This window comes from Petromyzon marinus, chromosome 65, assembly GCF_048934315.1.
Source record: "Petromyzon marinus isolate PM22_M1 ecotype Great Lakes invasive population chromosome 65, UKy_Petmar_22M1.pri1.0, whole genome shotgun sequence".
NCBI classification, from domain to species: domain Eukaryota; kingdom Metazoa; phylum Chordata; class Hyperoartia; order Petromyzontiformes; family Petromyzontidae; genus Petromyzon; species Petromyzon marinus.
This window is the reverse complement of record NC_133731.1, coordinates 5,094,188-5,235,691: the sequence shown is the minus strand read 5'-3', so window position 1 is coordinate 5,235,691 and position 141,504 is coordinate 5,094,188. Positions and strand designations below refer to the sequence as shown.

The 141,504-nt window shown below is 50.7% G+C and overlaps 3 protein-coding genes across 5 annotated transcripts in view; all 3 read right to left on the bottom strand.

Moving 5' to 3' along the window:
- Window positions 1-20,772: 20,772 nt before the first annotated feature.
- Window positions 20,773-30,278, bottom strand: LOC142906481 (uncharacterized). The gene is made up of 3 exons (XM_076054364.1): window positions 30,263-30,278; window positions 29,347-29,413; window positions 20,773-29,220 (listed from the first exon to the last, which is right to left on the bottom strand). The coding sequence occupies exons 1-3, from the start codon at window positions 30,276-30,278 to the stop codon at window positions 28,380-28,382; spliced, it is 924 nt and encodes a 307-aa protein (XP_075910479.1). The 3' UTR covers window positions 20,773-28,379.
- SLC6A5 (solute carrier family 6 member 5) lies at window positions 20,773-123,675 on the bottom strand. Its single transcript, XM_032977955.2, has 17 exons — window positions 123,459-123,675; window positions 94,955-95,038; window positions 65,413-66,051; window positions 64,157-64,292; window positions 63,357-63,488; window positions 62,689-62,862; window positions 60,441-60,573; window positions 59,970-60,102; window positions 55,875-56,009; window positions 49,723-49,826; window positions 47,653-47,777; window positions 46,612-46,724; window positions 43,731-43,862; window positions 42,523-42,622; window positions 42,302-42,402; window positions 40,740-40,907; window positions 20,773-36,186 (listed from the first exon to the last, which is right to left on the bottom strand). Exons 2-17 carry the CDS (start codon window positions 94,955-94,957, stop codon window positions 36,019-36,021), a joined length of 2,496 nt encoding a protein of 831 aa, XP_032833846.1. The 5' UTR covers window positions 94,958-95,038; window positions 123,459-123,675; the 3' UTR covers window positions 20,773-36,018.
- A 15,021-nt stretch (window positions 123,676-138,696) lies between these two features.
- Window positions 138,697-141,504, bottom strand: part of PRMT3 (protein arginine methyltransferase 3) — an 86,620-nt gene continuing 83,812 nt past the window's right edge. For 2 of the 3 annotated variants that reach the window (XM_032977967.2, XM_076054276.1), the window contains exon 16: window positions 138,697-139,389. In XM_032977967.2, coding sequence (XP_032833858.2) covers window positions 139,280-139,389 — 110 coding nt within the window. In that variant the 3' untranslated portion in view covers window positions 138,697-139,279. The remainder of the gene's footprint in view (window positions 139,390-141,504) is intronic. The other variant, XR_012930311.1, reaches the window with a different exon arrangement.

The window sequence follows — 141,504 nt, the reverse complement described above, 5'->3', positions numbered from 1 at the left end:
CTATCGGGACGGTCCACACACACACTACACACACACACACTACACACACACACACTACACACACACACACTACACACACACACACTACACACACACACACTACACACACACACACTACACACACACACACTACACACACACACACTACACACACACACACTACACACACACACACTACACACACACACACTACACACACACACACTACACACACACACACTACACACACACACACTACACACACACACACTACACACACACACTACACACACACACTACACACACACACTACACACACACACTACACACACACACTACACACACACACACACTACACACACACACACACTACACACACACACACTACACACACTACACACACACACACACTACACACACACACTACACACTACACACACACTACAAAGACAAAGATCCCCCGTATAGCCTTAACAGACTGTAGGGGCAAGTGCTGTTAGCGAGCACCTATGAAGGCCGGAACGGTACACGAGGGGGTGGGTGGCCAGCACCACGCCCGACCGCCTTTGTCTCCCCAGTGGCAATGTTTTTATCCACTGCACCAGGTACTCATTTGAGGCTGAGTCGACCTAGGGGAGGCCCAGGACCGGTTCAGATCATGGTCACTGGTGTTGGCCGTGAGCGGGAATCGAACCCGGGTCGCCGGGTTCGTAGCGCAGCGCGCTAACCGCTACACTACCGTACACTACACACACACACACCTACACACACACACTACACACACACCTACACACACATCTACACACACACTACACACACTACACACACACTACACACACACGTACACACACATCTACACACACACACATCTACACACACACTACACACACACATCTACACACACCACACACACACTACACACACTACACACACACCAACACACACGCCTACACACACATCTACACACACACATCTACACACACACACCACACACACACACTACACACACACTACACATACACCTACAACAACAACAACCGCCATTCGCCACTAAGTGGCGGTGACGTCACCACGACGCTTGTGCCAGGCCATGTGCACCCTGAGGCCACGTGAAGTGTCGAACGCCCGCTGGCAGGAGGTCACGGGGCAGACCCAGGTGCCACGGGTCGACTGACTGAGATGACTGGCTGATGCACCACCTGTGCCCCCTACTGTGCCAACCCGCTGTGCTTCAGCCACCCGGCGCTTCGCTCGTTGTTGTGAGTGTCGCTCATCCGCCCTCCGTTGTTGGAGGGCGACTACCTGCAACTGCCCAGAAGCATCCTTCACGAGCCTCCTCCACAGAGGCCGATCTTGACACCGCTGGTACCAGTCATCGGAAAGTCCAATCAGCTCCACGTCCTCCTGTACCACATCACTCCATCTCTTCTCTAGGCCGTGCCGTGCCCGTTTAGCCCCCTCAATCCGGCCGAACAAAAGCTGTTTTGGAATGCGGTGGCTGGGCATGCGGGCTACATGACCCAGCCATTGGAGCCTTGCCCGCCGGAGGAGCTCACCGATGGGACCTTGCCCAGATCTTTCAAGGATGTGTGAGCTCCTCACACAATCCAATCTTGTTAAACCCAGGATGGATCGTAGGCAGGCCAGCGTAAATGTTTCTAACCGGCGAAGATGTTCCATTAGGGGGGTCCACGTTTCGCAAGCATAGAGAAGGGAGGGAATGACCGTGGCCGAGAAGACCTGAAGCTTAGTGTGGAGCGATAGACCAGGTGTCTTCCACACAGCATTACACAACCGATGAAAAGATATTGCCGCTCGACTGATTCGGAGTGAGACCTCTGCTGTTAAACTGGAGCTGGTCATAAGCACACTGCCCAGGTATGGGAAACTCTCCACTCTCTCCAGAACTGCCCCATCACCGATTGGGCGTTGTGGGGGTGGAGTGTCCGATGGTACAAAATACCCAGATAGGTGCTTAGTTTTGGTAGGGCTGATGGTAAGGCCCCACCTCTTAATGGCACGCTCCAGTCTCAGCAGCAGCGTCTCCAGCTCCTCCTCTGAATTTGCAGCTATTACCAAATCATCAACATCCATAACGTGGTTGAGTAATAGGGAGCCATCCCTTGACCGCACCCGGGCATCGATAAGCCTCCCATTATATCTGTACTATATGGAGATTCCCCCGGTACAGCAATTGAAGGCATCACGAACTACGTGGTCAAAATAGATGTTAAATAATGTGGGAGCCAGAGGACATCCCTGTCGCACCCCAATGTGTAAATTGAATGGCTCTGACTCCCGGCCACGTCGTTTTACCTGGGCCCGCTCACCATCATGAAGGTCCTTAATGATCGTGAGCAGAGGGTCAGGTACTCCAAAAGCATGAAGAACAACCCAGAGCCCAGGCATACTGATCGTATCATAGGCGTTGACCAGGTCAATAAAGCAGAGATGTAGGTCTTGTTGGAATTCCCTACACCTGTGCTGTAGCAGACGGACAGAAAATATGGCATCTGTGCAGGACCGCCCTTTCCTGCAACCGCATTGGGGCTCCGCAAGCCTCTCCTCAGCGTGCATGACAAGGCAATGTTGAATGATCCTTGCCAGGACCTTTGCCAGCACACTGAGGAGTGAGATGCCCCTGTAGTTGTTACAGTCTGTGTGGTCCCCCTTCTTAAAAAGGGGGGCCACCAGGCCATCCTTCCAATCTTGCACCAAAGCCTCAGCAGGGTCATCCTCACTTTGTGCCACGATGTTTTCCTGGCTGAGGGATTTTCCCTCCCCCAGGACCTCACAGAAATGCTCAGCAAAACTGCAAACCCGTTCCTGGGGGTCGGAGATTGGCTCACCGTTTTTTCCCCTCATGATGGTAATAGGTATGGCGCTGCAAATTACTTTTTTGATGGAGTTAAATAGAGATTTGTGATCACGGGACACTGAGGCAGAGTCCATCTCCTCAGCAACCCGCGACCACCACCCATCCTTGCAGTGCCTCACGGCTCTCCGAACCTCCGAGCGAAGGCTGCGGTAAGCCTGTTCATTCTCTGATGTGGGATTCTGTAGCCGATGACAGTGGGCTTGTCGCTTTTTCTCAACCATCCTGAACAACTCCTCTGTCAGCCAGGGTCTCTGGGGAGGTCTGGACCGCGTACCCAAAGCAGCCATTGCAGATGCATGAGTCACAGTCCTAAACCTCGCCCATTTACCCTCGACATCAGGAGGAGTTGGGGGCGATGCCAATCCCAGCCGCAAGCGATGATGAAATTCTCGCTTGCAACTTTCATTAGATAACTGAGACCAGGCCACTTTAGGTTTGAATGGGGTCCTGGTTGTACACCCACCACCGGAGTGGAAGAATGGCAGGCGCATCTTACAGATGACTAGTCGATGTTCAGAGGGCAGATCAGCTCCACGATAGGTCCTGGTGTCAAAGACATGAGCTCGCATCCACTGGTCCGTCACTATCTAGTCCAGCAGATGTTCTTGCTTGGACCCGGCATGCATCCATGATGTTGTGTGGATGCGCCGATGCCGGAACAGCGTGTTGGAAATTACAAGCCCATGGGCTGCACAAAAATCTAGCAGCCTCCTACCGTTGTTATTGAGCTGATCTGGCCCATGCCCTCCAATCACTCCAGACCAGGTGCCAGCATCATTACCAACTCGGGCATTGAAGTCACCCAACATGATGACTCTATCCCGAGGGGCCACTTTAGCCAGCACCTGTGAAAGGAGGTCATAGAAGGCATCTGACTCATCGGCTTTGCCTATATCCCTCCACGGATGTTCATCTTCGGTGGGGGCACAAGTAACCACGACCACCATTCCTCGCCTCCGGTTGATGGGAAGGAGAGCCCAAAGTAGCCTGGGGCTTACAGCTTCCCACACCTCACCGCTACGCTCCCACGCCCCCTTCATTCTTTTGTTCAAAAGAAGAGCCACACCCTGTTGTTTGGCAGTCTGCTGCCCCGAGTAGAGGACTGTCCACCCCTCATGGTGGCAGGAGCCAGAACCCGTCCACCAGACCTCCGGAATGCCACAGAGATCCAGGCGGTACCGGTCCAGCTCCCGACAGAGGAGTGGCAGCCTCTCCTCCGCAGTGAGCGTTCGAACATTCCACGTGGCCACCCGTAGTGGCTTTTCGTTGTTTCTGGAGGAGTCCCGAGGGTAGATATTCAATCTGCTGGCTCCGCCAATTGGGGTTTGGCCAGGAGACGTCATAGACGCCTGGCCCCCCGGGGCCTCCGGCACAAGCTTACTAGTTATATATTTAATTCGCGGTTTAGTGGTAATTAATTGAAGGTGCAGGGGTTACCACCCCCTCGCACCCGTCCAGAGCCCCCATTTAGCCCCTGTGGTGGACACAGATGCCATGAGGGGAGGAGCCAATCGAAATTGGACCTCCCCCCACAGCACTGTCCACGACAGAGTTGCCCGTCCGGCACCGCGAGGAGGTAGCGGGTTGTTTTGCCGGACACGGCAAAACAACACACACACCTACACACACACACCCTACGCACACTCTACACACACACTACACACACATTACAACAACCGCCATTCGCCACTAAGTGGCGGTGACGTCACCACGACGCTTGTGCCTGTCCACACACACTACACACACACCTACACACACACTACACACACACCTAGATACACTACACACATCTACACACACACACACACACCACACACCCTACACACACTACACACACTACACACACACCACACACACACACCTACACACACACTACACACACACCTACACACACACACTACACACACACCTAGATACAGTACACACACACATCTACACACACACACTACACACACTGCAAGGAGGAGTGGGACAAAATCCCTCCTGAGATGTGTGCAAACCTGGTGGCCAACTACAAGAAACGTCTGACCTCTGTGATTGCCAACAAGGGTTTTGCCACAAAGTACTAAGTCATGTTTTGCAGAGGGGTCAGATACTTATTTCCCTCATTAAAATGTAAATCAATTTATTACATTTTTGAGATGCGTTTTTCTGGATTTTGTTGTTGTTATTCTGTCTCTCACTGTTCAAATAAACCTACCTTTAAAATTATAGACTGATCATTTCTTTGTAAATGGGCAAACGTACAAAATCAGCATGGGATCAAATACTTTTTTCCCTCACTGTATACGTCACAATACACACACACGTCACAATAAACACACACACACACGTCACAATACACACTACACACACGTCACAATACACACACGTCACAATACACACACATACACGTCACTATACACGCACACATACGTCACAATTCACACACGTCACAATACACACACATACACGTCACGATGCACACACACACGTCACAATACACACATATACACGTCACAACACACACACACACACGTCACAATACACACACGCGTCACAATACACACACACACGTCACAATACACACACACGTGCGTGCGCTCACACAGAGCCACGCGAGATGAATTGTCGTGCCGGCCACGTGGAGGGCGTTAGCGTGTAAATCATAAACGCATTAAAGATTGTGAGCGGAACCGCGTGAATCACACACGGCGTCTCTCTCTCTCTCTCAAGACGTGACCATCACACACTCCCTACACACACTACACACTCTACACACACTACACACACTACACACACACTCTACACACTCTACACACACTACACACACACTACACACTCTACACACACACACCACACACTACACACACACACTACACACACACTACACACACACTCTACACACACACACACTACACACACACTACACACTCTACACACTACACACACACACTCTACACAGACACTACACACACACACTCTACACACACACTCTACACACACACACCACACACTACACACTCTACACACACACTACAAACTCACTACACACACACTCTACACACACTCTACACACACTCTACACACTCTACACACACACTCTACACACTCTACACACACACACTCTACACACACACACACTACACACGCACTACACACACTCTACACACACACACTCTACACACACACTACACACACACTACACACACACACACTCTACACACACACTCTACACACACACTACACACACACCACACACACACACTATACACACACACACTACACACACACTCCACACACACACTACACACTCTACACACAAACACTACACACACACACTACACACACACACTCTACACACACACACTCTACACACACACACTCTACACACACACTACACACACATACTACACACTCTACACACACACTCTACACACAAACACTACACACACACTACACACACACACTACACACACACACTCTACACACACACACTCTACACACACACACTCTACACACACACTACACACACCACACACACTACACACATACACTGCACACACACACACACTCTACACACAAACTCTCCACACACACACTACACACACACGCACTCTACACACACCACACACTCTACACACACACTCTACACACACACACTCTACACACTCTACACACACACACTCTACACACTCTACACACACACTACACACACACACCACACACACACTCTACACACACACTCTACACACACACTACACATACACACTACACACACACACACTACACACACACACTCTACACACAGCACACCACACACACTCTACACACACACACCACACACACACTATACACACACACTACACACACACTACACACACACTCTACACACACACTCTACACACACACTCTACACACACTCTACACACACTCTACACACACTACACACACACACTCTACACACACACTACACACACACTACACACACACACTCTACACACACACTCGACACAGACACACCACACACACACTACACACACATTACACACACTCTACACACACACTCTACACACACACTCTCTACAAACACACACTACACACACTGCAAAGAGGAGTGGGACAAAATCCCTCCTGAGAAGTGTGCAAACCTGGTGGCCAACTACAAGAAACGTCTAACCTCTGTGATTGCCAACAAGGGTTTTGCCACCAAGTACTAAGTCATGTTTTGCAGAGGGGTAAAATACTTATTTTCCTCATTAAAATGCAAATCAATTTATTACATTTTTGACATGCGTTTTTCTGGATTTTGTTGTTGTTATTCTGTCTCTCACTTTTCAAATAAAGCTACCATTAAAATTATAGACTGATCATTTCTTTGTCAGTGGGCAAACGTACAAAATCAGCAGGGGATCAAATATTTTTTTTCCCTCACTGTATACGTCACAATAAACACATATACGTCACAATACACACACATGTCACAATACACACCACACACGTCACAATGCACACACATGTCACAATACACACAACACACACGTCACAATACACACACACGTCACAATACACACACATACACGTCACAATGCACGCACACACACGTCACAATACACACACATACGTCACAATACACACTACACACACGTCACAATACACACACACGTCATAATACACTACACACACATCACAATGCACACTATACACACGTCACAACACACACACGTCACAATACACACACATACACGTCACAATACACGCGCACACACACGCCACAATACACACTACACACACGTTATAATACACTACATACACGTCACAATACACGCGCACACACACGCCACAATACACACTACACACACGTTATAATACACTACATACGCGTCACAATACACGCGCACACATCCAAATACACACACACGTCACAATACACACACGTCACAATACACACACGTCACAATACACACACATACACGTCACAACACACACACACACGTCACAATACACACACGCGTCACAATACACACACACACGTCACAATACACACACACGTGCGTGCGCTCACACAGAGCCACGCGAGATGAATTGTCGTGCCGGCCACGTGGAGGGCGTTAGCGTGTAAATCATAAACGCATTAAAGATTGTGAGCGGAACAGCGTGAATCACACACGGCGTCTCTCTCTCTCTCTCAAGACGTGACCATCACACACTCCCTACACACACTACACACTCTACACACACTACACACACACACTCTACACACTCTACACACTCTACACACACACTACACACACACTACACACTCTACACACACACCACACACTACACACTCTACACACACTACACACACACTACACACTCTACCCACCCACACACCACACAGTACACACACACTACACACACACTACACACACACTCTACACACACACACTACACACACACACACACCACACACACACACTCTACACACACACTACACACACACTCTACACAAACAGCAGACACACACATGCTACACACACACTACACACACATGCTACACACACACTACACACACACTCTCTACACACACACTACACACACACTACACACACACTACACACACACTACACACTCTACACACACTACACACACTACACACACACACACACTACACACACACTCTACACACACACTCTCTACACACACACTACACACACACTACACACACACTACACACACACTACACACTCTACACACACTACACACACACTATACATACTCTCCACACACACTACACACACACTACACACACACACACTACACACACATACACACTACACACAGACTCTACACACACACTATACACACACACACACTACACACACACACCACACACACACACTCTACACACACACACTCTACACACACACGCACTCTACACACACACACTACACACACCACACACACACTACACACACACTCTACACACACACCAACACACCACACACACACTATACACACAACATACACACCCTCTACACACACTCTACACACACACACTACACACACACCACACACATACTACACACACACACTACACACACACACTACACACACACACCACACACACACTACACACACTACACTACACACACTCTACACACACACTCTACACACACTCTACACACACACCACACACACACTACACACACACTACACACACACACACACTCTACACACTCTACACACACACACTCTACACACTCTACACACACACTCTACACGCGCACACTACACACACACCACACACGCACACTACACACACACTCTACACACACACACTACACACACACTCTCTATACACACTCTCTACACACACAAACTCTACACACACACTACACACACACCACACACACACTACACACACACACCACACACACTCTACACACACACTACACACATACTACACACACACTACACACACACACTACACACACACACACCACACACACACTACACACACTACACTACACACACTCTACACACACACTCTACACACACTCTACACACACACACCACACACACACTACACACACACTACACACACACACACTCTACACACTCTACACACACACACTCTACACACTCTACACACACACACTCTACACGGGCACACTACACCCACACCACACACGCACACTGCACACACACACTACACACACACACACTACACACACACTCTCTATACACACTCTCTACACACAAACTCTACACACACACTACACACACACTCTACACACACACTACACACACACCACACACACTCTACACACACACTACACACACACTACACACACACACACACTACACTCTCTACACACACAAACTCTACACACACACTACACACACACTCTACACACACACCACACACACTCTACACACACACTACACACACACTACACACACACACTACACCCACACACTACATACACACACTACACACACACTCTACACCCACACACTACACACACACACTACACACACACTCTACACACACTAAACACACACCACACAGACACTCTACACACACACTGCACACACACACACTCTACACACACACTACACACACACTACACACACACTCTATACACACACACACTCTACACACACTCCACACACACACTCTACGCACACACACTCTACACACACACTCTACGCACACTCTCTCTATATGTGTATATGTACGTGTGTGTATATAATTGTGTGTATGTATGTATGGGTGTATGTGAATGTGTGTGCATGTGTGTATATGTGTGTGTTTGTATGTATGGGTGTATGTGAATGTGTGTGTATATGTGTGTATGTATGTATGGTTGTATGTGAATGTGTGTATGTGTGTATATGTGTGTGTGTATGGGTGTATGTGAATGTGTGTGTATGAGTGTGTATGTGTGTATAGGAGGATCGATAGTGTAGCTGTTAGCGCGCTGCGCTATGAACCTGGCAACCCGGGTTCGATTCCCGCTCACGGCCAACACCCGTGACGATTATCTGAACCGGTCCCGGGCCTCCCCTAGGTCGACTCAGCTTCAAATGAGTACCTGGTGCGGTGTGTAAACATTGCCACTAGGGAGACAAAGGCGGTCGGGCGTGGTGCTGGCCACCCACCCCCTCGTGTACCGTTCTGGCCTTAATAGGTGCTCGCTAACAGCACTTGCCCCTACAGTCTGTTAAGGCTATATGGGGGATCTTTGATCTTTTTGCAAGCGTGTGTGTGTATGTATGTATGGGTGTATGTAAATGTGTGTATATGTGTGTGTGTATGTATGGCTGGGTCATGTAGCCCGCATGCCCAGCCACCGCATGCCGAAACAGCTTTTGTTCGGCCGGATCGAGGGGTTAAACGGGCGCGGCACAGGCTAGAGAAGAGATGGAGTGATGTGGTACAGGAGGACGTGGAGCTGAGTGGACTTGCCGATGACTGGTACCAGCGGTGTCAAGATCGGCCTCTGTGGAGGAGGCTCGTGAAGGACGCTACTGGGCAGTTGGAGGCAGTCGCCCTAACAACAACGAAGGGCGGAGGAGCGACGCTCACAACAACGAGCGGAGCGCCGGGTGACTAAAGCACAGCAGGTTGGCACAATAGGGGGCACAGGTGGTGCATCAGCCACTCATCTCAATCAGTCGACCCGTGGCACCTGGGTCTGCCCCGTGACCTACCAGCGGGCGTTCGACACTTCACGTGGCCTCAAGGTGCACATGGCCTGGCACAAGGGTCGTAGTGACGTCACCGCCACTTAGTGGCGAATGGCGGTTGTTGTTGTGTATATGTGTGTGTGTATTAGTGTATGTGAATGTGTGTATGTATGTATGGGTGTATGTGAATGTGTGTGTATGTATGTGTGTGTATGTATGGTTGTTTGTGAATGTGTGTATGTGTGTATATGTGTGTGTATGTATGGGTGTATGTATGGCTGTATGTGAATGTGTGTGTATGTGTGTATATGTGTATATGTGTGTGTGTGTATGTACGGGTGTATGTGATGTGTGCGTTTGTGTGTATATATGTGTGTGTATGTATGGGTGTATGTATGGCTGTATGTGAATGCGTGTGTATATGTGTGTATGGGTGTATGTAAATGTGTGTATATGTGTGTATGTATGTGTGTGTGTATATGTGTGTGTGTATGTATGGGTGTATGTGAATGTGTGTGTATGTATGTGTGTATTGGTGTATGTGAATGTGTGTGTATGTATGTATATATGGGTGTATGTGAATGTGTGCGTATGTGTGTGTATATATGTGTGTGTGTACAGTTCACTTGGGAGGTCAAATCTGCCCGGCGCTTTAACCTGGTCTCAGGCATATAGATCACAGCCTCTTAAGGAGGCCTTCCTCCAGTAGCGGATAGGCCATGCATGGCTGCTGCCGCTGCTGCTCATGACGATGGTAACTGGCCATGGCATCTCCGTGACGTGTAGACTAGTTACCATGATAACTGGCTGAGATGTATCCTAATCACCATGGCATCTCCGTGACGTGTAGACTAGTTACCATGTTAACTGTCTGAGATGTATCCTAATCACCATGGCATCTCCGTGACGTGTAGTTTAATTACCATGGTAACTGTATGAGATGTATCCTAATTACCACGGCGTCTCCGTGACGTGTAGACTAGTTACCATGGTAACAGGCTGAGGTGTATCCTAATCACCACGCCATCTCCGTGACGTGTAGACTAGTTACCATGGTAACTGGCTGAGATGTATCCTAATCACCACGGCATCTCCGTGACGTGTAGACTAGTTACCATGGTAACTGGCTGAGATGTATCATAATCACCACGGCATCTCCGTGACGTGTAGACTAGTTACCATGGTAACTGGCTGAGATGTATCCTAATCACCACGGCATCTCCGTGACGTGTATACTAGTTACCATGGTAACTGGCTGAGATGTATCCTAATCACCACGGCATCTCCGTGACGTGTAGACTAGTTACCATGGTAACTGTCTGAGGTGTATCCTAATCACCACGACATCTCCGTGACGTGTAGACTAGTTACCATGGTTACTGGCTGAGATGTATCCTAATCACCACGGCATCTCCGTGACGTGTAGTTTAATTACCATGGTTACTGGCTGAGATGTATCCTAATCACCATGGCATCTCCGTGACGTGTAGTCTAGTTACCATGGTAACTGTATGAGATGTATCCTAATCACCATGGCATCTCCGTGACGTGTAGACTAGTTACCATGGTAACTGTCTGGGATGTATCCTAATCACCATGGCATCTCCGTGACGTGTAGTTTAATTACCATGGTAACTGGCTAGATGTATCCTAATTACCATGGTAATTGGCTCAGGACCTTATCTCGGAGGGCCACTCACGGCCCGCATAATAACCACGCGCCTCGCCCGTCTCCGTTGCGTGTGCGCCTCGAGTGTGTGTGTGCGTGTGTGTGCGTGTGTGTGTGTGCGTGTGTGTGCGTGTGTGTGTGCGTGTGTGTGTGCGTGTGTGTGCGTGTGTGCGTGTGTGTGTGTGTGCGTGTGTGTGTGTGCGTGTGTGTGTGTGTGCGTGTGTGCGTGTGTGTGTGCGTGTGTGTGTGCGTGTGTGTGCGTGTGTGTGTGCGTGTGTGTGTGCGTGTGTGTGTGTGCGTGTGTGTGTGTGCGTGTGTGTGTGTGTGTGCGTGTGTGTGTGTGCGTGTGTGTGTGCGTGTGCGTGTGTATCCTCATTACCGCAGCCTTCGCTCGGAGGTTCGGAGAGCCGTGAGGCGCTGCAAGGATGGGTGGTGGTCGCGGGTTGCTGAGGAGATGGAGTCTGCCTCAGTGGCCCGTGATCACAATTCTCTATTTAACTCCATCAAAATAGTAACCTGCAGCGCCACACCTAATACCATCATTAGGGGAAAAAACGGTGATCCAATCTCCGACCCCCAGGAACAGGATTGCAGATTTGCTGAGCATTTCTGTGAGGTCCCGGGGGAGGGGAAATCCCTCAGCCAGGAAAACATCGTGGCACAAAGTGGGGATGACCCTGCTAAGGCTGCAGTGCCTCAAATATTGGAAAAAGTCACCCCCTGTGAGTGGCTGGCTGAGGTGCCAACTGTTGAGGAAGTACTGAAGGCGATCCGGAGTCTGAGACCATAAAAGGCACCGGGTAGAGATGATCTCCCAAGCGAAATGCTGAGGGAGGGTGGCGTTTGTGCACAGACTGCCCTATATGACATCATAACAACAGTGTGGACCACTGGACGGGTTCCGCAGGATTGGAAGGATGCCCTGGTGATCCCCCTCTTTAAGAAGGGGGACTGCACAGACTGTAACAACTACAGGGGCATCTCACTCATCAGTGTGCCGGCAATGGTCCTGGCAAGAATTATTCAACATCGCCTTGCCAGGAACGCTGAGGAGAGGCTTGTGGAGCCCCAATGCGGTTTCAGGAAAGGGCGGACATGCACAGATGCCATATTTTCTGTCCGTCTGCTACAGCAGAGGTGTAGGGAATTCCAACATGACCTACATCTCTACTTTATTGACCTGGTCAAGGCCTATGATACCATCAGTAGGCCTGGGCTCTGGGTTGTTCTTCGTGCTTTTGGAGTCCCTGACCCTCTGCTCACGATCATTAAGGACCTTCATGACGGTGAGCGGGCCCAGGTAAAACTACGTGGCCGGGAGTCAGAGTCATTCCCTGTACACCTTGGGGTGCGACAGGGATGTCCTCTGGCTCCCACATTATTTAACATCTATTTTGACCACGTAGTTTGTGCAGCCTTCAATAGCTGTACCGGGGGAATCGCCATTTGGTACAGATGTCATGGGAGGCTGATCGATACCCGGGTGCGGTCAAGGGATGGCTCCTTATTGCTCAACCACGTTATGTATCTTCTTTGGTTCTTTCGGTAAAGTCACGTAGAATGAGAATAAAATCATAAATTGATAAAATAAAATAACACAATAATATTCTCACGACGTTTCGGCCACAACACAAGCGGCCTTCATCAGGTGAAGGGACGAGACTGTCTGGTAGGACAGCGAAACGTCGTGAGAATATTGTGTTATTTTATTTTATCAATTCATTATTTTATTCTCATTCTACGTGACTTTACCGAAAGAACCAAAGAAGATGAATCCTTGCAGTCACGAAAGCTTTAAAACCACGTTATGTATGCCGATGATTTGGTGATAGCTGCTCATTCAGACGAGGAGTTGGAGACGCTGCTGCTGAGACTGGAGCGTGCCACTAAGAGATGGGGCCTTACCATCAGCCCCACCAAAACTAAGCACCTGCCTGGGTATTTTGTACCATCGGACACTCCACCCCCACAACTCCCAATCGGTGATGGGGCAGTTGTGGAGAGAATGGAGAGTTTCCCATACCTGAGCAGTGTGATCATTCCAGCGGCGAACGCCATCGGGCGATTACCTGTCCGTGGTTTTGTGTACAATAGGGCAGGAAGTGTAGGTTTGAGTCTGGAGGGGATAACAACTTTATATATTTTTTATATTGTTACAAGGTAAGGTCCCCAATGGGCTGCGACGCAGCTCTTTTTCACAAGCGGCCTGTCTGTCACAAATGATGAGGTCAACGAAGTGGGCTCGTCATGGTCATCATCACGTGGACATTTACAGCAACAAGCCAAATAAATACTCTCAGCGCGTGACGTTGATTCTAAATGTGGAAGGGGGAACCCGAGAAAAATCCACGCGACCACGGGGAGAGAGAGAGAGACGCAAACTCCAAATATACAGCAGCAGGCGTCAGGGTCGGGATCGAACCGACGACCTCCTGTAGACACTCTCCCCTCCATCTCCCACACACTCTCCCCTCCATCTCCCACACACTCTCCCCTCCATCTCCCACATTCTCTCCCCTCCATCTCCCACATTCTCTCCCCTCCATCTCCCACACACTCTCCCCTCCATCTCCCACACTCTCCCCTCCATCTCCCACATTCTCTCCCCTCCATCTCCCACACACTCTCCCCTCCATCTCCCACACACTCTCCCCTCCATCTCCCACATTCTCTCCCCTCCATCTCCCACATTCTCTCCCCTCCATCTCCCACACACTCTCCCCTCCATCTCCCACACTCTCCCCTCCATCTCCCACACATTCTCCCCTCCATCTCCCACACACTCTCCCCTCCAACTCCCACACTCTCCCCTCCATCTCCCACACACTCTCCCCTCCATCTCCCACACTCTCTCCCCTCCATCTCCCACACTCTCCCCTCCATCTCCCACATTCTCTCCCCTCCATCTCCCACACACTCTCCCCTCCATCTCCCACACTCTCTCCCCTCCATCTCCCACACTCTCCCCTCCATCTCCCATACACTCTCCCCTCCATCTCCCACACACTCTCCCCTCCAACTCCCACACTCTCCCCTCCATCTCCCACACACTCTCCCCTCCATCTCCCACACTCTCCCCTCCATCTCCCACACTCTCCCCTCCATCTCCCACACACTCTCCCCTCCGTCTCCCACACACTCTCCCCTCCGTCTCCCACACTCTCCCCTCCATCTCCCACACTCTCTCCCCTCCATCTCCCACACTCTCCCCTCCATCTCCCACACTCTCCCCTCCGTCTCCCACACACTCTCTCCTCCATCTCCCACACTCTCTCCTTCTCGACTCCCACACTCTCCCCTCCATCTCCCACACACTCTCCCCTCCATCTCCCACACACTCTCCCCTCCATCTCCCACACACTCTCCCCTCCATCTCCCACACTCTCCCCTCCATCTCCCACACACTCTCCCCTCCATCTCCCACACTCTCCCATCCATCTCCCACACTCTCTCCTCCCCGACTCCCACACTCTCCCCTCCATCTCCCACACTCTCCCCTCCATCTCCCACACACTCTCCCCTCCATCTCCCACACTCTCCCCTCCGTCTCCCACACACTCTCTCCTCCCCAACTCCCACACTCTCCCCTCCATCTCCCACACTCTCCCCTCCATCTCCCACCCACTCTCTCCTCCATCTCCCACACTCTCCCCTCCATCTCCCACACTCTCCCCTCCATAGCCCACACTCTCCCCTCCATCTCCCACACTCTCCCCTCCATCTCCCACACTCTCCCCTCCATCTCCCACACACTCTCCCCTCCATCTCCCACACTCTCTCCCCTCCGTCTCCCACACTCACCCCTCCATCTCCCACACTCTCTCCCCTCCGTCTCCCACACTCTCCCCTCCATCTCCCACACTCTCCCCTCCATCTCCCACACACTCTCCCCTCCATCTCCCACACACTCTCCCCTCCATCTCCCACACACTCTCCCCTCCATCTCCCACACTCTCCCCTCCATCTCCCACACTCTCTCCCCTCCATCTTCCACACTCTCCCCTCCATCTCCCACACACTCTCCCCTCCATCTCCCACACACTCTCCCCTCCATCTCCCACACTCTCCCCTCCATCTCCCACACTCTCTCCCCTCCATCTCCCACACTCTCCCCTCCATCTCCCACACTCTCTCCCCTCCATCTCCCACACTCTCTCCCCTCCGTCTCCCACACACTCTCCCCTCCATCTCCCACACTCTCCCCCCTCCGTCTCCCACACTCTCCCCTCCATCTCCCACACTCTCCCCTCCATCTCCCACACACTCTCCCCTCCATCTCCCACACACTCTCCCCTCCATCTCCCACACTCTCCCCTCCATCTCCCACACTCTCTCCCCTCCATCTCCCACACTCTCCCCTCCATCTCCCACACACTCTCCCCTCCATCTCCCACACTCTCCCCTCCATCTCCCACACTCTCTCCCCTCCATCTCCCACACTCTCCCCTCCATCTCCCACACACTCTCCCCTCCATCTCCCACACTCTCTCCCCTCCATCTCCCACACTCTCCCCTCCATCTCCCACCCAATCTCCCCTCCATCTCCCACACTCTCCCCTCCATCTCCCACACACTCTCCCCTCCATCTCCCACACTCTCTCCTCCCCGACTCCCACACTCTCCCCTCCATCTCCCACACTCTCCCCTCCGTCTCCCACACACTCTCTCCTCCATCTCCCACACTCTCTCCTTCCGGACTCCCACACTCTCCCCTCCATCTCCCACACACTCTCCCCTCCATCTCCCACACACTCTCCCCTCCATCTCCCACACACTCTCCCCTCCATCTCCCACACACTCTTCCCTCCATAGCCCACACTCTCTCCCCTCCATCTCCCACACTCTCCCCTCCATAGCCCACACTCTCCCCTCCATCTCCCACCCACTCTCCCCTCCATCTCCCACACTCTCCCCTCCATCTCCCACCCACTCTCTCCTCCATCTCGCACACTCTCCCCTCCATCTCCCACACACTCTCCCCTCCATAGCCCACACACTCTCCCCTCCATCTCCCACACTCTCCCCTCTGTCTCCCACACACTCTCTCCTCCCCGACTCCCACACTCTCCCCTCCATCTCCCACACTCTCCCCTCCATCTCCCACCCACTCTCTCCTCCATCTCCCACACTCTCCCCTCCATCTCCCACACTCTCCCCTCCATAGCCCACACTCTCCCCTCCATCTCCCACACTCTCCCCTCCATCTTTCACACTCTCCCCTCCATCTCCCACACTCTCCCCTCCATCTCCCACACACTCTCCCCTCCATCTCCCACACTCTCTCCCCTCCATCTCCCACACTCTCCCCTCCATCTCCCACACACTCTCCCCTCCATCTGCCACACACTCTCCCCTCCATCTCCCACACACTCTCCCCTCCATCTCCCACACTCTCCCCTCCATCTCCCACACACTCTCCTCTCCATCTCCCACACACTCTCCCCTCCATCTCCCACACTCTCTCCCCTCCATCTCCCACACTCTCCCCTCCATCTCCCACACACTCTCCCCTCCATCTCCCACACACTCTCCCCTCCGTCTCCCACACTCTCTCCCCTCCGTCTCCCACACTCTCCCCTCCATCTCCCACACACTCTCCCCTCCATCTCCCACACACTCTCCCCTCCATCTCCCACACACTCTCCCCTCCATCTCCCACACTCTCTCCCCTCCGTCTCCCACACTCTCCCCTCCATCTCCCACACACTCTCCCCTCCATCTCCCACACTCTCCCCCCTCCATCTCCCACACACTCTCCCCTCCGTCTCCCACACACTCTCCCCTCCATCTCCCACACTCTCCCCTCCATCTCCCACACACTCTCCCCTCCATCTCCCACCCACTCTCCCCTCCATCTCCCACACTCTCCCCTCCATCTCCCACACACTCTCCCCTCCGTCTCCCACACACTCTCCCCTCCGTCTCCCACACACTCTCCCCTCCATCTCCCACACACTCTCACCTCCATCTCCCACACACTCTCCCCTCCATCTCCCACATTCTCCCCTCCGTCTCCCACACATTCTCCCCTCCAACTCCCACACTCTCTCCTCCATCTCCCACACACTCTCCCCTCCATCTCCCACACACTCTCCCCTCCATCTCCCACACTCTCCCCTCCGTCTCCCACACACTCTCCCCTCCATCTCCCACACTCTCTCCCCTCCATCTCCCACACTCTCCCCTCCATCTCCCACACTCTCCCCTCCATCTCCCACACTCTCTACCCTCCATCTCCCACACTCTCCCCTCCATGTCCCACACACTCTCCCCTCCATGTCCTACACACTCTCCCCTCCGTCTCCCACACTCTCCCCTCCATGTCCTACACACTCTCCCCTCCGTCTCCGCCGCTCTCCGTTCTCCTCCCTCCCTCAATGTCCCTCTCCCCCTCCCCTCTCTCGCCCCTCCACTCTCCCCTCCTCTTACCGCATACGTTCGTGCTCGCGTCATACGTCACTGCGCCGGTCCGTATGAGCTGCACGCAGACACAGCCAGTATCTGCGAGCTCCTATTAAGGGCGGTGCGGTGCCAGTACAGCCCATCATCATCTTCATGATCCAGTCCATCATCATCATAATCCAGTCCATCATCATCAAAATCCAGTCCATCATCATCATAATCCACTCTAGATTTGAAGCCTTCGTGACTGCAAGGATTCATATTCTTTTTTTTTCAGTAAAGTCACGTAGGTAAAATAAAAATAAAAGAAAACAATTAAAGACGGAAGCTTGTGTTGCCTCCGAAACGTCGTGATTTAATTGTTTTCTTTCATTTTTATTTTACCTACGTAACTTCACCGAAAAAAAAACAAAGAATACATCATAATCCAGTCCATCATCATCAAAATCCAGTCCATGGTCATCATCATTATCCAGTCCATCATCATCATAATCCAGTCCATCATCATCATAATCCAGTCCATCATCTTCATAATCCAGTCCATCATCATCATAATCCAGTCCATCATCATAACCCAGTCCATCATCATCATAATCCAGCTTTAAATGTCCATGCGATAAGCCCACTTCGTTGAGCTGTCATTTGTGATGGCCAGGTCGCTTCTGAAAAAGAGCTCTCACTATATCTCGCTCAATGGGGCCTTACTTGGTCAAATATAAAGTTTGGTTAGGTTTAGTTTAGACCTCCTCGGGGCAGTGAACTCCAGAGACGGGCCGCGGTGAGCACAAGAACCCGGATAGTGGAGTGTGTGGCTCGATAGCGGAGAATATTGACCCCGCCGATCATAGACTCAACTGTGGTGAACATCATTCGCGGACAGAGGTTGTGAACGCTTGGGTGTTGGCGGTGGGATTTGAGAAACTCGCGCCGTCGTTTTAACTGCCGCGCCCGGAGATGGTATCGACCGGGCGACCTCTGGATCGAAAGTCACAGTGTGTTGACCCAGTGGCCTAGTAACAACACGATCAGCTCAGGAGGGCTGCGGGTGCAGCAGTCGGTCAGACGGGGCCCCAGGACTGTTGAATATAAATCTCATGGTGGTTGTCAAATGGGGGCCCGACTCGTAGCTTTGGCCCCCATGCAAGTTGGGCTCCGCGGTGCTGACCATTATTATTCCACGGCAGAGCGTCTCGAGGGGAGACACGTTTGACCAAAGTTCAACCGAAATACATTTTTCACGGCGGCCTCAAGGATCGAGCGACCTCAGATGCCATTCCACTCTAGGGTGGCTTCGGGGGTTCGCGATGGCCCCGTTGACACCCACGCAGTTCACCGCCTGTTGAGGCCGCGGGTTCGAATCTGAGATGTGGCTTAACTTTTTTTCCGCTCGAGGGTTCATAATGGTCGCTGTCGGAGGCTCGGATTGCACTACAGAGGACATGGGTTCGATTCCGGGATATTGGTGCCTCGAGCTTTCTATGGGTGGATCATAATGGATTTGGTAAGAGAGACACTCCTTAGCCAGCACATCACCGAGGGCCTGGGTTCGAGACCTGTATTTGTAATTTGGTACATCAGCGTTAGGTAGAATTTCAATTAATTGGAAATTAATGTACGCACACGAAATGTCACACATGCACCACGAGCATCTGTCCATCGCACTGCACACATATATCATTGGCAGGAGTTCACGCTTAATCACTTTTTATTGCATAAAGAGATTCATTTCAATTTAATTCGATATCAATACGTCTAGTCAGCTATTCACGTTAATATCAGTAACATTCTATTCATTATACTTTTTTTCCCATTTCATATTATAATTGCGTATGTACAATTTCTCTCCGTATATATTATTAAATTTTTTCGTAAATTTTTTTTAAATAATCTTTTCCATATATATTTTTCATTTGCTGATAATTTTTTTGTTAAAATTACAATAGATATCTGTCGTCGGTCTTTTTTGTTTTTGCCACTAAGTCACACCGACGACGCACGTTCCTACAGGACGACGATTTCTCAGGGAAACATATAACGAACTTTTTTAAAGCGAGGATTTGTTTAACTTTAAGCACCCCCCCCCCCCCCCGGCAAACGTGTGAAGTTTCCTTTGCCAGGGGGAGGAGGAGCGCCTTAAACGCAAAGAAAAATCCGCCGGAGGGTTAGTTAGTGAGTTAGTTCGCGAGTTAGTTCATCCGATATGGACCTGAAAAAAAATTAGAATTCACCGCGGAATCTCCAGCAGCCTTGCCGAATCTCCAAGATGCTTTATTTTCCTTCACGAGGCTACCCCGTAAAAAAACCCTCTCTTTTTGGGGGTGCTATTTGGCCAAATTAATTTTTTCCGTGCGATTTCTGGCTACAAACCCCGAGGAGAAACCCCCACGTGACGTGACTAGAGGGGAGGACCATTTGAATTTTCTGAACCTGGGTAGATTTCCTATAATTTCGACCGATTGAAGCTGCCGTGACGTTTATTAATGTAGATTTATTTTACACTAGCCTCCAATATAGGGAATTATTTGGTAATGTTGCTGCGTTAGCAGTGGGGCACAAGAGTGCATAACGACAACATCTCAATTCAAACGGCAATAATGTTTGTGTGTGTGTGTGGCCTTAAAAGGAAAACATACATACATATACAGCAATAGGCGACATTTCGGGCAATTGCCCTTACTGACATCACATAACATCAGGAGCATTTTACGTGCAATTGTGCAACACGACGTCTATTATATGTAATATAACAAAACAAATCTTTAAGGCCACAACACACTGTATTATTGATGAATGTGTTGAGTTTTTTCATTAATTATCATGCTCTCTACGGCCGCCATTTTGAGCCACAGCCTCCCTTGCGGCCGCCATTTTGAGTCCCGGCTTGTGTTGTCACCTCTGACGTAAATACCAACAACAACCACAAACCCAACCCCACCGGGGACAAGTCGTGAGGGCGAAGGCGAATGCCTCAATTCTCCACGTAAGTGCATCGCCTCAAGTGGTGGTGTGCGTTAAGGGAAACGTTGGCATTTCAGTTGGAACTGTCAGAAGCAACGTGAGCCCGAAGTTAGCCCAGTGTTTCATGTTTACCAGGTTAATACGACGCAATCGGCGAGAACGAAGACTTAATAATGCTCCCATAAATATGTTTGGATTTACAGACTTCCCAGGGCAGATGCCTTCAAAAAGAGGATAACCAGGACATGAAGCAACCGTAGCCTTGCCTAATACCACGGCCGCCATTTTGAGCCATAGCCACCCACAGCCGCCATTTTTAAAGAACAGTCTCAAAGTGGCCGGGCATGTATTAAAGCTCGCGTAAACCGTTGTTTTTGTGACCGCACCAAATCGCTGCTTACTACCAAATCAGCCAACCACCTTTGTATCTATCCAGTGTGGAGAGATAGCTGATAAATATTGATTATATGATGTTCAGTAATACTGCAGTAACGTCCCAGCAAAACATTGAACCTTTGGGCCAACATTGGCAAGTGTTACTATGTTGGTCCAATCCCAAACGTTGGCACAACGTTGACGTATTTATTGGGAAATCACCACAGATGAGCAAGGCAGATTGGATGCTGGTTTTCGTGCCTGGAATCGGTGACAACTGCTAAGGGTTATCTGGTTTCCTCGGAAAACAAAACCAACCCAGTAAACACAGACATTGGGCCAGCATTGGCCTCGAGGTTGCAACTACATGTTGTGACGTTGGTCCAACATCGCCCCAAAGTTGGTCTAACATTGCCCCAACTTCGGCCTAACTTTGCCCCAACGATGGACCAACGTTGGCAGGTTTAGCTGGCAAAGTCCTCGGACGCATTTTCGGGCCATTGAGCCCGCCGTGCACATTGCTTGGTCGCATTTCGCTCGACGGGCTGGGAGCTACCTCGGGAACTGAACCCGAGAAGCTCACAATATATGATGGGGCGAAACGTCGGATAATGTGCAAGAACAAGACAGGAAGGACGGCAGTACCTGAAAGCACGTCGCACACGGAGCCGTACACCAGCTGCAGCAGGACAACCACAGAAACCTGCGCAGTAGGATTAGAAGCACCTCATCTTTAACATGGAATGCATGGCTAAAGAAGCCAGTGAAACATTGCAACGTTGGGCCAACGGTGGTACGTGGTCGGAACAGTTGGCCCAACGATGGCGAATTAAGAGGGGCGTTGGTGGTTAATGCTACACGTGGCCTAGAAGCCAGCGCTGTGGCGGCACGACGCAAATCTTTGTTAACTCTCTTCTGCCCTTCGGCGTCGAGGAGGTGTCATGCCCTGGCTCTGCCATGGAGAATGGCAGTACAGGGACTCCTCTACTTAAGGACATTCGACTTATGAACTTTCAGAGATATGAACAAACCTGTCCATATACCCAGGTGCCTGTTCGGACCGAGTTTTTCAAGAGTGTAGAGAGGCAACACGAGCACCAAAAGGGAATTAGCATCTACATCTGCAGAACGTGAAGAACCAGTGGCATCTACATCTGCAGAACGTGAAGAACCAGTGGCATCTACATCTACAGAACGTGAAGAACCAGTGGCATCTACATCTACAGAACGTGAAGAACCAGTGGCATCTACATCTGCAGAACGTGAAGAATCAGTGGCATCTACATCTGCAGAACGTGGAGAACCAGTGGCATCTACATCTGCAGAACGTGAAGAACCAGTGGCATGTACATCTGCAGAACGTGAAGAACCAGTGGCATCTACATCTACAGAACGTGAAGAACCAGTGGCATCTACATCTGTAGAACGTGAAGAACCAGTGGCATCTACATCTGCAGAACGTGAAGAACCAGTGGCATCTACATCTGCAGAACGTGAAGAACCAGTGGCATCTACATCTACAGAACGTGAAGAACCAGTGGCATCTACATCTGTAGAACGTGAAGAACCAGTAGCATCTACATCTGCAGAACGTGAAGAACCTGTGGCATCTACATCTGTAGAACGTGAAGAACCAGTGGCATGTACATCTGTAGAACGTGAAGAACCAGTGGCATCTACATCTACAGAACGTGAAGAACCAGTGGCATCTACATCTGTAGAACGTGAAGAACCAGTGGCATCTACATCTGCAGAACACGAAGAACCAGTGGCATCTACATCTGCAGAACGTGAAGAACCAGTGGCATCTACATCTGCAGAACACGAAGAACCAGTGGCATCTACATCTACAGGAGATTATATAATTTTTAATGCGATTCCCCGTATTTAGTGTACACACCGTAGAACATGTTTGGGATCGACAGGAGCAAAGTTGGACTCATGAATATATCGACTTACGAACAGACACCTCTGGATTCCTAACTCGTTCGCAAGTAGAGGAGTCCCTGTACAAGTAAAAAATTGTGGAGCCCACTCCACCTGTTCCGTCCGTATGTGGATAGAGTTTTTCCTCCCTTCACACGCATGGGTATTCTCCCGGTGCTCCAGTTTCCTTTCCGGTAACACCTTAATGAGATCATAGAGGACCGCAGAGCTTGGGAATTGTTAGCAGCAGCGGCTCCTCACCGCCGCGTGTCCGCTTGCAGTGGCAGCGCAGTGTCGCAAGTCGACATCGATGTTGTTACGACTGCGACGTTACGGGAACCCTCCCGAAAAAGGTAAGTAAGTAAAATATATGAAGAGCGGAGACTCGGCCCTGCGAACACATGAACGTTGCGAGTCTTGGGTTATGACATCCCGAGGTGACTCTTCGACTCACGACAAAAGCTAAGCGATAGCTAGAGAGAGGGGAGGGGGGGGGGCGGGCGGGGTTGGTGGGGGCGGTGAATCTAACCAGAAGGGAACTCGAAGAAGAAGGGAAAAGGGGGTAAGGATGATGCCATTAATCACGTCCACTGCGGCGGCCTTGACACGAATGTTCACCTACGACTACGGCACAAAGGGATTTGGGGGGGGGGGGCGGAGGCGGTGGTTTGGGGGGAGGGGCAAGTGGGGCAGGGGGGACGCGCACCGACACACACACATTTAAGCGACGCACAAATATCACGGGAGCCTCCGACAGAAAGGTTGTTTGAGGAGCAAACGACACCTTGAACGAACACAGACTAGAGAGGAGGCACGCACGCGCACATGTACGTACGGATGGACACGCTACACGCTACACCACTACTCCCGTAGGAAGACATCGGCAAGCACTTTTTATGATTGTTACGAGACTTTTCTCTCTTTCTCGCGGAGGGGTTATTTTTTGGCGACGAATATTTACGACGTTTTATTTTTTTTGGCGAGGCAAACTGGAGCAAAGGGATAATTTTTTTGGGGGGGGTGGGGGGGGGGAATTGAGAATTGAGGATTGTGTCTGTGTGTGTGTGTCTCTGTGTGTGTGTGTAGGGGACGCATTGGAGGAAGAGGTTTTGCAAAGGTGTATCAGATAGGGTTCGCAGAGGTGTACTAACATCCACGAAACGATGTTAAATTTTCACGAAACGTCGATTGCCACGACGTCTGCTTCGCCGTAACATTCCCGGCAAACTTGCCAACGTTGCCGCGACATTGGCCCGGCGTTGGTCAAACGTTGGTTCAATGTTGGTCAAACGTTGGTCCGACATTGGGCTGACGTTGCGCGCCCAACGAATTGTAAACCGCTGCCAACGCAGTTTTGTTTAACGGTCGGAGCCAAGGATTGAGTGAGTGAGCGAACGAATGCAACGCGATGCGTCCATGGTTGGGGCATCGAGCAAAGCATTGTGGGGAATTGTTAAAGTTAAATGTAAGAGTTGTGAAAGGGGTGGGCGGGCGGGCGGGGGGGGGGAAATCCATGCATAGAAAAGCCCCAATTTGCCCGATAATTTTTTTGTAACATTTTTTTTCTTCTTCTGCTTTTTCGCGTCGTCGTGTTCCATTGCATTTGTCACGATTTTACGTCATCACATCTAAATCATTTAACGCTCTATTAAATATATATACACACACACCTCGTCTTCTCTTTATTTTCTCCACACAAAAAAAAGTATTCTATCTATCTAAGTATGGCTATATAGGTATTATAACGACGACGACTACAACGACGACAACAACAACAATAATAATAATAAATGGACCAGCAAATTACGCCCAACTTCGTAAAGTGTCAAACCCGGGGCTGATTTTGCACGACCCGGTTTCGTTCCGCGTCGAAAGTTTTCAATCAGCCCGCGACTGACCCGCGGACCGATCGCGGAGTAGCGGCGGCGGCGCGGGTGTCTTGACGACGTCTTCAAGAGGGGTGGCCGCCGACGCAAATCATCTCGAGAAAGGTGGTGATGCGTCCTGCATCTCTCTGCAAACTTCCACGGGTGATCGACCGACTAACAACCTACCACCCAACCTTGGGTTCATCGTAATGGCCAACCCAAGGTGTTCAACACCGCCCCCCCCCCCTCCTCCTCCTCTCTCTTCCAAATGAAGCTGGTTGCCTGCATCTCTGGCTTGGACCCATTTCTGGCTTTTGTTTCCTAAGTTCGTCTAACTTTTTGTTGGTGTTGTCATTGTCGTTTACTGCCTGTAGTGTTATTTCTGGAAATAACAACAAATTACCGAAAAAGCACCCACCAAAACTAACATTTGATTTCATTACCGACATTTAGAGTTCAGATCCTAAGAGTAAGAGACCCGTTACACACATACACGCACGCACATTTATATATATAGACGCGTTAAGGATAATATCACGAGTCAGCCCTAAGCACTGCTGGGGCAAGTGCTGTTTGCGAGCACCTACGAAAGCCGGTGGTAGCACACGTGTGTTTGCAGGGGGGGGGGGGGGTCTACTTACTATTTTACTAGTTTATATTGCACCAGATTAAGGCCCACCGGGCAATGTAGCTGTTTTTTTTCTTCCAGAAGCGACCTGGCCAATCACAAGTGATGTCTCAAAGAAGTTGCTCATTATCATAATTATCATCATCATCACGTGGATGTTTATAGCAGCAGCCAAATAGGGTACTCGTAAATCGCGTGGTGATGTTGATGCTAAACGTGGAGGGGAAAACCGCAGGGAACCCAGGAAGAAAATCCACGCGACCACGTGGAGAGAGAGACACACCGCAAACTCCAAATAGACAGCAGCAGGTGTCAGGGTCGGGATCGATTCCACGACCTCTGCGTACCAGGCGAGGAAGTTAACATCTCCTAGCCACCGTGATGATGATGATGATGGTGATCAGAGACGCAAACTCCAAATAGACAGCAGCAGGTGTCAGGGTCGGGATAGATCCCACGACCTCCTGCGTACCAGGCGAAGAAGTTAACATCTCATAGCCACCGTGATGATGATGATGGTGATCAGAGACGCAAACTCCAAATAGACAGCAGCAGGTGTCAGGGTCGGGATAGATCCCACGACCTCCTGTGTACCAGGCGAAGAAGTTAACATCTCCTAGCCACCGTGATGATGATGATGGTGATCAGAGACGCAAACTCCAAATAGACAGCAGCAGGCGTCAGGGTCGGGATCGAACCCACGACCTCCTTGCAGGAGAGGGAGTCCCTGTAATAATGCGTCATCTTCACTCAGGAGGAGTTTATCAATTGAAAGGCTTAGAAGCCACCCCCAACTCTCATCCTCCCCCCACTTCAAGAATAATATCCGCAAAGGGCACCCCCCCGATCCATGCACCAGCAGCTCCTGTTGACGATACGACCGAAACATTGAATGCTGGGTACAACATTGTAGGCCGAGTCAACCCGTGTGAAGTCGATGGTCCAGACACGGTGTGGGTCCCTCCCCACCCCCCAGGTGCGTCCGGCCACAAGCGAGGTATCGCACGCCATTGTGTACGGCCGGGCCTTAATAGACGCTCGCAAACATTGCTCTTCCAACGCACGTGCGCACACACGCGTACACAAGCATGCACACACACGCACACGCGCTACGTACACGCACACACACACACGCGTACACAAGCATGCGCACACACACGCTACGTACACGCGTAGAGGTGCACACACACACACGTATATGCCGGATAGCGTACATACGTGTGATGTGTACACATATGTCCATGCACACACACACACGCACGTAACGCAGTCGTGCGCACAACGCGAACGGACAATCACAAACAAGCGACAAACCACACCGCCAACGCACGTACATAGACACACAACGCAATTGTAGTCACAGCAGTAAACACACAACCCCAGTGTACAGAGGGACACTATCGCACACACAACAGGCACACATGTAACATACAAAAATAATGACACCATGTGGCAGCACGCGACAAAAACAACACACAATCCCCTACACAAGGTCAACAATAAGACGCACACACAGCACGTACACACACACACGTGTGTCTACACAACAAAGACGCAATCACACACCACACACAACCATAGACATACACAACACACACAACTAACACCACACACCAGACACAACACACAGACACCAGACACAACACAACACACACACACCAGACACAACACAACACACACACACCAGACACAACACACACACACCAGACACAACACAACACATACACCAGACACAACACACACACACACCAGACACAACACACACACACACACCAGATACAACACACACACACACCAGACACAACACAACACACACCAGACACAACACAACACACATACACCAGACACAACACACACACACACCAGACACAACACACACACACACCAGACACAACACAACAGACGCAACAACAACACACACACCAGACACAAACACAACACACACACACACCAGACACAACACACACACACCAGACACAACACACCAGACACAAACACAACACACACCAGACACAACACCACAGACACAACAACAACACAACTCACACACACCAGACACAACACACACACACCAGACACAACACACCAGACACAACAACAACACAACTCACACACACACCAGACACAACAACAACACACACACACACCAGACACAACACACACACACACCAGACACAACACACACACACCAGACACAAACACAACACATACACCAGACACAACACACACACACACCAGACACAACACACACACACCAGACACAACACACACACCAGACACAACAACAACACAACTCACACACACACCAGACACAACACACACCAGACACAACACACACACCAGACACAACACACACACCAGACACAACACAACACACACACCAGACACAACACACACACACCAGACACAACACACCAGACACAACAACAACACAACTCACACACACACCAGACACAACAACAACACACACACACCAGACACAAACACAACACACACCAGACACAACACAACAGACACAACAACAACACAACTCACACACAGCAGACACAACACACACACCAGACACAACACAACTCACACACAGCAGACACAACAACACACACCAGACACAACACAACAGACACAACAACAACACACACACACACCAGACACAACACACACACACCAGACACAACACACACACACCAGACACAACACAACAGACACAACAACAACACAACTCACACACAGCAGACACAACAACACACACACCATACACAACACAACAGACACAACAACAACAACGCGCACACACCAGACACAACAACAACAACAACACACACACACACCAGACACAACAACAACGACAACACACACACGCAACTGCACAACGCAAACATGAACTCTATCTGCGCCGATCGGCGTTCCCGCCTTCCCCGCGTCCTCCTGCCACGACATAAAAAGGTCCCAAACTCAACACAAACCTCCGCGTTTGAATCCCACCACGGAACGTACCCCGGGAGGTAACGACAACATCATCATCATCATCACCATCGTCATCTCTGTCTGCCATCATCTGGAAAAGAGCTCCTTCATCGCCAGAGTCATCGCCGAGAATCTTGGCGACCGCCCGGGGCCCCGCACTCTAGGGGGGTGGGGGATGGGTGGGTGTAGCGCTTCGACGTCACGGTGTTATCAGATTGAATGCTCCCCGTTCGGTTTTGAAGGCTTTGGGGAGTGTTGACGGTGGGGGTACCACACCCCCCCCCCAAACTCCACCCCCACCCCCACTCCACCTATGGACGGTGCTGTTCGTCACCACCCAGGGCGGATCCGTGGGGATAATTCACAATTATGCTCCGTCCCAATTCTACGCGACCGAATTTGAGCTCCACCACCACCACCACCATGCCGGTGCCTCCTTTTGGACGGGCGCTTGGCACCTTCAACCCGGGCCATCGTTCCTACCGCAAGGCGGGCTAGCCAGCTGTGACCGCTGTTTGTTCGCATCTCTCTACCCGTCTGTCTGTCTGTCTCTGCGTCGCTGGCGTCCGACGTTTCGCGCCCGGCGTGCTGGCAGATGATTTCAGCAGCCGACCTCAGTTGTGTCCGACAAGTTTCGCGCTTTGCGCAGGGCGTGTGGGCGGGCGAGTCTGTGGGTGGGTGGGTGGGCGGGCGAGTCTGTGGGTGGGTGGGTGGGCGGGCGAGTCTGTGGGTGGGTGGGTGGGCAGGCGAGTCTGTGGGTGGGTGAGTTAGTGGGTGGGTGAGCGGGTCTCTGGGTGGGTGAGTTAGTGGGTGGGTGAGTGAGTGGGTGATTGGTTTTGGCGAGTGCATGGGTGTTGGGTGGGTAAGTGGGTGGGTTGGTGAGTGGGTGAATGGATGAGCAGCTGAGCAGTTGAGTGGGTTGGTAGGTGAGTGGGTGATCGAGTGAGTGAGTGGATGAGTCAACGGGTGGATGTATGGGCGAATGGGTGAGCAGCTGATTGGGTGTGCGAGTTGGCAGGTGAGTGGGTGATCGAGCGGGTGGATGATGGGTCGGCGTTGGGTGCGTAGGCAGGTAGGTGGGCGTGTGGGGCAGCTGCAAGCACGTGGTAGCGAAACGTCGGACATCGCGCCAAACAACAGTGGCACAGCGCGAACACACGCGGGAGAGCCACGCAGCATCGCAGCCGCGATCACCTTTCACAGTCATGACGTCACTCAATTACGTCACAACCATTGTTATACGGGCCATTATTTTTCGATCTAAAGCTTTCGTGACTGCAGGGTTTCACCTTCTTGGTTCTTTCGGTAAAGTCACCACGTAGAATAGAAATAAAATAATACGAATAAAACATAATCAAGTAAAAAAAAATGATCGTGACGTTTCAGCCACAACACAAGTAGCCTTCTTCAGGTGAAGGAACAGAACTGTCGGGACGACAGCGCTCCAATGAACACTGCTAAGCCTCGCAGCGTCTTTTAAGCTGGGTGGGAGGAGCAAAGCGCCTTGACAAAGGAGTTTACATATCATGTGCAAACTCCTTTGTAAACTCCTATGTGTAAACTCCACATCATATGTGAACTCCTTTGTCAAGGCGCCCTGCTCCTCCCACCCAGCTTAAAAGACGCTGCGAGGCCCAGCAGCGTTCACTGGAGCGCTGTCTTTCCCTACAGTTCTGTTCCTTCACCTGAAGAAGGCTACTTGTGTTGTGGCCGAAACGTCGCGAGAATTTTATTTTATCATGCTTTATTCGTATTATTGTATTTCTATTCTACGCGGTGACTTTACCGAAAGAACAAAGGAAGAGGGCCATTATCGTTGACCCACCCATAACTCGGCATGTTGGTGGAAAGTTCGACCGAAGAGATGGAATGAGAGAGTCGATGTGGACGTCCACAAGCGGACGTGAGATCCTAAGTAGCCAACTATCTGCTTTTGAGCCAGTTGGTGGACGTTCCACATGTTTCATGGCAGGGACCCACAGGCATGTCCCTCGTGGCCATGATGAACGTGCTTCAACTGTGTTGGGTGAATAGCGCGTTCATATTCAGGTCCGGGGGTAAATGCACCCCATGGTAAACATCGTTATTATTTCCGTCATCGAGATCATCGTCATCAGCATTTTACCACCAATATCAGCGTCATCATCAGGATCATCAGCAGCATGTGCATCGCCATTTTGATCGTCGTCATCATCTTCATCATCAACATCGACGTCAAATGTCGTCATCATGATCATCAGCAGCATGATCGTCGTCATTATCGTCATCATCAACGTTGGCATCAGACGTCATAATCATCATGATCACCATCATCATTATGATCACCTTGATCATCATCATCATCGTCGTCATCATGATCATCAGCAGCATGTGCATCGCCATTTTGATCGTCGTCATCATCATAATCTTCGTCGACATTGGCATCAACCATCGTCATCATTATCATCAGCAGCATGACCATCGTCATTATCGTCATCATCAACGTTGGCATCAAACGTCATAATCATCATAATCACCTTGATCATCATCATCATCATCATCGTCGTCATCATTATCATCAGCAGCATGTGCATCGCCATTTTGATCGTCGTCATCATCTTCATCATCATCAACATCGACGTCAAACGTCATCGCCGTCATCACGATCAGCGTCACATCCGCCAACGTCACAGTCACCGCCGCCGCCATCAACAGCGATGCTGCTGCTCTGCTGGCTCCTCGTGCGCTCGCCTGTCTCGACCAACGCGCGTGCCACAGTGATCGCCGTGTGCTCGAGCCTCCGAGGACATCAACAGCCGCGCGACAGGAGGAGCACGAGAAGCAGCAGCGTACCGCTCTGGTAAAAGTCAACGGAGACAGTGGTCGTCCAATGGGCATTCAGGTCCCCGCCATGGTGCACGTGGAATGTCCACCGGCGCGCGTTGGCGTTGGCGCGCGTCGCGAGGCCTAGTACTGTCACAAGGTAATGGTCCACACGTTGCACGGCCACACCTGAGCGACTTCATAGGTCCGAGGCACGAGACGCCAAACAGAGATGAACGATAGAGAGAGGGGGGTTGGGGGGGGGTTGGGGGGGGGGGAGCAAAGGCGCGGACCCTGCAATTGCCGGAATCACGCCACCGGCTAGGCTGGCGGATTGGGCCTTCCTTCGCGAGAGGTCGCCTCGACGGAGATTCGTCCGTGACCTGCTTGGCCTCACGCGACTACCCACACTTTGCCCCACGCACCATCACCAAACCACTCACCCACCACCACTCGACCTTACGATCACAACCTGCCAGGAAGAGGGGTGGGGTGGTGGTGGGGGGGGCGATGACTGCTGCTGTACGGTCTGGCCTAGGCCCCGACCCCCCCCCACCCCAGTGGCAGCTGTCCCTGGTGCTGTACAATGTCGCCGATGACCACCACACAGCCTGCCAGCGGGGGGCATTCGTCTGCCAGGTAGGGAGGTTCGGGTGACGATCGCTGCCGTGTGATCTGGCCTAGGGGACCCCTTCCCTTCAAGTGGCAGCTGCCTCTGTGCGGTGGCACAAGTTGATTGATTATAACCCGGGCCTGCGAGCGGTGGGCATTCGTCTGCCAGTAGGGGAGGGGGAGGGTGATGATCGCTGCCTCGTGTAATCCGAATCGAGTACATTTCCCGGAGTCATTAAACATTACAACATTTTGATTATTATTTTTTGGGCAAATTTGGACCCGTGCCAGCGAAATGTCCCCTGGTCCCAAGGCTTATGGCTCCGGTGTTGTGTGTTGTGTGTGTGTGTATAAAATATATCTAGCATATCCATTGAGTGTACATCTAGACAGAGTATACATCGAGAATACATCACGGGCCACACGTTGTTATTACTTCTGCTGCTGCTATGATCTACACCCTATACAGCGTAGCTGACACGAACTACACACATACATACACACACCGCGACAATCTACATACTTGTCTATCGGTACATCTAGCCGCGTGTCTGTCCGCCTGTCTCTCGCACTTGTCCCATCATCGTCTGTTTGCATTTTTTGGCAAGTCTGTATTGTCTGACTGTGTATGCCTTGTCTTGCAGTAAAATCTGTCTCTGTGTGTCTGCGTCTCTACTGGACATCTGTGAGAAAGAGCTTCATATATAATAGAATTCCTCCAGTGTGAATATTCTGATTCTGTCTGTCTCTGAATGTCTGTCTCCATGTCTGTCTGTGTGTATGTCTCTCTGTAAGTCTGTCTATATCTGTACTTCAGACCATGTATCTATATCTGTCCTCTATCTCTGTCTGCCTGTGTCTGTATCTTGCAGTCTCTCTGTCTGTATGTATGTCTGTGTCTCCTATTGTCTGTCTGTCTCTCTAATTGTCCGTGTAGTGGAAGACGCAACATTTTTCCGTGATCAGTGTTGGATATGTTTTCTCATCTTCTGCCTCTCATCACGATCAGCTTCCATTTTCAGGAAATAGTTCAGTTTCACATGGGGTAATGAGGTGTCGAGAAGAAGGGTTGAGGGGGTCTCATGGAGGACACGTAGAGGTCTCGTGGAGGACATCATGGAGATAAGATATCATGGAGGACATCATGGAGATAAGATCTCATGGAGGACATCGTGGAGATAAGATCTTATGGAGGACATCATGAAGATAAAATCACATGGAGGACATCGTGGAGATACGATCTAATTGAGGACATCATGGAGATAAGATCTCATGGAGAACATCATGAAGATAAGATCACATGGAGGACATCGTGGAGATAAGATCTCATGGAGGACATCGTGGAGATAAGATCTCATGGAGGACATCATGGAGATATGATCTCATGGAGGACATCATGAAGATAAGATCTCATGGAGGACATCATGAAGATAAGATCTCATGGAGGACATCATGGAAATAAGATCTCATGGAGGACATCGTGGAGATAAGATCTCATGGAGGACATCATGGAGATATGATCTCATGGAGGACATCATGAAGATAAGATCTCATGGAGGACATCATGAAGATAAGATCTCATGGAGGACATCATGGAGATAAGATCTCATGGAGGACATCGTGGAGATAAGATCACATGGAGGACATCGTGGAGATAAGATCTCATGGAGGACATCATGGAGATATGATCTCATGGAGGACATCATGAAGATAAGATCTTATGGAGGACATCGTGGAGATAAGACCTTATGGAGGACATCGTGGAGATAAGATCTCATGGAGGACATCATGGAGATAAGATCTCATGGAGGACATCATGGAGATAAGATCTTATGGAGGACATCATGGAGATACGATCTCATGGAGGACATCGTGGAGATAAGATCTCATGGAGGACATCGTGGAGATAAGATCACATGGAGGACATCGTGGAGATAAGATCTCATGGAGGACATCATGAAGATAAGACGTCATGGATGATATCGTGGAGATACGATCTCATGGAGGACATCATGGAGATAATAACTCATGGAGGACATCATGGGGAGGACAAGAGGTCTCATGGATACATTTCTAGGAGGAAATCGTGGAGAATTCTAATGAGGAGGTCTCATGGAGAAACATTGTGCACCATGGAGAGGTGCATGGAGGACATGACGCAGAAGATGTGATGTCATAAGTGTCATCATGGACAGAAAAAGATGATGTCATGGAGGAGATCATGGAGAGTTGCATGGAGGACATAATGGAGAAGATGTCATACAAGTCTTCATGGACAGGAAAAGATTATCCCATGGACGACATCATGGAGAGATCTAAAGGAGGACATGGAGAAGATGTGATGTCATACGGGTCATCATGGACAGGAAAAGATGACCCCACGGAGGACATCATGGAGAGATGCATTTCGGACGTCACGGAGAGGAGATGTCATACAGGTCATCATGGACAGGAAAATATGACGTCATGAAAGACATCATAGAGAGACACATGGAGTATATCATGGAGAAGATGTGATGTCATACGGGTCATCGTGGACTGGAAAAGATGATCCCACGGACAACATCATGGAGATATCTAAAGGAGGACATCATGGAGATAGAATCTCATGGAGGAATTCGCCCCCCCCCCCCCCCCACCCTCACCCGTGCACGGGGGAAAAACATCGAGGGCTTCCATGAAAGACTCTGAAGGGAGGTCCAACGGACATAAGGTTGAGGGGGGTGGCGGTTGGGAGGGAAGGGTGACTGCAGGATCAGCAGCAAGGGGGGGGGGGGAGGATTTGTGTGAGACGGGTTTGCTAGGCGACGCCCATGACGTCGGCGCTCATCTCCACGTCTTTGCGGGGCAGCTTGAGGCCCAGCGAGGAGGTGCCCAGAGGGTCCATCTGGTGGCGGTAGCGCTCGCCACGATGCTGCACCAGGAAGGGCCCCCAGTCCGGCTGGGGCATGCACACCAGCTTGAGCCGCTGGTCACGCGAGGTGGAGGAGGAGGTGGAGGAGGTAGCGGAGGTGGAGCGAGGCGGGAGGAAGAAGGAGGTGGTGGTGGAGGAGATGGAGGAAGGGGAGGTGGTGGAGGAGGACGTGATGGAGGTGGTGGTGGAGGAGATGGAGGACGTGGTGGAGGAGCAAGGGGAGGACGTGGTGGAGGTGATGGTGGAGATGGAGGAAGAGAAGGTGGTGGAGGGGATGGAGGAGGATGAGGTAGTGGTGGAGGAGGAGAGGCAGGGGAAGTGGGGAGAGGGAGGGAGTAGAGGCATGGAGAGGGGAGAGGAAGGTGGGGGAGTGAGGAGATGGAGGAGGAGATGAGAATAGGGGGAGGGAGGATGAACAGAGAGAGAGAGCAGGAAGAGTTAAGTAGAGAGAAAGAGAGAGCTACAGAGAGAGAGAGAGAGAACTACCGGTGATCAATTCCTCTAACATGTAAAATCAATCGGCGCCATCACGACTTTTCCGGCGCCCTCCACATCAATTTCGATTGCCTCGCGCGCTCCCCCCCCCCCTCTCTCTCGCTCGCACTCGCTCGCGTCCATCGCGGGGTTCATTAAATTCATCGCGCCCGACACGGGGGCATTCATCACGGCTCCCGCTCGCTATCCCTCTCCGCTCTCCCGCTCGCTATCTCTCCGCTCTCCCGCTATCTCTCCGCTCTCCCGTCCGCGTTTGGTTGTCCGCGAGCGACGACACCGCATGCGTGTGCGTACCTACGCACGTTGAACTTCTTTCGCGCCGTACGTAGACCGACCGAGAGCGTGCGCATGTTGGCAGAAAACGGTGGCGCCTCCGCCCTCCGGGCCGATATTCGAACGATGGCGGCCTCCGACCAAAACGATGATGGGATTTTCGGTGGATTTTTGTTTAAATTTTGATACCCGTAATCTCTACAGCAGCCTCCAAGCCCGCCTCTACGATCGTCGTTATGAAGCGTGCTCGTTCGTTGTTCGTTCGTTGTAACGCTTCGAACCGGCCCCTTACCGGACTTCTTCCTGCGGTCTAAATAAATATTCAGATTCGCTGATTGCACTGAACGGGTGTCTCTCTCAGTCCTCCTCTCTCGGGGGGGATTCATGATGGCCGTGTCGTCAGAGACAGTCTCTGGATCTCTATGGGTCTCTCTCTCTTCCTTCTCATATTAGGAAGCCACTTTTAAAAATCTGGATTGAAAACTAATTTCTTTGGAACTGCTTTTTGTGTTTAGTTTGTTGTCCTTTAACATACACACATACAGGCAAGCACCGCCGAGAAAATGTGATCAAATCCTCGGTTTGTATGTGCGTGTGTATATGTGTGTGTATGTGTGGGGAGCGGTAGTGTAGATATTAGCGCGCTGCACTACGAACCCCAGCGACCCGGGTTCGATTCCCGCTCACAGCCAACAGCAGTGGCGATTATCAGAACCGGTCCTGGGCATCCTCCCCTAGGTCGACTCAGGCTGAGTCGACGCAGGGGAAACAAAGGCGGCCGGGCGTCGTGCTGGCCACCCACCTTCTCGTGTGCCATGCCGGCTTTCTTCATAAGTGCTACTCGTTAACAACACTTGCCCCAACAGTCTGTTATGGCAACACAGGGGGGCACTACTCTACACTACACCACTATACACTACATTATACACTACACCATACACTACATTACACACTACACCATACACTACACCGTACACTACACTGTACACTACACTATACACTACACTATACACTACTATATACCATACACTACTATACACTACAATACACACTGCACTACACCACACACCACTACTATACACTACACTACTGTACACTACATTACTATATACTACACTATACACTACACTAAGAACTACACTATAAACTACACTACTGTACACTACATTACTATATACTACACTATACACTACACTAAGAACTACACTATACACTACACTATGCACTACACTATACACTACACTATACACTACACTAAACACTACACTACACCAGTGGTTGCCAACCGGGGGTATGTAAACCCCTGGGGGTTACGTTCATAGTTCATTTATGTTGGTATAGCCCTGTGAGCCATTCGGCTCTTGAATCGGGTGCAACCGCAACAAACAAAAAACATGAACAAGAAAACATCTTAAAGTGACTATGTGTGACTGTGCAAACAGAAAATACAGGAAAAAAATATCAAAATATTCCCGAAATAGCACCGTACACCAACGCTGTGTGCAAAAATCCCAGTGAGATGCAAGTCAAAATAACAACAACAACAACCACAAGACAACTAAGATTAAGGCCATCAGTCAACTCAGTACTACAATAAACAAAAACATGGCCAAAACAAAAAAAACTTTTCGAAATCACCAAAATAAAAGCCATAAATCCAATGTAACAGTGATCATATTGACTGTGACCGAATTTGTTTTACAATAAACTACATAAATTAATTATAACACCAAAATCTAGAGCCACACATCAGGTGATGCATAAACGCGTGAACTTATCTCGTACGTGAGACTCATTGGTGAATATTAATCGCGCAGTGAGCCTGCCCAACATAAAATAACTACGATACAATAAAGTAAACCCGTACGGTCAACCTAGAAGGACTTAAACGACCTTTCTGAACTCGTCGATCGTCAACAATGTTGGCCCTCCAAGAGTAAGCGGCGAACAAATGGCCTCGTAGTGTCCGTTGAGTGTTTTGTTGTTGTTGTTGTCGGTGTCACCCGCTCGCGGCGACTGCACGAGCTTAGTTGGGAACGGCCTCGCGGAATTTGACAATTTTGGGTTGAAAACACTGACGTCCGTTAAAGCCGCACGTTTCTCACTGAGAACGGGAAAATTCGACAAGGGGGGCAACACCATCTACCCCCCCCCCCCCCCAAGGTTGAGAAGTACTATCCTAGGTGATGGTGGTGGGGGGTCATAATGGCCGTGTCAGCGCCACTGATCCAGCACAGCTGAGGGACGCTGGGTTCAGGCCCTGGGGCTGGGGGAGTCGGGGGGGGGGGGTGTAATTGTATTTTTGTGCAGTCATCGGTGACCGGGTCGAGACAACCCCGACTCGGCACAAACAGCGCGAGGCCTCACCCCCCCCCCCCCCCCCCAAAGATCCCCCGTATAGCCTTAACAGACTGTTGGGGCAATTGCCGTTAGTGAGTAGCAGTGCCTGGGTGGCCAACACCACGCCCGGCCGCCTTTGTCTCCCCAGTGGCGATGTTTACTACACACCGCACTGCGTACTCACTTGAGGCCGAGTCGAGCTAGGGGAGGCCCATGACCAGTTCAGATAATCGTCACTGGTGTTGGTCGCGAGCGGGAATCAAACTTGGGTCACATGCGTGTAGTTAACTGCGTGTAGCTAACAGCCGCAATCTACATTGCAACCCAGGTTTCTTTGCAGTGCTAGGTCTGTGGCTCTGACACGGCCATTATGAACCTCCTGAGAGTGAGAGAGAGAGGGGCACAAACCAATACCCAGGGATTGAACTCAGATTTCTCAGCAGTGCTGGCTCTGTTGGCACGACACGGCCATTTTGAAATCCCTAGGTGACGAGTGACGTCACAAACAGGAGGAGGACTTCGCCACAACTCTGGCTGTCGCCTGATGATGCTGGTTGTTGTAATTACCGGCGGAACGTTATGGTACTCGAATTGTAAACGTTGTAGTGGGTTCACTCTCCAACACACAACCGGTGTGGCGCTGAACCGGTAACGAATTGGCCACGTTTCATTTACGTGACAAACCCTTTACTAATTGGCGGTGTCGGGTGGTGGTGGGTTTAACGGCACACATTTATATTTATGAGATCTAACACCAAAAGAAAAAGGAGTCTTTATGTGAATCTCCGAGTCTGTACGTGACCTATGTGACCGGGCTGAGACCATCAATTCGCTGCACCCAAGAGACCGGTTTAACCACAAGCCGGGACACGGTGCCAAAGACGGCAATTCTTGGCATCCGGCGGTTCGAATTTGTCGAAAACGTCACCGTCGGCGTCTGCGACCACTCCCCTAGCGATCGAGGGAGACGGCTGCGGTGTCACCTTGTGGACCACGTCGCCCCCCCCCCCTCCCCACGCCCCCCCCCCCCCCCCACTGTCTTGATGCGCAAATTCCCACGTCAAAATATTGCGCCCTCACTTCGATCAGCGGTCGGACGTTCGGGCGCGAGAGACTGGAATGGAAAGCCAACCTACCCATCGTCATCGTCGTCATTGTCGTCATCGTCGTCCCTGTGATCCGTGGATCAAACACATCGCTCGAGACACGCCGGTGTGTACGGCGGCCAAGAGCAGCCGATGCCAACGCTGCCGCAAGAGGTCACACGTTTGGCGCAAGGGTCCTTCGCCGACTCTGCGTTAATGAATGGGTGGGTGGGGGGGGCGGTGCGGTTGGGGGGGTGGGGGCAACACGAATTCGAACCCAGCATCTCAAGTGGTGCCGGCTCAGCCCTCCGAACCCACTGGGTCGCCAGACCACCTCCGGAATCCGCCGTTGTTATCATCCCCATCGCACTTCCCAATGCCCCCCCCCCTCCGCCACCCGCCAGTGTTTCTCACCTCGATGAAGCTTCCCGGAGCGAGGTACATCTTGACGACGAACATGATGGGGATCCAGATGACTGAGCTGGCTACCATGAGCCAGCCCATGGCCATGGACCAGGGCGGGTAGTGGTAGGCCTCGTACGTCATGGGCGTCCACTGGTAGAAGCTGAATCCCAAGATGAACTGCGATGGGAGGAGGAGGAGGAGGTATGAAGCAGGTAGTAAGAGGAGGGAGGAGGAGACGTGAAGCAACAACGACAGAATCAGAATTTGTATTTAGACTGGATGAATCCGATGAGCTATGAAGCTCTTGTTTAAAACATGTCTAGTAGAGGGGCACGGGGTTGTCAGAGTGTTACGACTACAAACGACACGAAAACAACACGACGGGAGTGTAAAGTATAGGAAAGGTAAGCAAAGCACAAAAAAATACAAATGAAACTAAACAATGTTTTAGTTATTCTTAGCTCTTTCAGTAAAGTCACGTTGAAGGGAAACAATAAAATAATAATATATAAAACAATAAAAATTCTCACGACGTTTCGACCATAACACAAACGGTCATCATGATGACAAACGGTTATCATGATGACCGTTTGTGTTATGGTCGAAACGTCGTGAGAATTTTTATTGTTTTATATATATTTTATTGTTTCCCTTCAACCTGACTTTACTGAAAGAGCTAAGAATATGAATTACTGCAGTCACGAAAGCTTTAAATCAAAATGTTTTAGTTTACAAGGTAAAACCCCACTGAGCTAGTATCTTATTTTTCAGAAGCAACCTGGCCATCACAAATGATAGCTCAACGAAGTAACGTATCACCGTGTGGCAATTTATATCAGCCAAATGCTCGAAATAATCAATGATGATGACAAAAACAACAACAACAACAACGATAAACCGGGGCTCAGCAATTGGGAGGCTCAGCCAGAAGACAGAGCCAAACGTGAAAGAGTTTAGACGTAAGTTTAAACAAACGAACTCCAGGACCAATTCAAATGTCAGAGCCGAGTTCAAACTGAGAATAGAAGGCAGTGTTAGGCTTCCGGTAGGGTTAGTGTGAGGGCATAGGGTGAGGGGTTAGGGTTTACCGTGGAAGGTTACGGTGAGGAGTTAGGGTGAGTGTTTAGGGTGAGTGACTATGGTTATGTTTAGTGTTAGGGCTAGTATGGAAGCTACCACTAGGGCTTGTGTGAAGACTAGGTCCTGAGGCTCATGGTGAGGAGGGGAGGGTTAGGTTTAGTGTTTGTTTCTGTGTATAGTTCTCAAGTTCGTGTTCGGGCTTGTGCTCGGCCTAGTATTCAGGATAGTGTTAGGGCTCCTCTTTGGCCTAGTATTTAGGCTAGTGTTAGGGCTCGTGTTACGGCCTAGTATTCAGGCTAGTGTTAGGGCTCGTGTTATGGCCTAGTATTCGGGCTAGTGTTAGGGCTCGTGTTACGGCCTACTATTCAGGTTAGTGTTAGAGCCTAGTATTCAGGATAGTGTTAGGGCTCGTGTTCGGCCTAGTATTTGAGCTAGTGTTAGGGTCTAGTATTCAGGCTAGTGTTAGGGGCAAATTTAGTGCTGGGCCTCACGGTGAGGATGGTGGGTGTGAGGAAGGCCCAGCAGATCCTCCAGAAGTAGCTGGGCTGGAAGCCAATCATCATCTCAATGTCTTCACAGAACCTGTTGAGACCTGATGGGAACCAGAGACGACCATCATCATCAGCATCAGTAAAATCATCATCATCATTATCAGCAGCATCATCACCAGCATCACCACCATCACCGCCACCACCATCGTCACGACCATTACCGTAGATGTAGGAGATGCCGACGAGCTCAAAGATGGCGATGATGATGAGGGAGTACGAGGCAGCGTAGGTGTCCACCAGCTGTAGCATGTAGATACCTCCCTGCCAGCGGCACACGGGACACGGGGGAGAGGGGGTGCCACGTGGGGGGGGGGGGGGGGGCACACAGGGGTGGTGATATTACATCAGCAGCTAAGCATCGATGGAGATTTCTTTGTCAAGAGGGCTGCACCAGTGGAGGACCATGAGAATCGAAGGATCATACGAACTAAATTAGTATAGAAGGAGACACCATTGGAAGACAATGAGAAGTTACGGATGATAGGAACTGTATTAGTATAGAGGGCGGCACCAGTGGAGTTTCATGAGAAGTGAAGGATCATGGGAACTGCATTAGTATGGAGGGCGGCACCAGGGGAGGTTCATGAGAGGTGAAGGATCATGGGAACTCTATTAGTATAGAGGTCGGCACCAGTGGAGGTTCATGAGAAGTGAAGGATCATGGGAGCTGTATTAGTAAAAAAGGGCAGCACCAGTGGAGGACAATGAGAAGTGAAGGATCATGGGAACTGTATTAGTATAGAGGGCGGCACCAGTGGAGGTTCATGAGAGGTGAAGGATCATGGGAACTCTATTAGTATAGAGGTCGGCACCAGTGGAGGTTCATGAGAAGTGAAGGATCATGGGAGCTGTATTAGTAAAAAAGGGCAGCACCAGTGGAGGACAATGAGAAGTGAAGGATCATGGGAACTGTATTAGTATAGAGGGCGGCACCAGTGGAGGTTCATGAGAAGTGAAGGATCATGGGAACTCTATTAGTATAGAGGTCGGCACCAGTGGAGGTTCATGAGAAGTGAAGGATCATGGGAACTGTATTAGTAAAAAGGGCGGCACCAGTGGAGGACAATGAGAAGTGAAGGATCATGGGAACTGTATTAATATAGAGGGCGGCACCAGTGGGGGATCATGGATCATGAGGAGGATCATTGGAACCTCTGTATGACTATGCGTATGTATGTATGTGTATAGGTGCCTCAAATGAGTACATGATGCGGTGTGTATACATTGCCGCTGGGAAGACAAATGTGGCTGGGCGTGGGGCTGGCTACCCACCCCATCGTCTGCCGCACTGGCGTTCATCGGCACTACTCGCTAAGAGCACTTGCCTCTTGACAGTCTACACGGTGGGGGGAGATCTCTGTCTTTGTACCTCGGTGAGCATGGGGAAGCCCAGGATGAACATGATGATGCACGCGCACATCGTGAACAGCGGCTTGTGCGCGCGCAGGTACTTGGGGAACTCGTCGGCCACGGACGTCACGATGGTCTCCAGGGTCGCGAACTGCGAACGCGCACACGCACACGCACGGTGGGCGTCAAACAAACACAGCCAAAGATCCCACCGCCTCCCCCAATAGAACCATGACAGACTCGACGGGCAATTGCCGCTGTAGCGAGAGCCTGTTGCGGTGGTCCCCGCACTTGAGTGGACAACGTTGGGCGTCCGTTCGAGCTGGTTCGACGGCGGTGCCCTGTCGCCGAGGTCGGTTTAATTTTTTTTCGGCACGTCGCGACGCAGTTGCTTTTGCGCCCATTTCTATTTGCTTCATGGCTGTTACGGGGACTCCGCTACTTGCGAACATTCGACTAAACTAACTTTCAGAGATGACAAACCCGTCCGTTATGTCCGGTTGCCCGTTCGGATCGAGAGTCGGGAGTTCAACTACTGCGCAATAGATGGCGGTGGTGGCATCTACATCTACAGAACGTGAAGAACCAGTGGCATCTACATCTGCAGAACGTGAAGAACCAGTGGCATCTACATCTGCAGAACGTGAAGAACCAGTGGCATCTACATCTACAGAACGCAAAGAACCAGTGGCATCTACATCTGCAGAATGTGAAGAACCAGTGGCATCTACATCTGCAGAACGTGAAGAACCAGTGGCATCTACATCTGCAGAACATGAAGAACCAGTGGCATCTACATCTGCAGAATGTGAAGAACCAGTGGCATCTACATCTGCAGAACGTGAAGAACCAGTGGCATCTACATCTACAGAACGTGAAGAACCAGTGGCATCTACATCTGCAGAACGTGAAGAACCAGTGGTATCTACATCTGCAGAACGTGAAGAAACAGTGGCATATACATCTGCAGAACGTGAAGAACCAGTGGCATCTACATCTACAGAACGTGAAGAAACAGTGGCATCTACATCTGCAGAACATGAAGAACCAGTGGCATCTACATCTGCAGAACGTGAAGAACCAGTGGCATCTACATCTGTAGAACGTGAAGAAACAGTGGCATATACATCTGCAGAACGTGAAGAACCAGTGGCATCTACATCTGCAGAACATGAAGAACCAGTGGCATCTACATCTGCAGAACATGAAGAACCAGTGGCATCTACATCTACAGAACATGAAGAAACAGTGGCATCTACATCTGCAGAACATGAAGAACCAGTGGCATCTACATCTGCAGAACATGAAGGACCAGTGGCATCTACATCTACAGAACATGAAGAAACAGTGGCATCTACATCTGCAGAACGTGAAGAATCAGTGGCATCTACACCTACAGAACATGAAGAACCAGTGGCATCTACATCTGCAGAACGTGAAGAACCAGTGGCATCTACACCTACAGAACATGAAGAAACAGTGGCATCTACATCTGCAGAACGTGAAGAACCAGTGATATCTACATCTGCAGAACGTGAAGAAGCAGTGGCATCTACATCTACAGAACATGAAGAAAGAGTGGCATCTACATCTGCAGAACATGAAGAACCAGTGGCATCTACATCTCCAGAACATGAAGAAGCAGTGGCATCTACATCTACAGAACATGAAGAACCAGTGGCATCTATATATGTAGAACGTAAATGACCAGTGGCATCTACATCTGCAGAACATGAAAAATGAGTGGCATCTACATCTGCAGAACATGATGAACCAGTGGCATCTACATTTGTACAACATGAAGAACCAGTGGCCTTTACATCTGCAGAACATGAAGAACCAGTAGCATCTACATCTGCAGAACGTCAAAAATCAGTGACATCTACATCTGCAGAACATGAAGAAGCAGTGGCATCTACATCTGCAGAACGTAAAGAACCAGTGGCATCTACATCTGCAGAACGTGAAGAACCAGTGGCATCTACATCTGCAGAACGTAAAGACCCAGTGGCTTCTCCATCTGCAGAACGTGAAGAACCAGTGGCATCTACATCTGCAGAACGTGAAGAACCAGTGGCATCTACGTCTACATGAGATTATACATCTTTTGAAGCCATTCACCATGTTTAGTGGACATGTCATACAACATGTTTGGAATCAACAGGAGTAAATTTGGAACAAATCGACTTACGAACAGACACACACACACCAGAATGTGTGTGTGTGTGGGGAGCGGTAGTGTAGTGGTTAGCTCGCTGTGCTACGAATCCGGCGACCCGAGTTCGGTTCCCGCTTTCCACCAACACCAGTGACGATTATCTGAACCGGTCCTAGGCCTCCCCTAGGTCGACTCAGCCTCAAATTAGTACCTTGTGCGGTGTTGAATCATCGTCACTGGGGAAACAAAGGCAGCCGGGCGTGGTGCTGGCCACCCACTCGTGTGCCGAGCCGGCCTTCACAGGTGCTACTCGCGAATAGCACTTGCCTCAACAGTCTGTTAAGGCTATACGGGGGATCTTTGCCTTTGTGTACATACTCACCTGTGTGCAGTGGCGCACCACTGCGCTACAGCACCCGGCGACCCGAGTTCGATTCCAGCTCACAGCCAAAAACAGGATCAGAACTGCTCCTCGGCGTGCCCAGGTGAGCTCAGCCTAAATACTGCCCAAGGCATGGATCGCCACTAGGTCGACTCAGCCTGAAGCGATGCCCAGGTGTCGGTCAACCACTAGGTCGACTCAGACAAAACTGATCCCCCCCAGTCACGAGCTACCAACAGGTGGACTCGGCTTTAAACACTGCTGGTGGTGCGGGTCACCACGAGGTCGACTCAGCCTGAACTGATCATCCCCCTGGTGCGGGACGCCCCTGGGTCGACTCAGCCTGAAGCGGGCACGTACCATGGTGTCGAGGCCCAGCGTGAGGAGCATGAGGAAGAAGAGGATGGCCCAGAGTGGGGAGATGGGCAGGTGGGTCAGGGCCTCTGGGTAGACCACGAAGGCCAGGCCAGGCCCTGGGGGTGCACGGTTTGATGCCATACCACACACACACGCACACAAAAAGACAAAGATCCCCCGTGTAGCCTTCAACAAGCTAATCTGGTCCGCCTATCCATTCACCCACTCACCCACCCACTCACTGACTCATTCACTCACTCACTCGCACGCTCACACATTCACTCGCTCATCCACCCATCCGCTCATCCATTCGCCCACTCACTGACGCATTCACTCACTCGCACACTCACACATTCACTCGCTCGTCCACCCATCCGCCCATTCGTTCGCCCACTCACTCACTCATTCACCCACTCGCTCGAACATCCACCCACTCACTTGCACGCTCACACATTCACTCGCACGCTCGCTCATCCGCCCATCCATTCGCCCACTCACTCACCCACTCACTGACGCATTCACTCACACATTCGCACACTCACACATTCACTCGCTCGTCCACTCGCTCACTCGCTCATCCACCCATCCGCCCATCCATTCGCCCACTCACTCACCCACTCACTGACTTATGCACCCACTCGCTCGCGCGCTCACACACTCGCTCGCCCACTCGCTCACTCGCTCATGCACCCATCCACCCATCCATTCACCCACTCACTCACCCACTCACTGGCTCATGCACCCACTCGCTCGCGCGCTCACACATTCACTCGCTCGCCCACTCGCTCATGCACCCATCCGCCTATCCATTCATCCACTCACCCACCCACTCACTGACTCATTCACCCACTCACTCGCACACTCACAGATTCACTCCCTCGCCCACTCGCTCACTCGCTCATGCACCCATCCGCCCATCCATTCACCCACTCACTCACTCACCCATTCACTGACTGATGCACCCACTCACTCACCGACTCACTGACTCATGCACCCACTCGCTCGCGCACTCGCTGAGTTTGTGTAAAGGCCCGAGGCGCCCACCTTCGTCCGCCACCTGTTGGATGTCCACCTTGAGGAGGTGCGCCATGAAGCCGATGACGGAGAAGATGACGAAGCCGGCGAAGATGCTCGTGGCGCTGTTGGTGCACGTCACGATCAGCGTGTCCCTGGCCCCGGTCGCGCGCAAGCAAAAGACAAAAAGTAATGTTTAAAAAAAAACGTTTCTAAAAACACGCTTTTATTAAATGTACCTTACTAGTAATGTAAGAACTCCACGACTCCAGGAAGTGTCCCCGAAGCTTGCCACGACGTAAGGGGACCGTGGGCAATTACAGCCAACGTGAGTTGAGCGTGGACAATGAGACCCAAGCCAAAAACATAACATATAAAAAATAATGGTTTAAAAATATATTTTTATATTTTTAATGATAGAATATAGTATTGCCATCAGTATGACGTGAGCATACCAAGTTTGTATTCGATACCACATTGGTAAGTGGGTTAAAATTGAGTTACAAGATTTTAAGGATACAACAACAGAGTGAGTTCATAAAAAGCGTGTAAAAAAGGGTCCAGTTTAACGCGAAGTAGGGAGGCTTTCGCGACCAATATCATCAGTAATAGAGGGTTTTTTTGTTGGGTTAGATCGCGTAAATATATAAACGTTGTGTCGTTAAAACCCACCACCACCCGACACAGCCAACTAGTTAAGGGGTTGTCACGTAAACAGAACGTGCCAATTCGTCACTAGTACGGCACTAGTATATAGTGTAGTGTGTAGTGTATAGTGTAGTGTATAGAAGTGTGTAGTGTAGTATATAGTGTGTAGTAGTGTATAGTGTAGTGTATAGTGTAGTGTATAGTGTAGTGTATAGTAGTGTATAGTGTAGTGTATAGTGTAGTGTATAGTAGTGTATAGTGTGTAGTGTAGTGTATAGTGTAGTGTATAGTAGTGTAAAGTGTAGTGTATAGTAGTGTAAAGTGTAGTGTATAGTAGTGTAAAGTATAGTGTAGTATATATAGTCAGTGTATAGTGTAGTGTATAGTGTAGTGTATAATAGTGTAGTGTATAGTAGTGTAAAGTATAGTGTATAGTGTAGTGTATAATAGTGTAGTATATAGTGTAGTGTATAGTGTAGTGTATAATAGTGTAGTGTATAATAGTGTAGTGTATAGTGTAGTGTACTAGTACAGCCACACCGGTTGTGTGTTGGAGAGCCAAGCCACAACAATTACAATCTGAGTAACAACGTTTCGCCAGTAATCACAACCAGCTTCATCAGGCGGACAGCCAGATGTGTGTAGAAGTTCCCCCTGTTTCGTTCCTTATACAGAGGCGTAGACGCGGTGGCCACGCTTCTGCGCTCTTGTGCAAAGTGTGGGGAGTGGGGGGTGCGATTAATGAGCTAACCTTACATTAAGCAAGCGCATTATGCGAGCCCTTTGACCCCCCCCCCCCCCAGCGTATCGTAGCCCGCGCAGGCTGCTCGGAGCGGGGGGGGGGCGCCACCGCTGATGTTGAACGGCGCCGGCCGTGAGCGTGGGGATTCCAAGTCGCGTCGCCCCACGGGACTCGAGCCACAAGGGGCGTGCAGAACTCGCACAGGGTGAGTGGGTGTGTGAGTGGATGGGGAGATGAGGGTGGGTGGGAGTGTTAGTGGGTGGGTGGATGGATGGGTGAGTGGGTGGGTGGTTGAGTAGTTTGGGGGTGGGTGTGTTAGTGGGTGGGTGGAGGATGGATGGATGGGTGAGTGGGTGGGTGGGTGAGTAGTTTGGGGGTGGGTTTGCTAGTGGGTGGGTGGAGGATGGATGGGTGAGTGAGTGGGTGTGTGAGTAGTTTGGGGGTGGGTGTGTTCGTGGGTGGGTGAGCGAGCGGTTGTATGGGTGGGTGGGTGGGTGAAGGATGGATGGATGGGTGCGTGGGTGGGTGTGCTAGTGGGCGGGTGAGTGAGCGGTTGGGTGGCTGGGTGAGCGGGTGAGCTGACAGGTAAGTGGACGGATGGGTGAGTACATGGTTGACAAAGGTGAATCGATGAATGGATGAGTGGGTGAATATGGGTGAGCGAGCAGGTGAGATATCGGGTGATCGGGTGAGTGAGCGTGGTCCCACACCGGTAGACGTTGTTGTGAAACTTGTTGTAGGAGGAGAGGGTGATAAGTCCTCCCCAAGCGGCCGACAGCGAGAAGAAGATCTGAGTTGCTGCGTCCTTCCACACCTGGGGCACACGGAGACAACGTCCAACAGCTGGCGTTTGCGGTGTCTCTGTCTTTCTCTCTCTCTCTCTCTCCACGTGGTCGCGTGGATTTTTCTCCTGGTCCTCCGGTTTTCCCCTCCACGTTTCGAATCAACGTCCCACGTTCAGAGCGTTCGGCTGCAATAAAATTTCGCGTGATGATAATCCACTCAGGTTAACCGTCGTTTGTGGCCAGGTCGCTTCTAAAATAGAGCTTTATAGCTCAGCTGGCCTTACCTATGTAAAAGAATAATAGTTTAATTTTATTTCCTTATTTTGAGTGAGTTTTTTGCGTGTATTGTTGTTGCAAATTTCTGACCCGGGGGCCCCTACTGGACATCTGTTTAACAAACAAACAAAAGAGTTACATAGCTCAGCAGAGGGCCTTACTGTAACATTAAACTAATTTTCAATGGTACAGTATATTTTTTCAAGTAGTGGTACCCCAAACTTTCGTGCTTTTTTCCCTTTCACACCCCCCCCCCCCCACGCCAACCTGCACATGTTCACATTTCATCATGCTAAGTCCGCCAATTAAATACTAATTTTTTATGCTAATTCCTTTGTCAAGGCACCTTGTTTCCTCGCACACAGCTTAAAGGTCCGCGGTCTGAGCTTGGCTGTGTTTCACTCCAGCGCTGTCCTCGAGACAGCCTGGTCCCTTCACCTGATGAAGGCCGCTTGTGTTGTGGCCGAAACGTCGTGATTTTTGTGGTTTTATTTTTTTTACCTACGTGACTTTACCGAATAGAACCAAAGAGTATGGATCCTTGCAGTCACGAAAGCTTCAAATCTAGAACCTTACTGTATTGTTTGTTGTTGTAACTTTCTGACCCGGAGGCACCGACTGGGCATCTATGAACGAGAGTTTACAGAGCTCACTGGCAAAACATTATTTTTTTTAAATAAAAAAAAACAAATTCCGTGCCACCGAAAAACGAACCTGGGGGTGTGTGGGGGTGGTTGGAGTCAAACCCTGCCTATGGGTCCCAGACAGGTGCACGATGACCCCCCTACCACCACCCCCTCGTGAGTGATTCAGCTGGGTCCCATCTGTGTTATCGTTCCGTGTGGTGGGGAGGGTAGCTCCATCCCGGGGCCTGCATGGGCTGCTGCTGCTGCTGCAGGGCGAGCGTGGAGGTGTAAAATGCCCTCTTTTATTCTGTGTTTTATCGCGTAACATTTTCCCGGATAATTGCATTTAGTGGAGCGGATGAAATGGCGGCGGTTTATGGCCGCGTTGCGAATTTAACGTGAGGTGTGTGCGCGCGCGCGTGTGCGTGTGTGTGTGCGAGTGTGTGTGCGTGCGTGTGTGTGTGTGTGCGAGTGTGTGTGTGCGAGTGTGTGTGTGTGCGAGTGTGTGTGCGTGCGTGTGTGTGTGCGTGTGTGTGTGCGAGTGTGTGTGCGTGCGTGTGTGCGTGTGTGCGAGTGTGTGTGCGTGCGTGTGTGTGTGTGCGAGTGTGTGTGTGCGAGTGTGTGTGTGCGAGCGTGTGCGAGAGTGTGTGTGTGCGTGCGTGTGTGTGTGCGAGCGTGTGTGTGCGAGTGTGTGTGTGTGTGTGCTAGTGGGGAGCGGTGGTGTAGCGGTTAGCGCGCCGCGTTACGAACCCGACAGCCCGAGTCCGATTCCCGTTCACGGCCAACACCAACAGTGACGAGTATCTGAACCGGTACTGGGCCTCCCCTAGGTTAACTCAGCCTAAAATGAGTACCTGGTGCGGTGTGTAAACATCGTCACTGGGGAGACAAAGGCGGTCGGGCGTGGTTCTGTCGTGCCGGCCTTCACAGGTGCTAACAGCACTTGCCCCAAAAGTCTCTGAAGGCTAAATCGTGGTGATTGTTGTCTTTGCAATGGGAAGTGCAGTGGGGAGCGGTAGTGCAGTGGTTAGGTCACTGCAATACAACCCCAGCAACCAGAGTTCAATTCCCACTCACGGCTAACCTCAGTGACAAATCTCTGAGCCACACTCACGTACTCACACCCACGCGCATAGTGGTGGTGATGCCGACACGGTGCATGTGCCAGGCTAGGTGCACCTTGAGGCCACGTGAAGTGTCGAAGGCTCGCTGTTGGCAGGAGGTCACGGGACAGACCATGGGTTGACTGACTGAGCTGAGTGGAAGATGCTCCGCCTGATCCCGAACTGCGTTTTAGCCACCGGGCGCTACGCTCGTTGTTGTGAGCGTCGCTCCTCCGCCCTCCGTTGTTGCTGGAGGGCGACTGCCTCCAACTGCCCAGTAGCAGCAGCGTCCTTCACGAGCCTCCTCCTCCACAGAGGCCGATCAGGACACCGCTGGTACCGGTCATCGGCATGTCCTCCCGTACCGCATCAGTACCACCTCTTCTCTAGCCCGTGTCGTGCCACTCACTCACACTCACCCTCATATGTAGTGTAATATGTAGTGTAATATATAGTGTAATATGTAGTGTAATACATATGTAGTGTAATATCTAGTGTAATATGTAGTGTAATACATATGTAGTGTAATACATATGTAGTGTAATACATATGTAGTGTAATACATATGTAGTGTAATACATATGTAGTGTAATACATATGTAGTGTAATACATATGTAGTGTAATATGTAGTGTAATACATATGTAGTGTAATATGCAGTGTAATACATATGTAGTGTAAAACATATGTAGTGTAATATGTAGTGTAATATGTAGTGTAATATGTAGTGTAATAGGTAGTATAATATGTAGTGTAATATGTAGTGTAATATCTAGTGTAATAGGTAGTGTAATATGTAGTGTAATATGTAGTGTAATACATATGTAGTGTAATATCTAGTGTAATATGTAGTGTAATACATATGTAGTGTAATACATATGTAGTGTAGTATGTAGTGTAATATGTAGTGTAATAGCGCCAGCTGGTGGACAGCAGCGGTTGCTGCGGTGGACAGACAGTGCACACGCCGGTGAGCGTGTGCACGGTGAGTATTGGCAGAGCGGAGGAACTCGGGCAAGGGTCATAGAGGACCCCATCTGGAGGCCCCTGGAACCTGCTAGAGCAGCGGTCCCAAACCTTTTTGGCACCAGGAACCGGACCGGGGGGGGGGGGTTCATCATTGGGTCTTTCCCCCTTTTCAAAGAAGCTCTCTGGCGACGTCGGTTTTTAACTCATTGTGGCTACTAGGGGGTTGGTAGCTTGTGGGCTTACCAACACCACGTGACTGAGACTGAGTGTGCAGTGCGGGGGAAAGAGGCGTGGACGGAAGTGGTAAATAATAAAATAATGGGGGCGGCTTCCACGCGTGATCGGACTTCACCGCTCTCACCTCCTCCTGCTGCTGTGCGGCCCGGTTCCTAACAGGCCACGGGACCGGTACCGGTCCCGCGGCCCGGGAGTTGGGGACCCCCTGAGCTAGAGGGTTCGAGAAGGAAGGCGCGGTCAGGGCGGAGCCAGGACCGCGCTGGGAGCATAAAAGGAGGCGAGAGCGGGGAGCTCGAGGCTGCCGGTTCTGGGAGTGGCCTCTTCGTCGCCGTCGCCGTCTGCCGTCTCTCCGCTCGATGTTGCGCTGCCGGAAGTTGTTGGCTATCTGAGTCAGCGCCGTCAGCTGTTTGACGGTTACGGTTGCGCACCAGGCTGGGCTGAGCTACAGTGGAGAGTGTGTGGACGAGACCGTGGAATTTGAAGAATAAAAGAAGGTGCCTCCTACAAACCGAATCATTGACACTACACAAAGATAAAGACCACCCCCCACTATAACTGACTGTTGGGGCAAGTGCTGTTAGTAAGCACCTATTAAGGCTGACAACACTGGAGTGGGTGCATGGCCAACGCCACACCCGGCCGCCTTTGTCTCCCCAGTGCTCATGTGTATTACACGCCACACCAGGTCCTCATTTAGGCTGAGTCGACCTAGAGGAAGCCCAAGGCTGGTTCACTTATACACTCTCACTTACACACTCCCACTCAAACACACTCTCACACAGACTCTCACCCACACACACACTCTTTCACGCTCACTCACTCACACTCATACGCTCTCACTCAAACACTCACACACTCTTACTCACACTCTCACTCACGCTCACTCACACACTCTCATTCAAACACACTCTCACACTCTCACACACACTCTCACACACTCACTCTCACTCACACACTCTCATTCAAACACACTCCAACAAACTCTCACACACTCACTCACGCTCACTCACACACTCTAATCCAAAAACACTCTAACACACTCACTCTCACTCACGCTCACTCACACACTATCATTCAAACACACTCTCACACTCTCACACACTCACTCACGCTCACTCACACATTCTCATTCAAACACACACTCACTCTCACACACTCTCACACACTCTCTCACGCTCACTCACACACTCTCATTCAAACACACTCCAACAAACTCTCACACACTCACTCACGCTCACTCACACACTCTAATCCAAACACACTCTAACACACTCACTCTCACTCACGCTCACTCACACACTATCATTCAAACACACTCTCACACTCTCACACACTCACTCACGCTCACTCACACATTCTCATTCAAACACACTCTCACACTCACTCTCACACACTCTCACACACTCTCACACACTCTCTCACGCTCACTCACACACTCTCATTCAAACACACTCTCACACTCTCACTCACGCTCACTCACACACTCTAACACACTCACTCACACACTCCAACACACGCTCACACACTCTCACACACTCACTCTCACTCACACACTCTCACACACGCTCACTCACACACTCTCACACACTCACTCACGCTCACTCGCACACTCACTCTCACACACTCTCACACTCTCACACACTCACTCTCACACTCTCACTCTCACACACTCTCACTCTCACACACTCTCACACACTCACATCTCACACACACACTCACACACTCTCACACTCTCACACACGCTCACACACTCACTCTCACACTCTCACTCACACACTCTCACACACTCTCACACTCTCACTCACACACTCTCACATACTCTCACACACTCACTCACGCTCACTCACACACTCTCATTCAAACACACTCACTCACTCTCACACACACTCTCACACTCTCACACTCTCACACTCTCACTCTCACACTCTCACACTCTCACACTCACTCACTCACTCTCACACTCTCTCACACACTCTCACACTCTCACACTCACTCTCACACACACTCACACACTCTCACACTCTCACACTCTCACACTCACTCACTCTCATACTCTCACACACTCACACACTCTCACACACTCACACACTCTCACACTCACTCACTCTCACACACACTCTCACACTCTCACACACTCACACTCTCACACTCTCACACACACTCTCACACTCTCACACTCTCACACACACTCTCACACTCTCACACACACTCACTCTCACACTCTCACACTCTCACACTCTCACACTCACTCACTCTCACACTCTCACACTCTCACACTCTCTCACACACACTCTCACACTCTCACACACACTCTCACACTCTCACACACTCACTCTCACACTCTCACACACTCTCACACTCTCACACTCTCACTCTCACACTCTCACACACTCTCACACTCTCACTCTCACTCACACACTCACACACTCTCACACTCTCACACTCTCACTCTCACACTCTCACACACTCTCACACTCTCACACACTCTCACACTCTCACTCTCACTCTCACACTCTCACACTCTCACTCTCACACTCTCACACACTCTCACACTCTCACTCTCACACTCTCACTCACACACTCACACACTCTCACACTCTCACACTCTCACTCTCACACTCTCACACACACTCTCACACTCTCACACACACTCTCACACTCTCACACACTCTCACACTCTCACACACACTCACACACTCTCACACTCTCACACACACTCTCACACTCTCACACTCTCTCACACACTCTCACACTCTCACACACACTCTCACACTCTCACACACACTCTCACTCTCACACTCTCACACACACTCTCACGCTCTCACACTCTCACTCTCACACTCTCAGCTCGCACGCCCTCAACTGACCGTGGCCTCGAAGAGCTTCTCCCATTTGGGCTTGATGAAGTAGAGGATTCCGTCGAATGCCCCGGGCAGGGTGACCCCTCTCACCAGCAGAATCACGAGCACCACGTACGGGAACGTGGCCGTAAAGTACACCACCTGTAGCCACCACCCAAAGGCAAAGATCCCCCGTGTAGGCTTCACAACACTTGCCATTAACCCTCTAACGCAACCCAATCGCTCGCTCGCCGTTCACTTCGCTCGCTCGTGTCAGAGCAGAGAACGACGCCTAAAGGTGAACAAGCAGCAGGGTGACTGGGTAGCTGGGTAGCTGGGTGGCTGGGTAGCTGGGTGGCTGGGTAGCTGGGTGGCTGGGTAGCTGGGTAGCTGGTGCTAGGTAGCTGGGTGACTGGGTAGCTGGGTGGCTGAGTAGCTGGGTAGCTGGGTGGCTGGGTGTCTGAGTAGCTGGGTGGCTGGGTAGCTGGGTGGCTGGTGCTGGGTAGCTGGGTGGCTGGGTAGCTGGGTGGCTGGTGCTGGGTAGCTGGGTGGCTGGGTAGCTGGGTGGCTGGGTAGCTGGGTGGTTGGGTGACTGGGTAGCTGGGTGGCTGGTGCTGGATAGCTGGGTGGCTGGGTAGCTGGGTGGCTGGTGCTGGGTGGCTGGGTAGCTGGGTGGCTGGGTGGTGAGTGGCTGGGTGGTTGGTTGGTGCTGGATAGCTGGGTGGCTGGGTAGCGGGTGCTGAGTGGCTGGGTGGTTGGGTGGTTGGGTAGCTGCGTAGTTGGGTGGCTGGGTGGTTAGGTAGCTGGGTGGCTGGTACTGGGTAGCTGGGTGGCTGGGTAGCTGGGTGGCTGGTGCTGGGTGGCTGGTTAGCTGGGTAACTGGGTGGTTGGGTAGCTGGGTGGCTGGTGCTGGATAGCTGGGTGGCTGGGTAGCGGGTGCTGAGTGGCTGGGTGGTTGGGTGGTTGGGTAGCTGGGTAGTTGGGTGGTTGGGTGGTTAGGTAGCTGGGTGGCTGGTACTGGATAGCTGGGTGGCTGGATAGCTGGGCTGCTGGGTATCTGTGTGGTGGGGTAGCTAGGTGACTGGGTAGCTGGGTGGTGGGGTAGCTGAGTGCTGAGTAGCTGTGTGCTGTGTTGCTGGGTAGCTACTAGCTGGGTGGCTGGGTGGCTGGGTGGCTGGGTAGCTGGGTAGCTGGGTGGCTGGGTAGCTGGGTAGCTGGGTGGCTGGGTAGCTGTGTATCTGGGTAACTGGGTAGCTGGGTGGCTGGGTAGCTGGGTGGTGAGTGCTGGATAGCTGGGTGGCTGGGTAGCTGGGTAGCAGGTGCTGGGTGGCTGGGTAACTGGGTGGCTGGGTAGCTGGGTGGCTCGATAGCTGGGTGGCTGGGTGGCTGGGTAGCTACTAGCTGGGTAGCTGGGTGGCTGGGTGGCTGGGTAACTGGGTAGCTGGGTAACTGGGTAGCTGGGTAGCTGGGTAACTGGGTGGCTGGGTAGCTGGGTAACTGGGTAGCTGGGTATCTGGGTAACTTGCTAAATGGGTAGCTGGGTAGCTGGGTAGCTGGGTGGCTGGGTAGCTGGGTAACTAGGTAGCTGGGTATCTGGGTAGCTGGGTAGCTGGGTGGCTGGGTAGCTGGGTAACTGGGTGGCTGGGTAGCTGAGTAACTGGGTAGCTGGGTATCTGGGTAGCTGGGTAACTGGGTAGCTGGGTAGCTGGGTAGCTGGGTGGCTGGGTAGCTGGGTAACTGGGTAACTGGGTATCTGGGTAGCTGGGTAACTGGGTAGCTGGGTAGCTGGGTAGCTGGGTGGCTGGGTGGCTGGGTAGCTGGGTGGCTGGGTAGCTGGGTAACTGGGTAGCTGGGTAGCTGGGTATCTGGGTAGCTGGGTAACTGGGTAGCTGGGTAGCTGGGTAGCTGGGTGGCTGGGTAGCTGGGTAACTGGGTAACTGGGTATCTGGGTAGCTGGGTAACTGGGTAACTGGGTAGCTGGGTAGCTGGGTGGCTGGGTGGCTGGGTAACTGGGTATCTGGGTACCTGGGTAACTGGGTAGCTGGGTAGCTGGGTAGCTGGGTGGCTGGGTAGCTGGGTGGCTGGGTGGCTGGGTAGCTGGGTGGCTGGGTAGCTGGGTAACTGGGTTACTGGGTATCTGGGTAGCTGGGTAACTGGGTAGCTGGGTAGCTGGGTAGCTGGGTGGCTGGGTAACTGGGTAACTGGGTATCTGGGTAGTTGGGTAGCTGGGTAGCTGTGTATCTGGGTAGCTGGGTATCTGGGTAGCTGGGTAACTGGGTAACTGGGTATCTGGGTAGCTGGGTAGCTGGGTAGCTGTGTATCTGGGTAACTGGGTATCTGGGTAGCTGGGTAACTGGGTAACTGGGTAGCTGGGTAGCTGGGTGGCTGGGTGGCTGGGTGACTGGGTAACTGGGTATCTGGGTAGCTGGGTAGCTGGGTAGCTGTGTATCTGTGTAGCTGGGTAGCTGGGTAACTGGGTATCTGGGTATTTGGGTAGCTGGGTAGCTGTGTATCTGGGTAACTGGGTATCTGGGTGGCTAGGTAACTGGGTAGCTGGGTGGCTTGGTATCTGGGTGGCTGGGTAACTGTGTATCTGGGTAACTGTGTATCTGGGTAGCTGGGTATCTGGGTAACTGGGTAGCTGGGTATCTGTGTATCTGGGTAACTGGGTAGCTGGGTAGCTGGGTGGCTGGGTAGCTGGGTAGCTGGGTAGCTGGGTAACTGGGTAGCTGTGTATCTGGGTAACTGGGTAGCTGGGTGGCTGGGTATCTAGGTATCTGGGTAGCTGGGTAACTGGGTAGCTGGGTAGCTGGGTAGCTGGGAAACTGGGTAGCTGGGTAACTGGGTAGCTGGGTAGCTGGGTGGCTGGGTGGCTGGGTGGCTGGGTAGTTGGGTGGCTTGGTGGCTGGGTGGCTGGGTAGCTGGGTGGTGAGTGCTGGGTAGCTGGGTAGCTGGGTAGCTGTGTATCTAGGTTGCTGGGTAGCTGGGTAGCTGGGTAGCTGGGTATCTGGGTGGCTGGGTAGCTGGGTAGCTGGGTGGCTGGGTATCTGGGTGGCTGGGTAGCTGGGTGGCTGGGTATCTGGGTGGCTGGGTAGCTGGGTAGCTGGGTGGCTGGGTAGCTGGGTAGCTGGGTGGCTGGGTGGCTGGGTGGCTGGGTAGCTGGGTAGCTGGGTAGCTGGGTAGCTGGGTGGCTTGGTATCTGGGTGGCTGGGTAACTGTGTATCTGGGTAACTGTGTATCTGGGTAGCTGGGTATCTGGGTAACTGGGTAGCTGGGTATCTGTGTATCTGGGTAACTGGGTAGCTGGGTAGCTGGGTGGCTGGGTAGCTGGGTAGCTGGGTAGCTGGGTAACTGGGTAGCTGTGTATCTGGGTAACTGGGTAGCTGGGTGGCTGGGTATCTAGGTATCTGGGTAGCTGGGTAACTGGGTAGCTGGGTAGCTGGGTAGCTGGGAAACTGGGTAGCTGGGTAACTGGGTAGCTGTGTATCTGGGTAACTGGGTAGCTGGGTGGCTGGGTATCTAGGTATCTGGGTAGCTGGGTAACTGGGTAGCTGGGTAGCTGGGTAGCTGGGAAACTGGGTAGCTGGGTAACTGGGTAGCTGGGTAGCTGGGTGGCTGGGTGGCTGGGTGGCTGGGTAGTTGGGTGGCTTGGTGGCTGGGTGGCTGGGTAGCTGGGTGGTGAGTGCTGGGTAGCTGGGTAGCTGGGTAGCTGTGTATCTAGGTTGCTGGGTAGCTGGGTAGCTGGGTAGCTGGGTATCTGGGTGGCTGGGTAGCTGGGTAGCTGGGTGGCTGGGTATCTGGGTGGCTGGGTAGCTGGGTGGCTGGGTATCTGGGTGGCTGGGTAGCTGGGTAGCTGGGTGGCTGGGTAGCTGGGTAGCTGGGTGGCTGGGTGGCTGGGTGGCTGGGTAGCTGGGTAGCTGGGTAGCTGGGTAGCTGGGTAGCTGGGTAGCTGGGTGGCTGGGTAGCTGGGTAACTGGGTATCTGGGTAGCTGGGTAGCTGGGTGGCTGGATAGCTGGGTAGCTGGGTAGCTGGGTAGCTGGGTGGCTGGGTATCTAGGTGGCTGGGTAGCTGGGTAGCTGGGTGGCTGGGTATCTAGGTGGCTGGGTAGCTGGGTGGCGCACCTTGCCCGAGGTCTTGATGCCGCGCACCAGGCAGAGGTAGACGATGATCCAGGCGAGCAGCAGGCACAGCGCTAGGTGCCAGCGAATCTCGCCCGGACGGTCGATGCCCTCCGAGATCTTCAGCACAAAGAACCTGGCGCAGGGGGTTGGGGGGGGAGATGGAGGGGGGTGGGGGGGAAGGAGACCGGGGGTGTTGGAGACGGGACTGCATGGTCACGCATCCTGAATCTCGCAGGAGCCTCGTGAAAACGAGTGTTGAGACTCGGTGAGGCTCAAGACTCGCGCGAGCGAGCAAGTGAGCGAGCGCGCGAGCGGGTGGGTGAGCGGGCGCGTGGGTGGGTGAGCAAGCACGTGAGCGAGCGCGTGGGTGGGTGAGCGAGCACGTGGGTGAGCGAGCACGTGAGCGAGTGTGCGGGTGAGTAAGCGAGCGCGTGGGTGAGCGAGGGAGCTGGCACGGAGGGGGCCTCTCACTTGAAGTACTCCTCGCTGCCGCTGACGCTCTCCGGCCGCGTGCGGTTGGCGAGCGACACGTTGCCGAACAGGCGCTCGCACACCGAGCTGTTGAGGGGCCTACCGGTGAGGTTCAGGATGCCGAGACACGCGTCTGTGAGACACGGGGGGGGGGCGGGGGGGGAACGGGCGGGGAGATACGGGGGGGACACGTCACGTGGGGATGACATGGGAGAGACACAGTGGGGACGCGTGGAGAGACATGGGGGGGGACACATGGGGAAGACACAAGAGAGACACGGTAGGGACGCGTGGGGAGACACGGGGGGGACACGTGGGGAGACACAGGGGAGATGCACGGGAGAGACACGGTAGGGACGCGTGGGGAGACACGGGGGAGATGCACGGGAGAGACACGGTAGGGACGCGTGGGGAGACACAGGGGTGACACGCGGGGAGACACGGGGGAGATGCAGGGGAGAGACACGGTAGGGACGCGTGGGGAGACACGGGGTGGGGGGGGGGACGTGTCGGGGAGAAACGGGGCAGCATAAAGAGACATTATGAAACACAGGGAGACACGGAGAAGATTTCAGAGACACGTGGGGAGAAGGCACGGGTAGACGCAGGTGCAGCCCTTTGATCGCTTGTCCCAAACACCGCCGGTAGCGGGGCCTCGGACGGAGCAGCTCCGGTGGGAAACCTGCGAGTGACCGACTCTCGGACAGCCCCGCTAATCTTCATTATCTCAACCGCCGTCATCTTACGTGCAATTTGTATAATTGTTGTAAAGCGCCTTGGATTCAGGCGCTGTCATATGAATGTCTACGAGATAGGAGGCTGTTCAAATTTTTGGCGTCGTTCTCGGGTCTGGCACTGGTGCTGAGACTAGGCTGCTATCTCTGGTTTAGGCCAATCAGTTTCAAAGACAATGCCCAATATATTATAACATATGCGTTGTCTTTGAAACCCCATGGAGAAGGCAATCCTTCTCCGTGGGGTACTGGGCGTACAGCTGATGGAATGTTTGGATAATGCACAGTCCACTTTCCCAACTGGAGGCGCCATGCAGAGGTAAGAATCGCCGATGTGATCCGTTGGCTCTCTCCAAATCATTGGCACTGCAAAAGGCATCGATGTCTTTCTCCTGTTCAACCACTGCCGAAGATTTGTCGCAACAAGTGTTGCAGCATATGTGTGGTGCCCACATCTTGTCCTGACCTCCAATTTTTGCAGCCAAAATAAAGGTGGTAGGCTTTCTTGACCATAGCGGTTATACTGCGCTTTTGCGATGCAAAAGTCACTTCACCAAAAACTTCGCAGAAGTTATCTGCTTTGTTCACACGAGTACGAGGCATCTCTGCTCACATTGACAACACTGACAAATAAGAGAGCACGACACTGTATGATTTCGAGAGCTGATATAGGGCAATTTGTTCAGCAGATGGATGTAAGCCTAGTTATGATTGCATCATCAATGGTTTCTAGGAATAACATGATGCAAATCACATAATGTATGACGCAATACCAGGTTCAGATTGCATCATTCATTGCTTTGCTCAAAAAGCAAGTACTGTCCAAACACAGTCATAGATTTAATCATAGGTCCAGTCAAAGATGTATTTGAGTAATTTCTGGTTTAAATTGAGATCCCTTCCCTTTACAACTCACTTCTCCTCCGCCATTCCCAAGTCAAGGCTCGTATATACTGACGAAGGAGCATATCTTGAAAACTAGAGCCAATCAACAATTTTAAAAATCATTTTCATTCTCAGTGACCCAAAATTAGTAAAGTTGGACTATACTTATTTAGGAAGCATTTTGGCTGTAGACCGGTGTTATCAGAGCTCTGTTTGCTTGCATGTTCACCACAAGTACCGTGTGTGTGGTTAATGCAGTAACATTTATCTACTTGGTGTTTGAACATCTTAACACCTCCCGTTTGATTGATTGCCAGACAGGGTCAAACCTATTCTTATCCTTGGTCGTGTACGAAGACCCCAGCTGCCTCCACAGCGATGGGGCACGACCGTCGTCACGCGCCCATCCTCTCGTGCCGAGTGCCCGGAAGCGCGAGGCACAGCGGGCCACGTGTTTGCGCGTGCGAGGGGACATGCTCTATCCCCGTACTACCACGGGGCCTATCTGCCCACGGATCGTGATGACGATCCACCAAACCTCCCCCCCCCCGCCACCCCCTACGCTATCCTCCGCAAGCGAGGGGCGAGGGGCTGCCCGTCACGTGCTTTGACGAGGCGCTGCCACCCACCCATCTGCTCGTGCCGGGGCCCGCGACAGTTGGGGGTGTTCCACTCATTGGTGCAGGAGCCCCAGGGCAGCGCCGAGGTGAAGGACGCGAAGAGGTAGAAGAGGGTGTAGCAAATGATGATGTTGTAGTAGATGGCGATCAGTACCGAGATGATCAGCATGGCGATGCCGCAGCCTGCGGGCAGAGACAGCACCGCGTCTCATCCTGTCTCCCCGTCTCTTCCTCACATCTCCTCCTATCTCCCCACGTCTCTTCCCCACGTCTCCTATCTCCCCACGTCTCCCCGTGTGTACTATCTCCCCGTATCTCCTATCTCCCTGAGTCTCCCCACATCTCGTACTATCGCTCTGCGTTTCCCCGTGTCTCCCCGTGTCTCCTCCACATCTCCCCGTGTCTCCTCCACTTCTCCTGTGACGAATCCTCCTGTCTCCTTGTGTCTCCCCGAGTCTCCTATCTCTCTGCGTCCCCTCCTGTCTCCCCGTGTCTCCTCCACGTCTCCTTCACGTCTCCTTCGGTCTCCTTGTGTCTCCCAGGGTCTCCCCACATGTCCTCCTGTCTCCACGAGTCGTCCCGTGTCGCCTCCGCCTGTCTCCGCCGTGTCCCCACATCTCCTCCTATCGCTCAGCGTCTCCCCGTGCCCCCTCCCCATCCCCGGCGCGATGTCTCACCCTGCAGGGCTGGAATCGCCTTCCACACGGACACTGGGCCCTGGCTGGCGAACTGGCCGATGGCGACCTCCAGGAAGAAGATGGGCACCCCGGCCAGCGCGAGCATGAGCAGGTACGGGATGAGGAACGCACCTGAAGGACGCACGTGGGGGGGAAGTGGGGGGGGGGGGGGGATACACACGGGAATGGGAGGGGGGTGTACTCACGTTCAGGTTCAGATTAAGGAGCTCGTGGGTTCTATCCCGAAGCCCTGAAAGTTCAACATACAGCCAGGAACAGAAAATTACGCCAAACCCCGTTGCCGTGCCAGCTTTGCCACCATCTCCACCGGCACCACCACCACAACCACTACCCTGACCACGACTGCCACCACCACCACCAGCTCCAATACCGCCACCACAGGTTTCCGGATGTACAGGTGAGTGTGTCGATGTACTGGTGAGCACGTGCGCAGGTGAGCACACGTGCAGGTCAGCTCTTGTACAGGTGAGCGTGTATGCAGGTGAGCTTGCATACAGGTGAGCTTGCATACAGGTGAGCTTGCATACAGTTGAGTGCACATGCAGGTGAGCTCTTGTACAGGTGAGCGCGCTTACAGATGAGCTTGCGTACGGACGAGCGCGTGTGTAGGTGAGCGCGTATGCAGGTGAGCTCTTGTACAGGTGAGCGCGCTTACAGGTGAGCTTGCGTACGGACGAGCACGTCTGCAGGTGACCGCTCTTGCTGATGAGCGCACATGCAGGTGAGCTCTTGTACGCGTGAGCGCGCGAGAGCGTGCGTTCACGTGCGCGTGAGCTCACCGCCCCCGTTGCGGAAGGCCAGGTAGGGGAAGCGCCAGACGTTCCCAAGCCCCACAGCGTAGCCCACCATGGAGAGGATGAAGTCTAGCTTGCTGGACCAGTTCCCACGTGCCTGGTTCTCATCACCCACGTCGCTCTGTTGGGGGGGGGGAGGGGGGGGGGCAGCGATGAGGGGGGGCACGGGGGGGGGCGAGAGTCGGGGGTGGGGGGGAGGTACGGGAGACATCGGTCGTGACGGAGCTGTCTCAACTAAAACAAGCTAAAAATTAAAAAAAATTTGTTTAATGTTACCAGGTAAGGCCCCACTGAGCTGCTTCTGTAGCTCTTTTTCAAAAGCGACGTGGCCGTCACGAATGATAGCTCAACGGAGTAACGTCTTATCGTCATCGTGTGGAAATTTTGTGGCAGCAGCCAAACGCTCGGAACGCGTGACGTTGAATCCAAATCTGGAGGGGGAAAACCGGAGGATCCGGAGTAAAATCCACGCGACCACGGAGAGAGAGAGAGAGAGGAACATGCAAACTAAAAATGTACAATCTAGATTGGAAGCTTTCGTGACTGCAGGAATCCATACTCTCTGGTTCTTTCGGTAATCCAAATATACGGCAGGCGTCAGGGTTGGGATCGAACCCACGATGTTCTATATACCAGGCCAGGTAGTTAACACCTCCCGGCCACCGTGGCGTGCGTGTCGAGTGTACGGCCGGCGCAAGCCGTACTCGGCCCTGCCAGCTGGATGGGCACGTGGGGCCCAAATGAAGATGGGACCAGGGGGGGCATGGGGGGGTGCAGTGACCCCCCCCCCCCACCATTTAAATCCTTGCACTAGGCCCCACACCAACCATGCACGCTATCGCATCGCCACGGTGGACTCGCACTCAGAGTCCGGTGGGTGAAATATTCCCAACAGGTAAACCTGGGCGGCTAACTCAACTGACGTAGATTCTTTGGACATATTCCCACCACCCCCCCCCCCCCCTGCCACCCCCATTTTCTATGTATGTTGAACTTCCTTTACACCGTACGTAGCCAACCATGGCTCATCGGAGGTGCGCGGGAAGGACAACAAGCCAAACACAAAAAGTAATTCTCAAGAAATAAGTTTTCAATCTGGATGATTTCAAAGTGCGTAGCTCCCTGTGGCTTCCCAATACCGGGAAGGAAGAGCGTTCCACACGGCCCCGGAAGCGCATCTGAGAGCGTGCTCTTGCTAAAATAAGATACAAATACAATAAATAAATACACTAAACCCTCACCATTTTGCGGTTCATAAGCCCGGAGAGGACGGTGACGCTGCCCCGCGCCCCCATCATCACCGTGCTCCCAGCCTCGTGCCTCCAGCTCTCCCTGCGGCCCGATGAAGGCTCCTTCCAGGAAATGATGCTGCCCTTCTTCTTGCGCCGAGACGACGCCTTCCAGGAGGATGAGGCGGCGGCGCTGCCGGCGGAGGCGGTGGCCGTAGCAGCACCGTCACCGGGCCTGCCCTCCCCGGCACAGACGCCCGGCTGCTGGTTCTGCACGGGGGGGTCGGCAAAATTCACCGGGCGCGACATGGCGGAGGGAAGTTGCGTCGTGGCCGGGCTGCAGTTGAGCTCCCGTTTGGCACGGCCCGGTTCACAGGACGTGGGGTCGAAGCTTGCGGCGCCGGTGGCGGTCGCGGTGGCGCCGGCGGTGGCGGTGGCGGTCGCGGCGGCGGCGGTGCTGTTAGGCCAGGATAATGGCGGGTCGGTCTCGCCTTGCGGGGCTGCCTGGCTCGGTGCACCAGGGTAGGCAGGAGGGTCAGGCTCCGCGGCGTGGGAGTGGGACTGGGAAGCCTCGGTCATGGCTGCAAGCGGCGGCGTTTGGCTTTCGTGTTGCGCTGCTGGTGATGGGCCGTCTGGGTTCGTGATGGGATCCTGGTGGGAGGGATAAGTCACATCCATCATCGTAATCATCCCCATCATCATCCCCATCATCATTATAAGCGCCATCATTATTTCCCCATCTTGAAAGTGCGAATGTAAAACAAAGCTGCGAATGAGACAGAGAACGTGAACACTTTTTTTTAAAGTTGCGCCCTTCATCAAATCCGCCAATAGATGAAGGAGGCCCCCACCACACAGTGTGGGTCATGAAGGGTGCACAACCCAGTAACCGTTGGCCCAACGTTGTACGTACGTATGTATGTTCAACTTCGATTCGCACCGTAACGTAGCCAGCCGTGGTAATTTATGGGTATCTGTGGGTGTCTATGGGTATCTTTGTGGGTCTCTGTGTATGTACGTATGTATGTACGTTGAACTTCTTTCGCACTGTACGGAACCAACCGTGCTAATCTATGGGTCTCTGTGGGTGTCTATAGGTATCTTTGTGGGTCACTGTGTATGTACGTTTGCCAAGTTAAGCGCGAAAACCAAATTTTACGTGGTGGGCCTCTGTGTGAGTCTATCGGTCTCTATGTGAGTCTATGGGTCTCTGTGCGCGTCTATGGGTCCTTGTGCAAGTCTGTGGGTCTTTTGGTCTCTTTGTAGGCCGATGAGTCTCGATGTGAATCTATTGGTCTCTGTGTAAGGCTCTGCGTCTTTGTGTGAATATACGGGTCTGTATGTGAAATTATGGATAATTATGTGAGTCTATGGGCCTCAAAGTCTGGTTCTCTGCGTGAGTCTATGGGTCTCTATGTCAGTCTATGGCTCTGTGTGTCAGTTTATGGGTCTCTATTTGAGTGTATTTGTCTCTGTGTGAGTCTATCGGTCTCAGGAGGGAAGGGGGTGCAGGGTAAGGGGAGCGAGGTGGTGGGGGGAGGTGGGAGGGGTGGGGGTGCAGGAGGGGAGGGGTGTGGGTGCAGCAGGGGAGGGGAATCGAGAGGGGAGGGGGAGCGCGTGGACCCGATGGGTTTCCTGCGCAGTCGTGGGTGACAGCGACGAGGCCATTTTAAATGCAAATGCCGCGTGACATTTTCGAAAAGTCATCTCTTAAGTAGAACCCAGCACGCTAATTCTGGCTCTGCAGAAACAAGGCTCATTAGCGAATTGACAATGACGACGATGATGACGGCAGCGGCGGCGACGATGCCGACGACGAATCGCACAAACGAACGACGAGATTGGGCCGCCATGCGGCGGGGTGCTCGACGTCGCGAGACTCTTGAGAGACGGGTGACAGCTGGGTAGGGAGGCTTTCATCCAGCAGTGGATAGATCACAGCCGACGATGTATTGATAATGATGATGATGATGATAATGTACGACTGTGCGCAGTCACTGGTGACCCATTCGCTCGCCACACTTGAGAAGCTGGCTTAGTTACAACTCGCGGCATGCGAAAGTCATGGGTTTCTCTTTGAAGGTCTTTGGGTCTACTATCCATTTCTGGCTTTGCAGAAATAAGGGTCATTAGCTAATTGATAATGATGATGACGACGATGAATCGCACGAACGAACGATGAGTTTGGCTGCTGTGTAGGGGCGCCTTGACATTGCGAGGCTCTCACAGCTGGGTACGGAGGCTTTCATTGAGCAGTGGATAGATCACAGGCGACGATGTGTGCATCGATGATGATGATATGACGGTGCGGAGTTTCTGGTGACCCATTCGCTCGCCACACTTGAGATGCTGGTTTAGTTACAACTCGCGGGATTTGAACGTCATGGGTGTCTGTGTGTGTGTCTTGGAGTACACTATCCACCATTTCACTCCTCCTATCCCCTGAGTTGACCCCAGAGTGGGATTTGAACTCGTGACCTCTATGATTGCGAGTCAGGTGCTTCGGACACTGCGCGCCATGTGGCATGCTGCTCCTGCTGATGACGACATGATAGTGCAGCCGGTGTTAGCTCACCTGTGATCAATCACACGTGGATAATTGTGCACTCTTTAGCATTTGCATGCCTTTCAGTAAAGTAACGTAGAATGAGAATAAAATAATAAAATAACACAATAAAATTCTCACGACGTTTCGGCCACAACGCAAGCGGCCGTCTTCAGGTGAAAGGTACAGAACTGTCGGGACGACAGAGCTTCAAATTGCAGAAAAATGTAATTGAAGCTCTGTCGTCCCGACAGTTCTATACCTTTCACCTGAAGACGGCCGCTTGCGTTGTGGCCGAAACGTCGTGAGAATTTTATTGTGTTATTTTATTATTTTATTCTCATTCTACGTGACTTTACCGAAAGAACCAAAGAATATGCATGCCTGTCAACCCATACGGTTTACCCATATTTTTGTACAGGGAAATTGAGTTTTCATGTCCATACGGTGTACAGACGTTTCAATACGAGTAATATATATTTGTTTATTTGTTTGTGTTTCTCCCTTCGTAGGATGAACGTTGAGATTTATAAGGGCACGGGGTGACCATTAAGGTCGGAAATGGTCTGTAATAAAGTGGCCACTGGATAAGGAGTTGACAGGTGTGTAAGCAGAGGAATTCAGCCACGGTGTTGTAATACGGAGGGTATCTCTGATCGCTAGGTACGGGACGTTCACTTCTTTTTGTGAGTTAAATTATATTGCTTGCCGTTTTTTTTGCGCGGTAAATCTAATAGTAATAAGATGGCGTCGCGCCCTAGCGGTGAGTTATTTAATTTATTATCACGAGCGTTAATTAACTCCGTTTGTTTTGATCAATGCGACTCGAATCATAAGATATGACGGAGCTGGAAGGTGATTTAGAGTGTTTGGGTAATTAAAATATAAGTTGTTATTTGGTAATAGTTTGTAACATTTTGGTATTATTGTGCTGCGTTGCCCTCTTTATGGGGAAGGCACAAAATGGCTGACTTAGAGCTTAATTTTAACAGTTCGCTATATCACTGGAACTTTTTGTTAGTATCAAAGTATAAAAAAATGACAGTAGGTTTTACTCCTTTCAGGCAATAAAAAACCTTTCTGCAAGAAATCAAGTTTACTGCATTAACCACACACAATAATAATCTATGGGGCATTGTTTTTTTAAACGATTTGGCCTATGCCAGAGACAGCAGCAGCCTTCTTTACGGGTCCAGTCTCACCACCAGTGTCAGACCAGAGCGCAACACCAAAAGGCGACCAGTACGAAGACAATGCCACTATCAGAGAGCATTTTTAGCTCGGGGTGAGTTGCTATACCATATAAACATTTTAACCAGTGTCAAAGGATGAAAAATAAGAATGGGTTTTACCCCTTTATGGCAAATAAAACAAGAGTTGTGTTAAGATGTTCAAACACCCAAATAGGTTAAACCTTTTGCAAGGAATCAAGTTTACTGCATTAACTATAAATACTTTCGGTGAACATGCAAACAAACAGGGCTCTGATAATAACATATTGGGCATTGTCTTTAAAACTGATTTGTCTATACCAGAGACAGCAGCCTTCTTTACGGTCTAGTCTCACCACCAGTGTCAAACCGGAGAATGCCAAAATGCGAACAGTACAAAGGCAATGCCACTATCGGAGCATTTATGACGCCTGTTGGCGTGGTAGTGAGACTAGGCCATTAAAAAAGGCTGTCTCTGGTGCAGACCAATCAGTTACAAAGACAATGCCCATATGTTATCAGAGCCATGATTTGATTGCACGTTCACCGCAAGTACTGCGTGTGGTTAATGCAGTAAATTTGATTCCTTGCAAAAAAAAAGGTTTCTGTTTGGTGTTTGAACATCTTAACACAAGTCGTGTGTCATTGCCTGAAAGTGTAAAACCCATATTATAAATGTGTATACGTTAAGCTAATGCTGTGAGCGGTCCAGGTGTTCTTGCAGAAGTAACTTTCCCGATTTGAGTATAAGAAATAATAATTGTTTTTTATGTTTATTGTCAGTGACATTAGTTATCTAATTTACATATTGTTAATATTATTCTTGTGTAAAAATGTGATGTATTATTAGTTGAGTAAGTACGTATTCTCATTTATTTAGTATTAGCAGGGGGTTGTGGGAGGTGCTACAGACGTTCTGGGAAGATGTTAGACGTTAGATGTTGAAATGTTTCTTGTTACATTTTCGTTACATAATATGTATGTTAAATGTTGTTAAATATGATACGCAGCGGTTATCATGATTGAGATGTTGGGCTCTCTTCTGGACCGGGGAATTCAGCTTCGGTGTTGTGATGTAGATGGTTGTCTCTGATCGCTATTGTGACGTAGAGGGTTGTCTCTGATCGCTATTGTGATGTAGAGGGTTGTCTCTGATCGCTATTGTGACGTAGAGGGTTGTCTCTGTTCGCTATTGTGACGTAGAGGGTTGTCTCTGTTCGCTATTGTGACGTAGATGGTTGTATCTGATCGCTATCGTGACGTAGAGGGATGTCTCTGTTCGCTATTGTGACGTAGAGGGTTGTCTCTGATCACTATTGTGACGTAGATGTTGTCTCTGATCGCTATTGTGACGTAGATGGTTGCATCTGATCGCTATTGTGACGTAGATGTTTTCCTATGATCGCTGTTGTGACGTAGATGGTTGTATCTGATCGCTATTGTGACGTAGAGGGTTGTCTCTGATCGTTATTGTGACGTAGATGGTTGTCTCTGATCGCTATTGTGACGCAGAGGGTTGTCTCTGATCGCTATTGTGACGTAGAGGGTTGTCTCTGATCGCTATTGTGACGTAGATGTTGTCTCTGATCGCTATTGTGACGTAGAGGGTTGTCTCTGATCGCTGTTGTGACGTAGAGGGTTGTCTCTGATCGTTATTGTGACGTAGATGGTTGTCTCTGATCACTATCGTGATGTAGAGGGCTGTCTCTGATCGCTATTGTGACGAAGAGGGTTGTCTCTGATCGCTATTGTGACGTAGAGGGTTGTATCTGATCGTTATTGTGACGTAGAGGGTTGTATCTGATCGCTATTGTGACGTAGAGGGTTATCTCTGATCGCTATTGTGACGTAGAGGGTTGTCTCTGATCGTTATTGTGACGTAGATGGTTGTCTCTGATCGCTATTGTGACGAAGAGGGTTGTCTCTGATCGCTATTGTGACGCAGAGGGTTATCTCTGATCGCTATTGTGACGTAGAGGGTTGTATCTGATCGCTATTGTGACGCAGAGGGTTATCTCTGATCGCTATTGTGACGTAGAGGGTTGTATCTGATCGCTATTGCAGATAGAGGCAGTCCCCGCTTAACGGAAGACCCGACTTACGGAAATCCAACTTTTACGGAAATGCTCCCATAATTCACTTTAAAAAAAAACCCCGCCTATACTGTACGCGTAAATGCTTGCATTAGTTACGTCAGCACAAAGAGCGAGGCGCCTGGTGTCCTGAAGGGCACTCTGGGTCACGGTGTTACATTGTCACACTGGCTAGACTCTGCTCGCTTTCTGAGCAACGTGGTATTCCGTGAACAATTGGACACAGCACACGCGATGTTCCGTTAGTTGATTTACCGGTAGTGTCAGGGTAGACACCGGATCAAATGAATCGTAGGAAGTGCAGGGCGTATGCACGGCGATACGATGCAGCAGCGATGGAAAACGGACGGCAGCGTGATGCGCACGGGGGGGGGGGGGGGAGGTGGGGGTGTCACGTGTCCTCCCAATGATCCGATTGAAATCCTTAATTTCGATCGGATCATTGGGGTTTATTGGTAATAAATCGGCATTTTGTGACCCCCCACTGCCACCGTGTAGCAGATTATTATTATTATTACGTGGCCAGGGACTCTATGAGATGATAGGACAATAGTCTGAGTCCATAATTTGCAATAAGTAATGGCACAGCGGTTATAAGTGACTCAGAATTGTACGCAGTTGCGTCTACAGAGTCCACGACTTCCCCGAAGGCATCAACACCTTCAGCGAGCGCGATGCCGATCACTAACAACGCGGTTCACAATTCGACTCTCGATCGATGGCTGCCCCATCGCCGCACACGCCTCGAGTAACAAGCAAGGGACAAGTCCTTACTTATTACTCACAACTTCTTACTAACAACTCCTTACTTATTAACTCCTTACTTACTAACAACTCCTTACTTACTAACTCCTTGCTTACTAACAACTCCTTACTTACTAACTCCTTACTTACTGACAACTCCTTACTTACTAACAACTCTTTACTAACAACTCCTTACTTACTAACCCCTTACTTACTAAAAACTCCTTACTGACAACTCCTTACTCACTAACAACTCCTTACTTACTAACAACTCCTTACTTACTAACAACTCTTTACTAACAACTCCTTACTTACTAACAACTCCTTACTCACTAACAACTCCTTACTCACTAACAACTCCTTACTTACTAACAACTCTTTACTAACAACTCCTTACTTACTAACAACTCCTTACTTACTAACAACTCCTTACTTACTAACAACTCCTTACTTACTAAATCCTTAGTCACTAACAACTCCTTACTTACTAACAACTCTTTACTAACAACTCCTTACTTACTAACAACTCCTTACTCACTAACAACTCCTTACTCACTAACAACTCCTTACTCACTAACAACTCTTTACTAACAACTCCTTACTTACTAACAACTCCTTACTGACAAACTCCTTACTTACTAACAACTCCTTACTTACTAACAACTCCTTACTTACTGACAACTCCTTACTCACTAACTCCTTACTTACCAACAACTCCTTACTAACAACTTCTTACTCACTAACAACTCCTTACTAACAACTCCTTACTTACTAACAACTCCTTACTCACTGACAACGCCTTGCTTACTAACAACTCCTTACTAACAACTCCTTGCTCACTAACAACTCCTTACTCACTAACAACTCTTTACTAACAACTCCTTACTTACTAACAACTCCTTACTCACTAACAACTCCTTACTCACTAACAACTCCTTACTTACTAACAACTCTTTACTAACAACTCCTTACTTACTAACAACTCCTCACTAACAATTCCTTACTCACTAACAACTCCTTACTCACTAACAACTCCTTACTTACTAACAACTCCTTACTAACAACTCCTTACTTACTAACCCCTTACTCACTAACAACTCCTTGCTTACTAACAACTCCTTACTTACTAACAACTCTTTACTAACAACTCCTTACTTACTAACAACTCCTTACTCACTAACAACTCCTTACTCACTAACAACTCTTTACTAACAACTCCTTACTCACTAACAACTCCTTGCTTACTAACAACTCCTTACTTACTAACAACTCTTTACTGACAACTCCTTACTTACTAACAACTCCTTGCTCACTAACAACTCCTTACTTACTAACAACTCCTTACTAACAACTCCTTACTTACTAACAACTCCTTACTCACTAACAACTCCTTACTTACTAACAACTCCTTACTTACTAACAACTCTTTACTAACAACTCCTTACTCACTACCAACTCCTTGCTTACTAACAACTCCTTGCTTACTAACAACTCTTTACTAACAACTCCTTACTTACTAACAACTCCTTACTAACTAACAACTCCTTACTCACTAACAACTCCTTACTTACTAACAACTCTTTACTAACAACTCCTTGCTTACTAACAACTCCTTACTCACTAACAACTCCTTACTTACTAACAACTCCTTACTTACTAACTCCTTAGTCACTAACAACTCCTTACTCACTAACAACTCTTTACTAACAACTACTTACTCACTAACAACTCCTTACTTACTAACTCCTTACTTACTAATTCCTTACTTACTAACAACTCCTTACTTACTATCGCTGATTTGGGGGGGGGGGGGGGACATTGTTCAGTTTCCAACAAATGGAAAATTCGGGTCAACGGATATTTCTCGGGAACCTAACCCTTCCGTAACGCGGGGACTGCCCGTACACAAATTGCCCTTCTGAAGGGGACTTTTTGAAATCAAGCCCCAACCACCCCCCCCCCCCTCCTCCCCCCCGGTGTTCAGCTGCTATCGAGTCGCCCGCTTCTCCAGAGGACAGATACACAACGCAGAGTCCTCTGCTCATCGTCTCTGACCTGTATTACGTTTATTGTTGTTATTGTTGTTATTGTTGTTGTTGTCTATTTAGGCGACCTGTCCCAACCCACGCCCACCCACCACCCCGAAAGGATTCACGACAGGAGGCGAGGAGACGGGGCAGACCGCCTACGATAGCAATGATGAATGATGATGATGATGCCGACGCTTGTGACGATGACGCTGACGCTGCAGCTGATGATGAGTATGTTTCTGCCGCTGATGACGCTATTATTGCTGACGATTGCGCTGTGTTTTGCTGCTCCTGATGATGATAACGCTGCTGCTGCTGATGATGTTGCTGACGATATGCTGTCGATGACCCAGCTGCTGCTGATGATGATGATAATGATGATGCTGACGCTGCTGCTGACGATGCAGCTGATGTCCCTGCCGATGGCTCAGCGTTGAACCCTGACCGGGATGTGAACCCGCGTGTCCAGGGTTGGAGGTCGCCGCTGTGTAGAGCGGTGCTAAACGATGCCTGTCGGTCGATGTAAAACGACATCGTAAATTGAAATTGGAAAGAAAAAAAGACAGCTCTCTCTCTCTCTCCACAACTACAACGACTCTCATCACCGCACGATATGTCCTACACTCTCCTCCCTCTCCCCATGCACTCCCCTCCTCCTCCTCTCTCCCTCTCTCTCTCCTCTTCTCTCCATTCTCCTCTTTATTTTACGATCAGAGGAAACAAGAAGATGCTCCGTGTAGTCGGCACTTTGCTCCGTTCATCATGTCGGTTTTTTATGCTTTGCTTTATGTACCCCCCCCCCCCGCCCTTTTAAATGAAAGACCCAACAAAATATTTTTTCTTCTTTTTTTCTGCTCTCTTTACCCCCCCCCCTCTCTCTCTACCCCCCTCTCTGCTCCCCTCCTCTCTCTGTACCCCCCTCTCTGCCCCCCTCTCTCTCTACCCCTCTCTCTACCCCCCCCTCTCTCTCTACCCCCCCTCTCTCTCTACCCTTCTCTCTACCCCCCCCCCCTCTCTCTCTACCCCCTCTCTGCTCCCCCTCTCTCTCTACCCCCCTCTCAGCGCCCCCCCTCTCTCTCTCTACCCCCCTCTCAGCCCCCCTCTCTCTCTCTACCCCCCTCTCTTCCTACTCCATTTCGCTCTCTCTCTCTTTTATAACTACGACAAGTGCTGCATCTGCACGCAGCCCCCTCTCGCAGGCCTACGGCCTCCGAGAGGGGCAGCTCAGTTTTCCCCTCCACTCATTTCCCCTCCTCTCACCTCCTCTGCTCTCCCCTCCACTTTCCTCTGCCACTCTCCACTCCTCTAATCTCCCCTTTGCTCTCCTACTCTTCTCCTCTCTCCCCTCCCATCCTCTACGCCTCCCTCCTCCCCTCTCCTCCTCCCCTCTCCGCCTGTAAAAAGCTAAAACAAGCAGAGGTGCAGCCCTGCAGTTTCTTAGTTCCAGTCACTGCCGGCAGAAGGCAGCGAGCAGTAGAGGGAGCTCGAGACGGCCGCTCTCCATTAATCCTCTCCACATCTCCTGCCCTCTCCACTCGCGTTCCCATCCATCTCCCTCGCCCCCCCCTCTCTCACTCCCCCCTCCTCCCCCCTGCCTCTCTCTTTGTCTACCGCACGCGGCATCTGATGCTGGACGAGGGCTTTAATTTTACGCCTCATTCTCCCCGCTCACACGTGCGTGCGTGTGAGAGAGAGTGTGTGTGTGAGAGTGTGTGTGTGTGTGTGAGAGAGTGTGTGTCAGTCAGTCGACCCGTGGCACCTGGGTCTGCCCCGTGACCTCCTGCCAGCGGGCGTTCGACACTTCACGTGGCCTCAGGGTGCACATAGCCTGGCACAAGCGTCGTGGTGACGTCACCGCCACTTAGTGGCGAATGGCGGTTGTTGTTGTTGTGAGAGAGAGTGTAGAGAGTGTGTGTGTGTGAGAGACGGTGAGAGAGTGTGTGTGAGAGTGTGAGAGAGTGTGTGAGAGTGTGTGTGTGTGAGTGTGTGAGAGTGTGTGAGAGTGTGTGTGTGAGACGGGGAGAGAGTGTATGAGAGAGTGTGTGAGAGTGTGTGTGAGAGACGGGGAGAGAGTGTGTGTGTGAGAGAGAGTGTGTGTGTGTGAGTGAGTGTGTGAGAGTGTGTGTGAGAGACGGGGAGAGAGTGTGTGTGTGTGTGAGAGTGTGTGTGAGAGAGAGTGTGAGAGTGTGTGAGAGTGTGTGTGAGAGACGGGGAGAGAGTGTGTGTGAGAGAGAGTGAGAGTGAGTGTGTGTGTGAGACGGGGAGAGAGAGAGTGTGAGAGAGCGTGCGTGTGAGAGAGAGTGAGAGAGTGTGTGAGAGTGTGTGTGAGAGACGGGGAGAGAGTGTGTGTGTGTGTGAGAGTGTGTGTGAGAGTGTGTGAGAGTGTGTGTGTGTGTGAGAGAGACGGGGAGAGAGTGTGTGAGAGTGTGTGTGTGTGTGAGAGTGTGTGTGAGAGAGAGAGTGTGTGTGTGTGTGAGAGAGAGTGAGAGAGTGTGTGAGAGTGTGTGTGAGAGAGAGTGTGTGAGAGAGTGTGTGTGTGAGAGAGACGGGGAGAGAGAGTGTGTGAGAGTGTGTGTGTGAGAGAGTGTGTGTAAGAGTGTGTGAGAGAGTGTGTGTGTGTGAGAGAGACTGGGAGAGAGTGTGTGTGAGAGAGAGTGTGTGAGAGAGTGTGTGTAAGAGTGTGTGAGAGAGTGTGTGTGTGTGAGAGAGACGGGGAGAGAGAGTGTGTGAGAGTGTGTGTGAGACATAGTGTGTAAGAGTGTGTGAGAGTGTGTGTGAGAGTGTGTGTGTGAGAGAGTGTGTGTAAGAGTGTGTGAGAGAGTGTGTAAGAGTGTGTGAGAGAGTGTGTGTGTGTGAGAGAGACTGGGAGAGAGTGTGTGTGAGAGAGAGTGTGTGAGAGAGTGTGTGTAAGAGTGTGTGAGAGAGTGTGTGTGTGTGAGAGAGACGGGGAGAGAGAGTGTGTGAGAGTGTGTGTGAGACATAGTGTGTAAGAGTGTGTGAGAGTGTGTGTGTGAGAGAGACGGGGAGGGAGAGTGTGTGTGATAGATGATGTGTGTGTGAGAGTGTGTGAGAGTGTGTGTTTAACAGCAGAGGTCTCACTCTGAATCAGTCGAGCGGCAATATCTTTTCATCGGTTGCGTAACGCTGTGTGGAAGCTACCTGGTCTGTTGCTCCGCATAAAGCTTCAGGTCTTCTCGGCCACGGTCATTCCCTCCCTTCTCTACGCTTGCGAAACGTGGACCCCCTTAATGGAACATCTTCGCCGGTTAGAAACATTTAGGCTGGCCTGCCTACGATCCATCCTGGGTTTAACCAGTCTGGATTGTGTGAGGAGCTCACAAATCCTTGAAAGATCTGGGCAAGGTCCCATCGGTGAGCTCCTCCGGCGGGCAAGGCTACGATGGCTGGGTCATGTAGCCCGCATGCCCAGCCACCGCATGCCGAAACAGCTTTTGTTCGGCCGGATTGAGGGGGCTAAACGGGCGCGGCACGGGCTAGAGAAGAGATGGAGTGATGTGGTACAGGAGGACGTGGACTTGCCGATGACCGGTACCAGCGGTGTCAAGATCGGCCTCTGTGGAGGAGGCTCGTGAAGGACGCTGCTACTGGGCAGTTGGAGGCAGTCGCCCTCCAACAACAACGGAGGGCGGAGGAGCGACGCTCACAACAACGAGCGGAGCGCCGGGTGGCTAAAGCACAGCGGATTGGCACAGTAGGGGGCACAGGTGGTGCATCAGCCAGTCATCTCAGTCAGTCGACCCGTGGCACCTGGGTCTGCCCCGTGACCTCCTGCCAGCGGGCGTTCGACACTTCACGTGGCCTAAGGGTGCACATAGCCTGGCACAAGCGTCGTGGTGACGTCACCGCCACTTAGTGGTGAATGGCGGTTGTTGTGTGAGATTGTGTGTGAGAGTGTGTGTGAGCGAGACGGGGAGGGAGAGTGTGTGTGAGAGAATGTGTGTGAGAGAGAGTGTGTGAGAGTGTGTGTGGTGTGCTGTGTGTAGAGTGTGTGTGTGTAGTGTGTGTAGTGTGTGTGTGTAGTGTGTGTGTGTAGAGTGTGTGTGTAGTGTGTGTGTGGTGTGTGTGTGTAGGGTGTCCTGGCGCACGAACTCCAGCAGAAGTCGACCATCATCAGAGACTTCTACGGCAGCCTGTTCTCCCCTGAAGAGATATCCGGAGCGGCCCAGGCAGAAGCATGGAGTGGTCTACCAACCCTGGGGGAAGACGGGGAAGAGCTGCTGGAGCAAAAGCTCACCAGGGATGACCTTGACGCAGATGTAAGAGGACTGGCCCCAAATAAATCCCCAGGGTTAGACGGGCTAACAGGGGAGTTTTACGCCGCTTTTTGGCCATCTCTACGGGAGGAGTACAGAGAGGTGCTGGAGGAAGCCTCAGTCACCGGGGTGATGCCTCAGTCTTGGAGGAGGGCGGTGCTCACTCTGCTTCCCAAGAACAGAGAACCTGAGCCGCCTACAAAACTGGCGTCCGGTGTCCCTCCTGAACACAGACTACAAAATATTGACGAAGGCTCTCTCCCTGCGACTGAAAGGGTGATTGCACAAGTCCTAAACGGGGACCAGTCCTACACCATCCCCGGACGAACCATCCACGACGGCATCTTCCTGGTCAGGGACCTCATCGCGGTGTCCCAGAGGTTGGGCATCCCAATCGCGTTTCTGGCCCTTGACCAGGAAAAGGCTTTTGACAGAGTGGACCACAAATACCTGCTGGGAACCCTCAAGACCTTGGGTTTTGGGGATGCCTTCGTCCGAACGATCCGCCTACTCTACACCAAGGCAGAGTGCGTGATCAAGATCAATGGCGCCCTCACTGCCTCGGTCAAATTCGAGCGAGGACTGAGACAGGGATGCCCTTTGTCGGGCTAACTTTATGCCCTGGCATTAGAGCCTTTCCTGAGTCTCATAAGGCGGAGACTCAGCGGCCTGGTGCTTAGGGAACCAAGCGTCAAGTTGGTCCTGACGGCATACGCCGACAACGTCCTCCTCATCCTGCGCTCCCTGGATGATGTCGCCCTGCTGCACGAGTGCCAGGAGGTCTTTTCGAAAGCCTCTTTATCAAAAATGAACTGGCAAAAGTGCAGCGGCCTGCTGGTTGGAGCATGGGGCATGACCGAGTGTCCCGAGAAGGCAAAAGCCATCAATTGGAGCACAACATCGCTGCACCACCTGGGGGTGTTCCTAGGACCAGAGGAGGAATCACCGCAGAGGAACTGGGTCGAGCTGGAGGAGAAGGTGAAGGAGCGGCTGGGCACCTGGAGTCGCCTGTGCAAGTTCCTCACCTTCAGGACAAAGACGTTGGTGGTGAACCAGCTGGTGACGTCCATGCTGTGGCACCGACTCTTCTCCCTGCACCCCCCCCCCCCCATGAGCCTCGTCAACGCGCTTCAGAAGCGAGTCCTCGACTTCTTCTGGTCGGGCGAAGGACACCGGGTCGCGGCTGGGGTCCTGGCCCTGCCACTGGACGAGGGCGGTCACGCAAAAGTTCCTGCACGCCGCCCCAGCACCGATTTGGAGCGTCACGGCCTCCTTCCTCCTGAAACAGCTGGGGGGTCTGCAGTGCTCCCAACAACTATTCTACATGGACCTGCAGGGCCTCCCACTGGGACAGCTGCCACCCTTCTACAGGAGCGTCCTGCAGACATGGAGTTCCCTCGCCGTCAGGAGGCTGAACCAACCGCGATCGGCCGAGGATCTGGTCTTCGAACCGATCCTCAGGAACCCACAGACAAAGTTGCCATCCACCACTGCCACCCCCGGCATGGAGAGGCGCCTCGCCAACGCGCGGCTCACCAGGATGGGAGATCTCGTGGAGCCTGGAACACGAGGCCGGTGGCTCGGACCAGCAGACATGGCCGCAAAGACAGGGGGGCTGCGGTCGCTACGGGTGGCTGCCTGGATCCTGGCCGAAGCCAAGGGGCCTTCTCAGCAGCAGCGATGGGGAGAACGCCCCCCCCATCGGCGTTGGGGATGACGAGGCCCCTCTGGGTCCCCCTCCACCGGAGCTCTCAGTCGTGCCACTGCATCGCCAATGCCGACAAACGAAGGCGGATCACAACCTGTGCCGGCTGGAAGACCTACCGGAGGTGGCCTTCGCAAATGTAAAGAGGAAGGTGCTCTACTCCTACATGGTCCGGTTCCACCAACAGGACAACCTGAGGAGCCACAAGGACCATGCCTGGAGGAAAGCCCTGTCCTGCATCTCTCCGGAGAGGCCTCGCTGGAGGCAACTCTACTCCAGCCCCACGTACAACCGCATCGGCGACCTCAGCTGGAGCATCGCCCATGGCACCGTCACCACCAACGCCTCCCTGGTGCGCTTCACCGACACGTCCCCGGAGTGCCGGTTCTGCGGTAAAGTGGAGACGGTGGCGCACCAATACGTGGAGTGCAAGAGCCTGGACTCGCTGTTCAAGGTCCTGAGAAACATCCTCCAAAGGTTCAGCCTCCACTTCTCCCCGACGGTCCTCATCTTTGGATACCCGAAGGGCGACGGACCCCAACATCTTCAGGGGCTGGTCAACGTGCTCTTCGGCTACGCCAAGCTCGCCATATACAGGGCGAGGAAGGTGGCCCTGGAGGGGCAACGTCCAGCCAGCAGCCTGGGCATCTTCCGCGCTCTGGTCGGAGCCAGTGTGTGTGGCTGGAGTTCCGCCATGCGTGGCTGACCCACGCCGTGCCGGCCTTCAAGGAGCAGTGGGCCCTGGGGAGGCCGTGTGCTCGGTGGCAGATGACGGAGAGCTCTGCATGCAGATCTGAGCTACCCGTCGGAGGCCGTTTGACTGTGGGAAGGGCTGCGTGCAGGTGCAGCACTTGTCGTAGTTATAAAAAAGAGCGAGAGAGCGAAATGGAGTAGGAAGAGAGGGGGCAGAGAGAGAGGGGGGGGCAGAGAGGAGGGTAGAGAGAGAGGGGGGCAGAGAGGGGGGTAGAGAGAGAGGGAAGAGGTAAGGATAGCAGAAACAAATATTTTGTTGGGTCTTTCATTTAAAAGGGGGGGGGGGGGGTTACATAAAGCAAAGCATAAAAAAACGAAATGATGAACGGAGCAAAGTGCCGACTACACCGAGCATCTTCTTGTTTCCTCTGATCGTAAAAAAATTAAGGGGAGAGAGAGTGAGTGAGAGTGTGAGAGAGAGGGGGAGAAGAAGGGGAGAGCGAGAGAGAGTGAAAAAGTGAGAGAGGGGGAGAAGGAGGGGAGAGCGAGAGAGAGTGAGAGAGAGTGAGTGAGAGTGAGGAGGGGAGAAGAAGGGGAGAGTGAGAGAGAGAGTGAGAGAGGAAGGGAGAGATTGAGGAGGATGTAAAACACCCCCAGAGCCTCTTGGGCAAATGCAAATATACAGTATAACTCCCCATCTGGTCTCCAAGTATAAATGATCAATATATGTTTAAATACATCGGCCCATTGGCTTTACACACCACAATTAACCAGCAGCACCTCTTCCCGGTAAGCATGCCAACAACGTTGGGTCAACGTTGTTGGCACGTGGCTGGAACCTCTGATACGGAAACAAAAGTCCCTAAACACGAAATAATCATAAGCGTCGTTGTGTACACTATAAATAACATAAATAACACAATTCACATGCAACCACGTCGCATCATTCACATGTATATCTGTTCTTCCACGTAAAAAATATATAGATATAAATGTATTTTCTAGTTTGTACCCATTCCGTCAGCCCATACGGGTCATCCATGTGGGAGTGCACGATATCGGCAGCATTGATGCAAGACAAAGCAGAATTTATGGTTTCGACATTGAGCCTCTCATCAGCAGCAGCAGCAGTCAGGCTTTGCTTGAATCGACGCTGGTGAAACTGCCCAGATATCCATAGGCATGGACTGGGTTTTGATATTCAGTGTACATCATCAGCAGCCAAGTAAGGCTTTTCTTGAACCGATGCTGATGAAATTGCCCAGATGTCTAGAAGCATGGACTGGGTTTTGACATTCAGTGTACATCATCAGCAGCAGTCAGGCTATGCTTGAACCGATGCTGATGAAACTGCCCAGATGTCTAGAAGCATGGACTGGGTTTTGACATTCAGTGTCTCATCAGCAGAAGTCAGGCTTTGCTTGAATCAACGGTGATGAAACTGCCCAGATGTCTAGAAGCATGGACTGGGTTTTGACAGTCAGGGTCTCATCAGCAGCCAAGTAAGGCTTTGCTTGAACCGATGCTGATGAAACTGGCCGGATGTTTATAGCCAAGAACGTCTCCCTGTTAACTAAGCAATGGGCATCTCAGCCTTGATTCGGTTTATTTTTCATCAGGGTTGCTCAGTACCAAACTTCAAAGGTCCAACACGCCAAGCGGCCAGCAACAAGCAGCACTGTCAACGTTGTTGATCACAACACTCACAGAGTTGCTCATCTACCCACTCATTCACCCACTCGTTCACTCACTCATTCACTCACTCGCTGACTACTCTGACTCGGTAATCCACACATTCACCCACTCGTTCACCCGCTCACTCGCGCACTCGTTCATTCACTCGCCCACTCACCGACTCGCTAATCCACCCATTTACCCACTCGTTCACCCACTCACTGGCACACTCACTCATCCATCCATCCACTGGTTCACCCACTCATTCACTCGCCCAATCACTGACTCGCTCATCCACCCATTCACCCACTCGTTCACCCACTCACTCGCACACTCACTCATTGACTCGCTCATCCACCCATTCATCCACTCGTTCACCCACTCACTCGCACACTCACTCATTCACTCGCCCACTCACTGCCTCGCTCATCCACTCACTCACCCTCTCATTCACCCGCTGACTCGCACACTCACACATTCACTCACTCACTGACTCGCTCATCCACTCACACTCTCATTCACCCACTGACTCACACGTTCACTCACTCACTGACTCGCTCATCCACTCACACTCTCATTCACCCACTCGCACACTCATTCATTTACCCTTTCATTCACCCACCCATCAATTCACCCACTCACTCGCACACTCACTGACTCGTTAATCCACTCACTCACTCAATCACGCACTCAAAGACAAAGCTGCCCCGTATAGCCTGCACAGGCTGTTGGGGCAAGTGCTGTTCAGCGATCAGCACCTATGAAGGCCGGCACGGTGGCACACGAGGTGGGGCGAGGGGGGGTGGTAGCCAGCACCACGCTCGACCGCACACACACACACATGTACACACACACACACGGCGCTTACACACGCCTATGTGTGGGGGGGTAATGATGTGTAAAATTACGTGATAAATATAAATTAGGTTGAGCGGCCACACACTGGTGAAGTAGAGGAGGGGGTGGCTATCTGAATGCGAGCTTGAAGCATCACAAAGACAAAGGCTCCCCCCCCCCCTCCCCCACGTGTAACAACGGATTATTGGGGCAAGAGCTGTTAGCGAGTAGCGGCACCTATGATGGTCAGCACGGCACACTGTTTACACATTTAGGGCCGAGTGGACCTAGGGGGGAAAGGGGGGAGGGGGCTCAGGACCGGTTCAGATAATCGTCACCGCTGTTGGTGGCCGCGATTGGGAATCGAACTCGGGTCGCCTGGATCGTTGGCGATCCGCACTGCCCGCTACAACCGCTGCTCACAAAGACAAAAGACCCCCCCCCCTCACCCCTATAGCCTCAACAGACTGTTGGAGCAAGTGCTGTTCGCGAGCCGCATAGAGACACACGCACACGCACACAGAGGCAACTTACAGGGGCCGATTCAAACGAAGGACGCCACTCAACGTGACTCAGAACGAGGCCGTTCCGGTGTCAAACCAGAGCTGGTCTCAAACGCACTGCCCAGGTACGGGGTGGGGGGGAGGGGGGTACACGTCTCTTCCACCACTCTATTCATGACTGCCTCACGGTGGCTATGAGATGTTAACTACCTCGCCTGGTACGCAGGAGGTCGTGAGTTCCATCCCGACCCTGACGCCTACTGCTGTATATTTGGAGTTTGTGTCTCTCATCATCATCACGGTGATGTAGGAGATGTTAACTACCTCGCCTGGTACACAGGAGGTCGTGAGTTCCATCCCGACCTGACGCCTACTGCTGCTGTATATTTGGAGTTTGCGTCTCTCATCATCATCACGGTGGCTATGAGATGTTAACTACCTCGCCTGGTACGCAGGAGGTCGTGAGTTCCATCCCGACCCTGCTGCTGCTGCTGTATATTTGGAGTTTGCGGTGTCTCTCTCTCTCCCCGTGGTCGAGTGGATTTTTCTCCGGGTCCTCCGGTTTTTCCCACCTCCACATTTAGAATCCGCGTCACGCGTTTAGAGTTTTCGGCTGCTATAAATTTCCACACGATGATGATGATGATAAGCCACATCGTTGCATGTATGTCGAACTTCTTTCGCACCGTACGTAGCCACCGTTGCTAATAATAGGATGTGCGGGAGCTATGATTTGTGGCGAGGTCCCTTCTGAAAAAAATAAAAAAAAAACAGCGAAATATCTCAGCGGGCCTTACCTGGTCAAATAAAATAAAATAAACAGTTCGTACCGTACCACTAATCCCTGACCAATCATAGACAGCCCTTACACTGCCCTCTAAAGCAGCTCTGACCCCTTATCCTGACCCTCAGCACCCAATGAGTCGCGTAGGGGCCATATGACGCGTGTGTGTTGTTCAAAGGGCATCACGGCAGCTTCTGTCCCGCCTGATGATCACTATGTAACAAAAAAAATATATATTATTTTTTTGTTTTGTTCCTGGGTATAGTAAGTGTTATTTTCGAATTGCTAATGCCTCAAAAGTATAGAACACGGCTATTATTGTTCACGACAAAACGTTGCTTTTGTGACCAGACCAGTGATATTGTCAAATGTAGCTATGTTCACCGAGAAAACGTCGTGTGAGCATTTGTGTCATTCCTTCACGTAAAATAATCCTGGCCACAAAAGCTGAATTTGTGGGGAATGTCATTAGCCGTTTTTTTTCTATACTTTAGAGGCATGCGCAATTAGAAAATAACACTTACTTACCCGGGGACAAAAGTCGCGTTACATAGCGCGGCTTTGACTCACACGTGCCCTGAGGGGCCGTCCCTAAATGACGTCACGCGCTTTAGGATGATTTTTGACCCCCCCCCCTCCTCCTCCTCCCCGCTTTCGTCACACGGCGTCACAAAAAGTCAGACCCCCCCCCCCCTCAAATATGACGTCACAAAGCTCTACCACCACCCCCCCCCCCAAAAAAAAATATATAAAACATGCTTCAAATCGCATTAAACTATTGTCACTGTAGTGCGTATTTAATGTGGCGTATTTAATGTGGCGCTGCGCTCTGATGCTGTAGGTAGAAAACATTTGATGAAAAAGTCTTATTTAATTAAGCAGAACGTGTTGCCTGTATTTATTTAAAGTTGCTGCATTTCGACGTGACGTCACATTTCTCAACCCCCCCCCCTCCCCCCATCGTCACAAATGTCTGACCCCCCCCCCCTCCTAGGTGCGTGACGTCATTTATGGAGTGCCCCTGACGAGCAAGAAGCGGGTAGGGGGTGCGGCCTGGGTTGTCTGCATGGAGTTTGTGCCGTTCCCTCCCCACGCCCACACTCTTATGCAATGGGGTTCGTAATTTATCAATGGGAGATCAGGCATCCGTGCCGCACAGGGACAGCTCCCACTGGGGGCGCCCCTAGGCTAGACCCACATAGCAGCCATCATCATCATCATCACCACCCCCCTACCGACTGACTAATGCCCCGCTTGCAGGCCCAGGTGCTGAGTCAGCTCGTGCCGCACAGAGACAGCTGCCACTGGGGGCGCCCCTAGGCTAGACCCACATAGCAGCCATCATCATCATCACCACCCCCCTACCGACTAACTAATGCCCCGCTTGCAGACCCAGGTGCTGAGTCAGCTCGTGCCGCACAGAGACAGCTGCCACTGGGGGCGCCCCTAGGCTAGACCCACATAGCAGCCATCATCATCATCACCACCCCCCTACCGACTGACTAATGCCCTGCTTGCAGACCCAGGTGCTGAGACCCAGACCCAGGTGCTGAGTCACCTCGTGCCGCACAGGGACAGCTGCCACTAGGGGCGCCCCCTTAAAATGTGTTGAGATGAATAGCTATGATGTAAGTCGCTGCGGGACGTGTAGAGCCCTCGATCGAACACCAATCACAATCATTGTTCCCTATGAGTTCTCCCGTTTCTTCTTCCCGTAGCTAAAGACAAATACAAAGATACCCCCCGCCCCCCAAGTATAGCCTTCAATAGACTTTTGGAGCAAGTGCTGTTAGCGAGCACCTATGAAGGCCGGCACGGCGCACCACGCCCGGCCGCCTTTGTCTCCCCAACGGCGACGTTAACGCATCGCACAAAGTACTAAATGTGAGGCTGAGTCGACCTAGGGGAGGCACAGGAGCGCTTCAGATGATCGACACTTGATGTTGGTGGTCGTGAGTGGGAATCCAACTCGGGTGGCCGGGTTCGTAGCGCAGCGCGCTAACCACTACACCACCGCTCCCCACAAAGGGGAGACATTGTGCCTATGAGATGTTAACTACCTCGCCTGGTACACAGGAGGGCATGTGTTCGATCCCGACCCTGACGCCTGCTGCTGCTGTATATTTGGAGTTTGCGTCTCTCATCATCATCACGGTGCCTATGAGATGTTAACTACCTCGCTTGGTATACAGGAAGTCGTGGGTTCGATCCCGACCCTGAGGCCTGCTGCTACTGTATATTTGGAGTTTGCGTCTCTCATCATCATCACGGTGGCTATGAGATTTTAACTACCTCGCCTGATATACAGGAGGTCGTGGGTTCGATCCCGACCCTGACGCCTGCTGCTGTATATTTGGAGTTTGCGTGTCTCTCTCTCTTCATCACGGTGGCTAGGAGATGTTAACTACCTCGCCTGGTATACAGGAGGTCGTGGGTTCGATCCCGACCCTGTGACACCTGCTGCTGCTGCTGTATATTTGGAGTTTGCGGTGTCTCTCTCCGTAGTCGCGTGGATTTTTCTGCATGTCCTCCGAATTTCCCCCCGCCACGTTAAGAATTAGCATCACGCAGTTTGGAGTATTTGGACTGCTATGAATGTCCACGTGATGATGATGATGATGATAAGTCACTTCGTTGAGCTATCACTTTGTGGCCTGGTCGCTTCTGAAAATAAGAGCGATAGAGCTCAGTGGGCCTTCTTATCTGGTTAAATAAATAAATAAGTGGGTAAATAGTCAATAACACATAAACACACACACACAGCGCGTGATCGGTATCGGCCAAAGCATCCCCCGATGCTGAGAAACCACCCTGCAAAATCACTCAATCGTGGATCACGCAGCAGCAGCAGCAGCAGCGGCCACATCACACTCCCCGCTCCTGCCAGAAACTGGGCAGGACACTCCCGATCTAACCCCCCCCCAAAAAACCTCTGTAATGGATAAAACAACGTCTGTATACTAACATAGCATATAATCACTAACACACATTACAACTAATGACTAATCTACAACTCATTACTAATCATAACCATTGACTGATTACTAATCGATTGTATAATTACAATACCCCCCCCCCTCTCCGCCTCTAATCACTGCACCTGATATGAGTTAAATGATGACGTCAGCCTGCTGCTGCTCTATATAAAACCGGGAGCAAGCGAGGGCTTTACCATTCTGGCGAATTTTTTGATGATGCTGGATGTATTTACCAGCGAAACGTCGTACTCAAAACTGTAAATGTTGTGGATTCACTCTTCAACACACCGGTGGGCTAAAGTAGTGAACTAATTGTCTTTTGTCAACGTGACACTTTTTTGTTTGCTGATTGGCCGTGTCGGGTGGTGGAGGGGTTACGACACATTTATAAATAACGCCATCTAACCTAAAAAAAAACCTTTATTATGAATAACATTGGTCGCGAAAGCCTACGTGTTAAACGTCCGTACGTTGAACTCCTTTCGCACCGTACGTAGCCAATGGGATGTGCGGGGGGAAGAACGACACCAAACTGAACACAAAAAGCAGCTCTAAAGAAATTCTTTATTTTTTTTGGTTTTATCTAGATGACGATGATTTAAAAGTGCTTCCGAATATCGGAAGGAGGAGCGTTCCAGACGGTCGCAGAAGCAGCGCATCTGAAAGCGGCGCGCGATGTCATTCCGGAGATATAATTAACAAGTGCAGTGGTTATAAGGGGGCCGTCCATAAATGACGTCACGCACCTAGGTGGGGGGAGGGGGTGGGGCAGACATTTGTGACGATGTGTGACGATGGGGGGGGTGTGGGGGGTGAGAAATGTGACGTCACATCAAAATGCGCAGCTTTAAATAAATACAGACAACGCGTTCTACTTAATCAAATAGACTTTTTAATAAATGTGTTCTACCTACAACATCAGAGCGCAGCGCTACATTAAATACGCACTACAATGACAATAGTTTAAAGCGATTTGAAGCATGGTTTATTTTTATTTTTTTTGGGAGGGGGAGCAGAGATTTGTGACGTCACAAAGCTCTGCAATGACACACCGCGCCGGGTACTCGATTTAAGGTCGAGTCGATCTAGTGGGGGTCCAAGACCGGTTCGGACACGTTCGTCGCCAACGTTGTTGGCTCGGAACGGGAATCGAACTCGGGTCGCCGGCTTCGTTGAGCAGTGCGCTAACCACTGCGCCACCGCTCCCCCGCTGCCGATAGACACGGGCACAAAGATCCCCCGTGTAGCCTCCACACGACTGTCGGGGCAAGTGCTGTTAGCGAGCAGCACCTACGAAGGCTACCGGCACTGTGGCACACGGTGGGGGGTTGGTGGGTGGGTGGCCAGCACCACGCCCGGCCGCCTTTGTCTCCCCTGTGGCGTTTTTTCTTTTTTTTAAAGCAAGCACACACATAGACGGACACGCCAACTCGTACACGCTTCACATATTCATCCAGCACCAACGCAAGTTGTACAAAAGGCGAGTTAATGACAAAATAAAGGTCACATCTACCCCCCCTCCCCCCCAATGCACAGAAGCCGCTAACATCTGTTACTCCAATACCTAAGGGCTAACAACATTCCTCGCCGCAAACCTTTGCGTATTCAATACAAAAAGCAAAGATCCCCCGTGTAGCCTCAACCGACTGCTGGGGCAAGTGCCGTTAGCGAGCGCCTATGAAGGCCGGCACGGCACACGGGGAGGGTCGGGTGGGTGGACAGCCTAGCCGCCTTTGTCTCCCCGGTGGCGATGCTTACTGCACCAGGTACTCGTTTGAGGCTGAGTCGACCTAGAGGAATCCCACAACCGGATCGGATAATCGTCATTGGTGTTGGTGGCCGTGAGCGGGAATCTAACCACTGCACCACCGCTCCCCGCACACACACAGGACTGTGACACACACACAGGACTGTGACACACACAGAGCTGTGACACACACACACACACAGGACTGTGACACACACACAGGACTGTGACACACACACCCAGGACTGTGACACACACACAGGACTGTGACACACACAGGACTGTGACACACACACCCAGGACTGTGACACACACACAGGACTGTGACACACACAGGACTGTGACACACACACACAGGACTGTGACACACACACAGGACTGTGACACACACACCCAGGACTATGACACACACACAGAGCTGTGACACACACACACACAGGACTGTGACACACACACAGCGCTGTGACACACACACACACACAGGACTGTGACACACACACCCAGGACTGTGACACACACACAGGGCTGTAACACACACACAGGACTGTGACACACACACCCAGGACTGTGACACACACACACAGGACTATAACACACACACACAGGACTGTGACACACACACAGGACTGTGACACACACACAGGACTGTGACACACACACCCAGGACTGTGACACACACACAGGACTGTGACACACACACAGCGCTGTGACACACACACACACAGGACTGTGACACACACACCCAAAACTGTGACACACACACAGGGCTGTAACACACACACACAGGACTGTGACACACACACAGGGCTATAACACACACACACACACAGGACTGTGACACACACAGGGCTATAACACACACAGCATTGTGACACACACACAGCATTGTGACACACACAGGACTGTGACACACACACAGGACTGTGACACACACACACAGGACTGTGACACACACACAGGACTGTGACACACACACAGAGCTGTGACACACACACGCACAGGACTATAACACACACACACAGCATTGTGACACACACACAGGACTGTGATACACACACACACAGGGCTGTGACACATACACAGGGCTATAACACACACACACAGGACTGTGACACACACACAGCATTGTGACACACACAGCATTGTGACACACACACAGGACTATAACACACACACAGGACTGTGACACACACACAGGACTGTGACACACACACAGGACTGTGACACACACACACAGGACTGTGACACACACACAGCATTGTAACACACACACAGGACTGTGACACACACACAGGACTGTGACACACACACAGGACTGTGACACACACACAGCATTGTGACACACACACAGGACTGTGACACACACACACAGGACTGTGACACACACACAGCATTGTAACACACACACAGGACTGTGACACACACACACAGGACTGTGACACACACACAGGACTGTGACACACACACAGGACTATAACACACACACACAGGACTGTGACACACACACACAAGACCGTGACACACACACAGCATTGTGACACACACACAGGACTGTGACACACACACACAGAACTGTGACACACACACACATGACTGTGACACACACACAGCATTGTGACACACACACAGGACTGTGACACACACACACAGGACTGTGACACACACACAGGACTGTGACACACACACACAGGACTGTGACACACACACAGGGCTGTAACACACACACAGGACTATAACACACACACACAGGACTGTGACACACACACACAAGACCGTGACACACACACAGCATTGTGACACACACACAGGACTGTGACACACACACACAGAACTGTGACACACACACACATGACTGTGACACACACACAGCATTGTGACACACACACAGGACTGTGACACACACACACAGGACTGTGACACACACACAGGACTGTGACACACACACAGGGCTGTGACACACACAGGACTGTGACACACACACAGGACTGTGACACACACACAGGACTGTGACACACACACAGGGCTGTGACACACACAGGACTATGACACACACACAGGACTGTGACACACACACAGGACTGTGACACACACACACACACAGGGCTGTGACACACACACACAGGGCTGTAACACACACAGAGCTGTGACACACACACAGGACTGTGATACACACACACAGGGCTGTAACATACACACACACAGGACTGTGACACACACACACAGGACTATAACACACACACACAGGACTGTGACACACACACACAGGACTGTGACACACACACAGGATTGTGACACACACACAGGACTGTGACACACACACACAGGACTGTGACACACACACACAGGGCTGTGACACACACACAGAGCTGTGACACACACACAGGGCTGTGACACACACAGGACTGTGACACACACACAGGACTGTGACACACACACACAGGGCTGTGACACACACACAGGACTGTGACACACACACAGGACTGTGACACACACAGGGCTGTGACACACACACAGCATTGTGACACACATACACAGGACTGTGACACACACACAGGACTGTGACACACACACACAGGACTGTGACACACACACACAGGACTGTGACACACACACAGGACTGTGACACACACACAGGACTGTGACACACACAGGAATGTGACACACACACACAGGACTGTGACACACACACAGGACTGTGACACACACACATAGGACTGTGACACACACACACAGCATTGTAACACACACACAGGGCTGTAACACACACACAGGGCTGTAACACACACACAAGACTGTGACACACACACAGGACTGTTACACACACACAAGGCTGTGACACACACACAGGACTGTGACACACACACACAAGAATGTGACACTGTTACACACGCACGCAGACACGTGACGATAAGCCCACTTCGTGGAGCTGAAATATAATTTGTGATAGCCAGGGGGGAGGGGGTGGGGGCTTACCTAGTAACAAATAAATAAAAAGGTGTTAAGTAAAGAAATAAAGTTATTTTATATTCGTTTTGTTTCCGATTGACATTTAAATGCGACGTCGCTGTCGAAGGCCACGAGGAGGACGCAGAGCTGCCGCGTGTTCATATTCACTGGGTCCACAGGTAGGACACTGGTGGGACACAGGTGGGTCACTGGTGGGACACTGGTGGGACACCGGTGGGACACAGGTGGGACACTGGTGGGACACAGGTGGTACACTGGTGGGACACTGGTGGGACACCGGTGGGACACAGGTGAGACACTGGTGGGACACAGGTGGGACACAGGTGGGACACCGGTGGGACACTGGTGGTACACTGGTGGGACACAGGTGGGACACTGGTGGTACACTGGTGGTACACCGGTGGGACACCGGTGGGACACAGGTGGGACACAGGTGGTACACTGGTGGGACACTGGTGGTACACTGGTGGTACACAGGTGGGACACAGGTGGGACACAGGTGGTACACTGGTGGGACACAGGTGGGACACTGGTGGGACACTGGTGGGACACAGGTGGGACATTGGTGGGACACTGGTGGGACACAGGTGGGACACTGGTGGGACACAGGTGGTACACAGGTGGGACACAGGTGGTACACTGGTGGGACACTGGTGGGACACAGGTGGTACACTGGTGGGACACAGGTGGGACACAGGTGGTACACAGGTGGTACACTGGTGGAACACAGGTGGTACACGAGTGGTACACTGGTGGAACACAGGTGGGACACTGGTGGTACACAGGTAGGACACAGGTGAGACACTGGTGGGACACTGGTGAAGGACACTGGTGGTACACTGGTGGGACACTGGTGGGACACAGGTGGTACACCCGTGGGACACAGGTGGGACACTGGTGGGACACTGGTGGGACACTGGGGGTACACTGGTGGGACACTGGTGGGACACTGGTGGTACACAGGTGGGACACTGGTGGTACACTGGTGGGACACAGGTGGTACACAGGTCCTGAGCCTCTACCCCTCCGCCCCCCCCTCCCCCCCCAGGTTGACTCAGCCTTAAACGAGTGCCTGGTGCAATGAGTTAAAAACAATAAAACAATATCACTAAGGGAGACAAAGGCAGCCGGCCGTGGTGTTCCGACCACCCGACCAGCCTCGTGTTCCGTACCTTGTAGCCTTCAACAGCAACGTGACCCCAACGGCAGTCGAAGGCGATACGGGAAACATCGTTTTTGTTGTAAACTGCACTAAAGTTTGTGTGTGTGTGTGTTATATACAGCGACTCCACTACTTATGAACCAGTTAGGTTCCAGCGATGTCTGTTCGTAAGTCGATTCGTTCGTAAGTCCAACTTTACTCTCTGTCGATTCCAAACATGTTGTATGGCGTAGACACTAAACACGTGGAAGGGCGTTAAAAGTTGGAGCATCTTTTTTTTAGATGTAGATACCACTGGTTCTTCACGTTCTGCAGATGTAGATGCCACTGGTTCTTCACGTTCTACAGATGTAGATGCTACTGGTTCTTCACCTTCTACAGATGTAGATGCCACTGGTTCTTCACGTTCTGCTGATGTAGATGCCACTGGTTCTTCACGTTCTGCAGATGTAGATGCCACTGGTTCTTCACGTTCTGCAGATGTAGATGCCACTGGTTTTTCACGTTGTGTAGATGCCACTGGTTATTCACGTTCTGCAGATGTAGATGCCACTGGTTCTTCACGTTCTGCAGATCTAGATGCCACTGGCTCTTCACGTTCTACAGATGTATTTGCCACTGGTTCTTCAAATTCTACAGATGTAGATGCCACTGGTTATTCATGTTCTACAGATGTAGATGCCACTGGTTCTTCATGTTTCGCAGATGTAGATGCCACTGGTTCTTCATGTTCTGCAGATGTAGATGCTACTCATTCTTCATGTTCTGCAGATGTAGATGCCACTGGTTATTTACGTTCTACACATGTAGATGCCACTGTTTCTTTACGTTCTGCAGATGTAGATGCCACTGGTTCATCATGTTCTGTAGATGCCACTGGTTATTTACGGTCTACAGATGTAGATGCCACTGTTTCTTCACGTTCTGCAGATGTAGATGCCACTGGTTCATCATGTTCTGTAGATGCCACTGGTTCTTTACGTTTTACAGATGTAGATGCCACTGGTTCTTCACGTTCTGTAGATGTAGATACCATTGGTTCTTCACGTTCTGTAAATGTAGATGCCACTGGTTCTTCATGTTCTGTAGATGTAGATGCCACTGGTTCTTCACGGTCTGCAGATGTAGATGCCACTGGTTCTTCACGTTCTGTAGATGCCACTGCTTCTTCACGTTCTACAGATGTAGATGCCACTGGTTCTTCACGTTCTGTAGATGCCACTGGTTCTTCATGTTCTGCAGATGTAGATGCCACTGGTTCTTCACGTTCTGTAGATGTAGATGCCACTGATTATTCACGTTCTACAGATGTAGATGCCACTGGTTCCTCACGTTCTGTAGATGCCACTGGTTCTTCACGTTCTACAAATGTTAATGTCACCCCCGCCATCCGTTGCACGGCGGTTGGACTTACGACTCTCGATCTGAACATGCAACTGGACATACGGGGACAGGTTTGTTCGTATCTTTGAAAGTTCGTAAGTCGAATGTTCGTAAGTAAAGGAGTCTGCGTACTTCATTGACGTGTGCCGGGGAGAGGGGTGGGGAGCGATGCGCGTGCGTTAATTGAACGATGTTAATTAATAGCTCGGGATGAGCGCGCTTACCATTCACGTGGGAGGTCTTTGTGGCGTCACGGGAGGCGGTGATTATGGAGTTGATGATTACGCAGCCGCCGGCTCTCATGTGGCCTGATGAGCAGAGAGAGAGTGACACACACCACACACATCATTACACTGGCACACACACCACACACACACCATTACACTGGCACACAAACACCACACACATCATTACACTGGCACACACACCACACACATTACACTGGCACACACACCACACACATCATTACACTGGCACACACACCACACACATTACACTGGCACACACTACACACATCATTACACTGGCACACAAACACAACACACACACCATTACACTGGCACACACACCACACACATCATTACACTGGCACACAAACACCACACACCATGACACTGGCACACACACTACACACATCATTACACTGGCACACACACCACACACATCATTACACTGGCACGCACCACACACATCATTACACTGGCACACAAACACTACACACATCATTACACTGGCACACACACCACACACATCATTACACTGGCACACACACACCACACACACATCATTACACTGGCACACAAACACCACACACATCATTACACTGGCACGCACCACACACATCATTACACTGGCACACACACCACACATCATTACACTGGCACACACACCACACATCATTACACTGGCACACAAACACAACACACACACCATCACACTTGCACACACACCACACACATCATTACACTGGCACACACACCACACATCATTACACTGGCACACAAACACAACACACATCATTACACTGGTCCACACACACCACACACATCATTACACTGGCACACAAACACAACACACATCATTACACTGGTCCACACACCACACACATCATTACACTGGCACACACACAACACACACATTACACTGGTCCACACACACCACACACATCATTACACTGGCACACACCACACACACACACCACACACACTCACACACACCCCACACACACCACACACACACCACACACACACCACACACACACACCCGCACCAGATCCTCGTGTTGAGGCTGAGTCGACCTAGGGGGAGACCCGTGGTCCCGCTTGCAGATATAACCACCATATAGCCACCTGTGTTGGCCGTGAGCGGGCATTGAAACTCGGTGCTTAACCGCTGCGGCAACGCGTCCTGACCGGGTCACCGCGTCCTGACCCGGTCACCAGGTCCTGACCGGGTCACCAGGTCCTTACCAGGTCACCAGGTCCTGACCGGGTCACCAGGTCCCGACCTGGTCACCAGGTCCTGACCGGGTCACCAGGTCCTGACCAGGTCACCAGGTCCTGACCAGGTCACTGCGTCCTGACCGGGTCACCAGGTCCTGACCGGGTCACCAGGTCCCGACCGGGTCACCAGGTCCTGACCGGGTCACCAGGTCCCGACCGGGTCACCAGGTCCTGACCGGGTCACCAGGTCCTGACCGGGTCACCAGGTCCCGACCGGGTCACCAGGTCCTGACCGGGTCACCAGGTCCCGACCGGGTCACCAGGTCCTGACCGGGTCACCAGGTCCTGACCGGGTCACCGCGTCCTCACCAGGTCACCAGGTCCTGACCGGGTCACCAGGTCCTGACCAGGTCACCACGTCCTGACCCGGTCACCAGGTCCTGACCGGGTCACCAGGTCCTGACCGAGTCACCAGGTCCTGACCGGGTCACCGCGTCACCGACTGGGTCACCGCGTCCTCACCAGGTCACCAGGTCCTGACCGGGTCACCGCGTCCTGACCGGGTCACCGCGGTCCGTCCCATGCTCGCCGTGAGAGCTGCCTTGGCTTCGGCGGCGTTGCCACGGCAGAAGAGGCCCTCAGCCTTGCACGGGGGCCTTGCGCCCCTTATTGATTATTAGTCGTTCAACAGGTACAATGTTAATGGCTACATCGAGGGGTTGATGAAACAACGTGAGTCGTTACTTACGGTGCCCCCATGCGTAATTTGTCTTGTCCATTATTTACCTTCTTTAAAAAAAAAAATTTGGCCGTGTCTCGCTACCCCCCTGGGGGTGCGTGATGCACCCCAGGTTAAGAACCATTCGTGTAGTGTATAGTGTAGTGTATAGTGTGTAGTGTAGTGTATAGTGTAGTGTATAGTGTTGTGTATAGTAGTGTATAGTGTAGTGTATAGTAGTGTATAGTGTAGTGTATAGTATAGTGTAGTGTATAGTGTAGTGTATAGTAGTGTGTAGTGTATAGTGTAGTGTATAGTTTAGTGCATAGTGTAGTGTATAGTAGTGTATAGTGTAGTGTATAGTAGTGTATAGTGTAGTGTATAGTAGTGTATAGTGTAGTGTATAGTGTAGTGTATAGTGTAGTGTATAGTGTCTAGTAGTGTATAGTAGTGTAGTGTATAGTAGTGTAGCGTATAGTAGTGTATAGTGTAGTGTATAGTGTAGTGTATAGTGTAGTGTATAGTGTAGTGTGTAGTGTAGTGTATAGTTGTGTAGTGTATAGTGTAGTGTATAGTAGTGTAGTGTATAGTGTAGTGTATAGTGTACTGTATAGTGTACTGTATAGTGTATAGTAGTGTATAGTAGTGTATAGTAGTGTATAGCGTAGTGTGTAGTGTATAGTGTAGTGTATAGTGTAGTGTGTAGTGTAGTGTATAGTAATGTAGTGTATAGTAGTGTATAGTAGTGTAGTGTATAGTGTAGTGTATAGTAGTGTAGTGTATAGTGTGTAGTGTATAGTAGTGTAGTGTATAGTGTAGTGTATAGTGTAGTGTATAGTGCAGTGTGTAGTGTAGTGTATAGTAGTGTATAGTGTAGTGTATAGTGGTGTATAGTAGTGTAGTGGATAGTGTAGTGTATAGTGGTGTATAGTAGTGTAGTGTATAGTGTAGTGTATAGTAGTGTAGTGTATAGTGTAGTGTATAGTAGTGTAGTGTATAGTGTAGTGTATAATAGTGTAGTGTATAGTAGTGTAGTGTATAGTGTAGTGTATAGTAGTGTAGTGTATAGTAGTGTAGTGTATAGTAGTGTAGTGTATAGTGTAGTGTATAGTGTAGTGTATAGTATAGTGTAGTGTATAGTGTAGTGTATAGTGTAGTGTATAGTATAGTGTAGTGTATAGTGTAGTGTATAGTGTAGTGTATAGTGTAGTGTATAGTGTAGTGTATAGTAGTGTAGTGTATAGTAGTGTATAGTGTAGTGTATAGTGTATAGTGTAGTGTATAGTATAGTGTATAGTGCAGTGTATAGTAGTGTATAGTGTAGTGTATAGTAGTGTAGAGTGTAGTATATAATGTAGTGTATAGTGTAGTGTATAGTGTAGTGTATAGTAGTGTAGTGTATAGTGTAGTGTATAGTAGTGTATAGTGTAGTATATAGTGTAGTGTATAGTAGTGTATAGTGTAGTGTATAGCGTAGTGTAGTGTATAGTGTAGTGTATAGTGTAGTGTATAGTGTAGTGTATAGTGTAGTTTATAGTATAGTGTATAGTGCAGTGTATAGTAGTGTATAGTGTAGTGTATAGTAGTGTATAGTGTAGTGTATAGTGTAGTGTATAGTGTAGTGTATAGTGTAGTGTGTAGTGTAGTGTATAGTAGTGTAGTGTATAGTGTAGTGTATAATGTAGTGTGTAGTGTAGTGTATAGTAGTGTAGTGTATAGTGTAGTGTATAGTGTAGTGTAGTGTATAGTGTAGTGTACAGTGTAGTGGTTCTTAACCTTTACTGCAGCCTTGCACCCCTTTGGTACTCAATCGGAAAAAAAACAAGTATAATGTCAATAACTACATCGAGGGGTTGATGAAACAAAGTGAGTTGTTACGTTGCCCGTGCTTAGTTTCTGTTTTCGATTACTTCGCTCTAAAAAAAAATATCTGGCCACGTCTCGTACACCCCAAAGAAAGGGCATCACGCACCCCCAAGGGGGTGGTGCGTGCACCGCCAGGTCAAGAACCAATGCGTTATAAGGTCGCACTCATCACACACAAAGCGCTTGCACACAAATGAACCACAATAGTGGCCTCGCTGACTTAGTTAAGGATCGTGAACCATCATCACGCGAGCTTCCGTCACCCTCGCAGCAGCAGCAGCGGCGGCTTTTGGCTGAGCCGTCAAACAAAGACTGCGGCGGTCACCGCATCGTCGCGCGGCGCTTTCAGACGCGCTTCTGCGGCCGTCTGGAACGCTCTCTTCCTTCCGATATTAAGAAGCCACTAGGCGCTACGCACTTTTAAAGCGTCGAGATTGAAAACTAAATTTCTTTCGAAGTCTTGTGTTTAGTTTGCTGTCCTTCCCCCCCCCCCGCCCCCCGCACCTCCGATTAGCACGGTTGGCTACGTACGGCGCGAAAGAAGCTCAACATATACGCATACATAGTGAAGTCAACCAAATTGGCACGTTCTGTTCCACGTGGCGAACCATTGCTAATTGACTCTGTCGGCTGCAGGGGGGTGTACCACACGGTTTTTCTCTCCACATTTAGAAATATGCGTTTAGGTTATTTCCATTATTTTTCCGCGATACATTTCCATGTGATAAGCCACTTTTGTTGAGCTATCATTTGTGATAGGTCGCTTCTGAAAAATAAGTTAATAGCTCAGTGGGCTTTACCTGGTAAGATTTTAAAAAAGTAATTGTTTAGTTTTATTTGTATATTTCTTGTAAGCGATTTGTTTACCTTTCCTATACTTTGGACTCCAGTCGTGTGTTTGTACTGTTTGTTGTTGTAACGTTCTTACCCTGTGTGCCCCTACTAGACATCTGTGAGTAAAGAGCTTTATAGCTCATCGGATTCCTCCTGCAGCATACATAAATATTCCGATTCTTCATTTACATTTACGCGATCTAACGCAGCAGCAGCAACAATAACACTTCATCACAAATACCGTATTTTCCCGCATATAACCCGCGGGGTATACCACTTTTTACAAACAAAACAAGACCCTGCGGGGTATATGGAGGTGCGGGCTATCCCAACAAATATTTTACACGTGTGACATGTCATAACTCGTTTAATTTTTTCATGGTAGGACTATCCACTATGCAACACTTACCTTTGACTAAAGCACTGCTGAATAAACCACTCACACTAAAATTGCACATGTTATCACGTTTTAAATTAATCGAATTGTTCGTACAATGAAACGACAAGACAGTGTTTGAAGTGGGCGCACTTTGTTTACCGGCGACGGGAGAGCTGGGGGGAGAGAGAGGTTGGGGGGGAGGCAACGGCGTTACAGTAGTGCCGCTATTGTCTGCGCAGTGCGCAATCTACCAGTGCTAAAACTGTACTCACTTATCTACCAGTTAGGTGTCACTTATTTATTGGACATTTACTTTTGTTACTTATTTACTGTTTGAAGTTCACTCGTTTCCGGTTAGTTTGTTTTCTCTGTGCACGTTATGATTTTAATTTTAACAATTGATAGCGGAATGTATTACAAATGTAAACTTTGTATTAATACGATGGAATTAAGCTGCGGTAACGACGTTAAAGATATGAATGCATGCGGGGTATATGGAGGTGCGGGCTATCTGAAATTTGTTTTACACAAAACGCTATTTTTGCAGGGTGTATGCGTCTGCGGGTTATATGCGTATGCGGGCTATATGCGGGAAAATATGGTAATTATTTGGTGGTGATGCTGATGCTGCTCCGTTGGCATTTGGTGCACAAACAAAACCATTACAAATGTCAAGACGAGTTCGACAAACTTGTCCAGGGAAGGTTTTCTTTATTAAGGAGCTACGTGCTCACACTTGGACAGGCAGAGACCCCACTGCAACAAGCTCCGAGTCTCCCGTATACACGTTCTGAGGCCACGCCCCCATTCCCGAACCTTCTCCCTGGTTCTAGACCGCTCGCTCTACCGCCAGACTCCACCGTCCTCTTCTGTCACCTGGCCATGCTCTTATTCTCGATCATTCCCATAGCCACTAGTCTCTTCGTGCTGCAGGCTGACTCCCCTGTGATCATGTCCCGTAGCCACCAGTCCATTCGTACTGTAGGCTGACTCCCCTGTCATTACCTCCCGTGGCCACTAGTCCATTTACACTGCAGGCTGACTCCCCTTTTATTATCTCCCGTAGCCACTAGTCTCTTCGTGCTGCAGGCTGACTCCCCTGTCATTACTTCCCGTGGCCACTAGTCCATTCACACTGCAGGCTGACTCCTATGTCATTACCTCCCGTGACCACTAGTCCACTCACACCATAGGTTGACTCTACTGCCATTACACAAATATGAAGTCAAACATTCCCTGCCTTCCCTCTCTACATATACCGCATAGCCGTATGCGGTATATATAATCGAGCAGGCTGGAGCAAACACTTCGTGCTCTATCATGGCACCTCCCTTGCCAGTATCAAAATATAAACATAGGTTTTACCCTTTCTGGCAATAAGACAGGTGTGTTAAGATGTTAAAACACCAGACTGAAACCTTTTACAAGTAATCTTGTCTGCATTAATCACATACACTTGTGGTGAGCATGCAAACAAAGAAACATGCTCTGGTGGTGTATGATGATGCATTGTCTTTGACAATGATTGGTCCACACCAGAGACAGCTTTCTTTAGAGCCTAGTCTCAAAACGGTGTTAGACCAGAGGGCGCAAAAAAGCGAACAGCACAAAGACAACGCCACTATCAGGGACATGGAGAGAGAAAATGTCAGGTGGGAAAACCACAGCAGTAAAATGTTTTTCTTGCTGTGGTTTTCCCACCTGATGATAATTGCTTGTGTTGCAATCGAAACGTCGTGATTTATTTCAATTTAAGACCTACGTGCCTTTGCCGAAAGAACCAAAGAGTATGAGAGTGGCGCCTTATGAAGGCCGGAACGGCAGACAATGATTGGGTTGCTGCGGCCAGCACCACGCCCGGATGCCTTTGTCTCCCCAGTGCTGATGCGCATTAGCCATGGCACTAGCGACATAGTTTGAGGCTGCACGGACCTAGACAGAGGCCCCGAACCGGTTCAGAGCTTCGCTTCGGATATTCCGTCACCGATGCCGCAGGCTGCTAGCGGGAATCGAACTCGGGGTGGGCAGGTTCTTGGCTCGGAGCGCTAACCACTGCACCACGGCTCCTCCCCACATTACAAACACAGAAGTATCCGTATGTGTTAATCCACTGCTGGATGAAGGCCTCTATCACGATCCTGTGATGTGACGATCCACAAATGTAATTAAGCAGCCCCCTTCCTTACGCGTCCTTCCGTTAATTTCTTAAAGACTCAACGCTGCCCATAGAGCATGCATTGACTTCTCCAAGACGGAGGTTCTCTGCAAGCCATCCGGCTACCATGAGAGATTCGTTCATGAGGCCAGCCACATATACAAACACAGAAACAATTTCAACCGAGAAGATGGATTCTGGCTTACCAGTCATTGGAAGGATTTGATAAACCATTTCGGGTCTTAATTGATTGTTCACGAATAACGGTGGCTTTCAGACCGCATCCATTATTTTCGTCTCCCCCCTCCTCTTTTCCGAACATAGATGGACTCGTCCATCTGAATAACTGCCAAATCGCTCTCCGTGGTGCTAACGTAAAAAAACGCCACTTTTTTCAAATGTTCTTGCTGTGGTTTTCATACCTGATGATGATTGCTTGTGTTGCAGTCGAAACGTGAGAATTTTATTGTTTTATATTTTTATTATTTTATTGTTTCCCTTCTACGTGACTTTACCGAAAGAACCAAGAATATATAATATTGATGTAGTTTATATTTTAGTTTTTTATCAGTTTACTATATGGTATTCATTATATAGTGTAGTGTATACCCAGTTACTTTATGTTAATAGCTCAGCTTATTGGAGAATATATTGAGTACATTGATTATATTGATGTAGTTTATATTTAGTTCTTTCACATCGGTATATTGTATAACAGTTGGGTAGTTGCAGTTATTTAGCGTCAATATATTAGATGCCTCTGTTGATATGTAAACTCTGACTTTAACATAGCTACTTCCGTGACCGCTTACATGCTAATCCCTCACACTAACATCATGCTAATCCCCCAGTTACATGCCAATTTCTGACTTTAACATCCTGCTAATCTCTCACATTAACACAGCTACTTCAATGCTAAATTCTTCTGTTGATATGTAAACTCTGACTTTAACATAGCTACTTCCGTGACCAGTTACATGTTAATCCCTCACACTAACATCATGCTAATCTCCCAGTTACATGCTAATTTCTGACTTTAACATCGTGCTAATCTCTCACATTAACACAGCTACTTCAATGCTAAATTCTTCTGTTAATATGTAAACTCCTTTGTCAAGGCGATCTGCTCCTCCCACCCAGCTTAAAAGACGCTGCCAAGCTTAGCGGTGTTCATTGGAGCGCTGTCTTTCCGACAGTTCTGTTTCTTCACCTGAGGAAGGCTACTTATGTTGTGGCCGAAACGTCGTGAGAATTTTGTTTTATTATGTTTTATTTGTATTATTTTATTATTTTCCTTCTACGTGACTTTACCGAAAGAACCAAGAAGATGAATCTAAGCAGTCACGAAAGCTTTAAATCGAAAAATACTGCCCATAGACTCAACACTGCCCATAGACTCAACACTGCCCGTAGACTCAGCACTGCCTATAGACCCAACACTGCCCATAGACTCAACACTGCCCATAGACTCAGCATTGCCTATAGACCCAACACTGCCCATAGACTCAGCACTGCCTATAGACCCAACACTGCTCATAGACTCAACACTGCCCATAGACTCAACACTGCCCGTAGACTCAGCACTGCCTATAGACCCAACACTGCTTATAGACTCAACACTGCCCATAGACCCAACACTGCCCATAGACTCAACACTGCCCATAGACTCAACACTGCCCATAGACTCAACACTGCCCATAGACCAAACACTGCCCATAGACTCAACACTGTCCATAGACTCAACACTGCCCATAGACTCAACACTGCCCATAGACCAAACACTGCCCATAGACTCAACACTGCACCATAGACTCAACACTGCACCATAGACTCAGCACTGCCCGTAGACCCAAAACTGCTCATAGACTCAACACTGCCCATAGACTCAACACTGCCCATAGACTCAACACTGCCCCTGTACATGAAGTAGCCCCCCCCCCCTTAACCTCCCTCCGTTCCTCCGACTGATGTCCTCACCACCTCTTCTCCATCATCACCAACTCCCTTCCTCTTCCCTCCCCATCGCCCCTCCACCCCTTCCCGTCCCTCCCCTACAGCCCCTTCCATGACCCCCCCCCCCCTCTCTAAGCACCCCGCCTATCGCCGCTGTCCCCCTCAATCCTCAATGCCCCGTGCCATCTAAATAATTCTCATCCTTGCCACCGTCTCGCAAGGCATGTCCACAGAGCGCTCTTGAACGAAGACGCTCCCTATGCGAATATTAATTCGATTTCAAACTTAAGAGAACCCCCTCCACCTCATACACTGACTCACTCATCATGCGTTTACTCACTCATACACTCGCACATCCACTGACCCATTCACTCATCATACACAGGTTCACTCATCGTGTGCTGGCTCACTCACACATCATACGCTCACACTGCCGCTGACTCGCTCACACATCATACACCGACTCGCACATCATACACTGACTCGCACATCATACACTCACTCACACTGCCACTGACTCGCTCACAGATCATACACTCGCTCACACATCATTCACTAACTCACTCTTCATACGCTGACTCGCACATCATACGCTGACTCGCACATCATACACTCACTCACACTGCTGCTGACTCACTCATCATACGCTGACTCGCACATCATACACTGACTCGCACATCATACACTCACTAACGCTGCTGCTGACTCACTCACACATCATACACTCGCTCACACATCATTCACTGACTCACTCTTCATACGCTGACTCGCACATCATACGCTGACTCGCACATCATACACTCACTCACACTGCTGCTGACTCACTCATCATACGCTGACTCGCACATCATACACTCACTCACACTGCTGCTGACTCACTCACACATCATACACTGGGAGTGTCGTGCTGCCAGCTATGGCTGCAGTTTTTTTGTCGTCCGTGTTATATATGTCGTTTATTGTTAAATTTAAAATCACAGTTCCTATGATTACTGTTGTTACATTGTTTTCTTAGCTTTATTTTGGTGATTCGAAAACATATGGTTAATCCAAATTGTCTTATGGTTGTTGTTGTTGTTGGCTTGCACCACATTGTGATTTTAACACACAGCGTTTTAATAAGTTTTTTTTGCGTGGAATATTTGCTGGTTTATTCCAGAATGTCTCTGTTACGCGTTGTCGCTTTAAGATGTTCTGTGTTCAAATTGTGTTTGTCGCGGTTGCACCCGACTTAAGAGCCGCATGGCTCACAGGGCTATACCTAATAAATGAAACTTGAAACAACTTGTATCGTTACCGGGAGGCATCCCGGGCTCCTTCGCCGTCGAACGTGAACGGGGACAGCGACGCCGACGATTCGGGTCATCAACACAGGAAATGTGTCCTCGCGGCACATGAAGAAGGGGGGGGCAATGTCCCCGAAACGTCGCCGTGATAGGGGCCGTCCATAAATGACGTCAGGCGATTTTGGACGATTTTTTACCCCCCTCCTCCCCCCCCCAATATGACGTCACAAAGCTCTCCCCCCCCCCCCCCAATTTTTTTTAAACATGCTTCAAATCGCTTTAAACTATTGTCATTGTAGTGCGTATTTAATGTGGCGCTGCACTCTGATGTTGTAGGTGAAAACATTTATTTTAAAAACAGTCTATTTAATTAAAGAGAACGTGTTGTCTATATTTATTTAAAGTTGCGCATTTTGACGTGACGTCACATTTCTCAAACCCCCCCCCCCCCACCCCCCCTCCCTCCTCGCCACAAATCGTCACAGATGTCTGACCCCCCCCCCCTCCCCCCACACAAGGTGCGTGACGTCATTTATGGACGACCCCATGTACGTTGAGTTTTCTAAACAGTGGCGGTGGAGACGACGTTCGTCTCGGAAGGAGGAGAAGGAGCAGAAGATTAACTTCTTATAAAGTTTACACAACAGAACATTGGCACTGTGTAGGAACCTCCTGGTTACTACACCACCACCAGCCCACAGGGGATTATTGTTGTGTCCGTCCGTCCGTCGTGCATCCAAACATGGGAGGGGGTGGGGCAGGGTGGAGAGGGGAGGGTGGGGAGGGGCTGGGTGGGGAGGGTGGGGAGGGTGGGGGGTGGTAGGGGTGGGGCTGGGTGGGGAGGGGCTGGTCACCCCGTGGTGCCCTTATAAAACTCAACGTTTAACCTACTCACGCCGACTCACAGTCGGGCATATTGTGCGGAACACACCACGTGGTGGTGCCGCCGTTGACCCTGGCCATTGACGGAGCAACCCAACGTTCCTACCAGCTCCCTCCCTCCGCAGGAGAATGTGTTTAACGCGTATTCGTGCTAACCAATGGCGGAGCCAGGAGTTTCAGGTAGGGGTGGGTAACCCCTCCAGCAATGAAAGATGATAGAGGAGTTGTTAGTAAGTAAGGAGTTGTCAGTAAGGAGTTGTTAGTAAGTAAGGAGTTATTAGTAAGTAATAAGTTGTTAGTAAGTAAAGAGTTGTTGGTAAGTAAGGAGTTGTTAGTAAGTAAGGAGTTGTCAGTAAGGAGTTGTTAGTAAGTAAGGAGTTGTTAGTAAGTAAGAAGTTGTTAGTAAGTAAAGAGTTGTTAGTAAGTAAAGAGTTGTAAGTAAGCAGTTGTTAATAAGTAAGGAGTTGTTAGAAAAGAATTGTTAGTAAGTAAGGAGTTGTTAGTAAGTAAGGAGTTGTTAGTAAAGAGTTGTTAGTAAGTAAGGAGTTGTTAGTAAGTAAGGAGTTGTTAGTAAGCAAGGAGTTGTTAGTAAGGAGTTGTTAGTAAAGAGTTGTTAGTAAGTAAGGAGTTGTTAGTGAGTAAGGAGTTGTTAGTGAGTAAGGAGTTGTTAGTAAGTAAGGAGTTGTTAGTAAAGAGTTGTTAGTAAGTAAGGAGTTGTTAGTAAGCAAGGAGTTGTTAGTAAGTAAGGAGTTGTTAGTAAAGAGTTGTTAGTAAGTAAGGAGTTGTTAGTAAGTAAGGAGTTGTTAGTGAGTAAGGAGTTGTTAGTAAGTAAGGAGTTGTTAGTAAGGAGTTGTTAGTAAGTAAGGAGTTGTTAGTAATAAGGAGTTGTTAGTACGTAAGGAGTTGTTAATAAGTAAGGAGTTAGTAAGTAAGAAGTTGTGAGTAATAAATAAGGACTTGTCCTTTGCTTGTTACTCGAGGCGTGTGCGGCGATGGGGCAGCCATCGATCGAGAGTCGAATTCGAACCGTGTTGTTAGTGATCGGCATCGCGCTCGCTGAAGGTGTCGATGCCTTCAGGGAAGTCGTGGACTCTGTAGACGCAACTGCGCACAATTCTGTGAGTCGCTTATAACCGCTTTGCCGTTACTTATCGCCAATTGTGCACTCAGACTATTGTCCTATCATCTCATAGAGTCCCTGGCCACGTAATAATATGCTACACAGTGGCACTGGGGTGGTCGCAAAATACCGATTTATTACTAATAAACCCCAATGATCCGATCGAAATTAGGGATTTCGATCAGATCATTGAGGGGGGGGGGGGTTACAGTCGGGCAACGGTGGATTGACGAGATGAATGAAAAAACGCTCGTCTCGAGTGTAAATATAGTTACAGAACTCTTGGTAGCAGCAACAACAACAACAAAGACTAAGATGCCCCGTATAGCCTGTAACAGACTGTTGGGGCAAGTGCTGTTAGCGAGCACCTACGTCTTTATATTCTTGATTCTTTCGGTAAAGTCACGTAGCAGGGAAATAATCAAATAATAAAAATATCAAACAATAAAATTCTCACGACGTTTCGATTGGGAACACAAGCAATCATCATCAGGTGTGAAAACCACAGCAAACCAAAATAAATCATTGCTGTGGTTTTCACACGCTGATGATGATGATGATTTCTTGTGTTGCAATCGAAACGTCGTGAGAATCTTATTGTTTTGTATTTTATTATTTTATTATTTCTCTTCTACGTGGTGACTTTACCGAAAAAACAAAGAATATGAATCCCTGCAGTCACGAAAGCTTTAAAACGAAACTTTTTTCTCGAAGACGGCTTGGAACCACGGAGACGGAGCGATACAATCAGTTCCGATTCTACATTTAAGTATGATGAACAAACAATACAAAAACACAATGCCCCTTCTGCTGTCAATCCACTGCTGTTTGAAGGCCTGTCAAACGCCGCATCCTATCGGCCACGGGGATTGTTTGACCATACTTCACCACGCTGGTCACTGCGGCGGTGTTGGCGATGTTGGCTGTGGCGGTTTCCACCAAAGACAAAAGATCACCCCCGTGCGGTAAAGCCTCAACGGACCGCTGGGGCAAGTGCTGTTCGCGAACAGCGCATGACGACGAAGAAGGCTTGCATGGCCACGACACACACGAGGTGGGCGGGTGATCCACCCCCCCTACGCGACGCACCAGGAATTCATTCGAGGCCGAGTCGACCTAGGGGATCGGGTCGGATAATAATAATGATGTTGTTGGTGGTGGTGGCCGCGTAGCGGGAATCGAACGCGGCCCGTCGACCTCGTAGGGCAGAGTTGCTAACCACTACACTACGGCTCCACCATATACACGCACACACATGATCGCTCTATATATACACACACGTGTGTGTGTGTATGTGTACGTGAATACATATATGGGGGGAGCGGTGGCGTAGCGGTTAGCGCTACGCCGCGCTACGAACCCGGCGAGCCGAGTTCGATTCCCGCTCACGGCCAATACCAATAGACGATTTGTCTGATTCGGTCCTGGTCCTTCCCTAGGTCGACTCAGCCTCAAATGAGTACCTGGTGCGGTGTGCAAACACCGCCACTGGGGGAGACAAAGGCGGCCGGGCGCGGTGTTGGCCCACCCACCCCCCTCGTGTGCCGTGCCGGCTTTTAATCACAGGTGCTGCTCGCTCGCAGCACTTGCCCCTACAGTCTGTTGCAGGCTATACGGCGGGGATCTTTGTCTTTGTGTTTATATATAAAATGCCGTAAGTATGTACTGTGTATATGTGTGGCTACTCGCTGACAACACTTGCCCCGACAATCTATGAAGGCTTCACAGGAGGGGGATCTTTGTCTTTGTGTGTGTGGCGGCGGGGGGGGGAGCGGCGGCGCAGCGGTTAGCGCATCATTTTGACGCGATAAAAAAAACAGACAAAAGATCCCCTAGGATAGCCTTCGACAGACTGTTGGGGCAAGTGCTGTTAGCAAGCAGCACCTTTGATGAAAGCCTGCACTGTGGCACGCGAGGGGGGTGGGTGGGCCAACACCACGCCCGGCCGCCTTTGTCTCCCCAGTGGCGATGTTTACTACACACCGCATCATTTTGAGGTCTGAGAATCGAACCCGGGTCGTCAGGATCCGTAACGCAGCGCGCTAACCACTACACTACCGCTCCCCACACACACACACACAAATACATACACACAAGCATATATATGTGCACATACGTATATATACGTATTTTATATACACAGGCATAAAATACATATATATACACACGTTGCCATTCGCGTTCATGTATAGATGGACAAACATATACGCATACACAAATATTACAATGTTAAGTGACATTGCTGAATTGCATAAACATAACATACACACAAGATAAAGGTTAAACGACCTCCCGTGTAGCCTTCAACAGAGTCTCGGGACAAGTGCTCCCCACACTCGCACACAGAACAAAGGCAAAGATGCCCCATGTAGCCTTTAACAGACTGCCGGGGCAAGTGCCGAACGCGAGTATAGCCCCTATGAATGCCGGCACGGCACGCGACGGAGTAGTGTGGTCAGCACCACGCCCGGCCGCCTTTGTCTCCCCAGTGATGATGTGTATTACCCACGCGTACCTAAACATGTGTTTTGTTAAGGCTGAGTAGACGTAGAGGGGGGGAATCCCAGGACCGGTTCGATTATTATTCGCTGCCACTGGTATCGGTCGTGAGCGGGAAATCTAAGTATTTTTTTGGGGATGTCGGGTTCCTAGCGCAGTGCGCTAACCGCAGCGCCACCGCTCCCCACGCCGCATACATCAGTAACGCGTAAACACACAACGCGCGCACACGCGCACGTGCGTCTGCTGCGTTGATAGTAATTTAACTGTGTTGATAATGAGAATAATAAAAGAAGACCAGAGGATATGTTCGCATAACTGTTCCAGCGTGCATGTAAAAACAAACACAGTGGCTGATGGGATTTATAAAACACACACACTTAGCTCGTGAGATCTATTTTTTTTATGAATTCCTTGAGTCACTCATGGGATCGGTTGAACACAAACGTGCGTCTAATTGTCGCGATGCTTTGTTCCTCCACGACTATACACTGGACACACGCACATACACACACGCACACACACATGCACATACACACACGCACATACACACACGCACATACACACACGCACATAACACAGACGCACACACACATGCACATACACACACGCACATACACACACGCACATAACACACACGCACACACACATGCACATACACACACGCACATACACACACGCACATACACACGCACATAACACACACGGACATACACACGCACATACACAAGCACATACACACACATACATACACGCACATACACACACGCACATACACACGTACATAACACACGCGCACATACACACGCGCACATAACACACGCGCACATAACACACACGCACACACACACACACGCACATACACACGCGCACATACACACGCGCAATACACACACACATACACTGATGTACGCAAAAAAGACAAAGATCCCCCGTACGGGACACTTAGACTGTTGGGGCAAGTGCCGCATGGCTCACAGGGCTATTCCTAATAGATGACCTGAACTGTGAGCAAGTAGCAGCACCTACCTACCGGCACGGACGCACACGAGGGTTGGTGCGGGTGGCCAGTACACCACACCCGGCCGCCTTTGTCTCCCCAGTTCTGATGTTTACAACATACCGCACCAAGTATTCATTTGAGGCAGAGTCTACCTAAGGTGAGCACCAGGACCGGTCCGTATGTGTTGACCAGCTGTGAGCGGGAATCGAACTCGGTGCCGCCGTGTTCGTAGCGCAGCGCGCTAACCGCTGCACCACCGCTCCACATGGACACGCGTATACACACAACTACACCTATACACAACACAACTACACATATACACACAATTACACGTGTCCACGCAATTACATGTACAGTCGTACTGCAAAGGGATGCTTGATGATCTACGCGCGCACGTTGAACTTCTTTCGCACCGTACGTAGCCAACCGTGGCTAATCAGAGGTGCGAGGGGTAAAGACAACAAGCTAAGAACACACCCCCCCAAAAAAAGCCGTTCTAAAGAAAAGCGTTTTGCCAATGTAGATGATGATGATGATGATTATTATTATTTAAAAGTGCAGCACAGCTATCCAGCGGCTTCCTAATATCGGAAGGGGAGAGAGCGTTCCAGACGGCCACGGCAGCAGCAGCAGTGACCACCACAAAGCCGCTCGCTGCTGCTTCTTCTTCTTCTGCTGCTGCGAAGGTGACGGTCGGAGTGTCGCGTGATGATGGTTTATCGACCTTGGCGAGAAAATGCTGGTGGTGATGATGGGTCCGGCGGTCGAGGCTAACCACAGGGTGGAAGCCAAAGGCGCACAGAGGGAGTCGTAACCAGAATCGCAATATGTTTGTCAATGCCGGAGGCAATCCGATGAGCTGTCAAGCTCTTTTTTTACAGATGTCCAGCAAGGAACCAGAATCAGAATATATTTATTTGTACTGGGGGAAATCCGATGAGCTGTTAAGCTCTTTTTTCATAGATGTCCAGCAGAGAACCAGAATAATTATTTATACTGGGGGAAATCCGATGAGCCATCAAGCTCTTATTTTTGGCACAGATGTCCAGTAGCCACACGGCATCAACCAGAGATGGAGCGTCCCCTTCCCGCCCCACTTCGCCCTCCCCACCACCACCGCGTGGAGATGGAGCGATGAAATGAGCTGTCGCGTACTAGCGCAGAGCAGAGCGAAGATGGATTTTCGAACAACGCCTCTGTCGCCATCTCTCTCTCTCTGCGGCTCCATGCGGTGTCTGGCGATCCATCTCGCTCCGTGGTGCACACGGGGGGAGGAGTGGGGAGCGGCCCCTGATGTAATCGCTCCATCTCCGCGATGGTTGTACCCCCCCTCCCCCTCCGGGTGTGCTCACTTCGTCATTTATTTTTTCATTTCCTAGGCTTCGGCTGCTGCTGCTGCTGCTGTTCCATTGTCCCCGGGTAGTTTCTGTGTGAAGCCTTGATAGACATGTACGTGCGTTGAACTTCTTTCGCACCGTACGTAGCCAACCGTGCTCATCGGAGGTGCGGAAGGGGGGGGGGGGGGGTTAGGAGAACAAACTAAACACGCGAAAAGCAGTTCCGTAAGAAATGAGTTTGTAAATTGAGATTATTATTTTTTTCATAAAAGTGCATCACAACCGCCCAGCGGCTTCCTGATAGCGGATGGGGAGAGAGCGTTCCAGACGGCCGCGGAAACAGCTATCCACGCGTGCCACCCAAAGCTCGATGACCCCCATGATCGTTCAACGCGTGAGATGTATCCAGGGTTGGCCCATACGTCTGTAATTATGGGGGGGGGGGGATAACGAATGTATTTTTTTGAGCGTCAATGATGGAAGAACGCGTCCAGATGGATTTGACCGCGGAAGAAATGGGAGTCGAATGGAGGTCGTTGTTGAATTTAAGAGGCTGCGTCCAGACCGCGAGCCACCAACACGGAACCGTGTGGGTGTGCTCCCTATGATTCCAGACTCAAGGGACACCCCGTATATAGATACATAGAGAGAGTGAAATGTGTACATATATATGTAGGTATACATTTAGATATAGATGTATATAGATGTAGAAATATATATAGAGAGATATACGGAGATGAATATATAGAGATAAATCGATCTCTCTATTTATATATAGAGAGATATCAGAATTGTTATTTAGGCTAGAGGAGATATCCGAATAGCGGCGAAGCTCCATTACACAGATGTCCAGTATGGACAGGTCAGCAAGTTACAACTACATATATATACATACCGTATACTGTACATATATATGGGGGTGCCACGGTGGCTAGGAGATGTTAACTACCTCGCCTGGTGTACAGGAGGTCGTGGGTTCGATCCCGACCCTGTGACGCCTGCTGCTGTATATTCGGAGTTTGCGTCTCTCATCATCATCACGCTGGCTATGAGATGTTAACTACCTCGCCTGGTACGCAGGAGGTCGTGGGTTCGATCCCGACCCTGTGACGCCTGCTGCTGTATATTTGGAGTTTGCGTCTCTCATCATCATCATCACGGTGGCTATGAGATGTTAACTACCTCGCCTGGTGCGCAGGAGGTCGTGGGTTCATGGATTGTTCTCCGGGTGTCCTCCGGTTTCTCCCCTCTCCTCGTTCAGAATCAGCGTCCTCACTCGTCCACAATATTTGACTGCCGCTATAAATGTCCACGCCACGATGATAAAGATGATGATGATGATGATGACGAAGATGATGATGAAGATAATGATGATAATGATGCTGATGATGCTGATGATGCTGATGAAGATGATGAAGATGATGATGATAATGATGATAATGATGATGAAGATGATACTGATGATGATAATGATGATAATGATAATAATGATGATAATGATGATGAAGATGCTATTGCTGATGATAATGATTATGATGATAATGATGATAATGATGATGCTGATGATGATGATAAGCCACCACTTCGCTGAGACATCGCTTCGTGATAGCCAGCGTCGCTTCTGCAACAAACAAAACAAAGAGCTGCGTCGCTCAGCGGGGCCTTACGTGGCAAAACAAAAATCGCGATGAATATCGGAATCTATCTATGTGCATGTGTAAAATGTGCGTGTGTTCTCTGGAGATTGGACGCAAGTTGGTAAGCGTCGCAGGAGCCATGCGAATGCGTGCTTCTTCTTCCTTCTCATTCTTTTTCCCCCACATCATTGTACTCAGTAGGGGGGCGGTCACAATCTTTTTGGTATTGTCGACCCCCCCCCCCGCCCCCTCCTCCGGCTATTCGTGGGTCCCGCTGTCTCTTACTAAGTTATTGATTCTATATATGTGTGTGTGTATGTGTGTCGGTGTGATTTGGTAATATCATTGACCTGGTCAAGGCCTATGATACCATCAGTAGGCCTGGGCTCTGGGTTGTTCTTCGTGCTTTTGGAGTACCTGACCCTCTGCTCATGATCATTAAGGACCTTCATGATGGTGAGCGGGCCCGGGTAAAACTACGTGGCCGGGAGTCAGAGCCGTTCCCTGTACACCTTGGGGTGCGACAGGGATGTCCTCTGGCTCCCACATTATTTAACATCTATTTTGACCACGTAGTTCGTGAAGCCTTCAATAGCTGTACCGGGGGAATCTCCATATGGTACAGATATAATGGGAGGCTGATCGATGCCCGGGTGCGGTCAAGGGATGGCTCCCTATTGCTCAACCACGTTATGTATGCTGATGATTTGGTAATAGCTGCTCATTCAGAGGAGGAGTTGGAGACGCTGCTGCTGAGACTGGAGCGTGCCACTAAGAGATGGGGCCTTACCATCAGCCCCACCAAAACTAAGCACCTGCCTGGGTATTTTGTACCATCGGACACACCACTCCCCACAACTCCCAATCGGTGATGGGGCAGTTGTGGAGAGAGTGGAGAGTTTCCCATACCTGGGCAGTGTGCTTATGACCGGCTCCAGTTTAACAGCAGAGGTCTCACTCCGAATCAGTCGAGCGGCATTACCTTTTCATCGGTTGAGTAACACTGTGTGGAAGCTACCTGGTCTGTCGCTCCGCACTAAGCTTCAGGTTTTCTCGGCCACGGTCATTCCCTCCCTTCTCTACGCTTGCGAAACGTGAACCCCCTTAATGGAACATCTTCGCCGATTAGAAACATTTAGGCTAGCCTGCATACGATCCATCCTGGGTTTAACCAGGCTGGATTGTGTGAGGAGCTCACAAATCCTTGAAAGATCTGGGCAAGGTCCCATCGGTGAGCTCCTCCGGCAGGCGAGGCTGCGTTGGCTGGGTCATGTAGCCCGCATGCCCATCCACCGCATGCCGAAACAGCTTTTGTTCGGCCGGATCGAGGGGGCTAAACGGGCGCGGCACGGGCTAGAGAAGAGATGGAGTGATGTGGCACAGGAGGGCGTGGAGCTGAGTGGACTTGCCGATGACTGGTACCAGCGGTGTCAAGATCGGCCTCTGTGGAGGAGGCTCGTGAAGGACGCTACTGGGCAGTTGGAGGCAGTCGCCCACCAACAACAACGGAGGGCGGAGGAGCGACGCTCACAACAACGAGCGGAGCGCCGGGTGGCTAAAGCACAGCAGGTTGGCACAGTAGGGGGCACAGGTGGTGCATCAGCCAGTCATCTCAGTCATCTCAGTCAGTCGACCCGTGGCACCTGCTGGGTCTGCCCCGTGACCTCCTGCCAGCGGGCGTTTGACACTTCACGTGGCCTCAAGATGCACATGGCCCGGCACAAGCGTCGTGGTGACGTCACCGCCACTTAGTGGTGAATGGCCGTTGTTGTGTATTTAATTTAAAGTTCAGTTTTATAGGTAAGATGTATTCGATTGGAGCGGTGGCGCAGTCGTTAGCGCACTGCGCGACGAACATGGCCACGTGAGCGAGATTTCCTCTCCCCCTGCCTCTCTCTCCTCTCCCCTTGCCTCTCTCTCTCTCTTCTCCATGACTCCCCATTGGTGGAGCGGTGGCGCAGTGAGTGTGTTAGTCTGTGTCTGTGTGAGTGATCATGTGATTGAGTGTTAGTCTGAGTGAGTGAGTGTGTGAGTGTGAGTCTGTGTCTGTGTGAGTGATAATGTGAGTGTTAGTCTGAGTGAGTGTTAGTCTGTGTGAGTTATAATGTGAGTGTTAGTCTGAGTGAGTGAGTGTGTGAGTGTTAGTCTGTGTGAGTGATAATGTGAGTGAGTGTGTGAGTGTGAGCCTGTGTCTGTATGAGCGATAATGTGAGTGTTAGCCTGAGTGAGTGTTAGTCTGTGTCTGTGTGAGTGATCATGTGAGTGAGTGTTAGTCTGAGTGAGTGTGTGAGTGTTAGTCTGAGTGAGTGAGTGTGTGAGTGTTATTATGTGTGAGTGATAATGTGAGTTAGTGTTAGTCTGAGTGAGTGTGTGAGTGTTAGTCTGTGTCTGTGTGAGTGATAATGTGGGTGAGTGTTAGTCTGAGTGAGTGTGTGAGTGTTAGTCTGTGTGAGTGATAATGTGAGTGAGTGTTAGTCTGAGTGAGTGAGTGTGTTAGTGTTAGTCTGTGAGTGATAATGTGAGTGAGTGTTAGTCTGAGTGAGTGAGTGTGTTAGTGTTAGTCTGTGAGTGATAATGTGAGTGAGTGTTAGTCTGAGTGAGTGTGAGTCTGTCTGTGTGAGTGATAATGTGAGTGAGTGTTAGTCTGAGTGAGTGTGTGAGTGTGAGTCTGTGTCTGTGTGAGTAATAATGTGAGTGAGTGTTAGTCTGAGTGAGTGTGTGAGTGTTAGTCTGTGTCTGTGTGAGTGATCATGTGAGTGTTAGTCTGAGTGAATGTGTGAGTGTGAGTCTGTGTCTGTGTGAGTGATAATGTGAGTGAGTGTTAGTGTGAGTGTGTGAGTGTGAGCCTGTGTCTGTATGAGTGATAATATGAGTGTTAGTCTGAGTGAGTGTTAGTCTGTGTCTGTGTGAGTGATCATGTGAGTGAGTGTTAGTCTGAGTGAGTGAGTGTGTGAGTCTGTGGCTGTTTGAGTGATAATGTGAGTGAGTGTTAGTCTGAGTGAGTGTGAGTGTTAGTCTGTGTCTGTGTGAGTGATAATGTGAGTGAGTATTAGTCTGAGTGAGTGAGTGTGTGAGTGTTAGTCTGTCTGTGTGAGTGATAATGTGAGTATTAGTCTGAGTGAACTTTATAGCCCATCGGATTCCTGCAGCAAATAAAGGTTCTTATCCCCACGTATGGTGGTGGTAATGGCGATGATGATGATGATATCAGCCACTGCAACGGGGATGAGTTATAGTCAACCTGTGTGATAGGTGGACTCTCTGATCTTTAATTGGTACTTAATTTTAAAAAAAATTTAGCCCTTGTGCATTGTTGTTACCCATCTTGGGGAGGGTTAAATCGCGTGAAATATTAATGGTTGTGTCGTTAAACCCGCCACCACCCGACGCAGCCAATCGGTAAAGGTTTGTGTCACGTGCCAATTCGTCACTAGTAAAGCACTACACAGGTTGTGTGTTGGAGGGCGGATCCACAACATTTACAATCCTAAATTTCGATTTAAAGCTTTCGTGACTGCAAGGATTAATCTCCTTTGGTTCTTTCGGTAAGGTCACGTAGAATGAGAATAAAATAAAAAAAATAACACAATAAAATTCTCACGACGTTTCGGCCACAACGCAAGCGGCCGTCTTCAGGTGAAAGGTACAGACCTGTCGGGACGACAAGCTCTGTCGCGACCTTACCGAAAGAACCAAAGAAGATTTACAATCCTAGTAGCGTAACGTTTCCTCCCCAGTAGTTACAATCAGCATCATTAGGCGGCGGTCAGATTTGTGGAGACGTCCTCGAGTTTTGGTATAAATCAAATTTGGTGCAGTCATTAGCATGATTATTGTTGTTGCGTCTTCGAATTCAGAATGTGTATTTATACTGGAGGAATCCGAGCTATTTTTCCGCAGATGTCCAGCTCCTGTTAGGGCACATTACTTTTGCCTATTGGGGCCGTCCGTAAATGACGTCACGCGATTTTTGACGATTTTTGACCCCCCCCTCGTCACACGGCGTCACAAAAAGTCAGACCCCCCCCTCAAATATGACGTCACAAAGCTCTGCCCCCCCCCCAAAATTTTTTTATATAAATCATGCTTCAAATCGCTTTAAACTATTGTCATTGTAGTGCGTATTTAATGTGGCGCTGCACTCTAATGTTGTAGGTAGAACACATTTATTAAAAAGTCTAATTAAGTAGAACGTGTTGTCTATATTTATTTAAAGTTGCGCATTTTGATGTGACGTCACATTTCTCAAACACCCCCCTCCCCCTCGTCACACATCGTCACAAATGTCTGACCCCCCCCCCCCCCCGCAGGTGCGTGACGTCATTTAGGGACGGCCCCTATCCACTGCTGGATGGATGCCACCCCAAGGCGTGTGGGTCGGGGGAGTTTTGACCATACTACACCACGTGACTAAGACGTCACAACGTCCATCAGTAGCTGTGTCTGCGCGCTAATCTGTCCGTGTACGATGCACGCGCCGTCTTAAGGGGCCGTCCATAAATGACGTCACGCACATGGCGGGGGGGGGGGAGGGGGTCAGACATTTGTGACGATGTGTAACGAAGGGGGGAGGGGGTGGTTGAGAAATGTGACGTCACATCAAAATGCGCAACTTTAAATAAATAGAGAATTGTTATAACAACACTAATTGTTATAACAACACTAATTGTTATAACAACACTAATTGTTATAACAACACTCCTACAACATCAGAGTGCAGCGCCACATTAAATACGCACTACAATGACAATAGTGTAGTGTATAGTGTAGTATACCAGTACAGCACCACACCGGTTGTGAGTTGGAGAGTAAACCCACTACAACATTTACAATTATAGTGTAGTGTATAGTGTAGTGTATAGTAGTGTAGTCTATAGTAGTGTATAGTGTAGTGTATAGTGTAGTGTTCAGTGTAGTATACTATATTCTTAGCTCTTTCGGTAAAGTCACGTTGAAGGGAAACAATAAAATAATAAAATACATATAAAACAATAAAAATTCTCACGACGTTTCGAAGATAACACAAACGATGATGACCGTTTGTGTTATGGTCGAAACGTCGTGAGAATTTTTATTGTTTTATATATTATATAATTATATTGTTTCCCTTCAACGTGACTTTACCGAAAGAGCTAAGAATATGAATTACTGCAGTCACGAAAGCTTTAAATCTAAATGTAGTATACTAGTACAGCACTACTTCGGTTGTGTGTTGGAGAGTAAAACCCACTACAACATTTACAATTATAGTGTAGTGTATAGTGTAGTGTATAGTAGTGTAGTGTATAGTGTCGTGTATAGTGAAGTGTTCAGTGCAGTATAGTAGTACAGCATCACACCGGTTGTGTGTTGGAGAGTAAAACCCACTACAACATTTACAATTATAGTGTAGTGTATAGTAGTGTATAGTGTAGTGTATAGTATCGTGTATAGTGAAGTGTTCAGTGCAGTATACTAGTACAGCACCACACCGGTTGTGTGTTGGAGAGTAAACCCACTACAACATTTACAATTATAGTGTAGTGTATAGTGTAGTCTATAGTAGTGTAGTCTATAGTAGTGTATAGTGTAGTGTATAGTGAAGTGTTCAGTGCAGTATACTAGTACAGCACCACACCGGTTGTGTGTTGGAGAGTAAACCCACTACAACATTTACAATTATAGTGTAGTGTATAGTGTAGTCTATAGTAGTGTAGTCTATAGTAGTGTATAGTGTAGTGTATAGTGAAGTGTTCAGTGCAGTATACTAGTACAGCACCACACCGGTTGTGTGTTGGAGAGTAAACCCACTACAACATTTACCATCAGAGTACCGTGTGACGTCTCGCCGGTAATTACAACTTAGCATCATCAGGCAACAACCAGAGATGTGGATAAATCCTCCAGTTTCGCTAACGTGACAAACCTTTACTAATTGGCTGTGTCGGGTGGTGGCGGATTCTAAGACACACTTACGCGATCTAACCCCAAACACAAACATCTATTCTTTGACTAAAGCGTCTGTCCTCCGATATGCAGTGATGCCCGTCCCACTAACGTGTCCGACTATGCGAATAGACAATCTGCGAATGTCGCCTACCTACCGCGGTGTACATCTGTGAAAGTGTCTGTCTAAATATGTCTGTATAGAGTGACACCAAAGCCGTAATTATAATATATATTGGGGGGGACACACATCCCCCCCCCCAATATTAAAATATGCTCAAAATGCCCCCCCCCCCAATATATTGCAATAAAATAGATTTATGTTTATATGATTGTGGTTATGGTTGTACTTTATTAATCTCTAATTTCTGCCATTGCATACAATGAAACAAGAAAAGATAAAATATATATAAAAAACAGACAGAACAACGTAATACAATAACACTATTAGACATTATTGTAAAAAAATAAATTAAAAGTCCATCCTACGTGTTAGTGATTTTTTATATTTTAGGCAGGAAATGGCAGGAAATGAGTTTTCAAATTTATATTTTTTTCTGGGGGGGGGGGGGGGGGACACCCCCAGACCCCCTGTAAGATTTGGTCCCCCCCTTAATGTTGCCTCCATGGCTCCGGCCTTGAGTGACAACACGTCCAGAATAATGACATGCATCGTCTGTGCCAGTAGATCTTCACCTGGAAATGCAACGGCAGCGCCAGCAGTAGCGTCAGCAGCAGCAGCATCAGTAGCGAGATGCCCTTGCTGAGGTGTGGGTTCGAGACACGGCCAAATGTTTTGTTAGAAGGTAAATAATCGGAAACACAAACGTGAGTGCACAACTTACTTTGTTTCATCAACACTCACATTGTAAAATTTTGATTTAAAGCTTTCGTGACTGCAGCAATTCATATTCTTAGCTCTTTCGGTAAAGTCACGTTGTTTCCCTTCAACGTGACTTTACCGAAAGAGCTAAGAATACTAACATTGTAGATTTTTTTTTTTAAGATTGAGAACCAAACGGTTGCAATGCCGCAGTAAAAGTTAAGAAAACCACTGCTTTAAAGTGTCCGTATAGAGTGAAATACACCCATAACAATAATACAAATATACGCATCGTCTGTGATCAGGTACACATCATCTGTACGAGTGTTCGAGCTGATCTACAAACGTTGCATTGTCCACCCGTGCATAGAACAAAACCCGTCATGCTCGCCAACAAAACCGTGGCCTGATATGAACAATGAATACACAACAGGCGACGTTTCAGGCAATGCCCCTTCTTCAGAGCACACGAACGGTGTTATGTTAAAGGTGTATTGAAAGATTTTGATTCTGCTACTGATACTCCTGCTGTTATGGAGTGACTCATGAAGCCAGCTATGGCCGCAAAGTTTGGTCGTACATGTCACGTATATCGTTTATTGTTCAATTTGAATCGCAGTTCCTATGATCACTGCCACATTGTTTTTCTAGCTTTATTTCGGTGATTACGAAAACGTTTTGGTTTAGCCATGTTTTGCTTGTTGTGGTACAGGCTTAGCCTGATAACTTTAATCTAAATTGTTTTATGGTTGTTATTGTTTGACTTACATCCCAATGGGATTTTTTTTTGCACACAGCGTTGAAATACGGCGCTTTTTCTGGAAGACATTGCTGGATTTTTTCCTAGATTTTCTTGTTGCGCGCAGTCACTTTAAGATGTTCCCTGTCCGTGTTTTTCGTTGCGTTTGCACCCGAGTCGACAGCCGCATGGCTCACAGGGTTATTATACCTCACACACGAAACTGAAAACCGCGAGCAAAAAGCATCGCCGAACGCTGCAGCTGCGCAAATCGTCGCACGCGTTTTGAAGGGAGCGGTGGCGCAACGATTAGCGACGCAAACCCCCCCCCCCCCTCCCCCCTCTCCCCCACAGCTGGCGACCTGAGTTCACGCGGCCGACGACCACGCACTCACCGGCAGTGGTGAATTATGGTCAAACAGCCTCACACGGCGTTGGTGTGGTACTTTCATCCCAGCAGTGGATCGATACAAGTCAATATCAGCATCAGCATCATCATCATCACAATAACTGTGATCGTCACTACCCCTTCGACAGTGTCTGTAGGTTTAAACGAAACTATGTTTTTGGTTTTATTGATGCAACGTGTATGCCCCCCCCCCCACTCCCATCGAACCGCGTAGATCTTTTTTCAGAAGCCATCACAAACGATCGTCATCACCACCACCATCATCATCATCATCGCCACGTGGAAGTTGACAGCGGCTCTAAACGCGTGGCGATGTCGAATCGAAATGCGGAGGGGGCGAATCGGAGGACCCGCAGAAAAAATCCACGCGGACAGGAAGAGAGAGATCGCGTGGATTCGAACCCGTCGGGATTTCGGATCGAACCCACGAACCTCCTGCATACCAGGCGAGGTAGTTAACATCTCCTAGCCACCGTGATGATGATGAGAGAGAGAGAGACACGCAAACTCCAAATTTCCAGCAGGCGTCAGGGTCGGGATCGAACCCACGACCTCCTGTACACCAGGCGATGTGGTTAACATCTCATAGCCACCGTGGGCACAATTAATGGAGGGTACTTCTACGGAGGAGACGGAGTGATGAAGTAAAGTCGCATCAGTCGGCTTCCTAGCCCTTCTTGAACGTCATCATTACGATATTACATCAAAGATTCCCCCAGCATAGCCTTGACAGACTGTTGGGGCAAGTGCTGCTAGCGAGTAGCAGCACTCTATGAAGGCTGGCACGGTACGCGTGGGGGTGGGTGGCAAGCACCACGCCCGGCCGCCTTTGTCTCCCAAGCGGCGATGTTTACTGCACACCGCACCGGGTACGCATTTAACGCTGAGTCGACCTACGGGAGGCCCAGGAGCGGTTCGGATAATCGTCACCGGCGGTTGTTGGTAGCCGTGAGCGGGAATCGAACTCGGCTCGCCGGGGCTCGCAACTGCTGCACCACCGCTCGAATTTACATCACTCCACGAAATTACATCACTCCACGAAATTACATCACTCCACCACTTTACATCACTCCAGCAATTTACATCACTCCACCAATTTACATCACTCCACCAATTTACATCACTCCACCAATTTACATCACTCCAACAATTTACATCACTCCAACAATTTACATCACTCCACCACTTTACATCACTCCACCAATTTACATCACTCCACCAATTTACATCACTCCAACAATTTACATCACTCCACCAATTTACATCACTCCACCAATTTACATCACTCCACCAATTTACATCACTCGCCGGGCACGCGTTCATTGTATAATTATCATATTCCACATTTAGATCCCGAAACAAATGCCCACATTTGGGGTACACACACATACATATGTAATAAAACCGTTCAAAACTGTACCGTGATGTGTTGGGGGGAGCGGTGGCGCAGCGGTTGGCGCACTGCTCTTATGAACCCGTGATGATGATGATAGTGATGATGACTGAGGTGTGGTGGTGTCTATCTGATGATGATTGTGATAGATGGTGACTGATGATGATCGTGATATTGTGACTTATGATGGTGATAGTGATGATGAGTGTGGTGGTGGTGGTGTCTATCTGATGATGATGATGATCGTGATAGATGGTGACTGATGATGATGATGATAGTGATGATGAGTGTGGTGCTGGCGTTGGTAGTGTCTATCTGTGTGCCGTTACCTATGGGAAAAATGGGTCAAAGAATCCAGTCCAGGTGGCGAGTAGAGCTGCCCCTAGTGGCTGGAGCCCCGGTAGAAGCTGCGGATGCTGCTGCTGCTGATGCTGCTGCTACTGATGCTGCTGCTGATGCTACTGATGCTGCTGCTGATGCTGCTGCCGCTGCATTCCACAAGCTACGCGAACGAAAAGAAGTCACGCATGGGATGATGAGGAGGAGTGGGCTATATAAGGGACGGGTGGAGGGGGTGGGTGGAGGAGGAGTGGTGGGATGATGATGGTGGTGGTGGGTGCAGCGGGCGAACGCGCCTCAGTGTGCGAGTCCTTGGGCGTCCTCTAGGTCAACTCGGCCTTAAAACCGTCATCGCCAGCGGAGAGGCGTAGGCGGTCGGCCCTGTTGCTGCTACAACGTGCCACTGATGTTAGCCGTATTCGGGAATCGAACGCTGTGTGCTGGGTGGTGCATCGGTTAGCGCTACCCTTATGGAGCTTTGTGCACGCGCGTACACGTGGGAGCGGTGGGGCATCGGTTAGCGCTACGCTGCGCTTCGAACCTAATAACCCGAGTTCGATTCCCTCTCACGGCCGCCACCACCACCGGTGATGTGGTGTGTAAAAACATCGTCACTGGGGAGACAAAGGCGGTCGGGCGTGGTGCTGGCCACCCACCCCCTCATGTGCCGTGCGGGCCTTCGTAGCCACTCCTCGCTCACAGCACTTGCCCCAACAGTCTGTTACAGGCTATATACACTGTGCGTATATGTTCGATATGAAGACATTTTAACAGACTGTTGGGGCAAGTGCTGTTAGCGAGCACCTGTGAAGGCCGGAACGGCACACGAGGGGGTGGGTGGCCAGCACCACGCCCGACCGCCTTTGTCTCCGCAGTGGCAATGTTTACACACCGCACCAGGTTACTCATTTGAGGCCGAGTCGACCGAGAGGAAGCCCAGGACCAGTTCAGATAATCGTCACCGGTGGTGGTGGCCGTGAGCGGGAATCGAACCCGGGTCGCCAGGTTCGTAGCGCAGCGCACTAACCGCTGCACCACCGCTCCCCTACACAATGCATGCTGTGTACACGTGAGTGTGTGTACACGTGAGTGTGTGTACACGTGAGTGTGTGTACACGTGAGTGTGTGTACACGTGAGTGTGTGTACACGTGAGTGTGTGTACACGTGAGTGTGTGTACACGTGAGTGTGTGTACACGTGAGTGTGTGTACACGTGAGTGTGTGTACACGTGAGTGTGTGTACACGTGAGTGTGTGTACACGTGAGTGTACACGTGTCAACAAACGCGTCTGTTACCTATCGACAACGCGAGTTCGTGCACACTTCATGCGCATTCGCGTGAACACCATTTGAGATTCACCCCCCCCCCCCCTCAACGTTAACCGGTAAAAACCGGTAACCGTTTTCAGAATGTATTTACCGGTTCCGGCTGTAATTTACCGGTTTCCGACAGTCAGACAAAAAAAAAACGAAAACCGTTTTCAGAATGTATTTACCGGTTTCCGACAGTTAGAAAAAAACCGGTAACCGTTTTTAGAATGTATTTACGGGTTCCGAAAGAACAAAAAAACCGGTAACCGTTTTCAGAATGTATTTACCGGTTTCCGACAGTCAGACAAAAAACCGAAAACCGTTTTCAGAATGTATTTACCGATTTCCGACAGTTACAAAAAAACCGGTAACCGTTTTCAGAATGTATCTACGGGTTCCGAAAGAACAAAAAACCGGTAACCGTTTTCAGAATGTATTTACCGATTTCCGACAGTCAGACAAAAAACGAAAACCGTTTTCAGAATGTATTTACCGGTTTCCGACAGTTAGAAAAAAACAGGATAACCGTTTTCAGAATGTATCTACGGGTTCCGAAAAAACAAAAAAAACGGTAACCGTTTTCAGAATGTATTTACCTGTTCCGCTAGAACAACAAAAAACCGGTAAGCCTTTTTCAGAATGTATTTACCGGTTCCGACAGTCAAAACAAACAAAAACCGGTAACCCTTTCCAGAATGTATTTACCGGTTCCGACAGTCAGAACAAAAGACACACACACACACACAAAAAAACCGGTAACCGTTTTCCGTGCGAGGAAATAATTCCGTTTGTTCCGTACAAACGGCACGGCGGCATCGAGTCACCAAACATTTTAGTTTTCCAAGTTGAGATGTAAAATAAAATAAAAAAAGCGGCAAAGCAAAAGCGCAGCCCCTGCAATTTCTCGCTCACGCCACCGCCGGCGTCCCCCACCCTCTCGTCCGAGCCTCACCTAGAGCGTGCTGGGAGGGAGAAGTCGAGCGCACTCACGAAACTTTACCCCGCCGCACGCGACAACACCCGCCGATCAAATCGACTTGCTGTGACCGTACGCATTGGCCGCTGCCGGATGCGTGGATGCAAGGCCGTAGCGATGGAGTCAACATTGGGAGGGGGGGGGGGGGATCAAATCTTGCAGGGGGTCTGGGGGTCTCCCCCCCCCCCCAACACAGAAAAATATCTAAATTTTAAAACTCATTTACTGCCATTTCCTGCCTAAAATATTTCACTAACACGTAGGATGTACTTTTTATTTATTTTTGTTACAATAATGTCTAATAGTGTTATTGTATTTACATTGCTCTGTTTTTTCTATTTTACCTTTTCTTGTTTCATTGTATGTAATGGCAGAGATTAGGGATTGATAAAGTACAACCATAACCACAATCATATAAATATAAAGCTATTTTATAGCAATATATTGGGGGGGGGGGGGGGGGGACGGGACATTTTGAGCATATTTGAATATGGGTGCGTAGCAGTTGCAGAACCATCATCGAACTGGGTTCTCAAGGGTAGTGAGCTGAGAGTTTCAGCCCATTCACCGATGGCTCACAGAGAGACCCACAGACTTTGAGACCCGTACACTCACACAGAGACCCATAGACTCGCATAGAGACCCATAGACTCACACAGAGACCCACAGACTCACACAGAGACCCACAGACTCACACAGAGACCCACAGACTCACACATAGACCCACAGTCTCACACAGAGACACATAGACTCACACAGAGACACAGACTCACACAGAGACCCACAGACTCACACAGAGACCCACAGACTCACACAGAGGCCCACAGACTCACACAGAGACCCACAGACTCACACAGAGACCCATAGACTCACACAGAGACCCACAGACTCACACAGAGACCCACAGACTCACACAGAGACCCACAGACTCACACAGAGACCCATAGACTCGCACAGAGATCCACAGACTCACACAGAGACCCATAGACTCACACAGCGACCCATAGACTCACACAGAGACCCATAGACTCACACAGAGACCCATAGACTCACACAGAGACCCATAGACTCACACAGAGACCCACAGACTCGCACAGAGACATAGACTCACACAGAGACCCATAGACTCACACAGAGACCCACAGACTCACACAGAGACCCACAGACTCACACAGAGACCCACAGACTCACACAGAGACACATAGACTCACACAGAGACCCACATACTCACACAGAGGCCCATAGACTCACACAGCGACGCATAGACTCACACAGAGACCCATAGACTCACACAGAGACCCATAGACTCACACAGAGACCCTTAGACTCACATAGAGACCCATAGACTCGTATAGAGATCCACAGACTCACGCAGAGTCCCATCCATATACATCCAGCATGCCATTCGTTTAAAAATGATAAAGCCGCGATGTTTCGTTGCCAGACATTTCAGTCTGTGCGGTAATATCGGTAAAACCGGTAACCGGTTTTCAAGCGGTTATCGGTAATTCGCAAGAGAAATTGGATTTATTGGCAACCTTAATTTCTGCACATGCGGTGTGTACAGGACTGTGCGTACATAGATTCAAATGCGAATGCGCGTTCGCATATGTAGCTATATACAGAACGTGTTTAAAATACACAAGCGTATAGTCTCAAATCCCTATGAACTATATACTTCCCTATAAGCTTGCGTGCTATGCTGAAGGGCCATTACCCGAAACGTCAAATGTTATATATATATTCTTTTAAGGCCAAAATGTCGTTGAAAAATGTTGACGGTTTTTTTGTTATTCTTTCATATAAATATTATAGCAGGAGAATAAAATACTGCAGGTGCCATGTTAATGCCAGAATGAGAATGTTTCTTTATATTGCAGAAGGAATCAGATGAGCTATAAAGCTCTTTTACACAGATGTCCAGTCGCGTCTTCTGACAATCCTCTTGCACTCGGATATAATAAACAATTACATTATTAATAATAAAAAATAATAAAGACTAATAAAGAATGACATTATTAATAATATGGAAAAAAAGAATAATAAAGAATAATAAATAACAATAAAGAATAATAAAGAATGACATTATTAATAATAAGAACAATACAAAACGAAACGTTGGAAGAATGTCAAAATTAACTGCGAGTCTGTGGGTCTCTGTGTGAGTCTATGGGTCTCTGTGTGAGTCTATGGGTCTCTGTGTGAGTCTATGGGTCTCTGTGTGAGTCTATGGATCTCTGTGTGAGTCTGTGGATCTCTGTGTGAGTCTATGGATCTCTGTGTGAGTCTATGGGTCTCTGTGTGAGTCTATGGATCTCTGTGTGAGTCTGTGGATCTCTGTGTGAGTCTATGGATCTCTGTGTGAGTCTATGGGTCTCTGTGTGAGTCTGTGGGTCTCTGTGTGAGTATATGGGTCTCTGTGTGAGTCTATGGGTCTCTGTGTGAGTCTGTGGGTCTCTGTGTGAGTCTGTGGGTCTCTGTGCGAGTCTATGGGTCTCTGTGTGAGTCTATGGGTCTCTGTGTGAGTCTATGGGTCTCTGTGTGAGTCTGTGGGTCTCTGTGTGAGTCTATGGGTCTCTGTGTGAGTCTGTGGGTCTCTGTGTGAGTCTGTGGGTCTCTGTGTGAGTCTGTGGGTCTCTGTGCGAGTCTATGGGTCTCTGTGTGAGTCTATGGGTCTCTGTGTGAGTCTATGGGTCTCTGTGTGAGTCTGTGGGTCTCTGTGTGAGTCTGTGGGTCTCTTTGTGAGTCTATGGGTCTCTGTGTGAGTCTGTGGGTCTCTGTGTGAGTCTATGGGTCTCTGTGTGAGTCTATGGGTCTCTGTGTGAGTCTGTGGGTCTCTGTGTGAGTCTATGGGTCTCTGTGTGAGTCTGTGGGTCTCTGTGTGAGTCTGTGGGCCTCTGTGTGAGTCTATGGGTCTCTGTGTGAGTCTGTGGATCTCTGTGTGAGTCTGTGGGCCTCTGTGCGAGTCTGTGGGTCTCTGTGTGAGTCTATGGGTCTCTATGTGAGTCTATGGGTCTCTGTGTGAGTCTGTGGGCCTCTGTGCGAGTCTGTGGGTCTCTGTGCGAGTCTATGGGTCTCTGTGTGAGTCTATGGGTCTCTGTGCTAGTCTGTGGGTCTCTGTGCGAGTCTGTGGGTCTCTGTGCGAGTCTATGGGTCTCTGTGCGAGTCTGTGGGTCTCTGTGTGAGTCTATGGGTCTCTGTGTGAGTCTATGGGTCTCTATGTGAGTCTATGGGTCTCTCTGTGAGTCTATGGGTCTCTGTGCGAGTCTATGGGTCTCTGTGTGAGTCTATGAGTCTCTGTGTGAGTCTATGGGTCTCCGTGTGAGTCTATGGTTTTCTGTGCGAGTCTTATGTCTGTATGTTGAACTTCTTTCGCACCGTACGTAGTCAACCGTGCTAATCGGAGGTGTGCACCGTCCATAATTAATTCTAATTAAACGTCGCCTTCTTCCGCAGTTCGCACTCAACTTGGTGCTCATTCGCTTCGCGGAAAATAATTAAATAAATACCCCGTGTAGCCAGTTACCCAGCTACATCACACCACAGCATCTACTAACAAATCGCGTTTACTGTTGGGGGGGGGGGGGGGGGCTCTTGTCTTGGGCCTTGGCGGACAGGATCCCAGCCAGCCAGGGAACTCTCGAGGCCACAGATGTCGTCGCTTCAATAGCATCAAGTGCACGACTATGACCAAGCTCTGTGTGTGTGTGTGGGGTGTGTGTGGTGTGTGTGGTGTGTGTGTGTGTGTGGTGTGTGTGTGGTGTGTATGGTGTGTGTGTGGTGTGTGTAGTGTGTGTGTGGTGTGTGGTGAGTGTGTGGTGTGTGTGTATGTATGTGTGGTGTGTGTATGTGTGTGTAGTGTGTGGTGTGTGTGTGTGGTGTGTGTGTAGTGTGTTTGGTGTGTGTGGTGAGTGTGTGGTGTGTGTGTAGTGTGTGTGGTGTGTGTATGTGTGTGTGGTGTGTGTGGTGTATGTGTGTAGTGTATGTGTAGTGTGTGTGGTGTGTGTGGGGTGTGTGTATGTGTGGTGTGTGTGGTGTATGTGTAGTGTGTATGGCGTGTGGGGTGTATGTGTGTGTGGTGTGTGTGGTGTGTGTGGTGTATGTGTGTAGTGTGTGTGTGTATGTGTAGTGTGTGTGGTGTGTGTGTGTGGGGTGTGTGTATGTGTAGTGTGTGTGGTGTGTGTGTGTGGTGTTCCGTGTTGTTGACTAACGGGGCCGTTCTGCTGCGTCTGGGTCCCGCCACTGCGCAGCGGCGCTTGCTCAGTCGACCGTCACATTTAATTAGGGCTGATGTCACGCTGCTGGTGTGGGGGGGGGTTAGTGGGGGGGGGGGGGTTAGTGGGGGGGGGGTAGTGGGGGGGTTAGTGGGTGTTGGTGGGGGGGGTTAGTGGGGGGTGTTAGTGGGGGGGTTAGTGGGGGGGTTAGTGGGGGGGGGGGGTGGTGGGGGGGGTTAGTGGATGTTGGTGGGGGGGGGTTAGTGGGGGGTGTTAGTGGGGGGGGGGGTTGATGGGGGGGTTAGTGGGGGGGTTAGTAGGGGGGTTAGTAGGGGGGTTAGTGGGGGGGTTACTGCGAGTGGTTAGTGGGGGGGCTAGTGGGGGGGGGCGTTAGTGGGGGGGCTAGTGGGGGGGGCGTTAGTGGGGGGGTTAGTGGGGGGGTAGTGGGGGGGTTAGTAGGGGGGTTAGTGGGGGGGGTTACTGCGAGTGGTTAGTGGGGGGGCTAGTGGGGGGGGCGTTAGTGGGGGGGGGTTAGTGGGGGGGTTAGTGGGGTGGGGGGGTCGCTAACGCGTTCTCCATTGTTTTGACGGCACACGAGGGGGTGGGTGGGCCAGCACCACGCCCGGCCGCCTTTGTCTCCACGGTGGCGATGCTCACACACCGCACCAGCTGATCATTTGAGGCTGAGTCCACCTAGGCGGAGGCCCACGACCGGTTCAGAAAGTCGTTACCGGCCGGGTGTTTGTGGGCCTTGAGCGGGAATCGAACCCGGGTCGCCGGGTTCGTAGCGCAGCGTAGCGCTAACCGCTGCACCACCGCTCCCCACGCGACTACCATCATCATCATCGCCATCACCATCACCGTGGTAAGACCGCGGGTGCTGCCGTAGGCGTTGCGACCAAGCAGAGGGCTGTCCCGCAACCAACTCGCGCCGACCAGCGCGGTGAAGTATGGTCAAAATTGAGACGGCCATCGATGCCCGCAAGGGGTTTCACCAACCACACAGACACACGCACGCACGCAGGCACAGACACACGGACGCACAGACACACACACGTGCGCACAGACACACACACACGCACACACAGACACACACACGCACACACAGACACACACACACACAGACACACACACGCACACACAGACACACGCACGCACACACAGACACACACAGACACACACACGCACGCACACACAGACACACGCACACACAGACACACACATGTGCGCACAGACACACACACACGCACACACAGACACACGCACGCACACACAGACACACGCACACACAGACACACACACGCACGCACAGACACACACACGCACAGACACACACACGCACGCACACACACACACACGCACAGACACACACAGACACACACACACACACAGACACACACCACACACACACACAGACACACGCACACAGACACACACACACGCACAGGTCAAATGCGACAACTCCTTCAATATCAATCGTCGACCACCTCCACTCGTTCCTTTCGTTTCCCTGCCGAGTCTCTCCCCCACCCCCCCCTATGCCAACTGGGATCCGCGGGGGGACACGGGCGATGGCTGGGGCCGAATGGAGACGCTATCCCCGTGTGGGGCCATCCATTGAGTTCGTACGCATGGAGGGAGGAGAGGAGAGGGGGGGTAACACAAACGCGTAGCTTGCGTATGGGGGGGGGGGTCTACTGACAATGTTCGTACGCGTATGAAACGGGGGGGGGTGAAGCCTCGATAAAAATTTGTCTACATTGGCCTTCAAATGAGTTAGATAGTCCGGCGGTGGACTATTCCGTTTGCTTAAACACTTTAATATTATTATTAATCCTTGATCGTTTCTGCGCGGATTAAATATCGGCCGTTCTATAAGATTCGGGGGGGGGGGGGGGGTAGGGGATGTAAAAAGTACGCGCGCGTACAGAGAGGGGTCAAGTTTTGACGAGACTTTTGCGTACGTACGAGATGGATGGCCCCGTGTCCTCGTCACCCAAGGCGCCAGACGGAGGTGCCAGGAGTTAGGAGGAGAGGAGGAGGAGGAGAGGAGGAGGTGGAGAGGAGGAGGACGAAGAAGACGAAGAAATAGCGGCCGGCGTTCGTTCAATTCGCATCGGTCATCCTTTTGCCCATCCATCGAACGGCGGCGGCGGTCACCGCACCGCGCGCTGTCATCATGCGTGCCCGCTGGACTTGTTTCGCAACGCATGGAGCCCAACGGTGCGATTCGGAGGTGCGGGGGATGGACAACACCACCACCACGTGCAGCGTAGCCACCACCACCACCTCCACGTGCAGCGTAGCCACCATCATCATCACCACCACCACGTGCAGCGTAGCCACCACCACCACCACCACGTACAGCGTAGCCACCATCATCATCATCACCACCAAGTGCAGCGTAGCCACCACCACGTGCAGTGTAGCCACTACCACCACGTGCAGCGTAGCCACCATCACCACGTGCAGTGTAGCCACCATCATCATCACCACCACCATCACCACGTGCAATGTAGCCACCATCATCATCATCACCACCACCACGTGCAGTGTAGCCACCACCACCAAGTGCAGCGTAGCCACCACCACCACGTGCAGCGTAGCCGCCACCACCACCACCACGTGCAGTGTAGCCACCACCATCATCACCACCACCACGTGCAGCGTAGCCACCACCACCACGTGCAGTGTAGCCACCACCACGTGCAGCGTAGCTACCATCATCACCACCACCAGGTGCAGCGTAGCCACCATCATCACCACCACCACCACCACGTGCAGCGTAGCCACCATCATCACCACCATCACCACCGCCACCCGGCTAACGTACTCTACACACCACGGTGGCAGGGCAGCCCCAATCTCTTCTGGCTAAACTATTCAGCAGCCGGTGTGGTTCTGTTGAAGGCATCACGGCACACGATGTTCTTGCCGCAAGGCACCGCTCTGAATCACACCCAACCCGCGAGAAAATAAAAACCACATTTAATGCTACGGATGAGAAAGGGATTTTTTTAAAAAAATTATATATATACGTTTGACAGATGGGCCCTAACTTTACAGAAGCAAAACATTCAACATCCAGGAGTCTGACAAAAGGGTCACGCGTTGCTGATGATATGTGTAATAAAAAAAACTTTATATTTTGTGGATACAGAAATATTGGCGGGGGAGGGGGGGGGCGGTGGAGAAGGCGGTGGTATTTATTTAATTTTCAGTTTGTACCGGACCGGAAAAATCGTATTCAATGCCGAGTTAAGAGTTCAACTTTGGCCACCACCAAAAGACAAAGATCCCCTGTGTAGCCTTAACAGACTGTTGGGGCAAGTGGTGTTAGCGCCTATGAAGGCCGGCACGGCACACGAGGGGTGTGTGGCCACCAAAGACAAAGATCCCCCGTATAGCCTGAACAGATTGTTGGGGCAAGTGCTGTTCGCGAGCACCCATGAAGGCCGGAACGGCACACGGCAGGGTGGGTGGTTACCGATTTGAGGCTGAGTCGCCCTAGAGGAGGCCCCAGAACCGATTCAGATAATCGGTCACCGGTGTTGGCGGCCGTGAGCGGGAATCGAACTCGGGTCGCCGGGTTCGTAGCGCAGCGTAGCGCTAACCGCTGCACCACCGCTCCCCACGCGACTACCATCATCATCACCGCGGGAGCTGCCGTAGGCGTTGCGAGCAAGCAGAGGGCTGTCCCGCAACCAACTCGCGCCGACCAGCGCGGTGAAGTATGGTCAAAATTGAGACGGCCATCGAGGCTCGTAAAGGGATTGAGAGACCGGCTGTAAATACCCTAACCCAGTGAACATGCAACGTCGGGGCAACGTTTGTCCAACGTTGCGTCAACGATGGAGCAACGTTGGGTCAACGTTCAACCAACGTTGGGACAACGTTCAGCCAACGTTCGCCCAACACTGGGGTAAGCGTTCAGCCAACGTCGGGTCAACGTTCAGCCAACGTTCGCCCAACACTGGGTAAGCGTTCAGCCAACGTTGGGACAACGTTCAGCCAACGTTCGCCCAACGCTGGGGTAAGCGTTCAGCCAACGTCGGGACAACGTTGGGTCAACGTTGGGCCCACGGTTCCAAACGAACACCGACGATGGCACGTTAGTACTGGGAGCGTTCGCGCGCCTCATTGTAGGCAGGCAACAGTGGTCGTCACGTGGGGAGACTGCCTCCCCCCACACCTCCCCCCCCCCGCCACGTCTGCCACAGGAATGTGGAATTTCCACTACTGTATCACATACCCGTCAAACCCCTTTGACACAGACCAATTCAGACCTTGTTGGTCACCCCCGTGCCCCTTAAAAATCTCAACGTTCATCCTACAAAGTCCCATCACAAGGGAGAAACGCAAATACACACGCACATTTTTTATTTTTTTATTTTGCCCGTATTCAAACGGCTGTACGCCGTACGGACCTGAAAACTCAATTTTCCCCGCACAAGAATACGGGGTAAACCCGAACGAGTTGACAGCTATGGGGGATACAGGATCCACCAAAGCTCGACATTATTAACAGTGGCACAAATAGCTTGGGGGGGGGGGGGGGGCGGCTGGGAGTTGACATCGTAGCGACTACGGAGTAACGCGACTTTGCTTGCTCCGAGAGAGCGACCGACCGACCCCCGCCTTGCGGGGATTCCGTTACTGCGCTACTCGCAAAGACGGGGAAAGCTTGCCCCTCTGCGGCGATGCACAACCATCAGCAGCGGCGATGCACAACCATCAGCAGCGTCTATGCACAACCATCAGCAGTGGCGATGCACAACCATCAGCTGTGGCGATGCACAACCATCAGCAGCGGCGATGCACAACCATCAGCTGTGGCTATTCACAACCATCAGCTGTGGCGATGCACAACCATCAGCTGTGGCGATGCACAACCATCAGCAGCGGCGATGCACAACCATCAGCTGTGGCTACGAACAACCATCAGCAGAGGCGATGCACAACTATCAGCAGTGGCTATTCACAACCATCAGCTGTGGCTAGTCACAACCATCAGCTGTGGCTATTCACAACCATCAGCTGTGGCTATTCACAACCATCAGCAGTGGCGATGCACAACCATCAGCTGTGGCGATGCACAACCATCAGCTGTGGCTATTCACAACCATCAGCTGTGGCTATTCACAACCATCAGCTGTGGCTATTCACAACCATCAGCTGTGGCTATTCACAACCATCCGCTGTGGCTATTCACAACCATCAGCAGCGGCGATGCACAACCATCCGCTGTGGCGATGCACAACCATCAGCTGTGGCGATGCACAACCATCAGCTGTGGCTATTCACAACCATCAGCTGTGGCTATTCACAACCATCAGCAGCGGCGATGCATAACGATCAGCTGTGGCTATTCACAACCATCAGCTGTGGCGATGCACAACCATCAGCTGTGGCTATTCACAACCATCAGTTGTGGCGATGCACAACCATCAGCTGTGGCTATTCACAACCATCAGCAGCGGCGATGCACAACCATCAGCAGCGGTGATGCACAACCATCAGCTGTGGCTATTCACAACCATCAGCTGTGGCTATTCACAACCATCAGCTGTGGCTATTCACAACCATCAGCTGTGGCGATGCACAACCATCAGCAGCGGCGATGCGCAACCATCAGCAGTGGCTATTCACAACCATCAGCTGTGGCTATTCACAACGATCAGCTGTGGCGATGCACAACCATCAGCTGTGGCGATGCACAACCATCAGCTGTGGCGATGCACAACCATCAGCTGTGGCTATTCACAACAATCAGCAGTGGCGATGCACAACCATCAGCTGTGGCAATTCACAACCATCAGCTGTGGCTATTCACAACCATCAGCTGTGGCGATGCACAACCATCAGCAGCGGCGATGCACAACCATCAGCTGTGGCTATTCACAACCATCAGCAGTGGCGAGAGCTTGGCCGCTTCCATTTCCGTCTCTCCCGGTCGGAGGAGGGGGGGTGGGGGCGGTCGAGGCGAGAGCCGGGGGATTTCAGGTGCCTGTAACAATGCTACCTTGTAAAGGGCGCGTGTCATCAATTACGGTGGACAGGCAGGAAGGATGGTGCGATTTGCCAGAGGGGTGCATGTCGCGACCACAACGCACGACCCTGTGCGTGTCTGTGTGCGTCGTGTTGGCCACCCACCCCCTCGTGTGTGCCGTGCCGGCCTTCAAAGGTGCTCGCGATCGGCACTTGCCCCGACATTCTGTTGAGGCTATACGGGGGATCTTTGTCTTTGCGGTGCTAGCTATCCACCCCCTCGTGTGTGCCGTGCCGGCCTTCATAGGTGCTCGCGAACGGCACTTGCCCCGACAGTCTGTTGGAGCTATACGGGGGATCTTTGTCTGTGTGGTGCTGGCTATGGGTGCTGCTACTTGCTTACAGCGCTTGCCCCAACAGTCTCTTACAGGCTATACGGGGGTTCTTTGTCTTTGTAGCGGTTAGCGCATTGCGCTACGAACCCGCCCAGCAGAGTTCGATTCCCGCTCGCGGCCAACAACGCCAGTGACGATTATCTGAATCGGTCCTGGGGCTCCCCTAGGTCGACTCGGCCTCAAATGAGTAACCTTGGCACGGTGTGTAGTAAACATCGTCACTGGGGAGACAAAGGCGGTCGTGCGTGATGCTGGCCGCCCACTCACTTTCGTGTGGGGCTGCCAGCCTTCATTTGGTGCTATTCGCTAACAGCACTTGCCCCAAGTCTCTTTGGGTGACACGGGGTGTCGGTTGAACACGTAGTCGGCTTTCGCGACCAATATTACCTCCATATATATAAAAGGCAAAGTTGTGATTGTGTGTCTGTTCAAAATGTTTTAGCCTACTTCCCGACATGCAACAAAAATTTGAAATGTGCCATGTGGTTACTTTCCAGACTGTACACCATGCAACAATTATAAAAAAATATACTTGTGTTTTTTTTGGGGGGGGGAGCTCAATAATGCATTTATTTTTTCCACGGCAAGTGAGCTGTGACGTCAAATCTGTCACGTGACCCGCGCACGTGGAAGCGTAACGCATTGTAGTGTAGCGGTTAGCGTTGTCGTCTGTGTGTCTGTGTGTGTATCTGTGTGTGTATCTGTGTCTGTGTGTGTGGGGGGAGCGGTAGTGTAGTGGTTAGCGCTACGCCGCGCTACGAACCCGGCGACCCGAGTTCGATTCCCGCTCACGGCCACCACCGGTGACGATTATTTCAACCGCTTCTGGGCCTCCCCTAGGTCGACTGCATTGTCCTTGAAATTGATTGGTCCACACCAGAGACAGCTTTTCTTAAGAGCCTAGTCTCACATTGGTGTTGGACCAGATGACGCCAAAAGGAGCACAACTCAAAGACAACACACCAGAGTATGAGGTTTGGGGTAAGCATTAACATCATGGCTCTAGGGTTTTGTGTTACATGTTATATATGTAGTTTATTGTAAAAAATTCGGTCAAAGTCCCTATGATCACTGTTACATTGCATTTATGGCTTTATTTTGGTGATTTCGAAAAGTTTTTTGGTTTGGCCATGTTTTTGTTTATTGTAGTACGGAGTTACACTGATGGCCTTAATCTAAGTTTTCTTGGTTGTTGTTGTTTGACTTGCATCCCACTGGGATTTTTGCACAGCGTTGGTGTACGGTGCTTTTTTCAGGAATATTTTGATGTTTTTTTCCTGGATTTTCTGTTTGCACAGTCACACAAAGTCACTTTAAGATGTTTTCTTGGTCGTGTTTTTGTTTGTTGTGGTTGCACCCGATTCAAGAGCCGAATGGCTCACAGGGCTATACCAAATAAATTAAACTAATGGAACTAACTAATGAGGCCTCCTTTGCCAGTAGCAAAATGTAATAGGTCTTTTGTTTGTATTGTGACCGCAGGTATTGTGGTTAATGCAAACATGATTCCTTGTAAAAAGGTGTCAGTTTTTTTGTCAGAAAAAAGGGTAAAAAACCTATTATTATATTTTTCTACTGGCAAAGGAGGCCTCATGATGTTAAAACGGTTATTCTTAACCGGTAACGAATTGGCACTTCTTGTTTACGTGACAAACCTTTGCTAATTGGCCGTGTCGGGTGGTGGCGGGTATAACGACACATTCATAGTTATTATGGATTTTGATCGCGAGAGCCAACTACTACAATGTAAACTAAATACGGGTGTCTGTAGTGGGATCCGAATTCTTGCCCACGTAACAGCTATTGTTTGGAGTTGCGTAATCACTCCCACCGCAATCAGCCAATCGGGAGCGAGGAAGACGACCCCCGTGGCAACATGGCCGCCATGCCCCCCATGTAAAATGGCCGCCATGCCCCCCCATGTAACATGGCCGCCATGCCCCCCCCCCATGTAACATGGTCGCCATGATCTCATTGCTTCGTGCGATGGGGTTATTAACGAATGTTGTTAATCACGTTACCTATCGTTGTATTCACGCCATATTCTCGTTTCGCTATCGACTTACGAGCGGGTCCTGACCACCCAACGTCTCGTAATTTTACGACGTCTAATGGTTGTCCCCTGTTTGCTCGGGAGTTACGGAAAATTGTATCTTGACCCGAACTTACAACGTCGCTACGATGCCTCAAGTCGTTTCGTAGTCTGGTCCCTGCCCCTCGTATCAGGACCTGAGTGAGAACGTCAACTCTCCGCCCTTGAGAACTGTGGTCTTCACATTATGGCGAGGCCGAGACTGTCAACGGTGCACACTCGACAAGCCGGATAAATCGCGGGAGGCTGGAGTTCAGATTTTATAAAACTAAACTATGTTTTATTTCATCAGGTAAGGCCGCCCTGAGCTATTTTGTTACATTTTCAGAAGCGGACCCGGCTATCACAAATGACAGCTCATCGAAGTGGCTCGTCGTCATCATCATCATCACGTGGAAATGTAGACCAGCCAAATAACTCTCAATGCGTGATGTTGATTCTAAGTTTGGAGGGGCAAAGGCGAATAACATACGCGACCACGGCGAGAGAGAGAGAGACACGCAAACTGCAAATATACAGCAGCAGCAGCAGGCGTCAGGGTCGGGATTGAACCCACGACCTCCTGCGTACCAGGCGAGGTGGTCAACATCTCCTAGTCACCGTGATGATTATGAGACACGCAAACTGCAAATACACAGCAGCAGGCGTCAGGGTCGGGATCGAACCCACGACCTCCCGCGTACCAGGCGAGGTGGTCAACATCTCGCCAACCACGGTGCCCGCGGTGACAGGGGGCACCACACGGTGGGCGAGATGTTCACGCAGGACCTCGGCGATGCCGGCTGAGGTGTCACGGCCGTCGCGCTGCCTCCTGGGTCTCATCCAGCGGTGGATTTCACTGCATGAAGTAGCGAGCACGCACGGAGCCGATGGTCAGCGAGATGTCGAGCGAGCGACGGTCCTTGCGTTGCTTGCGACAGCTGATCGTGCCTTCCAGCGTGGAGCCTGCAACACAAAGACAAAGATCCACACACCCCCACCCCCCCCCCCACACACACACACATTACAGCCTCAACAAATGAAATATCACGAGCGGCATCGGTTCAACACAATTGCGTTTAACTGTCGCGTTACTTTGATTCTCCGCAACGACACACTGGACCCAAACGTGTGCACACGCACGTAACAATTAAACACGAATGCACACCAAAAAAAAAGACAAAGATCCCCCGTACGGGACATTTAACAGACTGTTGGGGCAAGTGCTGTTAGCGAGCAGCACCTATGATGGCCGGCATGGCACACGAGGGGGGGGGGGGGTGGCCAGCGCCACGCCCGGCCGCCTTTGTCTCCCCGGCGGCGATGTTCAAACACCGCACCGTACAGCTCATTTTTAGGCTGAGTCCACCTGGGGGAGGCCCAGGACCGGTTCAGATAACCGCCGCGTGTGTGAGTGAGTACAAGTGTGCGTGTGAGAGAGTGAGTACAAGTGTGCGTTTGTGAGAGAGCGTGTGTGTGTGCGTTTGTGAGAGTGCGTAAGGGCTTGAGTGTGCGTGTGTTGTGTGTGCGAGTCTGCACGTGTGTGTGAGTGCGTGTGTGTGAGTGCGTGTGTGTGAGCGTGTGCGAGCGTGTGCGAGCGTGTGCGCATTTGCGAGTGTGCACGTGTGAGCGTGTGTGCGTGTGCGAGTGAGCGAGCGTGTGCGCGAGCGTGTGCGAGTGAGCGTGCGTGCGCGCGTCTCTGTGATGAATGGGAGCCCGAGAGCTGATAAGGGGAACGCCACGCGCAGCCATGCCGAGTGTCCTTCCTGATAAGAGAGCGGCTGCCTGCCTCTCCCTCTCGTCCCCGTCTCCTCCCTCCCATTCCCCCTCTCTCTCTCTCTGCCTCTCTCTCTGCCTCTCTCTCTGCCTCTCTCTCTCTCTGCCTCTCTCTCTGCCTCTTTCTCTGCCTCTCTCTCTCTGCCTCTCTCTCTCTGCCTCTCTCTCTCTCTGCCTCTCTCTCTCTCCGTCGACTTCCGTCTCGACTGCACTCCTTCACAAATATGCCCCAGGCACGGCTCCATCTGGAGCACGCGTACCGCCGCGCGATGCCGGAGGGCGCGTGCGTGGTCTTCAAACGGTGGGGGCGCCGGTCAAGCCCTCCGCACCGGCGCAAACAGAATTCTTCATTTTACTTTTTCACCGGCCTAGTTGGTCGCGCGTGGCGTGTGTGCGACGGCACGGTGTTGGCGATGCGCGTGGCACGTGCAGGCACACATGTGCCCGCGGGGCAGCGTGTTGTGACGCGCGCACGCGATGCTGTATTCGACGTGATCTTGTATCGAAATCCGCTCCAGTGTTTTTTTTCTGCTTGGCAGCAATAAAAATTGGGTTTTAAAACTCCCTCGCGCTCTCTCTCTCGCGCTCCCTCCCGCTCTCCCACTCTCTCTCCCACGCTCTCTCCCACTCTCTCTCTCCCGCTCTCTCTCCCACTCTCTCCCGCTCTCTCCCGCTCTCCCTCTCTCTCCCACGCTCTCTCTCCCCCAATCTCTCTCTCTCCCACTCTCTCCCACACTCTCTCTCTCCCATGCTCTCTCCCGCTCTCTCTCTCTCCCGCTCTCTCTCCCACTCGCTCTTCCACTCTCTCTCTCCCCCACTCTCTCCCGCTCTCCCACTCTCTCTCCCACGCTCTCTCCCACTCTCTCTCTCTCCCACGCTCTCTCCCATGCCCTCCCATGCTCTCTCTCTCCCACGCTCTCCCACTCTCTCTCCCACTCCCTCTCTCTCTCCCACGCTCTCTCTCTCTCCCACTCTCTCTCCCACGCTCTCCCACTCTCTCTCTCTCCCACTCTCTCTCTCCCACGCTCTCTCTCACTGCACACGCCTTCCCCTCTCCACTCTTACCAGGCGTTGACATTCTCGCACCGCACGACTCTCCCATCCCCACTTCGCTCCCCTCTCTCACTCGCTCCACCCTATATAAATCTCCCAATACTCACCGACTCTCTAACACACACTCTCCTCTATCCACTACTCTGCCTCGCTCTCTCCTCTCTCCCCCTACCACTCATGTCTCTATTCTCACACAACTCGCATTTCTCTCTCTCATGTACTCTCACACACACTCATTCACTCTCTCTCAAT

Excerpts from the sequence above, each read along its gene's own strand:
- LOC142906481 (XM_076054364.1), bottom strand. Across the intron at positions 29,221-29,346 it reads GTTGTTGTTGTGTCTGTTGT|TGTGTGTGTTGTGTTGTGTC; the intron begins GTTGTGTCTGGT and ends TGTTGTGTCTGG.
- SLC6A5 (XM_032977955.2), bottom strand. Across the intron at positions 49,827-55,874 it reads AGAAGCTCTTCGAGGCCACG|GTGTGGAAGGACGCAGCAAC; the intron begins GTCAGTTGAGGG and ends CGTGTGCCCCAG. Across the intron at positions 40,908-42,301 it reads TCACACCCACCATCCTCACC|TTCATCTTGGGATTCAGCTT; the intron begins GTGAGGCCCAGC and ends CTCCCATCGCAG.